Below are 138,220 nucleotides of genomic sequence, written 5' to 3' on the forward strand. Positions count from 1 at the left end.
AGAGACTTCAGAAGAAAATTATCCTTCCTAACCAGAGTGTTAAAATTAACACCAGTCAAATACCACACAAAACAGGAAACTGCTTTGTATACACTCATTGTTTCCCATCTTGGAGCCATTGTTAGAACTGTGCAATGTTTGAAATGAAAACATAGATGGCATTTGGATGAGTTACATGTGATTTTAGCATGATGATATTGCCGCTTTAGAAGTATCTGTATGGGACATCTGTGTATTAGAGCACACGTTAGCTGTGACCACTGTGTTGTAAAACAGCTTCTATTAAAAATCCCTGTTTTTTCATGCTTGTCACTTTCCAAAACATGAAGATTGTGCACTAGTTTGCCAAGATGAGTCTCTCTTTGAGGTAAATTATTTGCGGGGGCTGGGGAAAGGGAGAATTCGGCAAAGTTTGAGTTTTACTAGGCTAAAAAATATACACTTCCCCCACTGTAAAACAGTCTAAATATTCTTTCTTTCTTCCTTTCTTTCTTTTCTTCAAGGCTGGAGCCATAATGGGTGAGGTTTAAACTTGATGTGGACATCATCTTTAAGAGTCACCACCCTTGGTTTGAAAAAAACACTGATTTTAATAAAACCTGGTTTAGAGGGGAAGTGCAGGCAGAATATATACATATAAACAAATGGAAAAAAAGGGGAAGTTGAAAGTAATGAATGTATATCAGAAGTTAGGAATTTGCTTCCCTTATCAATTTATGACCAGCAGAGTTAAGGACAATAAAAAAGGTTTTTTAAAGTATATTAGGATCAAAAATAATCCTGATGACAGTATTGGTCCATTACAAGATGGAAATGGTAGAATCATGAATAATAATGCAAAAGGCAGAAGTGTTCAAGAAATGTTCTGTATTTGGGAAAAAAGATGTGTTTCATCATATAACATCACTCTTTCCTTTCCATTCCATCAGGAGGTTGTTAAACAGAAGCTACTAAAGTTAGACATTTTAAAATCAGCAGTTCCAGATAATTTGCATTCAAGAGTTTTAAAAGAGCTGGCTGAGGAGACTGCTGGACCATGAATGTTGATTTTCAATATGTCTTGAAACATGGGGAAATTCCAGAAGACTGGAAGAAAGCTGCTAATGTGCCAATATTTAAAGAGGGTAAGCAGGATGACCCTGGTAATTATAGGCCTGTCAGTCTGACATTGATCCTGGGCAAAATAAATGGAGCAACTGATACGACTGTTCATAAAGAACTGAAGGAGGGTAATTAATACAAATTGCCTTTGGTTTATGGAAAATATATCCTGTCAAACTAACTTGATATCTTTTTTTGATGAGGTTACAAGTCTGGTTGATAAAGGTAATAGTGCTAATATCCTATACTTAGACTTCTGCAAGATGTTTGACTTTTTCATTAAAAAACCTAGAAGAATATAAAGTTACCATGGCACAGATTAAATGGTTTAAAAGCCAGGGTGCTTACCTTGGCGAGCCACGTGCCAAAGGTTGCCAACCCCTGATATAGACCATACTTACAGGTCTTGTCTACATTGGCACATTTCTGTACAGTAAAGCAGCTTTCTGTGGTGTAATTCCTGAGCTGTACACACTGCCAAGCCATTTAGTGCACAGAAACTGCACAGTTGCAGTGCTGTAAAAAAACCACCCCGACGAGAGGCGTACTGCTTTCTGCGCCGGGGCTACAACAGTGCAGTGCCAATGTAGACACCCTTGTCAATTACAGCACTGTGATTGGCCTCCAAGAGGTGTCCCATAATGCCTGTTTTCACCTCTCTGGTCATTAGTTTGAACTCTACTACTCTGCTCTCAGGTGACCAACTGTGAGCCCCATCCCTTAAATTTCTTGGGAATTTTGAAAGTCCCCTTCCTATTTGCTCGGTGATGCATGCAGGGGTCTCAGTGCATTTTTCCAGGTCACCATGCCTGCTCCACACACCAAGTGATCTCCCGCTTGGAGCAATGCTGAACTGTTGGACCTCATCAGCATTTGGAGAGAGGAGGCTGTGCAGTCCCAACTGTGCTCCAGACATAGGAATTATGATACCTATGGACAGATTTCACAATGCATGACAGAAAGGGGCCATGACTTGGACACTACTGCAGTGCAGGGTCAAAGTGAAGCAGCTGTGGAACACCTACCACAAGGTGAGGGAGGCAAACCACTGCTCTGGTGCTGCGCCCATGAGCTGCCAGTTCTACAAAAAGCTGGACGCGATACTCGGTGGCAACCCCACCTCCACTACAAAGGCCCCTGTGGATACTTCGGTGGCTCGCGTGCCAGTCGAGAGTGGACCGAGCCAGGTGGAGGAAATCTTGGACGAGGATGTGGAGGGGGACCCAGAGGCAGAGGACGACTCGGAGGTCAGAGATGCATGCAGCCAGGAGCTCTTCTCTACCCCGGAGGAGGCTAGCCAGTCACAGCTGTCAGAGCTTGGTGAAGCACAAACAGGAGAGGAGGCCCCTGGTAAGTAGCTTTGATTTTGGGAATCGCTGAAGCGAGTTGTTGGGGGCAGGAGGGTTGCAGAAAGCAGGCTTGTGTCTGTCTGATGTGCGTACCACCACACGCCTAGTGTGAGCAGCAGAACAGGGTGTTGGTTTAACTTCCTCACTTCACAGGAATCTGCCTCAGAGATCTCCACGAAACTCTCATGGAGATACTGGGCAATCCACTGCCGCGGGTTCTTTGGCAGAGCTGCTTTGTTTCCTGCCCCATTAAGGGTAACTTGCTGCAGACAAGTTAAGCCACATAAGGGCCGGGGCAGAAGCCACAGTCTTGGAGAAGACCCTCCCTTGATTCCCTGCTCACCCTCAGCAGTGAGATATCTTCCATAATGAACGGAGCCTGTGGAATATGTGGGGACAGTAATGATTATAAGGTCCCTCCTACGGTACTGGCTCTCCCCAAGATCCATGTGCCCAGTGTACAGTATGATCCTGGAACACTGATTTCCCCTGCCCCTGCAGTGACTCACCATTTTGGGGGTCTTATGGCTCATGTGTGCTTGCCTGGGTCAACCAGTTAGTGACAGCACCTGTGAATAACGAGATTATTTTATGTCTGGATTTGGCACTGGTGTGATTGTTACTGGAATACTGTGTTGATAAATTGGAGAGGGTTTAGAGTAGAGCCACGAGAATGATCAAAGGATTAGAAAACATGCTTTCTAGTGATAAACTCAAGGAGCTCAATCTATTTATCTTATCAAAGAGAAGGTTAAGGAGTGACTTGATCAAAGTCTATAAGTCTCTACATGGGGAACAAATAATGGGTTCTTCAGTCCAGCAGAGACAGGAATAACAGAATCCAATGGCTGGAAGTTGGAGACAGACACATTTAGAGTGGAAGTAAGGCATACATTTTTAACAGTGAGTAATTAGTTATTGGAGCAACTTACCAGGGGTCATGGTGGATTCTCCAACACTGACCATTTTTAAATCAAGAGTGGATGTTTTTCTGAAAGATCTGTTCTAGGAATTTTTGGGGAAAGTTCTAGGGCCTGTGTTATATTGGAGATCAGATTAGATGATCACAATATTCCCTTCTGGCCTTGAAAATATGAATCGGAGTTCTGGCTTCTGATAAAGGGAGTGAGTAAGTCCAGCTTCACTCCCCTGCATGAAGGGAAGATGATTACCCAGGCCTCAAAGGAGGGCTGTGGGCTAGAAAGGGTGAAGAGTGGCTGGTTGGAACTATGTTTTGAAGAAGACTGTTGTTGGCGGAGGGGAAAGGACTGTTTTTTCCGTCCGAGTTTGGGTCTTTGCTACCCTGGAAGGAATGGAATCTTAATTTACTTTGATGGCCAAACCAAACCAACTAGTGAGAGGGAGACTGAAGTAGTGGTTATGTCTGATGTTGATGAGGTAAGCCACACATGTATATGGAGCAATCCTGAACTTAAAGGAGAAAGTTCTTAGTCATCAGCCCACTGTTCTTTTCCCCTCCCCTCTGCTCCCATCCCTAGCGCCCCCAGCCCTCTTCCACCACCTTTTTGACTGTGGGGACTTAAAAGTTTGTGAATACAATATTAAATCTGCACAGCTAAAACCAGGAAATGCAGATGTTCCCCACGGAACTGAACAACAATATACTGAACAAGCTTACTCTTCTGAACAACAATATACTTTCTGTCTGAAAAGTGATAGGAGTGAAACTCTAACTTCTATTATATTGCTCAGTCAGTTTTTAACTATAGATATTCCTGCTGCATCCACAAACAGAACTTGTTTTGTTTTTAAATGGTCCCTCAAACTCTATGTATAATTTTTACTCTATGGATGGGCCACCAACTGTTCAGAACAGAGATTTGTTTGATTATTGATTTGGAGCTTGTTTAAACTGTCATTGATCACCTAGAACAAGGTTTTATCTCTGCTTCCTGAATAGCGTTTTGGTCATTCCACTGAAAACCAATTTCTTTTAGTCAGAAGGTTAATTTTATTTCAAACGTCTCAAAATTGTGGGGGAAAGGATTATACACACCTGTAAGAACAAACCTTTAGGCATATATGAAGCAAGTAAATCTGCTTGACTGGGCAAAAGTGATGTAGAATTCACAAAAATATTTGAGTATTTCCAACTACTCACTCAGGTCTAGGTGCTCAGCTACTATAGTGAGGAGCATAGTGTAAAAATTTTGAGTCCTTATTCTCTTCAAATAAACAAATGTTCATTCTTACAATCAAAGGAAATCAACTATTTTTTCAGAATAATGCCACATTTTATTTTTTACTGCTAGGATGTGCTGCTTTCTAGACTAGTTGAGGGCATTTGATGCTTGACCTTATCTAAGGGTCTCCATTAATTCAGATTGTGGTCTAATACAAACTCCGTACCAATGGTTGCTCATTGAAAGCTGCAGGCACCCTTTACCTACATTTTTTTTTAAAGTCCAGAATAGGAGATACAGAGCAAAAAGCAGCAGCATTGTCATCCATCACCACATCTCACTGATCATCAGTCACATAGCTGCTACAGTTTCTCCCTGCAACTCTTCCAGTAGGCACAAATCCCACTATCAGCCACGTCTGCACTCCCCCCCCCCCCATAGTCCAATCAAACAGACAGGCTTTGCAGCATGCCAAAAATAAATTAATAAATCTGGGCTACTTCAGAGGTTTGGGAAGGTGGGAGCGGGGGCAGAGCATTTCAAGGGAAAAGCCTTTATGGAGAACATCTGCCACCAGCCTGTTCCCATCTATATTGTGGGAGATCAAGCTCAGGGGCCTCTGATTGCAATTGTGCCAGTATGGCAGCAGGGGAGAGGAGGTTCCCCCATTTTGGAAGGTTGTAAACTATTGGTGTTTTGGACCAACAAAGGACTAATCTCTACCAGAAACCAACAGTCCATGTAGGACTAGTAATACAAGCTACCACTGAGACCTGCTCTTGGACAAGCAGGCTGCCTTATTGTGCACCAGATAGAATGCATTGCAGTAATCCAGTCTTGAGGTGACCAAGGGTGACAAGGTGTAAAAGTTCTGTCCCCAGGCCAGCAGGAAACACTGTAGGAACTATGAATTCCTCACTGACTGCTTGTCAACATCTAGGCTGTTCCACCGCACCCCCTTGCAGGCAGGCATGGTGTTGCGGGTGATCCCTGCCTTGATTTCCCCTCACCCAGGGTATCAACAAGCCCAGACAGACATTTAGATACTAACAAATATCCCCTGTTGGAGTGTTTTATTTATTACTGGAAAGGTCAACGCAGAACATAAACAAAACTTTCACCTCAGCATCTTAGCTGGGTGACCAAGTTCTTCTTAGTCCATTTGTCCCCGCATCTGAGACCAGGGCTCGATTCCATCCAGGTTCTTCACCATGGGTTCTTTCAGCCCAGGTCTCTGTCCCTCGAGTTAGGCCTCTTGTCACTATCAGTGTAGGATCCTTCTCTGGAGTCAGGGGTCTTTGGAAGCCTGTCTACTGCCACTCTTCTCCAGGGACAGCATGTGGTTCCTTTTAGGCTGGGCTTCCTGCTGGTGTCTGGGAGATCCCCTGGCTGAGACTAGGCCCTTCTGGATGCCTGCCCACTGCAGCTCTCTTTCTAGGAGCACCTCCTCCAGGCTCCCCATTAGCTCTCTGTCTACAGCATCACTGCCTCTAGGCTTCCTGCTCAGCCATCCTGTGAGCTCTTCCTGTCTCCTTGGGAGTCTTTTTCTGACTGAGCTTGGGTAACATTTATTAAGTCTAGGTGCTCATTTGCTAATCACTATTAATCAGACACTTGGGGAAGTCCGTTACACTCAGGTGGGCTTTCAGAAGGCAATCCTGGGCAGACTGGGTCCTGACTGCCCATGAAGGGGCCAGTTGCCCTGGGACATTGCTGTAGAAGCCTGTACTTCTGGAGTGGGCTCAATACTAGGACACTTACAGATGTGTAAGTACCTACTTAATCCAGGTCCTTGTTAGATTTTACAGGTTTGCAGGACCTGCTTTGTCCTCCTACCAAAAGATTTTTTTCAATATGTATTCTCGTCAGGTCTTGAAAAAACAGTCTCCTGGATTGTATTCATCTATGGTAAACTAAGCAGAGTAACATATATTCCCAACAGGAGGAATTCATGCCCTTTGGGATTTTTCTTCATCTAGTGTCCACTGGGATAGCTGATGCTGCAAGAGCAGCTCTCAAATTACACCAAATAATTCAGCAAACAGAACTGCTCTGGGGAATATTAATACTTGAGCATCGGTGTTCTGGCAAGGGAGTCGTCTTTGACTAGCATGCTAAACTCTGCGGTTCTAGTTACCTACATGAAGATAGAATCCAATGCAGAAGCATAGCTTTTATTAGTGATAGTAGCGTTACTGTCTCCAGTCTTTCTTCCTCACCAGGGTTAGAAACTTCATTCCTGGAGGGGATTATTATTTCCTGGCTTTGACTTTGCCCACAAACCATACTGTGAGATCTGTTTAGTTCCAGCTGGAAAGCTTACTGAGATTCCCTGACAGTAAGCATACTCCATGGTCATAACTGAAGAGCGATTCCTCTGCTCCCCCGGAATAAGGGTCACCATGCCCAATTTGCCCAGGACTAGTGGAAAGTCTGTTAGGTTTTGTAGACCATAATCTGGATGGCCAAAGGGTAGATCAGAAGGTATGAAGTAAAAAGACCATCCATAACTGCAGGGTAAGGCCAAATAGACTGGAAGGGAAGTTAAACGATTCCTGCAAGAGACATTTAACCTTCACCTGATGTCTTTTTGATGACATAGATTACTACTCAAAAATATAGTCATAACTGATAGACAATTACCCAATAGTAGAAAGTGGGACAGCATTCCCCAAGATACAGGTGATGTTGAATGAAGATATATTTAATACAATTCTAAATTTTTATAGAAGATGTAAACTGACATTTATTTGACCCTTTTCATTTTATGCCCCCGTGTGAAAAACACTTCACTGCATAAAACTAGCACAATTGGGCTTTTTCAAGGGAAAGTTATAGATTGGGGGGTAGGGGGCGCTGGGCATGGATTGAGGACACTAAATGGCTCACCCAACATGAGGACAGGGCATCAGCATAGTCCATCTGAAGCTGTTATTACAGCCTGTGAATCAAGTAGCCATGACAGCATCTCTGCGCCACTTTCACTGGGTGTTAAGTAGAGATGGTTGGAATTTTTCATCAAAACACTTTTATGATGAAAAATACAGGTTTTGTTGAAATTAAAACATTTTACAAAAGGTGATTTCAACAAATTCCTGTGAGAGGTGGAATGTTTTGAAACAAAAAAACTTAACTTAGAAATTTGGAAACAAAATTCCCAAACAACTTTTCTGAATGCCCAATTTTTTTGCTAATTTCATTTCATGGTTTGAAAATTTTGCTTTTGTTCTGATTCAGAAAGAAAACAGTTTTCATCATGTTAAAATTTCCCCCACTGTAGAAATTCTGAGTTTCAACAGGCTCTCATATCAAGAACCAGAATTTCTGGGATCCTGCCTTTACTGGACATCATTGCTGCTCTCTGCACAGCCTATTGTAGCCAGTGAAGAGAACAGTCATCTGACAGGTCTGTAATCATGTTGCTTAATGCACTATTGGAAGGCTCTCAGATACTACAGCAGGGATCAGCAACCTTTGGCACGGGCATTCAGCACATCCCTCGGCCCGTGTCGCTTCCCGCAGCCTCCATTGGCCTGTGACAGCGAACTGCAGACAGTGGGAGCCGCGATCGGCCAAACCTGCAGACGTGGCAGGTAAACAAACCGGTGCTTACCCTGGCGTGCTGCGGGCCAAAGGTTGCCGATCCCTGTACTACAGTGATGAGCATGGTATAAGAACCTATATAGACTAGAATTCCACAGCACGCATGGTAAGTGGAGTTTCCCCCCATGTAGCTGTGTAGGTGGCTGAAAAGGCACACAGAGAGCCTTGCGTAGGTCCTTTGAAGTAGGATGAATTCCAACTCTGCTGTATATCGTTAGATAAGCCTTTCAAAAACCAGGCTTACTACATATCTGGTGCCGTAACATAAGGGCAGGGTACAGGGCTTCATTAAAGGACACGTGCAATAAGCAAAGGTGTGAAAAGAAATTAAAATCAAACCAAAGTCATGTCAATAATCTATCACTTAATAGCTTTTAAATTAAGTTGTATTTAGTCTAGTACTGTATAAAACACTTTTTTCTTAAATGTCAGTTGTCCTTTAATGACTGGTAATATTTTAATCCACTGAATTGTCAGAGGGTGGCAATGTAAGTACACAAAATAACCACATGGCCAATTAGTTAGTGCTTCCTATACTTCAGAGCAACCAGCCTTTCCTGAAAGAGTCACAGCATTCTCTTTATTTTCTACAGTAGCTTTCTGGTTCAGGTTTCTCTGAGTGCTATTCTAAACAGACAGGGTGGTCGTGAAAAAAAACATTCTGCTTAATGCCGGACTGTCTAGTATATTGATTCTTACCCAGAAAGGGACAAACACACTGTGCTTATTTACACTTCAACCATGCTCATCATGGGCTGAATTTAGTCCAGGTTTGGTAGAGAAAATACAGAAGGCTGTCTCATGTCTTGCTTGCATGTCTTGGTGTTGTTCCTGTGTCTCTACTATTAAACTTTTCTGCTCTTGTTGAGAGTCTGGCCTTCCCATCTTTGGTAGCCACTATGTGCCCCTAAACTAATAGTGTTGCAGGGAGTTGCAAAGTACCTGTTTATTTACAATAAAAACACTGTAATGCATGAACCAGAACATCCAAGAGTGACATGATCCCTTCTTACTCCCTTTTCTCTTCCTCCACTCATGTCTAAAAGTCTCTGTCCTTTAATTAAAAAGGACTGTAGCCATGATAAATAAGATTAAACCTCCCCATTTCCAAGTAATAATGGCTTTATCCTGTTCTTAACTCCTATAGTATTTATGTACATCTAGTGTTTATTTCCTACAAAATGTTTTTATGGCCAACTGTCTGCCGGTGATGACAAGAGAACCTGTGGGATTAAAGTAGATTTGAATCCTGAGTTTACTGTGTACTGAAAATATCTAAAGAGGCAAGTCCCTATATGGATTATACACACGTGTTCATCCTATTGAGAATGCACAGTTATGATAGCTGAAATGAGGACAGATTTCATGAAACATTTCTTTACGTTGCTATGTAGACTAAAAATTCTGTTTCAGAGTAGCAGCCGTGTTAGTCTGTATCCGCAAAAAGAACAGGAGTACTTGTGGCCCCTTAGAGACTAACAAATTTATTAGAGCATAAGCTTTCGTGGACTACAGCCCACTTCTTTGTGTAAAAATTCTGTATTCTTCAACTGTGGTTTTTATTGGTTACTTGTACCACTAGATGTTGCTAATGTACCTTGATACCCCTTTGAGCATACTGCAGAGGCACGGCATTAGCCTTGTATGTTTACTTTCAAATGTGTGCCCTTTCAAATGCTGCACAGGTCAATTGAGAGAAATTTGGAGCCACAATACATTGTGTTTGCTGGGATCCCACCCATCCCATTTCACTCACAGAACAGAGCTTTGCTGCCGATGGGTTCAATAACATGGTTATGCCACACTAATGTGAGTGAGGCTATCATTTCACAAATCCACACATGGCTGCTGGAGGAAGTTCACAGGCATACTTGGATGACCTGTATTTTTAGAAAACTTTGTCTTGGAGAACTGTCTGCTATTATCTTCCTTCTAGTGTATTAGGATTAGGGGTGGGATTGGGTACATGTGGAGATAATAAATAAATATTGCTTTTGGTGGCAATGTACAGGTATTGGCAAAATACAGCATCGTCTTTAAAATAAATGTCATATTGTCAATGGTACTGTTGGCGAGCTCCAATGCACACTTGTCAAGCAGCTGATTTTGCAGTATTGATGGCTCTGCTCCACGTTCTCAACCCAGTTCTCTTGGGGTTTTTTTTGTTTTTTAAATTTTACCCTTTTGGACTAAAGAAAAGTTTATTATATTTGTATCTTCAGATATTTCATTGCTGTAACACTCGCTTGTATTCACACATCCAGTATATAAATGCATGTATCTAGGAATAAAGAATGTAGGCCATGAATAATTAAAAGATCAGAAAACATGCCTTATAGTGATCGTTTCAAGGAGCTCAATCTATTTAGCTTAACTAAGAGAAGGCGTGACTTGATTACAGTCTGTAAGTATCTACATGGGGAGCAAGTATTCAATAATAGGCTCTTCAATCTAACAGAGAAACACAATCCAAATAATACTATCTAGTTGCTAGAAGTTGAAGCTGGACAAATTCAGACTCTTAAAAATAACCTTTTGACAGTAAGGGTAATTAACCATTGGGACTGCTTACCAATGGTCAAGTTGGCTTCTCCATCACTGACAATTTTTAAAATCAAGATTGGATGTTTTTCTAAAAGCTATGCTCTAGAAATTATTTTGTGGCAGTTCTATGGCCTGTGTTATACAGACGGTCAGACTAGATGATCACAATGGTCCCTTCTGGCCTTAGAATCTATGAATCTTGTTGTCATCCCATGTGCCATGTCTAATTCATATTGTAAGATCTCTTGGAGCAGTGACTCCTCTTATCAAGCACCATGCACATTCATGGGACAGTATTAACAAAGTAATGGAGTAGAAGGGTCTGTGTCTTGGGATCATTGGTAAGGCCAGGGACAACTGGTTCTGTTGTATACTATAGTAACACAACTTTGCATTGCTGTGTGACAGTGGGTGGGTCTCTCTTAGATCAGGTTGGGGGCTGATGGTGAGAGTTTTTAGCATGTTGATGAGCTATCATGAAAGTTGAAAGTACTTAGATCCTAAAATAGAAACCAGATGAAGGTGAATGGTATGAATCCTTTCTTTTCTCATGTCTACCTGAAAATCTCAAAGCATTTGGCAAACACTAATTAACCATTACACACCTTAGGAGGTAGTTCAGTAGGGGTATCCCACTGTAGATGGGGCACTGAGAGATGATATCACTTGTCTGAGAAGTCTGTTACACTGCTAGAAATGAAGGGATAACTCAGTGGTTTGAGCATTGACCTGCTAAACCTAGGGTTGTGAGTTCAATCCTTGAGGGGGCCACTTAGGGATCTGGGGCAAAATCAGTACTTGGTCCTGCTAGTGAAGGCAGGGGGCTGGACTCAATGACCTTTCAAGGTCCTTTCCAGTTTTAGGAGATAGGATATCTCCATTAATTTATTATTAAAAATAAACTATCATGCCTATGTCTTAGCCTCAAGTCCATCTCTCCTAATATTGGTACCCAACAGAGGAAAGATATTTAGCCCTGGAGACAAAGTTGGAGATTGGTCCCTGCAAAGAATAGGATCACCGCTGATGTGTCTAATGGAGATAAGGAATCATTATCTATATCTTCGTAGATAGTATGTCTACATTACCATTAAAAAACCACAGCTGGCCCAATCAACCACAGCTGATTAGGTCTAAGGCACTGTTTAATTGTGGTGTAGCTGGTCAGGCTCGGGCTGGAGCCCAAGCTCTGAGACCCTGCGGGGGGTGGGAGGAGGGAGAAGGCCTGAGTCAGCTGGCATGGACCAGCTGCGGGTGTCTAATTGCAGGGTAGACATACCTGTAAACTCCTTAAGCCAGGGAATCTGTCTTCTATGTATGATGCCAAACACACAACCGATATTTAACAATGCAAATAATAAAAGCAGGACACCTTTTAATAATTAAAACCGTGTTTTCAGACAAATTAGTTCACATCTCATCAGTCACGAACAGCGTATTTCTTAGCAGACACCCATCATTAAGTAAGGATGACTACATTTGCTTCGAAAGTACAATATTTAGGGGAAGAGAGGGCTTGCAGTAAAGCTTACTTCTGTTTCCCCACCCCCAGCGTGAATATAAATGTAATTGTAGACTTCAGATAAGGATGAGGTTAATAAACTTCATAGTTGCTTGTGGGTAATATCACATTTTTATAGCTTAGGTGAAACAGAAAATGTTTCTAAAAGTGTGAACGTTGTTTATATGAGCTAAAGAAATAATTATCAGATTATTCATGGCTTTGTAAAGAATGGGAACGAGAAGCAGCCCAGCCATTGTGATGTGATTAATATTAGCGAAGCATTGTGAAGCTATAAAGAGCTCTATAAATGTTAACCATTATTATTATAATTGTTTAGAGTGATGGAAGGAACAGTGAAACCCACTTACACGTGCAGTGCAACGCTTTCAGAAATAGCAGTTTAGAACTGAGAGATTTACTGATGGGATAAAGAGCATTATCAGCTGGTGAGTTCGCTTTATTGCTCCTCACTGAGGTTGGGGTGATTGGCCACCTGAAGAGACATGCTTCATAGTTAATGTCAGAACTAAAAAATACTGTACATTAGGAGCCACCAAAATGTGTCCAGCTGTGGGCCATGTGGCTTCCTCAGACTGCCAAGTGATGTAACATTGTAGATGTTCTAACCCAGGGATCAGCAACCTTTGGCCCGCGGCCTGCCAGGGTAAGCCCCCTGGTGGGCCGAGCCAGTTTGTTTACCTGCCGCATCCGCAGGTTGGCTGATCGCAGCTCCCACTGGCTGCGGTTCGCTGCTCCAGGCCAATGGGGGCGGCAGGAAGCGGCGGCCAGCACATCCCTCGGCCCGCGACACTTCCCGCCGCCCCCACTGGCCTGGGATGGCGAACCGTGGCCAGTGGGAGTCGCGATCAGCCGAACCTGTGGAAAGCCAAAGGTTGCCGATCCCTGTTCTAATCCTATGTAAGGAGATATAACCCATGAAAACTGCAGTCCCAACATGCAATACTCCTTTTTGATCTGATTGACCGTTGAGTTAGATCAATATGGAGAAAAGCATCCTGAAAACAGTAACTTTCACTGGTTGAACCGTGAATTTCTGGGCCACAGTGTGTACTCCATAGATGGTATTTGGCTCTGGGCCATGTTTCCCATATGTACCGAATAAAATAAAATCAATTCCCCTACGATACTTTGTTTTATCAACACAGTGTTAAGTAGAACTGGTTGGAAACTGGAATATCTGTTTTGTGAGAAATGTTGATATCTCAATTTTTTTTGTTCCTCAGGGGAAAGAAAAGATAAAAGTCTGAAAAATTTCAATTTGGGACCTTGGATTTGTTCCGTTTTGACAATGTTGTAATGTTTGTTTTTATTTTATCTCTTGATTCATTTCATATTTATCTATTGCGTAATAACTATAACGTCTATTAAAACTGATTTTATATAAGTCAGAACAAAATGAATCAAAAGAAAGTAAAAGCATTTAATTTTGACAATGTTGAAATATTTTGTTTAGATTTTTCCCATCAAATTTTATTGAAATAGACACATTCCTGTGACATGTCTTGATTTTTGGTGAGATTACGTCTTTAACAGAAAACTTTTGCAGCAGAACATTTTCAACCAGCTCTGGTGCTATGTTTATCACACTCTCACACGATGGCATGGACCCTCTAACAGGGAAGTGACCAGTGTACCTGTCACTGGTCAGCTGACACTTGGCTTAAGAGAAGGCCCCTAGCTCCTAGAGTATCTGAGGCCGGGTGAGTCAGACTTGGTGAGAGTCCGTTAGAAAAGGTGCCGAGAGAACAGAGGAGGGACTCTCAATGCCTGAGGGGGAGAGAGACTGAAGAGAACAGGAAGCTCTGTGGGTGCTCTCAGGAAAGAAGGAGACAGGCCAGAAGCCAGGAGGCTCCAGTAGTGAGAGGAGGAAACTCAGGAGCAAGAGGAAGGCCCAGGGGAATGGCCCTGTGGCCACTGTTCCATACAAGGGCAGGGAGAAAGCTTAGGAGGCACATGAGACTTTCATTAAGACCAAGGAAGGTAGACTTTGTGTTATTACTTCATTTGTGCTTTTGAACTCTAGTAGGAGACTTTGGGGGGACCCCTGAGAGCCCTCGAGTCTGAAGGAGAATTGAGATTGACAAAAAGCCTAGAGTCACAGGAGGTGGCAGAGTGTGAACCTTTTGAGTTCTGACCTCTATTTTGTGATGTGAGGTGCTCCTAGAAAGGAGCTCTCAGAGATGACAGCCACAGCAGCTGCACAACTGTCACCTGTTAACCTCTCCAACATGACAGGTAACAGGACTGAAGCTGTCTGAGGGCTTGAAGCATAACCCAGGGAGAAGCTGTCCGAGGGCAACAGCTAGCTTGAAGCATAACCCAGCTCCAGGAGGATAGACGTGGACTCCTTATCTGGGGAGCACGAGTTTTATTACACGATAACGCAGCTCCAGCAGACGAGCTGTGGGTCACCTGTGCCAAGGAGGGAGAAGCCTCACATGAAATCCCCTCTGCCCCAAAAAAGAGGTCTGGGAAGCCCCTAGAACCTAAAAGGGAGCTTTCTGGGGGTAAGCTGATTTGAACTACATAAATTGGACCCCAGGAGAAGGGAATATTGTTTAAAGGCTCTGGGTTCAAGTAGACTCTGAGGGAGCTGATGGCAGGATGTCCATAGAGCCAAGCAAGGCCCCAATGAGTTGTGATTCACGATGGCTCCCTTCTTACACATGCTAGATGTACTGTGCAAACGTTCATTTGACTTTCGGCAAAACTTTTGGTAAAACTTGGTGAATGAAGACATACTCAAGATTCAGGGCTGATTGTGACAACATGGTTTGTAGTATAACACAACCAGGGCCTTTGGGTTTTTTAATTAATGGACCAATCCCTTTTAAGGTTGTACTAATAGGAAGAGACTAATCCTAATTTTAGCTGTTATAGTTCCCAGTGCAAGCAGAAGTACCGTCAGGAGACCATAGAGAGTTGTTACAATTTGGATGGGATACTATTGTTGTTTCACCTTTCAGTTTTGTTACCAAAAACTATTACTGTAACACCTATTTTCATTTATTATACATTTAGCATCACAGGTATGGATAATGATTTACAGATAATGCTATATACAGATGAGGCCCCTGCCCTGAGGAATTTTCAATCTTAATTTATACAGGAAACATAAGTACAGATCAAATCATAGAGGATGGAGAAAACAAGGGAAGTAAAGGATATTGGAATATTGAATTAGCATAGAGTACATATGCAGTGGCATTTGGAACACATTTTAACAGATTATAGTTTAGAAATTTCAGTTTACTGGGAACTGACATGCAGAGTAACAGCACTGTAATGATTCTTAAAACAGTTCAGAGACAAACTCTGAAGTGATTCAGTGGATGATTCATTTGTCATATTGATATTAAATCATCAACAGTAGCTAATCATGACACATACAGCATGTACAGAGAAGACCAAGCCAAGACTAAATTGGGATTTAGCATGCATTTATGATTTAGTCATCTGGATAACACAAAAAATGTAGCTATTGGTTATAGTGATCCAAAGATAATTAGATATTTTTTCATACGTCCAAATGAGGGCCACTCATATTTGGAAGTACTGTACTTTATCTTCCCAGAGGTCAGAAAAAATTTTTGTGCCCACATAATCTATCTGCTAAGACTGGCTAATTGAGACTATCACTTCAATTGTGATCTTTATTTCCCAGCTAATTTGTTGTTATAGGCAATCAGTTTAGTTAGTCTCAGGCCTGATCTATACCTACAATTTAGATCACCATAGCTACAGCTCTCAGGGTTGTGAAAAATCCACACCCCTGAGTGCTGTAGCTATGCCAACCTAACCTCCAGTATAGCTGCAACTAGGTTGATGGAAGAATGCTTCTGTCAACCTAGCTATTGTCTCTAGCCATCTCACAATTGATTACCAAGGCTCTGCTGGTTAATAAAATGACTTGGTTTAGAGGGGAAGTGAAGGCAGCCGTAAAAAATAATATATAAGAAAGGAGAAGTTGACAGTAATGAATATAAATCAGAAGCTTAGAATTATAGAAAACTGATAAGGGAATCAAAGGGATACAAGGAGAAATCTATGGCCATCAGAGTTAAGGACAATAAGAAGGAGGTTTTTAAAATATATTAGGAACAAGACCAATACCTGACAATGGTATTGGGCCATTGCTAGATGGAACTAGTAGAATTATTAGTAATATTGCAGAAAAGACAGACGTGTTCAGTAAATATTTCTGTTCTGTTTGGGGGGAAAACAGAAATGATATAGTCTCATCATAAGAACATAAGAACGGCCATACTGGGTCAGACCAAAGCCCAGTATCCTGTCTACCGACAGTGGACAATGCCAGGTGCCCCAGAGGGAGTGAACCTAACAGGGTAACGATCAAGTGATCTCTCTCCTGCCATCCATCTTCACCCTCTAACAACAGAGGCTAGGGACACTATTCCTTACCCATCCTGGCTAATAGCCTTTAATGGACTTAACCTCCATGAATTTATCTAGTTCTCTTTTAAACCTTGTTATAGTCCTATAGTCGTATGGTTATACCACTATAACTTCAGTGCCCTCATGGCCAAGATGGAGTCTGCTCTGCAGGCAGCTCTGGCCAAGAAAAGGCATGTGCAGGAATGGAGCAGTGAAAGTCCCTTCCACCTCAGGGGCACCTGTTCCAACCCCCCAGAGTGAACGCATACACCTTGGAAGAGTACAATGAAGATGGGAAAGGGAAATGTTTGTTTACAGAGGGATGAAAGGAGAAAAACAACAGGGGGAAATACAGGGGGAGTGGTAAAACAGGGTTCCATTCAACTCAAGGCCCCACAGGCCCAGTGGTACCACAGTCTGAAAGGGCAGACATCGAGCAATGTGTCTTCACACAGAGATCAGGAATCCTGGGCAAAGTTCCAGTCCAGTGGTTAGTTTTGGGTGCTCCTGGTTGTCTTTGGTGCTAGTAAACTTTCCCCAGTAAACCCCTCGGGTGCCCTCTTCTGACACTCTCTGCAAAGCCACACAGAACAACAGCTTCCTCACTTAACTAGTTAACAGCCTCCCTCCTTATTCCCAATGCAAAGTCACAAGTCTCAGTACTCATGGCCCCAGACAGCTCTGGGCAGCAGTGATACAGGGTCCAGCTCTGGTTTGTCCTTTTCGGGTGATTCCTCCCTGGCGGTTCCTCCCTTCTGATACTTGCCTCCCTGGCAGAGTGCTCCTCCTGACTCCTGTCTTGGGGCCCCGGTCAGCCACTATGTCCCTCCCAGGCTTCTGGCAGGTTCTCAGCTGCTTCACTCTGTGAGGGCCTGTTTGCTGCAGGCCTTCTGTCTAGAACTCCGGACACACACATCCTGTCTCTTTTCCCTCTCTCTCTGCTCCCCCTCAGTTCCCCCAACAGCACTTCCTTCTTCAGGAACAATCAGCACTTCCCCTTCAGGACAAAGATTTAAAGGGGCCATGCTCTCAAAACCCTAAAGGGGTTACAATACTCATGCCATTCCACTAGTACAGGGATCGGCAACCTTTGGCACGCGGCTCGCCAGGGTAAGCCCCCTGGTGGGCCAGGCCTGTTTGTTTACCTGCTGCGTCTGCAGGTTTGGCCGATTGTGGCTCCCACTGGACGCGGTTCGCCGTCCCAGGCCAATGGGGGCTGTGGGAACAATGATAAATAATGAAGAGGAAAATTCACTGATTCAGCGTGATCTGGATCATTTGGTAAACTGGGAGCAAGCAAACAATAAACATTTTAATACAGCTACATGTAAATGTTTACATCTAGGAACAAAGAATGTAGGCTATACTTACAGGATGGGGGACTCTATCTTGGGAATCAGTCACCCTGAAAAAAATTTGAGGATCATAGTGGATGATTCAATGATCATGAGTTCCCAAAGTGATGCTGTGGCCAAAAGAGCTAATACAAGTCTGGGATGCATAAACAGGGGAATCTTAAGTAGGAGTAGAGAGGTTATTTTACCTCTGTATTTAGCACTGGTGTGACCGCTGCTTGAGTACTGTGTCTAGTTCTGGTGTCCACAATTCAAGAAGGAGAGGGTTCAGAGAAGAAATACAAGAATTATTAGAGAGTTAGAAAACATGCCTGTTTATAGTGATAGACTCAAGGAGCTCAATCTGTTCAGTTTAACAAAGAGAAGGTTAAGGGGTTACTTGATTAATTTATTGAATATTTGTTCCCCATGTAGATACTTATAATGGGCTCTCCATACTTATGATGGATTCTTTCTAAAAGTGCGGAGGCCATGAGGCTCCATCCCCTCCGTGGCCCCATCCCTGACCCTCCTCTTCCCAGTGAGGCCCCATCACCTGGCCAGGCTGGAAGCTGGAGCTGGGCTGGGGAGCCCGGGCCACTCCACCTGCTGAGGTTGGGGGGGACCCGAGAGCAACCCCCAGCCCATGTCCCTGCCCCCCTGGATCCCCACCCAGGGCAGATGGAGGGTCCGCGGCTCCCCACAGCTGCTTGAGTGGCTCTTACCCCGACCTGGCTTTGGCTTCCTCGGGGGGCAGTTGCCACTCTAGTCTTAAACAAATGTTCTGGAGTCCAGTAGTACCTGTTTAATATCTTGTTCTGGAAGAATCGCAAGGATAAAGAATTTGAAGTATATTTCACCTTAACCAGATAGCCTCCGAGGTTTCTGTTGATAGTTCTGTTTCCCATTTTTCTTTGAGACTTAGATTGAGAAGGTAATGCAAAGCATTAAGCCACCTATAAACAATCCCTACAAAGTCACCTTTGTTTCCATATTTCTTAACATGTTCTTCTAGAGATGAGAGAGTTGAAACAGACCAATTGTCCTCTATCCTTGCATGAATCCTTGAGAATAGCCACTGAAAGAAGGAACGGTGAGACAGTGGTAGCTAATATTTGTTAAACTGGCCCCCTTTGATTACATGTTTATCATCTAGTATTATATCTTTAATTGTTGTTAATCATTTTCCTTTCCAAATTGTCTTAAGGGTGGAGTTGGCCTTGATCCTAGGGCATGGGTTATCCCACAGTGATGGAAGAGAACTAGTAAGATCACATGCTGTAATCACTTTAATATGTTTCAGGATGCCACATGTAGATACAAAGACTTGGCTTTTCCTTAAGGGCGTGAGTAGCCTCTTAAGGTATATAAAAGAAAAGAGGGAACCAACTGGCATAGCTAAACTTTTTTCAATCTCAAACCAGGCTGGTGTGTATACAGTGCCATGGGAGGGGAATCACCTTACAATAGGACGCATTTGGAATGCTAGATAATATAGATACAAATCTGGCAACTCCAGTTGCCCAGGATTTTTTAATGGTCTTGTGTGACAAGTGAGGCTGTTTTTTATCCTATATAAATTGCATGATAATTTATTTATTCATGCAAAGAGCGAGGGAAACACCTTGGAAGGCAGTTGGCTAATGATATAAGTCAATCTTTGGTAGATAGTCATTTTGGCTATTTCTATTCTCCCCAGTAAGGATAGAGGGATGAGCCCATCTCTCTATAGTCTTGGAAATTTCTTTTAATATATAGTCCATATGTAGAAAAATAATTTTGGGAAGATTAGGACAAATTTTAACATCTAGATAAGTTATTTCCTTGCATATTTGAAATGAAAAATACTGAAACTGAGAATGATCTGGTCTTTTGGCTATATTCATTGCTTGTTATTTATTCCAGTTAATGTGAAAACCAGAGAGCTTTCCCAAAATATCAACTACATTCAATAATGACGGGACTTATGAGGATGAATTCTTCAATAGTACAAAAATGTCATCTGGATATAAACTGATTTGTATTCTTTCCGCATTATAGTCACACCTTCAATGGCAGAGTACTGACGGATTTACATTGCTAGTAGTTCTAGAGTGAGATTAGAACGGGCGGGGCAAGAGAGGACAGCCCTATTATGTCCCTCTTTCTAGTTGAAATGTTGGAGAAATAAATCCGTTAGTTGATACTGAAGTGAGGAGAGAGTTAAATAATACACTAATCCGATTCAGGAATATTGATCCAAATTCAATTTTTTTAGGACAGCCATTAGATAAAGCCATTCAACCCTATCAAAGACTTTCACTGCATCTAGAGATAATGCTATGGAGGGAACATCTGATATCTGAGCTTGCTGGATCAAGTGAGTGATTTTTTTTTATCATATTACCAGCAGCCAATTTTCCTTTAATGAAACCAAACTGATCTGCATGAATAATTGATGGGAGGATGGTGTTCAGTCATGTTGCTAAAAATGTTGCAATTATTTTGCAATCTGTGTTTAATAGAGATATGGGGCAGAAGTTGCCACAGTTGCAATCATCTTTGTTCTTCTTTAATATTAAAGTAATTACAGCAGTTCTTATGGCATGAGACATATTTCCTTTTCAGAATGTTTCAGTGAAGACCTTTGAAAGAGTAGGCGATAGCTGATTACAAAATGTTTTGTAGAAATCTGCCAGAAAACCATCCATCCCACGGGCCTTGCCAGAATTCTAATATTGTATAGCCTGTTTGATCTCTTGTGGTGGTTATGGAGAAAGCTTTCACGGCACTTGTTCTGAAGTTAGGGTATTAAAAGGTAGGCTTCAACAAAATGATCAAATTTATTAGAGTCAAATTGGTTGTCTGATTTATATGAAAGCATGATAGAATCACTTAAATTGATTATATCTATTGGTTCCAGGATGGCACCCGCATCTTCTTGTAATAAGGAAGAAATATTGTTGACTACTTCCATCTTAACTCTGCTGGCAAGTCATTTACTTATTTTTAATTCTGAGTTCTTTAGGCCTTATTTGAGCAGTTTAGTACACGCTAAAGGCAGTGTTCCTTGTCTATGCTAGATTTTTAAAATGTTAGTTAATGTTTGTTAATATAACCCTTTAATTCCTATCCTAGATAAAGCCTAGGCATAAATGGATTTTTCAAATCATGTTGGCTAACTTGAATTATCTAACTTGATTAAAACCCCCACCTTTTTTGTTTCTAGACAAACCCCCAGTGGGCATCTTGCTTTCCCCCAATGCCATTCTCACTGACTCAATAGTCCCTCATTTAGTTCTTGCAGGGGTCTCAGTAGGCCTTGAAAAATTCCGCTTTACTCTTCTGGAATATGTCTGAACTGTAGCGCTCCTAGGTGCTATGTTAATACAACTCATGGTTTCTGAACACTTGGGTTGGCAATACTATAAACATCAATTCATTACACTATTTACGAAATGGTATGCCACAGTGTCTAGTGCAGTGTAAAACACGTATGAGCGGATGAATAAATATCAAACAATAAAGGATTCTTATTGGAGAGAAACCAATTTCTTGCAAGAAATTAGTCTTTCCATCAGAAAGCAGAGAAACCTTTAGAGCTAAAGGAGACTTTCCCATTACTATCAGTAGCAGTGCTCTCTAAGACCATGGGGTGAAAGTATGGGTTTTGGCTTTTTAGCCTTTAAAAATTTAAGTACTACTTGAACCCCATTCTTGAGAACAAGGAACCTAAAGAGCATGCAGGACTTCAATAGCCACAAACAAAACAAGAAGTGGATAGTTAGATCAGAAAATGCAAGATCCTGTTGGGGAATGTTGAGCCAAGAACCATTTTTAGGCCCTGATCCTACAAGCTGGTCCATGAGAGTGGGCTCCTTTGCCCATGCTGAGCCCTATGGATTTGAGTGGCACTCAAGAATCTGTCCATGCAAAACAACTTGCAGGATCAGGGCCCTAGTTTCCTCTGGTTGACCAGAGCCAGCAGCTACTGCCAGTAGAGTTCTGTGAAGATACAGTAAGGAGCACTTTAAACATAGCTCTGTAGCCACTGTGCTTTTGCAGTCAGAGATCTAAGTCTTATCCTTGGTGCTCCTATGAAGTTCTTTGGAATAATTATGTGCAGTATGAAGAAGAACAGGAGTACTTGTGGCACCTTAGAGACTAACAAATTTATTAGAGCATAAGCTTTCGTGGACTACAGCCCACTTCTTCGGATGCATATATATATATGTGCCACAAGTACTCCTGTTCTTCTTTTTGCGGATACAGACTAACACGGCTGTTACTCTGAAACCTGGAATATGTGCAGTATAATGACAGTTGTCAAGTCATAGGTGCCCATGTAAGGTGTATATACAGGAAACAGAAGCCCAAGCACATGCGCGTAACATCTTGTATTGTTGCGTATATATTTTATGAATAATAAAATGCTGTAATGTATAGAAACAAAGAAGGAGAATTCAAATTGGTCTTGCATTAAAATAGGTTTTTTGTATATAGTAGACCATTGTAGTTTCTCCACTTTGAATCTAATTCTTGTAGCTTCTTGTTTTTCATTCAGCTTTTTATTAGTTTTTTTTTTAAGTGGGCAGCAAAGGTCACATGATATCTCAGCATCTCTTCGCCACTTCCGATTATGCCCTTTCCTTATGTAGGTCATGGAAAACCTGCAGGGTTGCTCCTTTTTTTTTTTTTTTTTTTGCGGCAGACTCTGGGTGACCTGCTTCCTCTGTGCTTTCACAGCAGGCTGAAATTCCCCCCTTACCTCTCCCACCCTCCCCCCGATACACACTTAAATGCACCATAGACTGTGTCCTTACTTAACAAAGATGTACAGTACTTTAATGTCCAATCTTCCTCCTCCTCTAGAGTTGCTAAGTGCCATCAATTTGTATAAAAAGAGCTCTTGAGAGGGCTTGGCACTTCACAGTATCAGTCCCAAAGCCCAATGGTTTTTCACTATTTATCTAAAGGCATAATAAGGAACAGAGAGACAGATGGGTAAACCGACATGCCTCCACTGACATCAATAGAACTATCCTGATTTATAACAGCTGAGAATCTGGCCCAGTGTTTTCAAATCAGTTGGAATCAAATGGAGTTTACAAGGCACAATATAGTGTGTACTAGAAATCATAAGCCTCAACTCTGGACTGTTGAGTGACAGGTAAAATAATTATGTGTTACACAAGGATTTTATAGGATTAAAGATTAAATCAGTACAAGGCAAGGCAATTGAGGATCTATACCAGTAGGGCAATACACAACAATACCAGAGTCCTCTGATTAATATCTACCAGTATATTTTTATTATTATGAAACTTTATATCTTGTGCATTTTTGAATTTATTTTATTTCCAAAATATCACCAAAAGGATCCATAGTTAAGCGCTGTTATGAAAAATAACCCTAAAAATGACGGGTAAAACAGAGGAAAAAATGCCTGAAGGTGATGGTTGTTAAGATGGTTCACACCATCTTCAGTGCATGACTCTCCAGCTTTGGAAAGAAATAAAACAGAAGCCAAAATTCAAGAACAGACAACAAATAATACTGCGATGTTCATTTGTACTTGCACATTTTTTCTGCAATAGAACATGTCTAGATTTAACTTCACATCATAAAACGGGAAAGAAGAAAAATTAACAGCAAGCAACTCTAAGGGCCAAATAATGGCAGTTAGCTATTGGCCTGCATTTGTTTACAATTTCCCCTGAGTAACCCAGGGCACAGCAAGACTATGCAGCCGGCTCCCCTGTTGTTACTAGCCTTTTTTGCATGCTGGTATGCAAATAGGGTGACCAGATGTTCCGATTTTATAGTGACAATCCCGATTTTGGGTTTTTTTTTATATAGGCTCCTATTACCCCCTACCCCCGTCCCAATTTTTCACATTTGCTGTCTGATCACCCTATATGCTAAGGGAATGAACCATGGCCCTGCTTCCTCATGGCTCCTTTGGAATGCTGTGCACCAGAAAGCAGTCCCTGCACTACCCATGGCTGTTCCTCAAGAGGAGCAATTTCTTGAGTGTTCCCTACTCTCTATGAAACCACAAGTACTAGTCACAACCTGGTCATAACAAGATATAAAGCAGCAATCCAACTCTCTGGGCAGCAGAGCGTGAGAGGTGTTTATAATTAAGGAGAAATAAACACCTTTTTTTTAGATTAACTATAATCCACCCTGATCTTCACACAGACCAGTACTTAAACAATTTGTTATAATGCCTTTAAGAGAAATAGGGGAAGCTTTCAAAGGGCTAGCAGGGGTCTGGCTGCATGAATCTCACTGACTTTAATGGAAGTCATGCAACTAAAACTCTTCAGTGCTTTGAAATTGTAGGGATTACGGATACATTCTCATCTGTATTACATGTGGATCTGTTACACACAACACCTATTAGTGTTAATGGCAGTTACACGGGAACATCCTAGAGTTCCAAGCAGGGTGTTTCTTTATCCTGCTCTATATTCATTCAGCTCCATAGATACAAGTTAACTTTGCTTTTAGGAGTCCAGACTGTAGACCTTCACTGGACAGTAGCACAGTTAGGAATAGTACTATCCTTTTTTTCCATATGTAACATCCTGATACTTAAGAAGCATTCTGCCTTGGAACTGCACTCAGTGTAGATGTATTGCAGATCAAAGTGGGGATTAGCTGAGATAATCTAGTTTCTATTCAAGACTGAGAAACAAGAGTAATAATGATCTTATCTAATTATGTATATACTTTTAATGAACTCCCTGAAAGCCTGCTTTGTTACTGGTTGTCTCTTAAACTATGGGGGAGTAGTTGTGTAACAGTCCAGTTCTGTCCAATCTGAGGGAAATTTTGAAGCCTTCCCCACCACCCTAATCCCCACTGAATGTTTCAGGAAGTAGGATTAGTTGTTGGCCCAAGATTGGAAGAGAAAGCTCACAATGGGCAACCACACTAGTTTGTAAATGAAGGATTAAGTCAGGAAACCTTGCTAATAACCTAGTTAGCGATCTCATCACCATTCATTGTTTGGTAGTGAGTTATTTGTATTCTTAGGCAATTAGAAGTCCAATTAAGTTCTACTAAGGGTGGGATCCATAAGGTACTTACGTATTGCAATGCTGAGCGTCATGGCACCTAGAATGTCACAAAAACAGCAAGGAATCTGATGGCACCTTAAAGACTAACAGATTTATTTGGGCATAAGCTTTCATGGGTAAAAAACCCACTTCTTCAGATGCATGGAAGTAGTGGGTTTTTTACGCACAAAAGCTTATGCCTGAATAAATCTGTTAGTCTTTAAGGTGCCACTGGACTCCTTATTGCTTTTGTGGATACAGACTAACACAGCTACCCCTCTGATACTTAGAATATCACAGGAACAATACTGCAACCCACAAAGCCTGAGTTAGGTCCCTAGGCTTTCTGTACAATTAATGGGGAAAGATATGCATCTTTAGAATGAGATCCAAAAACCCCCGCATGCTAGGCAGAGAGCCATCTAAACTAGCCAATGGGAGATGCCAATGAGAGGGGTGTGTGCTAAGCTTCACCCCTCTCTCAAAGACAGGCACCTAAGTCCTGGCTGCAAGGAAGTACATATCTCTGCTTGGTGATCTATAAACGAGAGCCGATCACCTGGAGTCAGGCCGCTTAGGTGCTTAGGAGGTTCCTGTGGGAATGAGGTAGGTGCTCCACACAAAATGGCTGGAAGAGGAGGAGCGGTGGTGGTGTCCACCTTATAACTTTTAGTTTAGTGGTCAGAGCACTCACCTGGGTTTTGGGATAGCCAGAGGTTGGGGGAGAAGATTTGAATGGGGTTTCCCCACCTCTCAGGAGAGTGCGGTAACCATTGAGCTATGAGATATTCTGATATTGAGGCTCCCTCATTCACTCCTGTTGAAGCTGTTCCACTGTGGATAAATAATGAAAGTGACTGGAGCAAGAGGATTGGACCTGGGTCTCCTACCTCTCAGGTGGGTGCCCTGACCACTGACCTATAGAGTCGTTCTCACTCTTTCTCAGGCCCAATGACTATTAAGTATTTATCCACAGTGGAACAGTGAGTGACTCAATTGCTCTCCTCTCTTCGAACTTTGACCTTCTGCCTCCAAATCCCCCTTGCTGATGCCATCAGACCACAGCACCTCCAGAAAACAACACGAGAATGAGCAATGAGTTACAAACAGCTTAATGAACTCTAAAAACCCTGTTGGTTTGCAAAAGCTCTGTTACCTGGAAATGATCAACTGCAGGAGCATGGGAGCAAAGTAGTGATGAACAAACTAGATTGTAAAGTACTTTTCCCACTGCATGTAAAGTGGGTCTTTGATTAAAGTACTCTGAACAAAGAAAAGGACTTAGATAAAAAAATGTACTAACCTGGTCTTATTAGATCTTACATGTGTCGTTTGGGATTTTTCAAAGCACTTTGCATTTGCCTAGCTCTGCTCACATTGAGTTAAATGTTAAAATTCCCATTGACTTCAGTGGGAACAGAATTAAGCCAATGCTGAGTGCTTTTGCAAATCCTGTGCTAGAATGATTTTATTTATATATTCACCAAAAGTGTGATACGTGCACCTTTCCAGACTATTGTACCCCTTTCAGGAGTCTTATTTGGCTTGTGTACCGTCAAGTTTCACTTAAAAACTACTTGCTTACAAAACCAGAATTAAAAATACAGAAGTGTCACAGCACACTATTACTGAAAAATTGCTGACTTTCTCACTTTTACCATATAATTATAAAATAAATCAATTGGAATATAAATATTTTACTTATATTTCAGTGTACAGTATATAGAGCAGGATAAACAAGTCATTAGATGAAATTTTAGTTTCTACTGACTTCGCTAGTGCTTTTTATGTAGCCTGTTGTAAAACTAGGCAAATATCTAGATGATTTGATGTACCCCCTGGAAGACCTCTGCATACCTCCAGGGGTATGTGTACTCCTGGTTGAGAACTACTGCTTTAGAGAACAAAGACCTGGTCCTTGCCCCAAAGAATCCATGATCTAACTTTAGATGTGATGCAACAAGTAAGAGTAACACTAACAAGGCAGCATGAAGTGAGGAAGCAGAAGGATTACAGTAATAAAATGATAATTATCCAGTTCTGGCATGTGCACACCTTGCTGATGCCATTAAAGCAGCTTTCCTTTTACATGGTAAGCAACAAGTGGATGCAATTTACATTGTTATCTTGAGGAAAAACTACTTTCACACCAAATAATTCTGTGTTCTGATATTGTTTCAGTTTGTAGCTTGCATATCAGGAAGTTCAGAGAGGAATTGAACCTCTAGGAGGCGCTGTCCCAGAGAGAACATAGGGAGCATGTACCTGTGCCATGATCTAGCCCAGAGACAAGACTGAGGGCTTGCAAACCAAATGTGCATAAAGTGATAGTCTCAAACAGGAGAAGGATCAAAGATACCTTTTTCCACAACAGGGTTCCAGAGGCATTTCAGGTGCAGGTCATATGTGCAAACCAAATAATTAGGTTTACTTCTACCAACGTATAGGAATACTATTATTTTTAATGGAGACAGTAAGTAATCTTTGGGAACAATTTATGTAGGGATGTGGTAAATCCTCACTCACTTCAAAGTCATTACGTGAAGATTAGAAGTCTTTCTAAAAGATATGCTCTAATTCAACCACAAACTGCTGGTTTATTGCAGGAATTACCAGGCAAAATCTCTGGTGTGTGTTTATACAGGAGGTCAGACTGGATGGATCATATTCTCAGTTGGTGCAAATTGCTTTAGCCCTATTGACTTACTAAAATCAGCTGAGAATTTGGCATGATCATAATGGGAGCTCCTGGTCACTGATTCTAGTTTCGCCATAGTTAAGGTTCAAGCTAGCTTTCCAGGATGAGCCCAATCTTGATACCTCTGGTAGCTCAGCCAAAATAAACCATTCTTGCTGGAAACTTACTTGCCTGATTTATGCCAAGGTAGAATGTCTCTGGAAACATGGAAGTAAACCAACAAGGCATTTGGGAGATAAGAGTGTTCAAGAATTGAGATCACCTCATTTTTGGACTCTCATAACTCTTTTTGGCTCATCACAATGTCAAAATGGCTTCACCTAGAAACTCTATATTAATTTCAATCTGCTTTCCTTGGCAAGGATTGGCGTTGGTGCCTCTAACTCATTTTTTGGCATAGGTGGAGTAAAGGAGTGTGTTTTGGCTGAACACATAAGTTGTTAGAAACAGTGTGTGACTATATTATTTCCCTGCATCTATTCAGTTTTTACAGAGCCCAGGAAGCCCTCACCAGCTGCATGCAAGTTTCCTGTCCTGTGAAATGTGCCAGTAGATGTGCTTCTCAAATTGCAACTAAATCCAGAGGAAGAAGTGCCCTTCAGAAGTTCCATTATTTTGAGGAAGGAGCACAGGGATGGGAAACCTAGTTTGAACTCCTGAGTCATTACCACTGATTGGTTTAAACAATATTCTGCCGTAAGAACATTCATCAAACTTCAGTTAGACTCCACAACACTTTAATAAGGCCAGTACATAAAATCATTCCCATCTTGCAGATGGAGGTGCTGAGTCTGAGCGGTAGCATGGCTTTCCCACAGTCATACAGTAAGTCAGTATAAATACCAATGAGTAGATTAGATCTCTTGGCTCTCAGGCCCATGTCTAATCTACTTGACCCCAGTGTCCTAAAGGAAAGTCAACCTGTGCCTCAGTTTCTCTGCTTGTAAAATGGGGCGATAATATTTACCTCTGGGATAGCCTTCTGCTCAATACAGGGCTGGCATTTAATTTACTAGTGTTCTCACTTGCTGCTTTAGTGAGGTTATAGGAAAGAACACATGTGATCAGAACATGTCTGAATTTTGTGGGCTCTGATGTCCAGATCAGGATTCAGACTTTGACTCTGAGCTATCTCTAATCCAAATGTCTAGAGGTCCCAGATAGGCCCTGCAGCTCTCCAGCATCACATTACCCCTTCCTCCCTATGGACTTTGTAATACATCATTTCCCTCCTCTTCCCCTCCACCCCTGTCAACTTAAGTACTTCTCCTCGTATCAGAGTTTTCTTCTTGGGAGGGGAAATGGAACTATGGCCTGTTACCCCATCTATTGACTGGTGGATGGCCAGCCCTCTCTCCCACTGGCCTCCTTCAGGAGTATATCTCCCTACCTGCTTCCACAAAGACCTGGGGGAAAAAAGTTAAAGTGGCTTTTTAGTTTTTCATGTGTATTACCATAGTGCCTAGTAGCCCCAGTCATGAAGCAGAACCCCAGTGTGCTAGGTGCAGTACAAACACAGAACAAGAAGATGGTCCCTTCCCCAAAGAGCTTACAATCTTAGTGTTAGATAAAAGAAAACAGATAAATACAGACAAGGGAGTACAAGAAAACAATGAGATGATAATGGTCAGCATGATAAGCAGGGGTCTCAGTACACCAGAGGCCTTATTCTTGTCAATATTTTTGTAGGCATCGCAGAAAAGGAGCATTTTAAGGAGGATAGTGAGGTAGCTTTGTGGATGTTTACAGGATCACTTCTGAACACTTGTTAGGCTCAACCAATCAGGGATCCAGAAGAAACGTCATAAGAATCAGCCATGTAGACAAATCCAACCAATCAATCTCAAAACATGAAAATGCATTATGGAAAAGATACACTGAACATTTTGCTTGCATTTAGACAGGACAAAAAACTTTGTGCCCAGCTTCAATGACGCTTTCATGGGAGTTCCTTAAACTCATTCTAGCCCTAATTTTGAAAATGCTACATTCTAGCCCTAATTTTTGATAGCTACCCATTCAGTGGGTTAATACATATCGCAGCACATATTTAACAATGGCTTTTTGACCAGATGCATCTGTCTTGTCAATAGACATTATGTTAACTGCACACTTTTTTTTAACTTTTCAGAATGCTCATGTGATAAGCTATAATATCTCCTTCAAAACTGTTTAGGGCTCAGGTGTTAATTTGGCTGCTATATTCACAATAAAAATACTTTTATACAACATTCACAAAACTGTTTTTACTGTGACATGTAGAAAAGAGAGACGTGGCTGCTATTCAGAAGTTTATCAACTGGATGGTTGCTGATAGCTATTATAATTAAACCAGATTTGAGCTAAGAAAAGTAGAAGGAGAAAACACTTCAGAAACATTTCTCTGCTTGCAATATTTTCTGTCTTATTCCTGCAATTGTAAACTAAAAATAACAAAACATTATTTTTTTCTTCATATTTTTTTGTCATCTGTGTGTGTGTGTGTGTGTTTAATCTTGTAACTTAAGTAAATCTGCATTTTTTATTTTATCTCTTGCTGAAATGAAAAGTGTAAATTGAAGCAAAAGTGATTATTTATCACAATGCCTTTGGACTGTAAAGGGTTACAAATCTGGAGATGGAATGTTTAATGGCCTGCCAACATCTCATCATTCCCAATTAGTCTGAAAAATTGGCATAACTGTGACTTAATTAAATTTATGAACCAGAGACATTTATTTAACTTCCTCATACTTTGCCTATGTTATAACAGGAAGCAGTGTGCCCTTTTTTAAGAGTGGCAAATTAAAAAAAAAAGTCTAAAAAATGTTTTTTTAATTGAACCATGTTTGAGACTATCCCTGGTCATAAAGGTTTACAAGCTCAGAAGAAAGCAGCAGGAAGAAGTAATATCCAATAATGCCAAACCTGCCCTGAAATCACAAGCTATGTGGGCACCTGATCTGAACGGATGGTCTCTGATTCAGTGCACTTGAGGAAGGCAAAAAAATGTGACTGTCTGCCAACATGTCCTGAGGGAAAATTCTTTCTTGACCACAGATTTGGCAATCAGTTAACTTTGTGCATGTGAGCAAAAACTATCATAGTTATAAGCATCTGAGCTTATTTATACCTCGAGATATTTTTTGTGTCCTAGTAATTTTCAATTTTCTTCCTCCTTTATTTATATGATAGTGGACTCTTCCAGTGCCTCTCTGGGCATAGAATTTTAATTGATTACTAACTAAGCATTTGATTCCACCACCCTTGTGAACAGGTAGAACTGCTCAACAAGACTTATTTCTCAAATGCCTTACAACTTGGATAAGAACGTAAGACTGGCGATACAGTGTCAGACCAATGGTTCATCTAGCCCAGTAACCTGTCTTCCAGCTGTGGCCAATGCCAGATGCTTCAGAGGGAATGAACAGAACAGAACAATCATCGAGTAATCCGTCCTTTGTTGTCCACCCCCAGCTTCTGCAGTCAGAAGCTAGGGACACCCAGAATATGGGGTTGCATCTCTCTTCCAAGCTGAAAAAGTCCAATCTTTTTAATCTTTCCTCATATAGAAGCTGTTCCATACTTACTCTTAATCATTTTTGTTGACCTTCTCTTTTGCAAATGTTGGAACGAGATAAATATGCTTATTTTGATTGAAATGAGGAAAATGTGTCATGGAAAAACTACAGGCAATAGGAGAATTTTTTCCTGACTAAGTGGGAGTTAATGAGATGCAGACCTAGTAGCATGATGTACTTGTGTTTGATCATTTGACACATACTTTCATTAAGAAAGTGGGAGGATTTACTTCTGCCTAGTGATTTGAAGTTAATTGCATATGCTGAACTACTACTTACAATAATGATGATGTTCTGATTCTTTAACACTATGTAACCTTCATTTGTTGTATGTAGTATTTTTTTTAATGAGGCTTATTGTGTTCTTGAGAAATTATATAGAGTCTTGTGCCTAGCTGAAATTAGATAATTTGAAAGTAACATCAACATATAAAAAATCTTCAGCCATCGTTTGACCAAAACTAAATTATGTTCCTGATGGTATTTACAAAATATTTGTGGCAAGTACAGTGTGTCTATGTTAAAGTAAATGAAGCATAGAATGAACAGGACATAATCACATGAGACTTGAATTCATTCCAACTTCTACTCTGGAGAAAAAAAAATTACTCAGACAATGGCAGTGAGCAACATGTGATGCAAAGTGAGGCCTGCTCAGGTCAGGCCTGCAGAAGCTAGTGGCAGAAGGCCTGAAAGCAGTTTAAACCAGGAATGTTTGAGTGTACAGTAGTTCAGTGAGTATCACATGCAGATACGCATAATTTTTGAAAGAACGCCAGCCTAGAAGAGAGCTGTCTCATGATGACAATCTAATAAGGTGCTTTGTTGAACTGTAAACTCTTTTAAGAAGATAATGACTGAAACCCTGGAAAACTAAATAACCCTTGTGTTACAGTTATGGGGCTAGCTGCATCTCTGCCCCCTACCTAGTCTCTTTGAGTGCACCCCATCAGGTGTTGGGCATCCTGCCCATAGTCCCTTAGGGTGGAATCCCGCAGTTCTTCCACTCTAAGGGCTTGTTTATAGGGGGTAACAGACTGGCATAACTATAGGAATATAATTACTCTTCTTAAGTAATTATATTCCTATAAAGTCCCTTGTCTTCTGGAATAGCGTCCACACAGTTAAGATATACCAACATAGTTATCATGAGATAATTATTTTGCTTTACCTATGCTAGTCAACTTCCCCATGTAGACAAGCCTCTAGACCTAGACCTAGACAGACTACTTCACAAATACCTATCACGTCTCACCCTATGGCTATGACAACTTTTGGGTACCTGTATTTCCTTCCTTTTGTAACCTGTGATGTAGTGACCATCAGCCTTCTTAGAACTAAATATTTTTAGTTAGCTGGAACAAAGCTTTAGAGGAAAATGATTTGAAAACAACCACCAGCCTACACTTCCCTATAAGCTAATTTGGATAGGTTTCCCTCTTAAATTACAGGAACAGAAGAGCTCCAACTCACATTCTCCTAACCAGATCCTCCTGTGTGACTCTCAGTTTGCTTCTGTTAGTCTGACCCACTCTGTTCAGACTGCTTTGGGTGCTCCCCAAGGAGAGCAGACAAGAGCCATTAAAGCTACTCTTTTGGCATTTTCTGAATGACCCTTAAATCTAAGCTGTCAGACAACTTTTAGAAAGGGTGTTTTCTCTCTTCAGCTAGTATGAAACATCCATCCACATTTATGGTACAGACACACCATTCTAGTGACAAATCCAGTATCAATAATTATCTAAGAGCAACCCTCACTTTTGTCCCACCTTGGAACATAGGAAGAACGTTAATGTTTAAATCGTGCCAGCCAATATTCTACTAACATTTTTTTCAACAAAAACAAAAGCTTTTTTAAAAGGTAGAACTCTATTAAAATTTCAACAACAGTTCAAAATCCCAGTGAACTTCTGAAAATAAAGTAAAAGCAAGTTGAGGCAGATCACATGCATTTTTCTTAGCAAATACTACATAGAAGAAATTGGAATACACCCCTCCACACACACCCCAAAGAAAACATTAGCATCTACAGTCAAAGGTATCACTAAGATGTCATAAGTGGGGATTGGGTTATGATAGGGCCCTACCAAATTCACAATCCATTTTGGTGAATTTCACAGTCATAGGATTTTAAAAATCATAAATTTCATGATTTCAGTTATTTAAGTCTGAAACTTCACGGTGTTGTAATTTTAGGGGTCCTGACCTGAAAAGGAGTTCTTCTTCGAGTGATTGTTCACGTCCATTACACATTAGGTGTGCACGCGCCGCGTGCACGGACGTCGGAAACTTTTTCCCTTAGCGGCTCCCGTCGGGCCGGCAGGGCCCCCTCCTTCCCGCCAGAGCGGCGCCCCGCTCCAGGGTATATATATCCCTGCCGACCCGACCCCTCCAGTTCCTTCTTACTGTCCGTGGCGCCGTTGGAACAACTCTGTCTCTCATCTGAGAGTGTCCCTTAGCAATAGTCATTAGTGTTACTTAGCAGTTATCAGTTAGTTATAGTAGTGTTGAGCCAGTAGTTAACAGCTCATTAGAGTACTTAAAGTTCCTGCCGTGGTTGTTTGTTCAGCCCCGGCACCGGCCCTGGGCGGCGGGGTATGCCACACGCCCAAGGCTTCAAGGCTTGTGCCACGTGCCGTAGGCCTATGCCATTGAGCGACCCCCACGCCTCGTGCCTCCGTTGCCTGGGGGAAGCTCATTAGAAAGAGCGCTGCAAGATCTGCAAGGCCTTTAAGCCCAGAACTAAAAAAGAGAGGGACTTTCGCCTTAAGCAGCTGCTCATGGAGACGGCGTTACAGCCCTCCACTTCGACGGCACCGTCTGCCTCCATGCGGAGCGCCCCGGCATCGGTGCGGGAACCGGCACCGGCGGGTCACCCGAAGCCCGCAGCACCGACCCAGCGGGGAAATACACGACGCCGATCGTCTTCGCCGGCGAAAGCGAAGGGCCAGTCTAAGGCCCGAGGACGCTCCCCGCACAAGAGGCCGGCACCGATAAAGACCTCGAGTGCCCCTAAGGCCGATACGGCCCCAACATGGACCCCGGTAGTGGCTCCGGCGCCGAAAGGCCCGTCGAGCCCCGGGATGGGCGCGTCGAGTGAGGATGAAGGGCTAGAGGAGCTCGTGGAACAGCCCTCCACTCCGGACACGTTTGAGGCAGCTAAGGACCTCATCGCGTTGTCCGTCGAGGCCCCGGCACGTGCTGAGGGCGCTCCGCCGATGCTGCCGCGTAGAGGCAAGCCGGCGATGTTGCGCCCATCACGGTCGCCGTCTCGGCACCGCTCCAGGAACCGGTCCCGGTCGAGCTCCGCCTCGGTGGACTCCCGGTTGCCCTCGGCGCAGGAAGCACCGCAGCAGTCGGGCTTCATCAAGCGGTCGGCACCGACTCAGCAACCAAGCACGAGTCGGCACCGCGAAGCGTCGGCGGTTCGTCACCCAAGGCCGACCAGTCGTAGCCGTTCCCGGTCCCGCGACCACCGGTACCGTTCCAGGTCCAGGTCGGCGAGGCGCTATTCCAGGTCCTGGTCGCGGAGGCGCTACTCCCCAAAACCAGACCGGCACCATCCTACGGCTCCACCGTGGCCTTCCAGGTCACCGTCCGTGGTCTCGGGGACTGACTCAGACCGATACGGCGGGTATGCCCATAGGTCACGGGGCAGCAGAGACTACGGTCAGTCCCAATGGGGCCAACCGAGCCAATGGACATTCTGGACACCGTGGGCCTACCACCAGCATGGACCCCCATCGAGGGCCTCGAGGTCCAGGCCATCCGGGCACCGATCCCGCTCCCCGCGGCACCGCCCGCCATCGTATAGGGAGGCAACGGTCTCTAGACCGCCGGAGCGGGAAGGAGTGGACTCGGCACCGAGTACGGTGCCGTCCCAATCCCACACTGCGGGTCAGGCCACAGAGGAACAACTGGCTGATGCCGGATTGCTGGACAATGAGGATGGGCAGAAGGCCCCGACCTCTTCCTCCTCGCCAGACGAGGCGGTAGCGGGCACACTGGTGTCCGGCCCTCCCCCGATCGACCATCGGGCACACCAAGACCTGCTTCGCCGGGTAGCCCTCAATCTGGGCTTGCAAGCAGAGGAGACTGTAGAGCAGGACGACCCCATGGTCGATATCCTGAGCCCAGAGGGCCCCTCCAGAGTCGCTCTCCCGATTATACGGACAGTACAGTCCAACTATAAGACGGTGTGGCAAACACCGGCCTCTAGTGCGCCAACGGCAAAAGGCGTAGAGAGGAAATACTTCACCCCATCTAGAGGGTTTGACTTCCTCTTTCTGCACCCGTCCCTCTGTTCGCTGGTGGTCTCGGCGGTCAACGAAAAAGAGCGGCATGGCCAGCAAGCTCCTGCCCCCAAGGGCAAGGAAGCTAAGAGATTGGACTTATTCGGGAGGAAAGTCTATTAATCTGGGGGCCTTCAACTGCGGATCGCCAATCAGCAGGCGATTCTAAACAGGCACAATTTTAACTTGTGGGCATCAGTTGCCAAGTTTAAGGCCTCCCTCCCCCCTGACACGCATCAGGAGTTCACGGCCCTGGTGGATGAGGGAATGGCAGTAGCCAAGACCTCATTGCAGGCCGCACTAGACTCAGCCGACGCGGCGGCTAGAACAATTGCGTCGGGAGTCGTGATGAGGCGTTCGGCGTGGTTACAAGCTTCAGGTCTCCCGCCAGAGGTACAGACCACGCTGCAGGACCTCCCGTTTTAAGGTTCGGGCTTGTTTTCCGACCAGACGGACGCCAGGCTACATAGCCTTAAAGACTCACGAGCGACCCTTAAGTCGTTGGGTATGCACACTCCAGTAACGCAGCGTAAGCCCTTAAACCCCAGCCGCCGCAAAGGCAATATCACCCTCGCCCCCGACACGAGCCGTATCGCCGTCGAGGCAGGGATAACAGGCGGAGACGTAACAATACGCCTAACCAGGGCCAGAGTCACGGCCAGGGCAAGCCGCAGCCAGGGAACTAACCAGGCTTTTGAAGCTACGCCCGAGGACAGTGTACCATATCCCATACCGGATCCTCCTCTGTTTTTCAAAGACCGCCTGTCCCATTTCTACCGGGCATGGTCGCGCATAACATCGGACCGATGGGTCCTGCGCACAGTGAAGGCGGGCTATACCCTTCATTTTTCCTCGCCCCCTCCCTGCCATCCCCCTTCCCCGTCCCTCTTCAGGGACCCTTCTCACGAGCAACTTCTCACGCAGGAGGTGCAGACCCTTCTCGCTGCTGGAGCAGTGGAAGAGGTCCCAACAGACCTGAGTGGAAAAGGATTCTACTCCAGATACTTCCTGATCCCCAAGGCAAAAGGAGGCCTCCATCCTATATTGGACCTGCGCGAGCTAAACAAGTTTCTGATCAAAGTTCTCTTCCGTATGGTCTCCCTGGGAACTATTATCCCATCCCTGGATCCGGGGGATTGGTATGCTGCCCTCGATATGAAAGATGCCTATTTTCACATTGCAATCAATCCAGCCCACAGGCGATTCCTGCGCTTCATGGTCGACCAGCGCCACTTCCAATTTACGGTCCTGCCCTTCGGCCTGGCGTCAGCACCACGAGTGTTCATGAAATGCATGTCCGTGGTGGCAGCCTTCCTTCGAAAGAGAAGGATGCGTGTGTTCCCGTACCTGGACGATTGGATACTCGTGGGCAGTTCGAAGGCCGAGGTCCAATCTCACGTGAAGCTGGCCTTGCAGACGTTCGACAGGCTCGGCCTCCGGGTCAATGTGCCCAAGTCCACGTTAGTCCCCACACAGAGGCTGGACTTCATAGGTGCAACCCTGGACTCGGTAACCGCGCAAGCAAGCCTACCAGAGGCACGGTTCATGTCAATTCACAAAGCCGTAAGTTCGGTCCAAAAGTTCCCCACGACAACGGCAAGGTGTTGCATGCAGCTTCTTGGACATATGGCAGCTTGCACACACGTGGTCAGGCATGCCCGCCTGAGGCTCCGACCTTTACAGTTGTGGTTCGCCCACACGCATCGCCCCAACAGAGACCCATTGGATCAAGTAGTCACGATCCCAAACCAGGTGCTCAGCTCGCTACGCTGGTGGCTCGATCGCCAACAGGTATGCGAAGGGATCCCCTTCGCTGCCCCACAGCCCACTCTGACGTTGGTAACAGATGCATCGGACCTGGGCTGGGGGGCGCACCTGGGGGAACTGCGGACCCAAGGGTTGTGGTCCAGAGAAGACAAGCTGCTTCACATCAATCTGAAGGAGCTAAGAGCGGTTCGCCTCGCCTGTCAGACCTTCCGTGCCACCATAAAGGGTCACAGCGTGGCAGTCCTGACGGACAACACTACCGCCATGTTCTATATAAACAAGCAGGGCGGGTCCCGGTCTTCTCCCCTCTGTCACGAAGCACTCCAATTATGGAACTTCTGTATAGCCCATGCGATACACCTCATCGCGACGTATCTTCCGGGAATTCAAAACAGCTTAGCAGACCGCCTCAGCCACTCCTACCGAATGCACGAATGGACGTTGAAGCGAGACGTCCTGCATTCGATCTTCCGGAGGTGGGGCTTTCCCCGGGTGGATCTATTCACCACCAGGGACAACAGCCAATGCCCTCAGTTCTGCTCGTTCCAGAACCTCAGCCAGGGATCATTAGCAGATGCCTTCATGATCCCATGGGGAGGGAGCCTGAGATACGCCTTCCCTCCGTTCCCACTCATACACAAGGTTCTCCTCAAGACCCGCAGGGACAGGGCGACGATCATACTCATCGCCCCGGCCTGGCCACGCCAGCATTGGTTCACGTCCCTGCTGGAGCTGTCCATAGCCGATCCAATCACCCTCCCCCTCCATCGCGACCTAGTCACACAAGACGAAGGTCGCCTACTCCACCTGAACCTGTCTTCGCTACATCTCACGGCATGGTATCTCTCTGGCTGAATGATGCAGAACACAGGTGCTCTCGCCAAGTTCAGCAAATCCTCCTTAATAGTAGGAAGCCCTCAACAAGAGCGACCTACCTGGCAAAATGGAAAAGGTTCTCCCACTGGTGTGAGCCTCAACGCATACAGCCTTTACAAGCCTCAGTTCCGTCTATCTTGGACTACCTACTGCACCTCAAGAATCAAGGGCTTGCGCCCGCCTCAATTAGAGTTCACTTAGCCGCTATTTCGGCTTTCCATCCGGGAGAGTTGGGAGTGTCAGTGTTCTCCAACCCCACAGTGGCCCGATTCCTCAAGGGGCTGGAAAGGGTGTTCCCCTACTCGCGCCCGCCTGTCCCGGCGTGGAGTCTGAACCTAGTCCTAACAAGACTCATGAGTCCTCCCTTTGAGCCCCTAGCCACTTGCTCCCTCACGCACCTCTTGTGGAAGGTGGCGTTTCTCGTGGCCATCACGTCGGCCAGAAGGGTATCAGAATTGAGGGCCCTCTCTTCGGAACCACCCTATACAGTGTTCCATAAAGATAAGGTGCAACTGAGGCCGCACCCCAAATTCCTCCCAAAGGTGGTATCACAGTTTCACATGGGGCAGGACATTTGCCTACCGGTGTTTTTCCCTAAACCCCATACGGACCCTCACCAACGCAGCCTACATACCCTGGATGTCCGAAGGGCGTTGGCATTTTACCTGGAACGGACCAGGTCGTTCCGCAGAACACCCCAGCTGTTCATTGCGATTGCGGAACGTATGAAAGGCTTGCCTATCTCGACACAGCGCTTGTCGGCATGGATTGTGCATTGTATACGCACCTGTTATGAGCTCGCCAATGTTCCGGCCCCGGAGATCCGGGCCCACTCGACTAGAGCCCAAGCGTCCTCTACGGCCTTCTTGGCACAGGTCCCTATCCAGGAGATCTGCAAGGCAGCCACCTGGTCGTCCATACATACGTTCACAGCCCACTACGCGATCCATCATCAGACCAGAGAGGACGCAATGGTCGGTCGGGCTGTGCTACAGTCAGTTGTACCTTGACTCCTACCCACCTCCAATGGTAAGCTTGGGAATCACCTAATGTGTAATGGACGTGAACAATCACTCAAAGAAGAAAGAACGGTTACTTACCTTCTGTAACTGTTGTTCTTCGACATGTGTTGTTCACGTCCATTACACTTCCCACCCTCCTTCCCCTCTGTCGGAGTCTCCGGCAAGAAGGAACCGGAGGGGTCGGGTCGGCAGGGATATATATACCCTGGAGCGGGGTGCCGCTCTGGCGGGAAGGAGGGGGCCCTGCCGGCCCGACGGGAGCCGCTAAGGGAAAAAGTTTCCGACGTCCGTGCACGCAGCGCGCGCACACCTAATGTGTAATGGACGTGAACAACACATCTCGAAGAACAACAGTTACAGAAGGTAAGTAACCGTTCTTTTTGGGGGGGGGATCGCAAGGTTATTATAGGGTGGGGATTGCGGTACTGCTACCCTTCTGTGCTGATGCTGCTGGCGGCAGCTTTGCCTTCAGAGCTGGGCAGCTGGAAAGCGGCGGCTGCTGGCCGGGATCCCAGCTCTGAAGGCAGCACTGCCGCCAGCAGCAGCACAGAAATAAGAATGGCATAATATGGTATTGCCACCCTTATTCTGCGCTGCTGCCTGAAGAGTTGGGCCCGCAGTCAGCAGCCACCACTCTCTGGCCACCCAGCTCTGAAGGCAGCATTGCAGAAGTAAAGGTGGCATGTATGGTATTGCCACCCTTACTTTTGCACTGCTGCTGGCGTGGTCCTGCCTTCAGAGCTGGGTGCCTGGCCAACAGCTGCCCCTTTCCTTCTGCCCAGCTCTGAAAGCAGCGCAGAAGAAAGGGTGGCATACTGCGACCCCCCCCAAAATAACCTTGTAACCCCCCTGAAATTCCCTTTTGGGTTAGAACCCCCAGTTTGAGAAATGCTGGTCTCCCCTGTGGAATCTGTATAGTATAGGATAAAAGCACACAAAAGACCAGATTTCATGGGGGGAGACTAGATTTCACAGTCCATGATGTGTTTTTCATGGCTGTGAATTTGTTAGGGCCCTAATCATGAAGATACCATATGTGAAAGAGCCTGTTACCTGCCCAGCAGCCAAACACGTTTCCATATCTTCCTTCCAGCAGGTGACACTAGGAAAAGCTCCTCTCTTTGAGCTGGGGCAGATGAAAGGGGACCTAAAAACAAAGATATCTCAAGCTGAATTGCTGAGAAAAGCTAGAATGCAGGTGTCCCAGTACCATTACACATATGAAGAATACAAAATGAAAAAATGAATCTTATGCAAAAAGAGTCACACTAGGAGGGTAAAGACCAGATTCCTGATGTCCACACAACAATTTTAAGTGCAGGTACGGTCCATGCAGATGGCAAGTAGGTAGATTGTAGTAACTGCCACTTACTTCAAAAACATTTGATAGGAGAGAAGTTAAGATGGCAATTTGAAATAGTGTTAGTAAAAGAGCACTGGCTGTTACTGCCCATACAGGACTGAACTTACTGATAGCATGGCAATTCTAAACATTGGCACTTTATCCTGGTGTGAAGTTGTTACATACCGTAGCTCTCCAAACACATTATGAAATCTATGTATATTCTGTTTAAAAATTACTCTTTAGTAATGCATCTGATGAAGTGGGCTGTAGCCCACGAAATCTTATGACCAAATAAATTTGTTAGTCTCTAAGGTGCCACAAACACTCCTCATTCTTTAGTATAGATTATTATAACTTACAGCCCTGTCAAAATGTAGGTGCCCTCTTTTAATTTCTTGAATTTAAACTTTCTTGAATTTAAGAACCAAATGCTATAACTGAGTGCTTTCTTTACAAGCTTGACTTTTGAATTTTTGGCTAAATTCTCTATACCGTTTTGTACCTCTTTCCGTCCTCCGCCTTGCACAGCAGTGAATTTTACACACATGCAGGGAGCCTGCTCAAGGGGCAATGCAACATTTAAATCCCACTTAATAATTTTATATCAATAACTTAACTGGTGAATAGGCCTTGTGTTGTCCTTCTGCATAATGGTAAATTTTACCCTATTGGAGGAATAAACTTGGTTCAATTAATCAAAGCATTTTTGCTGAAGAAACAAGTCCAACAAAGTCTTATTTTCATCAAATCCTGCCTGCATTAGGGCTTCGAACCAGTGGGCAAATTTGTGAAACACTAGATGTATTCAGCAGCACAGCACTTTACATTTGGCAGTAGTGAAGAAGTTAATTGACACTTTGCCAATGTCAGCATGTTTCTACTACATTCCAGGGGTCATATGTGTTCACTGTAGTGGCTAATTTTACACGAATGGCTGAGTCTTATGAAAGAGCTGGTGTAGACAGCTAAAGTTATTGGGCCAAACTTTTCCTTCACTTACTCCTATGCAGACCCACTCAGTTTAGTGGTAACCCGACACCAACAAAATTAGAGCTTCTGAATGTTGTATAAAAGTATCTGGGCTCAATTCTGCCCTTTGCTATGCCAGCAGAAGGCCATTTGGGAACAATATTCTTATTTTACTTTTTACAAGTGTAAATCTGAAGAAACTCCATCGGCTTCAGTTGACCATAATTTTGTCATTGTTTGGGATATTGAATTCCTCACTGAAATCAATGGGCACTTCTGATTACTAGTTAGGGTGACCAGATTGCAAGTGTGAAAAATCGGGACGGGAGTGGGGGGTAATTGGCACCTATATAAGAAAAAGCCCCAAATATCGGGACTGTCCCTATAAAATCGGGACATCTGGTCACCCTATTACTAGTAGATGGTTTGGTATGGTGAAACAGCATTACTTAGGAATTACACCAGTGTAACTGAAATTAATATCTGTACCTTTGAATTTAATGGGTTTGCAGGTACAGGATTTGCCACATGGACTTTTTATAGACAACATCAGGACAGCATTTTGAAAAACTGAACCTGAATATCCGTTCACATGATTTTTCTATATTTGCATGCACATTTAGCATAATTGTGTGTGGAAATAAGGTATATGCACATGGAATTTGGATGTATGCACTTGCCCAACTGGCATGAACAAGTGTAGTAATTTCACATGTATTTTAGCACCAGGATCTTGAGCCTCCTTTGAAAGAAGGGGGAAAGAAGTTGTTCCTGAATGCTTACATTTTTCAAATTCTGTGCCAGATTTTTATACCCCCTATTTACAATCAGTTCTATGGTACTCCACAAATAGTCCTGTTGACTTCAATGAAACTACTCGTGAGGTGAGGTAAGCTAGTATCATTATGTGTAGTAGTATCATAATCTGGCCCTTTGATGGTAGCATTTTAATTTTAAAAGTGGTTTTATTTCTCATTTTTAATGGATAAGGTATTTCAATTATTTGTCTAAACAAAGTAATAAAGAAAGCAGTATCAAGTCAAAACCTGTGATTAGTCAGGAAAATGGCCACATTAGAAATGAAAAGCTCTGCATGTACTGTATATGTTTATGATTAAATTGTTCAGTGTAAATATATTTATAATGAATATTTTTGACTCTAGTAGATCTTTAATTCTTTTTAATTCCCACTTTTGAACCGCACACTTCATTTGGTCACCCAAAGCTTTTGGGGCCAGATTGTGGCATTTGGCACAGCTCTGAACTAGGATGTGCAAAATCCACAACCTCAGAAGTAGCCGTGGGAGGTGCTGTGACTGACTCACACCTCTGATGGTCAATTCCTTTCTCTTTCCCCTCACTCCAGTGGTGGGATGGGGGAAGCAGTAACTTGCAAAACCAGCAGCAAATGATGACAGCCGCCATGCCGGTATGGGTGGGAAGGCCAGCGAGTGTGTTGTGGGGCAGAGGGAGATGAAGCCCATTCACTGCCTCTAAACCGAAGTGCAGAGCCCTCTTGATCCTGTGCACCCAGATCCAAGGGCAGGGTAGCTGGCATACGTGGGTTTCTACTTCTCCTTATTCCTTGTGTTGGTATGTAATGAAAGTCACCATCTACCTGGGGTTCCTGCAAATAAAAGGGCTACAATTCTATTGCATGCAAAATGGTCAAGTGTGCATGTGTTGAATGGTTTCTGTTGGCTTTGTAGTTTTTCGTCTAATGTGGTCATCATGGGGAAATATTTAGTCATTTAAATATCCAAATTAAACAACATGCAAATGGGGCTACCATGAAACTTTCATTCAAGGATTTTCAAAGCTCTTTCTAAAAATTAATTGACTAAGGGTACGTCTTCACTACCCGCCGTATCGGCGGGTAGCAATCGATTTATCCGGGATTGATATATCGTGTCTCGTTAAGACGCGATATATCGATTCCCGAACGTGCTCACTGTCGACTCTGGAACTCCACCAGAGCGAGCAGCGGTAGCACAGTCGACGGGAGAGCCGCGGCCGTCGATCCCGCGCCGTGTGGACCCCAGATAATTCGATCCAAGATACTTTGACTTCAGCTACGCTATTCGTGTAGCTGAAGTTGCGTATCTTGGATCGACCCCCTCCCCCCCAGTGTAGACCAGCCCTTAGCCACCCAACAGCTCTGCGATTCGGTAAGGCAAAGGATCACTTCACCCAAGACTGAAATGTAGCCACTGCTATGATGAAATGTGGCAACTGTGTAAATGCTGAATCCTGCTCCAGTGACAACAATGGGAGTGTTGCCACGGACCTCATACCAAAGCTGGCGCAGGTCTGAAGAGGGCTCAGAAATGCCACACCGCAGTTTCAGGAGCTTAGAAGATTTCTACAGGGGAAATCTAGGTCAACAGATGGAGCTGGCATTTCTCCAGGACATGGGGGTTAATATCTCCCCTCTTATTAAAAATGTGCCTTGGGACACATGTGGCCAAGACCTCCTTTTTATAGCTCAGCTGAAAAATACCTTTTCTGTCACTTTTTTTTTTAAATAAGAATGAGGTCATAGAGGGCTAGATCTTCAGCGATTGCAAATTGACATTGTTCCATTGAAGTCAATGAAGGTTTGTTGACTTATTCCAAGTAAGGATCTGTCCTATAATATCTGGTGCTTTGCCATACAAACTGATAGGCAGCACAAGATGGGTGAAAATGATGAAATGTCAGTCCTGCAATGTATTACTGCAAGTGAAAACTAGTGCTGGACAAAGTTTTCAAGAACATAGTTGTCTCATTTGGATGACTTCAATTAACAATTTCCTTGAAACACGCTTGACCTTTTTGGCTTAGTACACTTTAAAGTGAAATGCAGGGTGCCAGTCTAATCCACTCAGATCCAGAAAGTTCAACAAATATCCTTAAGGCACACATCCTGTGACTTGGTTTAATCTTATGATCAGAGGAGTGTCACTTGACGTGTTAGGTACTAATGACTTAGAACCAGGTTGACCTATTGCACAATTAGGAGACCATTTATGCTCAGAACATAGGGAGCAAGGGAAAAAAAATTAAAAATATTTTGCTGTAAAAGGATACCAGTTCATATCATCTAAGTAGTAGGAAAGAAGCTCCTAGAAATACTGCTATTTTACATGGGAACAGTTTGCATTAAAACTAAGTATCCTATGAAGTCTCCATTTTTAAAGTGAACCTGGTGATGTGCCGGAAATGCCATCTTACGGATCAGAACACTTACAACTCTGTTTGTTTTGTTGGCTATCGCTGCTGTATTTCATTCAATTAACTATAGTATTTCATGATGACTTCAACCCTGCTATGGCATCACTATGGCTATTTCAAATCAGCTTTGTTCTTATGTATTGAACTTTCTGCAAATCAAAATGGCTAATTGCCTGACTACCACCAAAATGTTTTTCTCTGGTCTCGGTGAAGTAATCATTTTGAAATGGCAGGCTTATATGGAAAGAATATGTGCTCTTTATTTTGTTCAGTCAATCGAATTGCTGGATTGCCTGAAAATTTCAGAACTTTTCATTTCAGATAGATGGAGACACACAATGTGCTAGAGATTGTCTGACAATTGAATGGACAGCTTTTATGGTTTTAAGAGATTTATAATAAATGTGGTGGGTGCATATTGCTCCATCATGTACCCCTATAATTAGGTGCTTCAACCGCTGCTCAGAAATCAACTCTCAACTGTTGTGATTAAATCAGGGGATTTCCCCATGGCATCATAGAAGAGGAAGAGGGACTAGTTCCCTCCACTATACATCCCTCTGCCCTGGCTTGGAGCTCCATGTATTTGGGGACTCATGCATTGAGAGAGAATGTGAGGGAGGGGATGGGAATGATAGTACATCACTGTTTCTAGACTCATCGCTGACACTAGAGGAAATATCCCTGCTCTTCAGAAACTCTTCTAGGACTTCATCATAATTAGCTTTCACTCTTTAATTTGGAGATTTCATTTTTCTCATATAGACATAACTGAAAGTGCACTTAGATGGAAAGCTACTGGAATTAAATCATTCATCTTGTACACTTGGTATCTTACATTACAGGGGTGGCCAAACTTACTGACCCTCTGAGCTGCATACGACAATCTTCAGAAGTTCGAGAGCCAAGGCACACCTGTCAGGGCTCAGGGCTTCAGCCCCATGGGAGGTGCCTGCCAGGGCTCAGGACTTCAGCCCTGTTCCTGCTGAAGCCCCAAGCCCCAGCAGGTGTGCCTCGCAGGTCAAATACCCTGAGACCTCTCCCTGCAGAGCTAAAGCCTCTACCCCACCACCCCGCTGCAAGGCAGAAGTCCAGAGCTCCTCCCTGCCCAGTCTGGTAGGTGGAGAATGGCGGCGTGAGTGTGTGGGGGGGCTCCATGACCCTCACTTTAATGATAAAAGAGTTTTATGTGGCTCACGAGCCACAGTTTGGCCACCCCTATTACATTAGAAGTGGGTATCAAACAGGCATTCTAGATCTGATCATTCTAGATCATTCTAGGTCTGAATTTAGTGGGTGTTAGGATCTCAAATCTTTTATCTTCCACTTCCGGGTTCCAGATCTGACTGGATACAAAAACTCAGAAATGGTTTCAGGAGCAGAAATTAGGCCTTGATTCTGCCAAATTCATTCCCTCAGTCCCTTGGCAAGATCAAGAACTAACTCTTTAAAATATGTATATATTTTAATCCAACCAAACCCTGCCTAAGCAGTTACAGATAGTGCTATTTTTTTTCAAAACCAGAAGCTATACTATTCATTCAAGTTGTCCTGTCATCACCATTGATTGGCTTTCCTCAATGAATTTTCCCTAGCATCTGTTTTGTTTCAAATGAAATAAATAGCAAGCTTTTCACGGAAGGGACCATATCTACCCATGTGTTTGGATAGTGCCTATTACAACAGGGCCTGATCCTGCTTGGAACCCTTGAGCGCTTCAGTAATAAACTTTTCAGAATTTGCAAATCAGGCATTGAGACAGAGGGCCAGATTCTCAGCTGAAGTAAATTGGCAAAGTTTTGCCCAGCAAGGTTAAATGACTTGCCCACAGTCAGAGAGAGAGTGTGAAGCAGAGCAACAAATAAGATCTAATATTCTGAATCCCTGTACAGTACTTTAACCACAAGGCTGTCCTCTTCCAATCCATCTCCACCAATTCATTCCATTTGATACAATGATTTTAATTACCTCTCTGTCGTTAAGATATTTTTTCTTATATTTGTTTGTAGTTCTTACTTCATTGCTGGGAGAGAGGAAAAAACAAACAAAAAAAACCCACCAACCGCATGACTTGGTTATTAATAACTAACATAAAATTTTATGTTCTTGGCAAAGCTCCTTTTGAAAGGTTGTTGCTGCACAGCTGCTGTTTCATCTCAGTGATAACTAGCTATCTGAGAAATTTCAGTCTCGTTTCAGGCTAGGTTATAGCACTTACTCTTACTAGGTCTTGTAATCATTTACTCATTCATTCACGTAGTCATTCATTCAGACCATAGCGCATGTGTGCTCCGGATCCTGTTTGATCTATTGGCAGGTTATAATCTCATTGATCAAAGGAAGTTACTCATCTGTTTTGGGCACCTTTTTGGCTCTTTCTATTTCTAAATTAACTTGAGGCCATAGTCTGCCCCAAACACCCTCTGACATTAGCAGTGCTAGGTATGTGAAATGAAGATAGGATACAGCCCTTGGTTTATTTAGTATATTCCTAAAGAGTCCAGTTTTGTTTTTCTTGGTAGTCTGATATCTTGTGCTACAGGGTTCAGCCATGGATCCAATAATCATAATACCATTAGAAAGTGTCTGCAGAATCTCTGTTCTGCAGATGATGCATAGATGTATTAACTATTAATATGGTTCTTGTACTGAAATCTTGATACTATCCTTATGCCTGTCATCTATTTGGCCTTCAGTGAATTCCCTCACCATAAATATATTACGTCCAGAAATCTCTGTTAAAAGTTGAGGTCACAAAGTGGACCACTCAGAAGTTAGTAAATGCCGGAATTAAGGTTGCCCATGCAACCTTCGTTTGTTCCACTTGTACATATGCATTATGATAGTCTTTAAATACATGATCACATAATAGTTTTTCCACAGGACCCTAGCCTCATTCAGTTCTCTGTGAGGAGAGAGTGTGCCCATTGTAGTTGGAATCTTTGGAGAATTTTGCTGCCAAACTCTAACAAGTCTACTAATCATATGGAAACTGAGTTTTGTATTTTATTTTATTTTATATGAAAGAGGTTTATAACTTGGCCAAGTTTGGGAGGATTTTCTGTTGCATGACAAAAGTTACATCCCTGACATCAGGGCTGCCCCCTGCCTTATTTCAAGTTTCTGATTCAAACCATGGAGCTGCTAGAGCTCTTCAAGAAAATAGGTACAACAATTATTTTTAACATGGGGAAAAAATGTATTTTTCCTTCATCTCATTTGCAAAAATGGCTAAACCATTTTAGCTGGGGAAAACCAACCAAACGAAACCAGTCAGAGAGACACCTGGCATGGAAATTTTTAACCTGAATGGTGAAAGTTTGAGATTTAATAAGCATAGGCACCAACTCCATGGGTGCTTTGGGGCTGGAGCATCCACGGGGAAAAAATGGTGGGTGCTAAGCACCCACTGGCAGTCCCCCTATTACCTCTCCACACCCTCCCCAGGGCCTCCTGCCTGCTGGCGAGCATTGCAGATCAGCCCCTCCACCTCCCTCCCCACGGGGTGGAGGTGGGAAGAGGTGGGGGTTGGGGCCTTGGGGCCTTGGGGGAAGGGATGAAATGGGGGCAGGGCCTATGGCAGAGCCAGGGGTCGATCCCTCCTGTCTGGCACTTTGGAAAGTCGTATAAGCAACTGAAAACATAGGGTTTTATAATGGGTAGTGTCAGGCATCTATAGGTGTTGCTACCTGGACCCCCTATAATGATGAAACTGCTACTGAATGAACCGGGTTCAGTGTTTCCTATTCTTCTTCTTCTTCTTCTTCTTTTTTCCTTAAAAGAAATAACAAATGTACCCTTCTGTCTGGAAGTACAGTATTTAAATGAATTATGTAGGGTTGTCAAATAGTTATTCAGCTGTTTGCAGTATACACTACTGTTAGATTGTCTTATTGTTTTATCTGTTTTGTTCCCGCAAGAACAAATAGAACCTGGAGGGTCACAACTACTACACGAGCAAATCACAGAGAAATCCCCACTCAAAGAAAATGTTCTTTCCCTGTTCAATCTGTTGAGAGTCTGACTGTTGCTGATCATAGGATTTTCAATCCACAAAAACAGAATGCAACCAGTGGAATTTGCCCTTTCACCTTCACTCCCCTTTTCTGTGAGGCACAAGTTTCTTTTCTTTTCTTTTCTTTTTTTTTTGCTGAGTGAAAGGCAGTTTTTGCTGGTGGAAACTGCTTTTGAGCTTACAGTACAAACTTGCAAAACTGTATTGGCAACAAGCCAGAACTCACTTGCTGTAGTGTAGAGTGCAACTGCCAGACTGCTTATGAAAGGGAAGTGACATGAATACACTGTCACCTGATTCAAAAGTGTTGTATTTGCTGCCTGGTCATGTTGGGTCACCTTGCCATTCCAGTGACAAGCCATGCTGGCCACAGCTCTTCCAGTGTTAGTCATGGGACAAGTGTTCTTATAGAAGGTCACCTGTGCTTTTTCGATCATGCGTGATGCTTTCTCTAACCTCACATGGAGCAGATCTGCCCAACATCATGCTTAAGATGCCAGTAGCTGCTGGTGCCTTCTCTGCACTGGCACTCCTACCTTTGTTACCACTGATGGAGTTGCACTGGTTGTATTGCAACAGTAGGAGATTTCCCCAACATTGTCAGTGTAAGGCCACTGGGGTTAGAGGGTCATTTAAAAATGCAGAAAAGAATAATTTCTCAGTATTTGCCTCCCCATCACATTTTTATTTAGATCACTAACTATGACTTTAGGTGCCTAACTTAGGAACCCATGTTTAAAAATTTTTGCCTTGGATCTCTCTTCTGCTTTAACGTAGTCAGTAAAAGTCTTACTGAGGGTGAAATTCTTTGCTCTGCAGGACCAGCACAAGTCCGATTCATTGACTCTCTTTTGTGCCCTGTGCAGCTCATCTGCACAGGGGTGAATTTCATCCTCTATGGACTGTGTGAGACTGGAAACACTGGGTTTCATCCTCTGGTACTGTGCTCCTGGTAAAAGTTCTAGTAATCTGAGATCAGCACCACTGACAGATGTTGGAAACATCCAACAAACTGTTCTCCAAAACTGTTTCAGGAGGGACCTTTCAAAAAAAAAAAGAAGTGTAAGGGCTGATATCACTGTTTCCTATAGTAATTTGGGGAGCAGCAAGTAATCTAAACATCATCTGCCATGTGATAAGACACTATATGATAATTGTTCTTAATGTGTCTCCTAATAGTGGGATTTAATACTCAAAAATGTTTTTATTAGAGTCATGTTTCTTAACCTATAAATAAGGCTACGTTTTAGTCACGGGTATTTTTAGTAAAAGTCACGGACAGGTCACGGGCAGTAAACAAAAATTCACAGCTTGTGACCCATCCATAACTTTTACTATATGCCCCTGACTAAAACTTGGTGGTGGGGGGGGGGGGCTGCCCAGGGGCACGGTGAGTGCTGGGATAGGGCAGCCTGGGTGCAGGGGGAGGCGGTGGCGAGTAGCTTGGGACCCCTGCTGGTGCTGCAGGGAGTTGGTGGGGCTGGCAGGCTCCCTACCTGGCTCTGCTCTCCATTCCCCATTCCCCCTCCATTCCTCCCCTCCATTCCCCCTGCAGCAGCAGAGTTTGGTTGTGGGAGGATGAGGCGAACTCTGAGCGGCTCTTACCTGGGGGGCTCCCCAGAAGCGGCAACATCCTCCTTGCTCAGTTCCTAGACAGAGTTGTGACCAGGCAGCTCTGTGTGCTGCCTCTGCCCAGAGCGCTGGCTTCGCAGCTCCCATTGGCTGGGAATATTGGCCAATGAGAGCTGTGGGGTCGGTGCCTGCAGATGGAGGCAGCACGTGGAGCTGCCTGGCCACGCCTCCACCTAGGAACTGAGCGAGGGGGATGTAGTCGCTTCTGGGGAGCCCCCACCCAGGTAAGCACCACTCAGAGCCCACCTCACCCAATCCCATGGCCTAACCCTCTGGCCCTTCTGACACCCAAACTCTGCTGCTGGATGTGGGGGCGTGGGGGCCCGAGACTGCCCCAGGAGCAGCCAGTGTGACCGGCACAGGGGCTGCCTAAGCGGCCCCTGAATCAGGCACACCAGCCACTGCAGAAATTATGGAGGTCACAGAAAGTCACGGAATCCGCAGCCTTACCTATGAACAGTTATTTATTGTTTTGTGGTAGCACTTAACAGCCAGGGCCCCATTGTGCTAGGCACTAGACAAACATAACAACGAGATGGTCCCTGCCTCAAAGAGCTTACAGTCTAAGTATCAGACTATAGAGAACAGGTCTATACAACAAATAGACAGAGGAACAATGAAAAAAATTCTACATAACTGGTGTATTGCATTGGGTGCAGCTCCTGCTCATGATTCCCCTCCTTTAGTTTGGTAAAAATAAAATGACAAACAACATATCGTGCAAATTGCCTGTAACTACCGTTGACTTCCATGATCTCTAGATCTGAGTCGAGAGCAGGTGCAAAGGGTACACATCATGTAGGATCAGGCTTATTATAGGTATTCCTTTAGAGAAAATAGATTGTGATTTTCTGCTATTGTAACTCCAGTTTTGAAGTCAGAGATATTAAATAGCTTTTGGCTTGGTCAGACAACTGAATACAAGCCTTAAACAAAGAGTATTTTTAATCATGTGGCAGTATTTTTGATACAATTGGAGATCTCCTTAGGGATTTAATGCTGTATATAAAACATTCTTCTGTCTAGACAAACCACTAAGGCTGATGCTTCCCTTTTGACCTTGGTAATTAAAACTTATTCATAGTCACTTCTAATAAAGCATTATTGGAATTGGTGTCTAAAATTAAATTTGTGTGCGCACATCCGAGGCAATAGAACAGATAATAAGAACTGCACTGTCAAAGCTTTCCCCAAGTAAAACTAACCTCTTCCCCTTCATACATAAGTCTCTCATTATACATATGTCATGTTACATATTAACTGGAGTAGAGGGTAATTATGGAAAGCTCCTGTCCTTTGAATTGAAAGAGTGGCTGTCTGTGGGAGATGAGGCCTGAAGCTACTAGTAGAGGGCATTATTACCCATAGGAGGTAATTTTTATTAACCCAAGGGGGAATAGTTCTATTAATAAATTACAAGCCTTAGACAAAGACTTTCAAAAGTGACTGAGACGTCTTTAAAGGGCCTTTTTTTTTAAAAAAAGAAGACGGCTGCACAATACTGTCTGAAAACAGGCCCCTTTTCAAGCTTGGCACTAAGACAACCTAAATTGATACTTTTAAAAATCTTGCCCTGTGTGTGTGTGTGTTTGTGTGTATGTATATTTACAAAGAAAGCCTTCAAAACATGAATTGAGTATAAGTGATGCAGTGATGTTTTCCTGAGTCTGCAGACAGATTGTGACAATGGCTCTGAAAGGTGTGAAATGATCTATTCCTCTCCAAGGAGTTATTTTAAGAAGCCTAATAAATAACAATGTTAACATTTAAATTGTCAACTGTTTCATTGCTGACCAGAATGGAGGTGGATCAGATTATGAGGAGCTGGAAAATCTACTGTGAGTGGCATCTCATTTTAGTGTCATGAGCGGGCACAGTCTGGAATAAATGTGAAAGCCTTTGTATTTGACAGCAGGTCAGCCCACCATAAATCCAGCTGCAGGTGCCTGAATGTGACCGTAGGATGATCTCTATGTTTATGGGCTGAAGAAAACACATAAGTGAAAGCTAAATGAAGGGATACATTAAAAATCCTCTGACCCGCCCACAAGTTCAAGGATAGTATATGTATTTTTGTATCAGTATAAAGGTTTGGGCAGAGGATTTGTTAAGAAAATTATTCATGGTTACTGAACATGTAATTTTTTTGTTATAATTTACAATAAGGGGCATCATATTTCTTCAGGTTATTTTGTGTCACATGGTGTTGTATGTCATAGCAGGTGTAACACAATGTTGTATAACGCTACCTGTTGAACCGTGATGTGAAAATTAGAAGAAATAAAAGCTTTGTCTCACTGTTCTGCCAAAGCACTAAAGTAGCAAATACCCTCTCAAAAGCTATCGGGTAATTCTCTTGTAAATGTAATCCAGGCATAGGTGTTTCATAAGCACTTTAAGACATACTCTTGAAAGATACTGCATGCCATTAAGCTTCCACCTAAGCCAGTGAGCATTGAGGGTGCTCACGACCTTATAGGAATCTCTGAACACCTCACAGGATTGGACCCTCTATTATACCGCATATTACATTACCTAGTTCCCATGAAATGTTTGAATCTTTGCAAATTTCTAATGAATATGTGCACTTAAACAATAGATACAGATACACAATGGTCTTGAATGAAATGTTTTTTCCCACAACCAAGAAAAGATCCCATAACACAGACTTGAACAGAATTCTATTTACTTACCAGATGTTTAAACTAGTTTGATATATACTATTGATATTTGAACACTATTTTACACATAGAGTTTATGAAGAGCTTTTGTTTAGTAGACTCCTGTGTAACGACAGAGAAAAGCAATGTGATCTGATAGCTCAAACCAAAATTAGGCAAGGATTCCAATTGCTATAACATTATCACTTAAACAATGCTAGCTGGGAATTTGTGGCTGTAGGACTGTATGTGTTTATTTAGAGCAAAGATACACAGACAATCTGATGGAAATTTGGATCCATCTAGGGGGGTGTGCCAGACTAGTAAATGGACTTACATGTTCTGTTTAACTAACATTTATAATGCTTGTGTTGGTTCTTGGGGTAGCCAGAACAGAGAGTCTTCTTGTTACCCCCCTGCCTCCAGTGTGAGAGAGTCTTGCTTGTGGCAGTTTCCTGAAATTGCCAGCCCTTCAGCTACTCAAGCACTCTCCTCTGGGCTATGCCAGCCTTTCCTTCGCCTCATAGACTAACAATTGTTGCATCCCAAACCTGAAACCATTTGAGTCAGCCTCAGACACAATCTAGTCACAAAATTTCCAGATCTTCTCACCCAATGGTGCAGCATGCCCCAGTTTATGTTTTATTTTAAACTACCGCTCCTGTAAACCACATAATATTTGTGAGCATTTATAATAAAACAACAACAACAAAAATCTTTACTTAAGAAAGAATAAAGATTTAACTAGAAACAAGAAATAGAGGTGGAAACAAGTGATTACAATACAATACAGAACCTGGGTCTAAGCTTATCAATAGTTACCGTTTCTATCTAATAAAATAGATTTTCCTCCAAAGTTCAGTCAATTGCAAAGCTGGCTGGTTCCTCAAGAACCAGGAGCCAAACTCTCACGAAGGCGTTTGGAAGGGATTTGCTCAGTGAATGGATACAGAGTACCTTTCCCTCCATTCTGTTATATTGAAAACAATCTTTGGTTTTTATTCACAGTCAGGGCAAACCCATGCCTTACTGTAGAGTTTCTTTTCTACTTTTAAGTGGTTTTGACCGTTTGTCATTGTCTCTGACGGTTTTCCATTGACTGTTATGGGATGTGCAAGGGTAGACAATAGAAAAAAATATATAAAAATATATATATATATATATATTTTTTTTTCTACTGTCTACCCTTGCACATCCCATAACAGTCAATGGAAAACCGTCAGAGACAATGACAAACGGTCAAAACCACTTAAAAGTAGAAAAGAAACTCTACAGTAAGGCATGGGTTTGCCCTGACTGTGAATAAAAACCAAAGATTGTTTTCAATATAACAGAATGGAGGGAAAGGTACTCTGTATCCATTCACTGAGCATCACTGAGATGCATTACCTCTACTCCAACTCCATAAAGCATACTTTCATTATAAATATAACATTCATTAAATATTATCCATACATATGTCTCACATTGACTAGGTCCTGACAAGTTCTGAGATTTCTGTAGATACATTACTTTACTCCAGCGGTTCTCAAACATCATTGCACTGTGACCCCCTTCTGATGACAAAAATTACTACACAACCCCAGGTTGGGGGCTGAAGCCCAAGCCCCACCACCCTGGACTGAAGCCCTCAGGCTTCAGCCCCAGGCCCGAGCAAGTTTAACACCAGCCCTGGCAACCCCATTAAAATGGGATAGCGACCCCCTGTGTGGTCCTGAGACACAGTTTGAGAACTTCTGCTTTTAGTCTATAGGGACAAACAGCCTGTAAGACATGTTTGGGGCAGTGAGTTTGTCTGGTCTGAGGTGAGAGCTTTTTGCAAAGAACACGGGGCCCTTTGCCAAGGGGTCTTTGTGTCACGGTGCTACATATTTATTTCTTCTATGTTTAAATCATTCTTTTCCCCCCTATGGATACATGGTGAGAAATATCACTCCATGACTTCCAGTAAAGTAGATATTTTGGAAGACAAGAGTAGATGGCCCTCAACAACTCTCAAGGCCAGGCCTTCAAAATTAAGACAGAAGTTTTAGGAGGCTTCTATGGAAATAGTTCTCACTGCATGTGTTTGTGTGTATTTGTATCAAAGGAGATATCTAGAGAATGGATGTTGTAAATTCTGTATATTGAGTCAACGGTCTGATGATGCACATAAGTCCATGGCCAAATTAGTGATCTCCAAACAGGACCGGCTCTAGGCACCAGCGAAGGAAGCAGGTGCTTGGGGCGGCCAATGGAGAGAGGCAGCACGTCCGGGTCTTTGGCAGCAATTTGGCGGCGGGTCCCTCAGTCCCGCTCAGAGGGAAGGACCCGCCGCCGAATTGCCACCGAAGAATGAAATGGCACGGTAGAGATCACGGCTTTATCTTTTTTTTATTTTTATTTTTTCGCTTCGCCACTTGGGGCAGCAAAAAAGCTGGAGCCGGCCCTGTGTCCAAAGGAGCTGCAGGTGCTCACAACCTCTGAAAATCAGGCCACTTTGTTAGCTGCTTAACACTTGAAAATCTTGGGCCATGTCTGTTTCAGTGGATCTCAGTTAAATAAGAACCAAATCAATTGAAGTAGACTGAACTCCTGTGTCAAGTCTGAACTTCTCAGTAAAGATTTACCAGAGTGATGCATCAATGCATGATACATTAGCTACAAACTGTGCTTACTAAAGGTCAGATCCTGCATCACTAAAGTTGATAAGAATTTGCCATTGACTTCAGTGACTTCAAGGGTTATTGAAAAGTCATCTACAGTACAGTCTGTTTCAGTAAGTACATTACTTCACTATATGCCTCAAAATTTAATAATTACATTGATAGAATGTGGAATATATGTAGGTTATTTTTTTAAACAAAAACTGTTATTTGATGTATGTGTAATCTTTGTACAATGCTGCAGTCAGTTTTGATGTTTCAAGTTAGTGCTGTTTAGCTACAGAGGGGGAACACTTTATTTCTGATACATAATTTATTTTATGATAGCAGAAAAATAGACTTATGAACATTTTCATGCATACAATATGTTAGTTGAAATAAAAATGTAAAGGGGAAACAAGTAAATGACTGGTTTAAAAAGTAATGACCATCTGATATTTTAATCCTGTTAAACATATTTCATAGGAAGTTTAGACAAAGTAAAGCTAAAGTTCAAGGCCTTGTATTGGAGAACCCATGAACATATGGACATACCCTAAGGTATTGATTTATTGTCATCAACTGCAAACTTGCAAATAGCTCTGCTTAAAAAAAAACATGTTTAAATCACTTGCTCTGGCTTTTCTCCCCTCAAGTTAAAAAGTAGCCACTCTAGTTAGTCAGATGGTTATCAACCACCAGCTAGTTCTCTTTGCGGATCCTCCAATAGTCAAGCAGAATTGACACCTGATCCATAGCAATTTCTGCTCACATGATTTGAAATCTACCAAATCAGCTAGGTTCAGCATTTACTCTTTCCTGACACTTTGTACAATTTACCTTTGACCCACATTTTTCAGCTCCTCACAAGTAAAGGAAAAGGCAGATGCATTGTATGAACACAAAAATGGGTTATGGACCCATAGTATGGCCTTCTACATACACAAACCTTTACAATAGGGAGAAGGAGGAAAAAAATCTCTATATCCAGGTCAGGTAATAAAGAAATTTAAACAAACCACTAAATATTTTATATATATACACAGATGTCATAGTAAACATACTGCCAAAAGCACTAGGTGAACTGATTTAATGAAATGTTCAATAAGAACACTTTGTACATTTTACTGAAAGAACATTCCATTGTGTGAAAGAACAATTTGAAGGAATGATTAATAGTATTACTGGCTTCTGTGATGAATAATTGCAAAAGTATAATTTTATTAACCTAAAATGGCACATACTGTATCTAGCCTCAATTGAAGACTAATACAAAAGAGAAATGCTGTATGTATGTAGAAAGGAAAATGTTTACAGCCAGAGAAAGTACTTCTTATTGTGTATAAGAAGAATTTGAAACAAGCGATAAAACATTGATAATGGGAATTGTCTGGACTTTACAGTACTCATGAAAAGCAGTTACCAGGCAACCTCTGGGTCACCTATTTCTTGCACACACTAAATCAGAGTTGTAATAATTATTGCAATGCACTTTACATGGTTTTTCAATCTGGAATAAATAAATCTTAGACTGCTATTACTTCCTCTCTTTTATGCAGGGATTTAGGCACATCCTTCCCAGGCCCCATTAGCACTGATGAGAGTTGTGTATAAATCCTCAGATATCCAGAGGAGACTACACCTGTAATTTTTCAAAATCGCTATTAATCTATAGATATAGAGTGAAACAGAAAAATGAGACTCTTGCATAAGAAATTGAATACCCTGGGCTGGATCTTCCAGCCCAGAGCATAGCAGCTGAACCCCCCCCCCCATAAATTGCGTGACATGGATGCAGAACAATGCACAAGAGAGTGCTTGTCTCTATGCTCCTGTCATGTGCAGGCAGCACTGTGCCAGACTGCAGTGCAGATGTAAATTGAAGGTGTGCTACCGTGGAACCAGTGGCGTAGCCAGGTTCTAAGAGCAGGGGGAGCAAACATTAAAAAGGGGCCCCCCTTGGCTCCTCCTCTGGCCACGCCCCACTTGGCTCCTCCTCTGGCCGCTCCGCACACCACCACCCCCCTTGGCTGGCTCCTCCGGCCGCACCGCGCCCTCCCCCCCATGGCTCCTCCGGCCATGCTGTGCCGTCCCACGCCCCCCCCCCATGGCTCCTCCGGCCATGCCGTGCCGCCCCATGGCCCCCCCCCATGGCTCCTCCGGCCGTGCCGCCCCCTCCCCATGGCTCCTCTGGCTGTGCTGTCCCCCCTTGCCTGCAGGAGCCCAGCGCTGGCCTGGCAGGCCAAGCTTCAGAACGGAGCGTGGGCCCCACCCGCTGGCACCATGGTAACCCCTAACTAAGGAGCCGCTTTTGGAAAATGTGCTGAGGGAAAGCAGCTGCTTCCCATGCACCTCCCCTAGCTACACTACTGCGTGGCATGGGGGTGTTGAACTAGGAAAAGTGGAAGCAATGGTACAGAGCCACTTTGCCAGTGGGATGGATTGACCCCAGCCATGCACATGTAACCCAGGGAAGAATAAACTAAAGCAGTCATGAGGAGCTTTAAATTACACACAATACTTGTGGGAGCCAGGGAACCATGCACAATAGCAAGAAAGCAGATGAGAGATGTATAACATCACTTGGCCTATGCTCCATCCCAAGTACCGCAGGAAATATTTTAGTGTAAAGAAACTACTGTGATCGCATATTATTAACACCTAGAGGGATAAAGATAAATATCTTCTGCATCATTGGTCAATGCAGACAGCGTACTCGAGAGCAGTCTGTGTGAGGATATATTCGTTGTAGCATTCTGCTAACATGTGCTTCTAATGTTTCTCCACTCGTTCATTCTATGTTACTGCTTTCCCCATTTCATGAGCAACCTGTTAACACAACCGCTATCTCCAGTTGGTCTTAGCCTCTTAGTGCTGTTCTGCCTCCAATTTCTCCATGATGTGGCTTGACCACAATTGGTGAGCTTCTTAACCTGTTTCTCGTTTCCCCAATCTTTTCAGTTGGCTTTTCCATTTGCAGTAGTACCTCCCCTATGACCTAATTTAGCCATATAGCACTTTTTGTTTATTGTGTGCACACTGTTCTGAGGGATGATATGGCACGATTAGTTTGTCTGCAATTGTACATGACTGTGTGGGCCTTTTTTATTTTACTAGTGTGTTTTTTCATGGAGAAATCAAAGCTTTAATAATTCCCTGTCAGTCTCTCTTTTTTGTTAATTACAACAATATTCTTGCATGGATGTCTGGAGAATACACCATGACAGGGATGTCTCTCTTATCAGCTGAAGATGTTGAAAATGTGGTGGGGGGGGTGTTCTGATCAACCAGATTTCAAGATTTTTTTCAATGATGCAAACTTACTCTAACAACCTGAGATGGGGCTTGGGCTAAAGGTTGCAAGGGTCTAGCTTCATGAAACTCACAGTTTTGCTGAGAAAACTTTCTAGAAAGAAGAGAAGCAGTATTTCCACTTAGCTTAAACTTATTATATTGGTAGCAGTAGCTGTATTACAGTAAGGCATGAGGCCCAAGTTTAGTCCCAGGGCTCCTTTGTACTGCATATTGTACAAACAAGTAACAAGACAGTTCCTGGTCCAGAAAGCTCACTGTCTAGGTTTATATGACCCAACAGGTAGATAAAATAGGTGAGGGCATGGGAGGATTGTATTAGATTGTGATTGTGTTATATTGTGTTTCAGAAATTCTCAAACTGATATATTTGTAACTTAACACTGCTATGTAAACTAATTGGGCTAGGGATGACATCTTTCTTTATGTTGATACAACATCTAACATAATGTGGCTCCAATCCTGATTAAGGCTTCTGTGCAGTAGCCCAATGTAAATACACACATAATGCATCATTTGTTTGGTGGTATATTACCAGCAGCTCAGGCTTCTCCCCTTCCCTTTAATATATAATATTAATTAGCGTTCATTTTAAGACTAATAATTTTATTCAGTAAGTGGCAATGGACTTTCCATTTTCACTTTATACAGTAATTTCCTAGTTCAGATAGTATCTGATTCCCTACTGCTTTTGCTAATGGATAATACTTCTTCTGTCATGTTTGAGCTATGAAATTTAATTGCCCAGAGTGGCTGAAACCTATTTGCAACAGCTGCTGAACAAAACTCTTTAAAATGTTATAATTGCATATACAAGAGTCCTTTAATTTAATGGACATTGCTTAGTATTAAAATTTAATTATGCTCAAGGGAGATAGAGCAGGGGATCCAAAGGTGCTTCATTTTGGGAGGACCACATCTTAAAACGGAGATCTAAGGCCAAATTCTCCTTTCTTACACATTCTCGCTTGGAGTCATGCCATTGACTTCTGCTGAGTTATTCCTGATTTAAACCAATATAAAGCGGTTCCACTTCCTCTACCAACCTGCCCATCCTAATTACATAGTGTCCTTGTGGCAACTACAGTGTCATGCTTGGTTATATGAATGAAATAAGCTCTGTTCCTCTCTCTGGGAACTGTTTAGAGAAGAACCTCCCGCTGTGGTTTGGAGTATAGTATACACAAGTTGGCTTTCTTTTTGGTAAGGAAGCAGGCTTCAGGGTGTGTACCTAGCAGTCTACTATGCTTTAACTTCAACGATTCATCCAACTTCCCGTTAAGTGTCTGGGTAGCGTAATCTAACAGGCATTGACTATACTACATACTGTGATAAGAACTAAAACAACAAGGGCCAAATTCTGTTCAGTTGTACTGGTGCAGCCATTGATTTCAGTGGGTTGCAGTGATATAACTAAAAGCAGAATATGTTCCTGTTTGCACATTATTGTTCCATACCTTCCTGCAGCACCCACCGCTTTTTTTCCTCCCTGGACATACTGAGGTTTGGTTCTGGGCCCCTATGTTTTTGCTTCCTTACTAGATTTGGTAGTGTCCACAAGTTAGTTTGCATTTGACTTTGAACTAAAGAAATTCCCAGCAGAGGCAAGCATTAAGCAACCAGTGTTTCTGGTTGTTGGTACACCACCTCACACAGTCAGGTCCTGGTCCATGATGGTTCTATGTTCTATGGTAATACAAATAATAATAATAATTACAGAGAAATGTGTTTGTTTTGTTTTGTTTTGTTTTTCATGCTGCATTTAGTTGATCAAAATGTCTCTAGAAAGGTTAAAAGTCCTGGACTAGGCTGCAGTTTGTACTAAACATCACTACTTGAAAGATGATGGATGCTTCACCAGTGTGATGGGAATAGCTCCGTTGACCACCTTGAAGAGCTTCTTGGACCACAAATTGGGAACAGCTCAGTTAAAGGAATAGATGTATAAAAACCAAACAGGAATCTAATATATAGGGCACTATCCAGATTAAACAGCGTTTATGCAGCTGGAGATCAGCCAAAGCTCAGACTATGCAAAACCAGAGATTGATCTTACTCTGTAGTGTACATCTTCCATATAAAGCTGCAGTGTGTCAGTTTAGGCACCTAAGCATGTCATCTTTCCAAGGAATAGAGTCACTACCTAGCCTAGGTCACAGGAATGTTGTCAGGGATTCAGTGCATAGCACAACCCCCAACATACTAAGAGGAGAGATTAGGTTCTTTTCTAGCTGACTATTGCTTAGCTAGGGAAACACTTCAGGGAGGAGTGTAGCCCAGACATGAATGCTTCATGGATGACAGTTCAAAACCAGAGCCCCTTCAGGAAGAAGAGGGAATGGACTAAAGCAGGGGTCGGCAACCTTTCAGAAGTGGTGTGCCGAGTCTTCATTTATTCACTCTAATTTAAGGTTTTGCGTGCCAGTCATACATTTTAATGTTTTTAGAAGGTCTCTTTCTATAAGTCTATAATATATAACTAAACTATTGTTGTATGTAAAGTAAATAAGGTTTTTAAAATGTTTAAGAAGCTTCATTTCAAATTAAATTAAAATGCAGAGCCCCCCGGACCGGTGGCCAGGACCCAGGCAATGTGAGTGCCACTGAAAATCAGCTCGCATTCCGTCTTTGGCATGCGTGCCATAGGTTGCCTACCCCTGGACTAAAGACTTCCACTCAACTGAAGATCAGGAGGAGGCCTTCACACCAACAATAGGCAGTTGCCTCAATTTCAGTGGTCAGGGATATGAGCTTTCCTAGCTTTCTTTCTAGCTGAATTGATGAAAATAAAACAAGGACGGGGCTTGGTAGTAATTTTTCTCTTGTGCCCTGAATGAAAGTCCATAGGTAGGTGTTACCTTCACCCTCTAGTAACTCTTAGGATGCATATAACACCTATTTTTGGGTGTGGTGGTGGGAAGAAGGGGAGATGTGGGGCATGAGAAGCATGTGGTCTTCGCTTCCAAGCTGCTCTCAGGTGCAGAGGGCTTGGGTTTTGGGGATAGAGAGACTGACACTGCACAGCAAGCAAATCTTTCCTCTGAATAGTATGGAAACATTACAAAATTAATATGGAAATGTAGGTTTAAAATCTTATCTGTCATTGGGAATCTACCGGAATTACTTTGTCTTCACCCTTGGTAGCTGCTATGAGTTTCAGGGCAATTGAAAGCTAAATTTCCCAGTGTATCACAATTACAGAAACAAATGTACTGTGAGAGAGGGAGAGCTTTTGAAATGTTACTAATTACTTCATCAAAGGCTTTAATATTCTTTCTTGTGAGAATCCTGGCTCACCTCCCCTTATTCAATAACTGTCAGCGGGTCTGCTCCTTAACATTTCCTTTATCCTTTTGGTAACTTGTATGCTTGTATGCTAAGTACAGTATCTTGCAAGCTCTTGGTTATAAAATACTTAAATGCACACCTGAGGGAGTGGGAGTCAGTGCAGGGTGAGAAAGAGCTTCTGCCACATAACATCCTGTAGCTGGGACACATTGCACTGAACTGCACCTCAGGAGAGTATGAATTCTAGTCCCAGCTCTTCCCTGACTGTTGTTAATATTTCTGTGTCCTTCCTAACCATTATTCATACCTCATACTCCCCACCTTACCGGAAGTAATATTTTGCACTCACTTTGTACATAAAGTAACTGAGAGAAAGCACAAGGTCACTTCATGCAGAACTGAGAATAAACCCCAGTCTGTAATATAACACGGCTAAGTTTCACCAACTTCCCCATTCTTTTTGAAGGAGCTTGCTAAATATGTGCTTGAGTAACTCACACTAGCACAATATGACTCTTACCCCACATGGTTAGACCGTACTCAGAGGCTTTGACTCTGCTACTGCCTATGTAACCCAGGCCTGCTTGGTATGGTGCTCTGTCCCCCTTTAGTGGCACCTAGACCCCCTAGAGATTGATGAGTCTGCTACAGCTTTGGCTAATAGACCTGTGGCTTTTAGCTCATGCAATAGAAGCGCATACATTAAGCTTTAGAGGTCCCAGGTTCCATCCCACCCACTGCAACTGGGGTCAAGTATCAGAGGGGTAGCCGTGTTAGTCTGAATCTGTAAAAAGCACCTTTAAGACTAACAGAAGTATTGGGAGCATAAGTGGACTTGCATCTGAAGAAGTGGGGTTCTTACCCACAAAAGCTTATGCTCCCAATACTTCTGTGAGTCTTAAAGGTGCCACAGGACCCTCTGTTGCTTTTTACTGCAACTGGGGTCTGTCAGCGTTACAAGTGGGGGCTCGTCCAGTATACCAACTGGGAAGTCTCTGAAACTCAGGATGCAGTTCCTCAGCTAGGGGAAGTATGTAACCCATGCCTGCTTGATGTGGTGCTGTGGTACCTAGGTCATCTAGCTATTGATGAGTCTGCTTCAGCTTTGGCTCAGAGGCACGTGGCTTTTAGTTCATCCAGTTGATGCTCATACACTAAGCTTCAGAGGTCCCAGATTTGATCCTGTCCACCAACGACCGGGGTCTCTCCCAGTGTTACACGTACATGCAAACAGAGTTGATTCTTTAGTTCATGTGAAAGAGGCTCATGCTCTTATATCTAGAGGTCCTTGGTCAGTCTATGCCAATTATTGAAACAGGGATGTTACACTTAGTTATATTATCTCTAACCACTAGACCCCATGCTGCTCCCAGGGCCAAGAACAGAAACCAGGAATCCTAGGCCCAGGTCCACAAAAGTACTTAAGCACCCAAGTTTCATTTTTAGCCATCACTGTGATCCACAAAACTCCTGCTCAGCTCCTGCCTAACCCTATAGGCACCTAAATGTACTTGGTATCTACGTTTTTGCAGTAAAAGTTCCCTAGGTGCGTATGTTTCTGTCTCTGGGCATGTACACTGCTGCCCCAGAGCAGTTCATGAACTAGGGAGAGATAGGTGCTTCTCTGCCTAACTCACTTGCAAGGTCTGATCCAGTCGGCAGGCTCAGAGGCTACCTAATGCCACACAAAGCTGCCAGTGAGGGGCAGGGAGGAGGGAAGGAGAACAGCCTCTGTTGTAGCCTTTAGCACAATGGCTCGAGTACTCATCTGGGCTATAACAGACCAGTGGTGCAAGTCCCCCTTTTGCCTGATGAGGAGAAAGTATTTGAACAGGGATCTGCCACCTCAGAGGTGAGTGCCCTAAGTTCTGGACTAGTGCATGACTCTCACTCTTTCTCTGGCACAAATAATATTTAATGACACAATTATTTAATTGTAGTGGAACAACTTCCTAGATATTGAGAGCCCTCACATCAGAATATCCCATAGCTCAGTGGCTAGAACATCCACTCAAAAGGTTGAATTTCCTGTTCAACTCCCTTCTTCTCAGCAGGCAGAGGGGGGATTTCAACCAGGGATCTCCCTCATACCAGGTGAGTGCCCTAGCCAATGGGCTAAAATTTATAAGGGATGTTGGCTGCCTCTTTTCCCTCCCCTCCCCCAAAATTCAACAGGAGAGAGAGCTGCCTCAGAATACCCTGTGGTCCAGTGGTTAGGAGACCCAAATTCCTGCTCCACGTCAAGCAGAGGGGGAAGTAGAGCACTCACCTAGGATGTGGGAGACTTAGTTTCCGATATCCTAGGTGACTGCTGTAATCACTGGGCTAAAAGTTATAAGGTTGGCAGCATCATCACCACTTCCATGAGTTTTGTGAAGCTAGCTGTTTAAAAATGTCTGAAAACAAAATGTTTTGGGTTGAATGAAATGTTGGTTTGAGCAGATATGGACCTTTATAATTTGCTGAACTTTTTCTAAATTTCAGGCTTGAGGGAAACTGAAGTTTTCCCCCCAATTTTTCGGAACTGCCAGCAAACCAAAAAAATCAATTATTTACCCAGCTCTATTTTGGAGCCCTCCGCTCCCCAACATAAATCCAGTTTTGCAACCAAAACAAGCATATAACATAAAAGAGAACTCGATTTTATGAAAGTTACAAGATTGTAATCCCAACATCTCCCTTAAAGGCACATTTCAGGGCCTGTATTCTAAGCAGGTTATTTTGTTGTATAACTATGTCATCATCAGCTGGTATTTTGTTTTTCAGAATTGCTAGTGCAATAATAATGAGCCCAGTAGTAATCTCTGCAAAATCCCTCCCCATAGCCAGCTATATTGAAGCAGAATGAAAACAAATCGGCAGCAGGCATCTAGAAAATTAGATATTAACTTTCAAAAGTTCATGCTAGTTTGCCCTGTAATAGCTGCGAAACAAGAACATTATGTTTCTGTGCCGAACCTTTTAGTGGAATCAAAACATTCTCCTACTACAACCTGGCTCACAACTGCTATGGGCTTGAATGTTAACAATACTTGTGACTGCAGTAATAGAAATGTAGTCAGGGAGGAAAAAGGGAAAAGCCCTGTGATTAGTATTCAGAACTCTCACTGCACAATGCAGTGAATTCTACTGCAACTACTGAAAAAAAAGAAGAAGGAATAAAACTGAGGAAAGAAAATTCAAATACAAAACCGTGCATTTAATTAATGGTGAGGGTGTGAAATAAACCCACATAAGCAAATAAATTCATGATTGTGGTTGAAAATCTGGATCAAAACTGAGATCTTAGTAAAGACTCATTATATAAAGAACATAGTGGGCCTGAATGAAAGCCCGTTGAAATCAAGGGACTCCCTTTGAGTACAGTAGGCTTTAGGACAGGTCATGCAAGCAGGTGTTAAAGTGATCTGGGAGACCACAACTCACCTTCCTGCTAAAAGTGGGAGAGCTGAACTCCTCTCTCCGGCTTGGGTAAATAGCACCTCCTCACGTCTCTCCCTCCTCTATAGCAGCTGTGCTACGAGCACCACATCTCACTTTGATCTATTTTAACCACTACCTATGAGTTAAAGCTCTGATTGTCCCTCATCATCCCTCTGTGTCACCATATCAAGTCTGTAATTCTTGTCTTCAGGTCAAGTATTTTTGAACTCTGCCCTTCCCTACTTTACATATACTTGGGTCCTATGTCCACCCACTTCTCTGCCAACAATGCCAGCATCAACTACCACCTTTTCCTGTTGTTTTTGTGTTTCCTTCAGGAGCAAGAGGGAGGGGTTGAGGGTAGGATTATACCCTATCAGCTTTCTTAAGCACATCTTTGTCAATTTCTGAATCAATGGAAAATAATAATTAATCAACCCAAATAAACTCTATCTGGCTGGACTTTAACACAGATGTAAATGTATTATTTTAAGACTGTGATTAAACTATTGGTCAAGAATAGTGTGGAGACATCTAATTTGCTTATGTATGGGAAGTGTTTCCTGCAGATCCATATAATCTTCAATTTTATTGTGTCTTGGATCACTCCAAAAGAACATTAGGATCCTTGATGAACATTGTTGCATAGCCTTAGCCATGGATCATTTCTACGGATATAGAAACTTACTCTATATGTAGTGGTATTTAATGCCCTCTGGTTATGTGTAACTGACTAGTTAGTTTAAAAAAATTGTAATTGCTCTTGGGGGTGATCATTTTGGCATTGAGTACTTTGGAAGAAACCCCTATAAAAGCCATAATTAAACCACAGTATTTTTCTTTTATAAACACACACTTTTGAGGGAATGGGAAGATTTTAATTTTTTAAGCTGTTCTGCCACTTCAGATGTGTCATGTTGGGTTATCATTGTTCACTGTACATTCAGACATGTTCTGATGGCCTTAGCATAACATGATATGATGTGTTACAACGTGTCAGGTCAGCCTGAATGTTTTAAAATACGTTTTTCCTTCAAAGTTACAAGGGACATTAGTGTTTTAGTTACTAACTTTTTATGAAAGAGAAATGTTATTGAGAATCAGAGGTGCTGGAACCATTTGTATAGTGGGGGTGCTGAGTGAGAGCCACTGAACCAAACTGCAAACCCTGTATATGACGGGGGTGATTCAAGCCAGGGGGTGCTGCAGCACCCCAGCACCCTAGTTCCAGCACCTATGTTGAGAATACCAGTTATTTCCTTTCATATGTATTAAAGAGAGATACAGGGTAAAGGCATTAAGCTGAGTTGGGCATTTATTTGTTTTGTTAAATAAATAGAAAAAGGAAAATAACCCTAACTACCTTTAGACGGCGTTATTAGTGTATCATGTCAGCCATAATGAACAAATATAGGGCTAACAGTTGGCATTTCAGCCATACTCCATAGCAGGGAGCATGTGCCCCACCATTCATCATCACTATTAGGAACATAAGAACATAAGAATGGCCCTATTGGGTCAGACCAAAGGTCCATCTAGCCCAGTATCCTGCCTTCCGACAATGGCCAGTGCCAGGTGCCCCAGAGGGAATGAACAGAACACGTAATCATCAAGTGATCCATCCCTTGTCACTCATTCCCAGTTTCTGGCAAACAGAGGCTAGGGACACTATCCCTGCCCATCCTGGCTAATTGCCATTGATGGACCTATCCTCCATGAATTTATCTAGTTCTTTTTTGAACTCTGTTATAGTCTTGGCCTTCACAACATCCTGTGGCAAGGAGTTCCACAGGTTGACTGTGCGTTGTGTGAAGAAATACTTCCTTTTATTTGTTTTAAACCTGCTGCCTATTAGTTTCATTTAGTGACCCCTAGTTCTTGTGTTATGAGAAGTAGTAAACAACACTTTCTCTACACCAGGCACGATTTTATAGACCATCTCTCCCCTTAGCCTTCTCTTTTCCAAGCTGAAAAGTCTCAGTCTTATTAATCTTTCCTCATACGGATGCCGTTCCATACCCCTAATAATTTTTGTTACCCTTTTCTGAACCTTTTCCAATTCCAATATATCTTTTTTGAGATGGGATGACCACACCTGCACACAGTATTCAAGATGTGGGCATACCATGGATTTATATAGAGGCAACATTATATTTTCTGTCCTATTATCTATCCCTGTCTTAATTATTCCCAGCATTCCATTCACTTTTTTGACTGTCGCTGAACATTGAGTGGATGTTTCCAGAGAACTATCCACAGTGAGTCCAAGATCTCTTTCATGAGTGGTAACAGCTAATTTAGACACCATCATTTGATATGTATAGTTGGGATTATGCTTTCCAATGTGCATAACTTTGCATTTATCAACATCAAATTTCGTCTGCCATTTTGTTGCCCAGCACCCAGTTTTGAGAGATCCTTTTGTAGTTCTTCGCAGTCTGCCTGGGTCTTAACTATCTTTAGTAATTTTGTATCATCTGCAAATTTTGCCACCTCACTGTTTACCCCTTTTTCCAGATCATTTATGATTATTTTGAATAGGACTGGTCCCAGTACAGACCCCGGGGGACACTACTATTTACCTCTCTCCATTCTGAAAACTGACCATTTATACTTACCCTTTGTTTCCTATCTTTTAACCAGTTACCAATCCATGCAAGCACCTTCCCTCTTATCCCATGGCAGCTTACTTTGCATAAGAGCCTTTGGTGAGGGACCTTGTCAAAGGCTTTCCAAAAATCTAAGTACACTATATCCACTGGATCCCCTTGGTCCACATGCTTGTTGACACCCTCGGTGAATTTTAGTAAATTGGTGAGGCATGATTTCCCTTTAATAAAACCATGTTGACTCTTCCTCAACAAATTATGTTCATCTATATGTCTGACAATATTGTTCTTTATTATTGTTTCAGCCAGTTTGCCCAGTACTGAAGTCAGGCTTACAGGCCTGCAATTGCCAGGATCACCTCTGGAGCCCTTTTTAAAAATTGGCATCACATTAGCTATCCTCCAGTCCTCTGGTACAGAAGCTGATTTAAATGATAGGTTACAGCAAGGATCGGCAGCCTTTGGCATGCGGCTCACCAGGGTAAGCACCCTGGTGGGCTGGGCCAGTTTGTTTACTTGCTGTGTCCACAGGTTCGGCCGATCGTGGCTGCCACTGGCTGCAGTTCGCCATCCCAGGCCAATGGGGGCTGCGGGAAGTGGCACAGGCCGAGGGATGTGCTGGCCGCCACTTCCCGCAGCCCCCATTGGCCTGGAGTGGTGAACCGTGGCCAGTGGGAGCCGCGATCAGCCAAATCTGCGGACGCGGCAGGTAAACAAACCAGCCTGGCCTGCCAGGATGCTTACCCTGGCAAGCTGCATGCCAAAGAGTTTGTTTGGCCGATCCTTGGGTTACAGACTACAGTTAGTAGTCCTGAAATTTCACATTTGAGTTCCTTCAGAACTCTTGGGTGAATACCATCTGGTCCCGGTGACTTATTGCTGTTTAATTTATCAATTGGTTGCAAAACCTCCTCTAATGATACCTCAATCTGGGACAGTTCCTCAGATCTGTCATCTAAAAAGAATGGCTCAGGTTTGTGAATCTCCCTCACATCCTCAGCCATGAAGACCGATGCAAAGAATTCATTTAGTTTCTCCGCAATGGCCTTATCGTCCTTGAGTGCTCCTTTAGCACCTTGATCGTTCAGTGGCCCCACACACCACCATCCTCCCTATTCCTCAAGCCTGTAAGCAGTGGGTTATTGCCAACTTCTCTCTCCCTCTCTCTTCTTTACCCTTATATCAAGGCTGTGTCCAAATCATGCAGTTTCTTCTGCCACAATATCTCCAAGTTATCTCCAACCCATACAAAGCACTGCTGTTATACTCCTTCTAGCCCATCAGTTGGACTATGCCATTCCTTCTTTGAATCCCTCAGCTGGTTCACCCTTCACTTTTGCATCAAGTCAAAGCTTCATGGCTTTGCCTTGAAGACCCTGCATAATTCTACACATTCATACTTATCCAGCCTTTTCTTCTATTGTGTCACCCTACCCTCCCACAAAGCGCCTCCCGATTCATTTGCTGCTTTATTCACTCCATCTCCTGATGTCTTCACTTTCTCCCATGCCACCCACTACACATGGAATGTCTTTCCTGAGTTTGTCTGCAAAGCTACTGCCATCTCCCCATTCAAATCTTTTCTCAATATAAATCTCTGCTATGATGTCTATAAGAATTCAGCCATTTAATAGTGGCTCAGGAAGAGTGGTAGTGGAGGATACGTCATAGATTTATAATATAAAACAAAACAAAACTAAATAAACAGGTCTGGAACACTTGGTTTGTGTGTTTTATCTTTTTTTTCCTTTTAGGGCAAGTACTCTCATGTGTGTACAATGGTCTCCAAACTTTTAAGTCATGTGTCCCCTTACTCCTATGTAATCTGTAAGCGTCATGTTCCTCCCCCAACCCCTGGAGCTGAGTCTGGGTCCAGGGTCAGAGCCCTGGTTGGGAGCTGGGCCGCAGCCAGAGCTGCAGCTGGGACTGGGGGTGGAGCAGGGTGGATGGTGCTCCCTCCCTGCCCCCCATGGGGGCTGGCCCAGGCCCTGCCGTGCCCCCCCTGAATGTTCCTCTGTGGGGTGTGCCCCTCAGTTTGGGGACCACTGACCTAACACAGTATGCATGCTACCGAAATATTATTAATGATGGTGTGCAGAGAGTCATGTCCCATAAGCAATAAGCCCTATTCAGCCACAATGCCTACACAGTGCTGAGAAGCACAGGGCTGATGGTTTTGAAATGTTTCAGCTTCTATTTTAGATATTTATCTGGCCCACTATTGTAGTCTCTTATAATTAGTAGTGCCTCACAGTTTCAGTGGGTTTATCCTCACAACACCCATGTGACATATGGAAGTGCTATCATGCCCATTTTATAGATGGGGTACTAAGGCACAGATATATTGACTCCCCCTCCCCCCAGGTGAAACAGGACAGCTGTGGTGGAGCAGGAACTTGAATCTGGCTCTCCTAAATTCTAGGTTAGGGCCTACAGCAGTGGTGGGGAACCTTTGGCCCACGGGCCGCACGCGGCCTGTCAGGGTAATCCGCTGGTGGGCCACGAGACACTTTGTTTACATTGACTGTCCACAGGCACGGCTGCCTGCAGCTCCCAGTGGCTGCGGTTTGCCATTCCTGGACAATGGGAGCTGCGGAAAGCATTGCGGGCTGTTCCATACGTTCTTTTGCTTAATGTTAATTTTTCTAAATCCTGGCAATAGCTGAATCTTTCACATCTTTTTGACTGTCATCATCAGTCCTTTGTTCATAGAATCAGATTACTAGTAGCACTACAGAGTTTTGTTTTATCTAAAAGCATCTTTATAAAATAAACTTTGTCTGCCTCTTGATCTTGCGTATGGATAGGTCATCTCCACAATGCATTTCTGAGAACACCTCCAGGTGCAAGCCAGGTGAGACTTGTTTAGGGAAGGATGCTGCCTCACTTGGTTCCAATCCAAACTAAGACTACTTCGAACTGGTGTCAACCTGAGGATAACATTCCCTGCAAATAACATCTGCACACAAGGATATTGTTTCATTCCCACATGAGCATTTGGGTAGCTCTAAAAACAGGAAGAAAACAAATATTTGTTCCCACACTATCGTTACAGTAAAACAAAAGCTTCCACTGTTTGAAGAAATTTTGGAAAGTTATTAAGTTTCAGTATTGTACGTGCTTAGTACAGGTAAAAATGGGATCTTCGGGGATTCCTTAGCTTGATTACTTAAGAAGAAGCATTTATCAGGAGTTAATATATATTGTTCTAATTTAAGCCACTACTCAAGGGACCAACACAAGTTGTTAGCTAAACAGATTTGATCTTATAATGTTGGTGGAGCAGAACTGTGTTTGGCATGTGTGGAAATAATTTGTGGTGGTCTCAGGCAATAAAGTTATATAATAATGGTCAGCACTTTACAGGTTTCATATATTTAAACCAGTTATTGTCCCAATAGGAAGCATTTATTTTCTCACAATTCAGAAGCCCACTTTTCTCATCATTTAATTCATTTTACATTATCCATTATCTACAGTTGCGTTGGCTGTTAATCTTTTTTTTCTTTTTAAGCGTATGTGTGCAGGTAAAAAAATTAGGCCCTTTTATGCCTACTTCAAGTGCTGATCACCCACATTTCTAAGGCCTTGGCTACACTTACCCGGTAGTTCGGCGGCGAGCGATCGAACTTCTGGGTTCGACTTATCGCATCTAGTCTGGACGCGATAAGTCGAACCCGGAAGTGCTCGCCGTCGACTGCGGTACTCCAGCTCGGCGAGAGGAGTACCGCGGAGTCGACGGGGGAGCCTGCCTGCCGAGTGTGGACCAAGGTAAGTTCGAACTAAGGTACTTCGAACTTCAGCTACGTTATTCACGTAGCTGAAGTTCCGTACCTTAGTTCGAATTAGGGGGTTAGTGTAGACCTGGCCTTAGTGAAATCAATGGAAGGTATTCAGCAGCTCTGAAAATCAGGCCCAAAATGAAAAATATAAACCCCTTAAACGAGCTGTTGGCTCATCATCATCAGCATAATCGTTTTCTGGAAAATAATAGATATGGAAACATGTAAGTGATATTCTTTAATCCATGTTTAAGTGCTCCCAGACAACAATGGCATAAGATGCAGCAATAATAAAGATAAGAGATCAAACAAATATAAAAATGGTAAAACAATTGGGAATATTTAGATGGTCATGTGTGATGTACTGGATGACTTAATTCTGGAAACAATCATTTGAGCACATACTGTACTGTACAGGGACATTCACTTTAGGAAAGTATTAAGAGGCTTTTAACTATAGCATAAATAACATTGTGGCACAAAATGTTTTGATATGCCTTTAACAGAGAGTAGATAAGCAGAGATAAGGAAGGAATTGGAAGAATTCTATCTAAGGACAAGATGTTTTATGCTCAGCCCTTAATATTATACATGGGATTAGAACGGCATTGTTAGGATACCATGAGACTTTTTATTGTTTCCTTTATAGTTGTAGTGTTACTATTGTATAAATTAATGTTACTATTGTATAAATTAATGTTGTTGCTTACGGTAAGGCTAGGAACTTGACCTATCCAAAGCATTAAATGTAACAATTCTGGTCTGTGGATTCCAATGAATGTTTCCAGAGTAGCACATGCATTTAGAGGCAAATATAGCTCCTACTTCTGTGGTGGTAGTGGTCTGTCCTGTCAGCCACAAAACCAGTGCAATTTTGCCATACAAGGAGCAGGCTTCATTCAGTGGGGATTTTTCACATAGTTTACAGCACCTGTGTGGTATGGAGTTCATCTTAGTGTGACTCCTGTTCCTGGTTGGGAACAGGATGGAAGGGAGGGGTTCCCTATGTATTCATTTGTCAATTTGTTTGACAAATATCTTTTTGAATATTCTTGCTATGTAGGTTTATTGGGAATAGTCTACATTTGAGCTACGTTTAACTGAGGTGAGTCAGATAAGCCACATGATGATATTTCTGATTTCTGATTGGATACGCTCTTTCCAAAGAAAATAGTGATATTCACTTCAAAGATTGCTTTCCGTGAACATTTGTATTATGAAATGGAATGATTTAAATGCTCATAAAAATTGAACACAAAACGGGGACGAACATGGCTGAAGCAAATTCATTTTAAGATATCAAATGATTTTTCACTGTAAGTATTTACACTATTTATTTAGCTCTGAACAACAATGTCAAATGGACATTCTCTCAACAGCAAATGGACACTCACTCACTCTCCCTAAATGTCACAAACTTGACTTGGCAGCTTTTGTCAGGTATAATCTGGCTCCCGTACATTCTATCTCACTGAAATCTAGAGAAACAGCTATCCATGACATGTCTCTTACTTAGGGTTAGTACCTTAAGATGTCAAAGGAGTCAGTTCAGAAATTCAAAAACTATACTCTGAAATTCAGAATAAATACACACTGTATCACCCACTGAAAATGCCCTTGTTCTAAGAAGTCAGATGAGGAGACTGGTCTGTTAACCCTCTCAGACACCCAGAGGAGGAACACACACAAAGGGGCACTTTCCTATCCAAAGCATTACACATTCTTTCCACAGTCTGGTGCATGTGACTGCCTGGTTCAATGTGTGACAGCCAGAACTGTAAGTAGGTGTAAATGACTGCAACAATAGTCTGTCCTCAGACTCTTGTTTTAGCTTCTTCTCTTACAGTTGAACTTTAACAATCATAAACCCATGTGTGGAGTGTTGATGACAGATGCTGTGCTTGTGGACTGCAATCTGTCTGATTAGAGTGGTCAACCTTCAAAAGGTTCCAATTCTGCCTTTGATAACTAGCTAGCATTGCCATGGTATTCCTGGTATTCTCTATACTTAGTACAGGGAATTCCTGGGGAATATTGCTAATATAGTGGTAACTCTTTTCAGCAATTTTAAGGGTGACCAATGTACTTGAGGGTGGGGGGCATGAGCCAGGGGCTGCTCTTGGGCACCCTGGCTCCCCGCTCAGGGCAGGTATAGGATCCTGGGCTCCTCACAGTGGCCTGGGCTCCCTAGGTGGCTCTTACCATGGCCTGGCTCCGGCTTCCATTCTGACCAGGGGGTGGAGGCTCAGAGAAGAGGAGGAGCAGGGCACAGAGAGGGAGGGGCTTTGTGTCCCCCGCCCCGTTATTTTGAGGTTCCGGCACTTCTGACTGGCTGCAGTATCTCCACAACTCACCCACACTGCAGTACAAGCCTGGCCCAATGTACCTTCATGGACCATTCCAAGAGGAAGTGTTTCTGTGATTAACTTATTATGGTTGATGTTCTAGACAGGTCCAACAAGCAGACCCAGGACCAAAGACAGAGGGACTTGTGGCTAGAGGAAAGACATGGCAAGAGGGAAGAGGAAAGACTCAGGCTGGCTGTGCAGCCTGAGGACAGAGTTTCAGTGTGGGAGCAGGCACTTGCTTCTTAGTTCCCGGAACAAGAATGGTGGCTAAATGAGGAAGACAGAGCTGAGCAGAAAAAGCTGTTTGAGCAGCTGATATCAGTAAGGACTGCAAGAGTACTGGCTCACCCACTGGTCTGAGCCCCTTGTGACAAATGCTGGGATGTAGTCCAGTAACATCTTAGAAAACTCCATGGTTAGGTAGCTCATGCTGTCTGGCCCCATGAGCAGCTGGGTAGGGCAACTTAGTCCCATGAAGTTCTCCATCTTGACTCCTTTCCCTGTGGATGTCTACCCAGCACAAAGTGGGGAAAGAAGGGAAAGGACAATAGGGAGGGGGTGCAGGGGACATGCAACAATAAGGGGTTTCTGTCTTGTACATGGTTTCACTGTTTGCACTTGTTCATGCTCTTTTTTTTGTTTGATTTGGAAATGTTGTGTTGTTGTTGCTGTTTTGGTGTGGTAATGGCAGCTGGTCTGCCTGGCAACCAGTGAATGTTGTACTTTTATAATACATGTTTATAAATAAAGCTTTTTATGTCATCAGTAATGTTTATTGCCATCACTGAATCTCATCATACAATGTGTATTTGAAATAATAAAGGTAAACACGTCATCATGGACAATTAGGAATTAGTAAGCATATATAGTTAGGTACATCAATATGCACTTCAGTCATTTCCTTGTATGCATCCATCCTGTGAATCATCCTTCACCCACTCGTTTCATAAGTGGTCATGACATTCATAAGTACATTGCATGGCAATCAAGGCCTATCCCTACTCCCACAAGCACAGTCATCAAGGTACTATTCCCCCTCTTCCATTGGGCCAAGCAAGTCCATAATGTGGGAGCACAGATCATCCCTGACCTCTGTTGCTCAGGTACACCCAGCTTCAGCTGGGGTAGCTGCACTTTCTGGCTAAGGGTATCGATTCAGTCCTAGGTCCATTCAGGGGGAAATGGCTCACCTCTGGCTTCACAAAGATTGTGAAGAGCACAGCAAGCCACAGTAATGTGCACAGCACTGATGACACTGGAATTAAAATGTGTCTGTAGACATCTCCAATGGGATTTCAAGCTACCAAAAGCACAGTCAACAACCATTCTGCACCTGCTGAGAGTGTAATTAATCCTTCTTTTGCCAGGGCCTCTGAAATCAGAATATGGTTTCCTAAACCAAGGAAAAAGGGGGTACACTGAGTCCCCCAGAATAACGATGGGGACAGTAACTCTGTTTATGACAGTGTCTTTTTGTGGGAATAGTATCACAAAATTTTGCTGCCCACAAAATTCCAGAAATGGAGCTTTCTTCATGATAAAGTTCTGGACCCACTGCTGGACCCATATTACTGAATGATGATGTGATCTCACCAGTCTGTGCTTATGGCCCTGTGCCAGAAACACTAGTCTATGTACAGGTCATCAGTGTCTATAACAAGTGTCATGAGCAGCATCAGCCAGTTCAAATCTGCCATGCCTGGGTACTCCTCCTCCTCCTCCTCCTTTGGTGGGTCAGAAAATGCTTCTTAAATGTCCACCAGCACTTCACATAAGCTCTGCCTGATTCTTGAAGTTTTTGAAAAGGTACCTCTTCCATGTTGCTCAGCAGGAAGTGCTGGCAGGCTGTTCATACTCTGTAATGTGCAGGGTCAACCGTAAAGTTTTCCCACAGTGCACCACAGTCAAAGGGCTCAAGTGGCCACATTTCAGGAGGATGCTAGGAAGTCTGGGATGTGGCTGGTTTGACTTGGGTCTGTGTGCTATAGTGTGGACGCCAGAGCCCCAGGTTTGAGCCAGGATTAGAAAATTTTTAACATAAGGTTAGCAATCAGTGTAGACACTCAAGCCCTGGGTTCTCTAACCCAGGGTCAGCTTACTCAAATACCACTAAGTCTGGACTTACATTGTAGACATACCCATAGTTATGCTGTTTGCCCCGTTTTAAAAAATCTCTGGACTTGATTCTTTTCCTTATACTAGTCTAAATCAGGAATAACGTCACTGAAATCCACAGTTATAAAAGAGTAAAAGTGGAGCAAGTCACAGGAGAATCATGCCTAACACTTATAGCTCATAGCTGCCATTAGTGTAACAGTGCTGATTGTTTTGCCTCCTGTATCATCCTTGATGGTTTCAGTAACTCACACAGGTATATATTTATTGTATACCATTCAATGGGCTGAAGACACTTTTGTATTGCAATGTGATGTGTACTGATAAAATATTAAATTAACTGTTTGTGAACATATGATGTTCCTTGTGAAGCATGCAAGGCTTGTTTCATTGTTTGAAAAAAAAACCTTTCTGCTAAACCATTAGAAGCTGGATGGTATGGTGTGATTTGATTTGACATGCATCTTCATAAAAATTTGGAACGCATGCAATACAAACTAAGGTCCATTGTCGTTTTGTAACTGTTCCGGCAGACTATGATGGTTAAATACTTCATGCATCTTCTCAATCGTATGTTCAACAGATGCAGAGGTAATCATGCAGTTCTCTTATCACTTTTAGGTAAGCATCAATGTACTAAGAAGAATTCCTTCCAGAAAACAAGCAAAATCCACACCTCTTGCTTAATAAAGGGCTGTGGTACACAGCTGCCCCCGAAATGCCATTCAAATGGCTAGGAATCTTTTCCTTATCTGCCAGATGAAAAAAGAGTCAGGTATTGACTGACCGCCTGCAGAGTATGTCTCTATCTAAGGTATTTATATGGCCTTCATTATTGTAGTATATGAGTACCTCACAATCTTGTATGTATTTATCCCCTCATCACCCCCTGTGAGGTAGGGAAGTGCTGTCATCCCTATTTTAAAGACTGAATATCTGGGCCTTAGTCTCTGCACCTCGCTTCTCTAAGATTCTAGGTGACTAACTTCTTTGAGGATCTGGGCCCAAAAGACATGCTCAGTATCACACAGAAGTCTGTACCAGTGCAGGGAATTAAACCCAGGTCTCCCAAAGCTAGTGCCCCAACCACTGCACCATCTTCCCTCTTTGTAGAATTCACCTACTACAAGACAGGCCCAACAAAGAAAGTAACAGAACGCCACTAGCTGTCACCTACAGCCTCCAAATAAAACCTCAGTGCATCATCAAGGATCAACAACCTATCCTGAAGGATGATCCCTCACTCTCACAGAACTTGGGAGACAGGCCAGTCCTCGCCTACAGACAGCCCCCCAACCTGAAGCAAATACTCACCAGCAACTACACACCACACAACAAAAGCACCAACCCAGGAACCAAACCCTGCTACAAACCTCGGTGCCAGCTCTGTCCACATATCTATTCAAGGGACACCATCATAGGACCTAACCACATCAGCCACACCATCCAGGGCTCATTCACCTGCACATCTACCAATGGGATATATGCCATCATGTGCCAGCAATGCCCCTCTGCCATGTACCTTGGCCAAACCGGACAGTTTCTACGCAAAAGAATAAATAGACACAAATCTGACATCAGGAATCATAACATTCAAAAACCAGTAGGAGAACACTTCAATCTGTCTGGTCATTCAATAACAGACATAAAAGTGGCAGTTCTTCAAAAAAAAAAAAAAACTTCAAAAACAGACTCCAACGTGAAGCTGCAGAACTGGAATTAATTTGCAAACTGGAAACCATCAGATTAGGCCTGAATAAAGACTGGGAGTGGTTGGGTCATTACAAAACCTAAACTTAATTTCCCCAATACTAATTTCTCCCTACTGTTACTCACAGCTTCTTGTCAAATGTCTTTAATGGGCCACTCTCTTACCACTTCAAAAGTTATTTTTCCTCCCTTGGTATCCCGCTGTTAATTGGTTTATCTCATTAGACTGACCTAACACTTCGTAAAGCAACCTCCATCCTTTCATGTATTTATACCCGCTCCTGTATTTTTCACTTCATGCAACTGATGAAGTGGGTTCTAGGCCACGAAAGCTTATGCCCAAATAAATTTGTTAGTCTCTAAGGTGCCACAAGGACTCCTCGTTGTTTTTGCTGATACAGACTAACATGGCTACCACTCTGAAATCTCTTTGTACTGTGCATCAGAACCAGACTGGCAGAATACTATCTCCGAAAGAAAAAGTGAAAGCATCCAGATTAGAGGGGCAGTCAGGGAAAGCTCTAGATGAGATTGCCGGGTGTCCTAGTACACATGAATCAGTGGGAGAACCCTGAGATCTTGCCACAGTTCTCACCCAGGTGAAGGTCCCATCCTGTGAGTTTATAGTTTGTTTTAAAGCTGCTGCATTGTGGATTATTTAAGGAAAATATTGTTCCCACCAAAGACAACTCCTGCAGCCAATCCTATAAGAATCCATCTAAAGGTTTATTAACTAGGAACAAGGAATAATAGTTATTTACAGGTTAAAGCAAGCAAACATATACACACCAATGAGTCACTCTCTAAGTCCTAAGAGTGACAGAGTTGTAGTGATCTGTCAGTTGAAAGTGTCTTTCAGGGCAGACACAGGAGGCAGCCCCTACAGATCTATGCCCTGGAGTCTCTAGCCTCTCAGGGTACGTCTACACTATCCTGAAAACCCCATGGCTCGCCAATGCCAGCTGACTCAGGCTTGTGGGGCTGGAGGGATGTTTCATTGCTGTGTAGATTTCTGGGCTTGGGCTCAGCCCAGACTCTAGGACCCTGCGAGGTGGGAGAGTCCCAGATTTAAGGGTCCAGCTGACATGTCTTGTAGTAAACTAGGTTTTCACACTTGATAATGCTTCTCTCCTGACTGTGTGGGTTTACAGTTTCAGAGCATACACTTAAATATTACCTTATAACTTGTTATATGGATATTATAAGTGAGATTAATACATTCAGCAACTTACAAGCATTTCATAGAGTCTAAACACTAATTACATTCCTATGAGACTGATACCTATTTTGAGCAAAACTAACATTTAGGTGACCTGGTCTGGCCTCCAGCTACAAGGCTGTCAGTTCTTAGCTAATACCTGTAGTCTGGGCAAGAGCTTGCCTCTGGCCTGCCAGCATCACACTGTAAACTAGGGGTTGTGAGTTGTTCAGTTCTCAATGGGGCCTTACACCAGTAATAGTAAATTAAATAATTCTCTTTAACCAGTGGAACAATTACTCAAGGGTCATGGTGGATTCTCTATCACTGACCATTTTTAAATCCAGATTGGATTTTTTTTTTCTAAAAGCTATGCTCTAGGAATTATTCTGGGGAAGTTCTACAACCTGTATTATACAGCAAGTCAGCAGACTAGATTATCACAATGGTCCATTTTGGCCTTGGAATTGATTAATCTATTTTTGTTTTCAAAGACAGCTTGCTTAATAATAAATGTCAAATCAGGTTTCCATGGCATACCATGTCCTACTTATTTGTGTAATTATCTGGGAGAGCATTTTAGCAGATCCTGATGCATAAACGCACACACACTCTCTGCAATATATTACAAGAAGGAATATGAAAAATGCAAAAATGGCATATTTGCTAGAAAGCAAACAGAGGGACTCCCAAATGCAAACCTACCCCAAAATGCACTTATGTCTTTTCTGTGTTATTTGAGCATTACAGTAAAAGCACATTATCTGATACAACACTACTAACTCGCAAAAAGCAACAGAGGGTCCTGTGGCACCTTTAACACTAACAGAAGTATTGGGAGCATAAGCTTTCGTGGGTAAGAACCTCACTTCTTCAGATATAGCATCTTTCATCTAAGAATCTCAAAGCTTCTTGCAAAGATAAGTAAAATGAGGATCATAATATAGATTGTGAAAGAGGTAATGGGTTACATTCTTTAGTTGCAGCCCTGAGCAAGAGGTGGTGAATAAATTGTATAAACCTAGGAGCAGCTTTGAGAGAGAGAGAGAGAGAGAGAGAGAGCGAGCACTCCTGCTTTCTCCTGGCTCCTGGGGGATAGTAATTTACTGCTGGTCTATTCCAGTCACAGTAAATCATTGCCACCTGGCTCCCCTGTGCTGCATCAGCTCTCCTGGTCAGTACATTGGGGGATGGAGCCAAGGCTCTGCCCATTCTCTGCCCTCTGCATTGAGCAAGTACCCTCACTTACTCCTATGACTTGGACCCAAGGCCCAACTAGCCTACTTAGAGATGTAAGTGGTGTTCTAATTGCCTGCCACTCCTTGGCATGGGCATATAATCTGACAAAAACTTGCTCTGACTTGCCCAAATTGGCAGAGCAATTGAATGGAATTCAAGGCCATTCCCATCCCTTATTGACCATGTTACCTCCAAGTATTATGTATGTGGTTTCTGGCTGCTATTTTCTGCACCAATAGCACTCAGCTGACCTATCTTATTTTAATGACAATGAGATGGATTGGCAATAATCTCTTGTCAGTATCAGCTAGAGGGCAGAGTGAGTGAGTTAATGGGCTGCAGTGATTTGTAAAGGAAGTTTGTATGTTTTGTCTTGTCTTTTCTTGAATAATGTAGTGATCAGGATGAAATGCCTACTTGTAGGAGAATGTTTTCCTTGAGCATTTCACAATGCAGCCACAGTTTCTTTTATTAATGTTTTATATTTTTACAGCATAACTTCTATTTTATACCTTATCACACAATGGGTAACATCTTGCTCTCCACACAAAAAATGTGTGAAAGAAAAAGATGACTTTTTAATCCCTCTGCCCCACCATAGGAATCACATGTCATGCTTACCTCCCCTCTATTTCAGTGCTTTAGCTTGATTATAAGATACACATAATTCTGCTTATAGACAAACAGAATTTGGTTTCTGACTAGCAGACAGTGGACACATATCCTCCTTTCAGTACCTCTATTGACAAGTATGTTAAATGAACTCAGAGACACTATTGCTCTGTCTCATGTGCAGACAATACAGTGGTCAGAGTAAACAGCACTTTAATAGAATGTCAGCAAGTTTTAGCCTGTGTGACTAGGTTTTGGTTTTGTCTTTGGTCACTCTCTGATTTAAAAAAAAACAAAACCTAGGGCTGGATCTTCAGCTGGTGTACATGATCTCACTCCGTTGAAGTCAATTGATATCAGCCGAGGATCCAGCCCCTTGATCGCTGACTGGAAGGTAACTTATCTTTTCCTTGCACTATAATCTAGAGTAGTTATAATGAACGCATCTATTCTGAACCTAACAGCTGAGGGTGTCAGTTTCAACTACAGAGGGCCACTTCCAAATAGAATATGAGGTCATCTGTCCCAGAAGACACTACTCACACTTGTGAGAGTTGCTGCATGGTTGAACCTTGCTAATCACTGTTACAACAACTGGTTGTAACCCGTGATGTTTTTACATGATTTAGATGGCTTCCCTTATATTGTTAGAAAGTGAGTAGGACAGACTTGCTATAACTTTCTTTGATTTGATTACTCGGTCACTAAGTTTGAATCCATCCTAATCAGACCAAGTGTTTGTTTCATAACTAAGAAGCATATAAAAAAATCATAATAATGGTTACCTATCAAGGGTCCTAAAACTGCAGAAAATATATAAACCCTCCTCGAAACAGTAAAGACAGGGTTTGTGATCTGAAGAAATTGCCAGGCAGAGCTGGTCAGAAAGATTTTTAAAATGGGAAAACAATTTATTATGCCTTTTTTTTTTCTATTTCTTCCTCCAAGCCCCATTTTCTTTATCAGCTCTGCCCAAGGAATAGTATCATTAGACTCAGTTACACAGGGTAACTATAACTAGCTTGGAAGAGAACATGAATGTAACAGTAACCAGTGGAGTGAGGGCTACTGACTGCTGCCCTGACATGCACCAGGATTAACTTCTATAAATCTAATCGACGTCAGGTGGCTGATGACTAGGGCCAGGAAAAAAAGACCAGTCTCTTGCCAACATTCCTGTGCATCACACCTTCATTACAGGTGAGTGAAAAGGAATATATATATAGGCTAGAATTTTCGAAACATGTCTAGACCAAAGGGTAGTTTTTGCCCCTTTTGGCCATGCATCACATTTTTACAAAGGGGGTATAATTGATCACAAAGGATTCTGAGTGTCCAGGTGGGGAGAGGATAGGATAGTGTACCTGAGGGGATAGCCACTCAATTGGCATTTCCAAAAGGCTTACATTGGTAGTGCTTAGAAGCCCTCATCAGCATAGGGGCTCCATTAGGCACTCCAGTAGAAACACTATAACAGACATGGTCCCTGCCCAAAAGAGTGTGTATATTATATATAAATAATTTGAATATTCTGAATGAATGGCCAGGCTACAACCCCTCCTGGACAAAGAGGAGCTCAAGGTCCCGCCATGTGCCACACAGATCCTGCTACATCATAACTGAACAGATAATTCCCCCCGATTTAAAATGATTTACACCAGCTGATGATCTGACCCAAAGTCTTGCTGTCAGGAGATATTAATGATCTCATATGTAACATACAGGCAAACTCTTGTAGAATTGGCAGAATTGTATTAATTCACAAGGATACTTTAAATTAGAAGAAATAATTTGATTCTAAAATGTTACTTATTTACACCGAGTATCTTTGGCTTTGAGGAGTGCCACTAATTTTAGGGCCTGATTCTCTTTTACACAACGCCACTTTGGTAGCATAGCGGAGGACCTTAAAGTAGGTAAAGTCTCACTACTCTGGGCAGGTCTACACTTAAAACTCTGCAGCAGTACAGCTGTGCCACTGTAGTGGTTCAGTGAAGATGGTACTACGCTGACGGGAGAGCTTCTTCCATTGGCATAGTTAATCTATCCGCACGAGAGGTGGTAGCTCTGTTGACAGGAGAAGCCCTCCCAGAGACATAGAGCTATCTAGGCTAGTGGTTAAGTCGGTATAACTTAAGAAGTGTGGATTTTCCACACCCTCGGAGCAATATAGTTATACGGATGTACGTTTATAGTGTAGACTTAGTCTCTGTGAAAATGATGTAAAGATGCCTTGGTATACATGAGAACCAGGCCTTTAATGGTCTCATGATTACACTGAAAGCTCCAAGGGGTTTGGGATGGGGCTTGCTCCTTTGTTAAACGGTACATAGCTGCATTTGGATTCTTCTGCTGTTTGTTATTTTACTGAGAAAACATACATTTTTGGCTGTAAAGAAGTGGGAAGAGTTTGATGAAATATTGCATTTTGATACATTAGTGATGTCACTGATCCATAGTTTACATGTCATTTGGCATATCAACAGTAAGGTTCCAAAATTAAACCATTTTTAATTTTAAAAAAGTAGGAAAAGGAGAAATGTGGCCTGCTTGGTTCACGAAGATACTGCAAGGAGCCCAATGTAGCACTTTTGGTTTTGGAGGAACGTAGCATTTTTAGTGCAAGGTAATAAATTTCATTTTATCAATTTACAGACCTACTTTTCTTCACATTACCTCTTTCCAAGCATCTCTACTCTACTGGGGATCTGTACTTTGGATTGTTTTTCTACACTGGCTGAATATCCTGTTGCTAAAAGATTCCTGTCATTTCACTAATTTCCTTCGGACCATTTGTGTTTTCTTACCATAGCCTTCTTGTTGCCTGTAACTTCCCCCAGCGCTGTATTATTTGAAAATTTAATATGAGTTGACTTCCACTTCTCATCATTGGCAATCCTCAAAGTCGAGGATGATTGTCTGTCATGGATTGTCCATTTCAAGTTATCTGTGGGTCCACCGATGGCTGATGAGCCACAGACTCTTCTGCATTGCAGACATGTATTTCCGAGCAGATGGGTAACCCTGGGATGTTGGTCCGAGCCATGGCACGCTCTGTCGTTCCTGTTTTTCTGTTACGTGTAGTCGCATCTGGTTTTCAAAGTGCTGAGTTCCCTGCCTCTTCTAAAGCAGTGACAAAAAAGCTAAATGAACAAGGTCACATTTTACATTTATGGGACTTCACTAGACAGGTGACCATAACCACATGTTAGATTGCTGTACATGTATGGTAATTATACATATAAGCCCAGGTTGTGATGCCATTACTCATGCTAAATAGCACCTTATTACACATTTAGCCCCAATTTAGTTCATTGGGACTGTTGTGGAGCAAAATGCCATTCAGCATAAATAATGGTATCCAAATCTGGCCAATGTTCATAATATACAAAAAGAGTTCAAACCTGTCAAAGTCACTATGGCAAATGTGCATTGCACTGATTTGTCAAAACTGCAAGCACCCAATTTTATTCTTATTTAACATTTATATTGCGGTGACATCTATTAGTCATCCCGCTGGGGCTTCACTGAGTTCGATGCTGTACGAACGTAGTAAATTACAATCTTTGCCCCTGAGAATTTACAATCTAGAACTGTAGTAAAATGGGTGAGTGTAAAACTGATATCTCATATCTTATTAGTTGCTATAATGTTTCTTAAGAGCATCATGAGAGTGTCGGAACCCTGGAATGCTATTCCATCCAAATGTCTCCTTTCTCTCTCCTCTTCCTTCCCTTTTCTTTTGAATGCACACTTTCCCCTTCTGTCCCAATCCCACCTCTGTCCAGTGTCATTCATCTCCTTTCCATGTTATTCCATCTGTTTCTCCTCTCTCCCTTTGTCACATTCCCCTTGTTATCTCTTTCCCCAATTGCTTCATTTATTACAGGCCCCTTTAATACCAGAAATCTCTTTCATTCCTTGCTTTTCTCCTTGTGGCTGACATCCGATCCCTCCTTAAATATGGTTGACCTAATTTCTCCTACTTGATCGGCATTTAATGAAACGACTCATGTCCTTAACACCCAAAGGACTATGCTATAGCTTAAGGATAGAACCATTAGTATTTTGTATAAATGAACCACTCCTGATGTGATGAAACAAATCTGTGAAGCTGTCACACTAACTGAGCATTCCAAGACGCATTTGTTCTACTGTAAAACAGCAAAGTCACAAACAAAAGTACTGTAGCTACACTGTAGCTAACAAAAGTGATACTGAACTTCAGGCTAGAACAGATTTCCTATAGCATTGTAGCCAGGCTTTGTTTAACCTTTCCATTGATTCTTACTTATAAGAATGAAAGAATGAAATGTGTTGTTTAATATAACTACTTGGGATGGGAGACGCTAAAGGAAAGCCCCAGGAAAAACAGTGATTCAGTGGTGGTGTTGAGTCAGTTGCTAGTATTTCTCCCCTGACGTCAATGCAGAACCAGTGCTAGCCTGGGGTGGGGGCATTGTGCTGCATGGATAAGGCCCTTTGTTTTCACTTTTTATTTTATCTAAAATTTCCCAGGAATGTATCAGTGTTTATTCCAAAAAAATTTAAAAGGGTGAAAATCAGTAAAAACCAAAAATGAAGGGCAGCAGGAGGGGGGCTGGGTGCCCAGTACTCTCAGGGTGCAGCAGACGCGAGGGGGAGGAGAAGGGTTACCCAGTACTCACAGGGAGAGCAGGAGGTGTGGGGGAGAGGTCCCCAATACTCACAAGGTGCAGTGGGTGTGAGGGAGGAGGGGTGCCTGGTATTCACAGGGTGAAGTGGTCAGGGGTGGGGTATTCTTGATGTAGCAGCTGAGGAGGAAGCCTTCTGCTCCTTGCAGGCCTATTACTGCAGTGGTCAAGCAGTCTCGGAACCGGGCTCCTTGCCTGTCTAGCTTCCCCACTGTGCAGATGGAAGCAGATGGGACTGCTGAAAAGCTGGGATCAAGAGGGGAGCAGAAGGCTGCACCCCAGAGCACTGCCCCTCCCCGCCAGACAGAGCTGTCTCCTGGCCTGGCCCTGCAGTGCTGCCCCTGTCTGCTGGAGGCCGTATTGGTGAACCGGGAAGTGGGCGGGCTCAGGAAAACCCACTCAGGACAGGCTACCAATGAAACAGAGGCCTAGAGGGGTCAGAAGGAGACACTGACCAATAGGCAGCTAGCAGGCCAGGTAAGAAGGCTTGCTGGGTTCCTGTGAAAGGTAGAGCCAAGGGAGGTGGATCAGGAGAGTGGATTGTCAGTGCTAACCCAGAACTCCAGGTCAGGTGAGGTCTGGTCCTTTGCTTAAATACTGCAACTAGGCAGCCACCTTTTGTGTGTGTTGGTTAGTTTAAAGGCACAGACAGCCAATCTGGAGTTTGCTTACTGTTAACTGTTTAAGTCTGACACTGAGCTCATGGCACAGGCCATTCTGCTCCAGCCTGGCTGCTCCATGATTGCCCATGACCATTTTTTTAAGAGCAAAGATTTCTCTAAATTCCAGTCTGGGTAGTTACTTTTTGCCTATTTAAATTCCCTCTGGTATTTCAATTCAAGATGGTTGTGGCCTTAATTCATATTTCTTGGCTAAAGACAAAGCTGCTTAGAGGGTTTTAGCAAAAGTCTGACTGAAACTGAGTATAACTAGCCACTTTGGTCTTTGAAGTGATATCTAAGGCTATGGCTACACTACGCAACTTTTAGTGACATGTAGGGTTACCATATTTTGTGCCTCCAAATGGAGGACACTCCACGGGGCCCCGGCCCTGCCCCCAGCCCCGCCCACGCCCCAACTCCGCCCGCTCCCCAAAGTCTCCGCCCCCTCCCCTGCTTCCCGCGAACATTTAATTCGCGGGAAGCCTGAAGCAGGTAAGGGGGAGGTAGGGGGAGGAGGCGCGGCCCAGGCTGGCCCCCCGGCAGCTCCAGCCTGGGTCGGCTCGGGCCCTGGGGTGCCGGCCCCGGCCCCCGGCCGACCACCCCCGGCCCGCCCAGCACTGCTGGCCCCTGGCAGCCCAGCGCACCCCCCAGCGGCCCGGCCCCGCGGCCCAGCGCACCCCCCCCCCCCACCCCGGACCGGCTCCCGGCCTCGCGGCCCCGCGGCCCAGCGCACCCCCCGGCGGCCCGGACCGGCTCCCGGCCCCGCGGCCCAGCGCACCCCCCGCTACCCCGGACCGGCTCGCGGCCCAGCGCACCCCCCGGCGGCCCGGCGGGCCCGGCCTGGACCCCGGCCCGGCACCGTGCCCCCGGCTCCCCGCCCGGCCCCCCGCCCGGCCCCGCGCCCGGCCCGGCACCATGCCCCCGGCCCGGCCCCGCACCGGCCCCGGCCAAAGAGGCCCCGGCCGAGCCCTCCCTCCCGATTTTCCCGGACATGCCCGGCTTTTGGGGATTTTCCCCCGGACGGGGATTTGAGCCCCCAAAAGCCGGACATGTCCGGGAAAATCCGGACGTATGGTAACCCTAGTGACATGGCTGTGCTGCTACAGCCATGCCACTAAAAAGCGTGCAGTGTAGCTGCTGTTTGTCCGCAGGAGAGAGCTCTCCTGCTCACAAAAAATGTCCACCCCCCAGAAGCGGCAGCAGCTTTGTCAGCAGGAAAGCGCTCCTGCTGACAAAGTGCTGTTCACACCCGCACTTGTCGTCAGCAAAACTTTTGTGGTTTGGGGTGTGTATTTTTTTTAACACCCCTGAACGACAAAAGTTTTGTCGACAAAGTGTAGACAAAGCCTGAGTTTCATATCTGGGATTCTGGTTTGCTCCTTTCTCCAATGACTGACAATTCTATATGTAGAGCAAAGATAGTGCAGTATATTAAATGGTTTCTGAATGTATGTAATACAGCAAAAAAGCAATCATTGCATCTATGAATAGTATACATGCATTTGCACTAATGGCCATTTGTATGTGGAAAATGGGTAATTGCAGCATAATATGGATTAGAGGCAAAATTCTCCTGTATGATATTCTGTTTTCCCTGAATGCACAGCTCTCCCACTTGAGCATAATAGGTAGGCCATGTATGTAGCAAGAACAGGACTTTGGAGTGGAAATTCTCCATGTAGAGCTTAGATGATAGGGACATTGTTGAGCAAAACTATTGGTTTAAACAACTGTTAGATTGTCTAGTCTTTTAATATATTGTACCATTCATTGCTCCATACAGACAAGTACAACTCCCACTGAATTCAACAGAGATGTTGGGGTGAGCGGGAAAGAAGACCAGAATCCCATATAAACCTGATCCCACAATTTGAAAAAAACTCCTATTTGGATTCATGCCTTACCTCCAGCTCTAGCAAAAATCCAATTACTCTGAGATTAAATAGGTGACTTATATTTGAATTACTTATTTCATTCTAAGGGCCATGGAAAGTAAGAGTAGAATTTGGCATGATTTCTGGCTGAATTCAGCTATTATTACTACAGCAGATAATATTTTATTGCATTTCTAATGTAAATGTGCCATATCTCTCCCTTGTGTGCTAATTCATCACAGATAATATTAGCATCATTTCAGTCATGCCAGAGCTATTCACTAAAGTTGTCCAATAGCTTGTGCTAAAAAGGTGAATTAATTTTTTAGTATCTGGTGCTTTGTGCTAACTAAGAAGTATTAACATGCAGACCAGCAGACACATAATTAGACAAGTTCTATAATTTAATGCCCTGCTCTCTTTCTACTTGCTTAAGTTCAGTGGAGCCTTTCTGTTTCTGATTACCTGAAGAGTTAGATGTTTTGCATGTAATATAGCCAAAGAGGAATTTAAAACTCAACCAAAGGCTTAAAACTAAATGTCAGAGGTATGATACCAGCTACTGTATAATTCTATGATAGTGAAAGGTATGCATGCTATCTTGGCCAGATCCTGTAAAACCTTTCCCATGCTAGTAGTCCACTGGTCTTTCATACACTACACTACATTTTCCTCAGTTGCTACCAGCTCAACTGATAGTAGCAACAGTGAAAGAGCTGGTGTGATGAGATGCCAGGAAATGTCAGCATCTTATGCTGGCCTCAGTTCTGTCCTGAACTGGGAGGGGGGGGGTGGAACACAGCTGGTCTACACTAGGGCTCCCACTATTGCTACTACAAATGGAGATGCAGCAATGGTAGGAAAGTTGCTGAGTTTTAGTGGGGAAAGGTTAGTGTAGACACCCCTTTGCACATATGGTTGTGGGTATGTATATGCGGGGGAGTAAGTGTCTGCATCTGCAGAGCCCATTGCAGAATCAGGGCCTTGTGTTTCCATTTGACAACCTCATGGTAAATAGTCACTCAGAGGACTGAAAAGGCAAAGAACTGAATTTCTAACATTCTTGGTGGGCTACATTGTCTTATCCCATAATGCCGATACTGCCTCTCTTGAGGAAATAATGGGCCGGATCATGGTGTCCAGCAGATCTTTACTGAATGTTGATCAGGTGGTTAGCAGAGGCACATCTTTCACTCCCTTGATTCTTGTGTGCTCTATGCAGGGCTGGGCTCCATGCATTGTAGCTTACGTACTGCTCTAACTTACCATAGAGGGCTGAAAATGGAGACCGGGATAAGCATGGCATATGGTTATCCAGGTCACACCCCACTTTCCCTGCTATGCTGGATAAGAGTCCCTGGATTGGCTATATAGGACTCTTGCACTGGGGTGATTCCCCCCTGGCCTGTTGAAATAGCTTTGAGGCCACAATATGCTGATCTAAAATGTGTTGTATCATCTGATTTAGCCAGATGGGGTTCTATGACTACTGCTCACCATGCAAAAGTAGCTCATTTCACTGTTACCCTGTCCTTGCTCTGCTCTCCTGTTTGTTTTATCTCCCTTTTGAGTCATGTTATAAACCAAGATTTTAAAATCTTTGGGGGCAAGGACTGTCTTTTTATTACATGTTTGTTCATTTTCGTAATGTGCTGGGGGCCCTGATCCCTAATTGGATGTAAATAAGATTACATATCCTCCAAAATGCTTTAAATTATTTGAATCCTGTTTCCAAAACCAGAAGGCAGCTCCACTGATAGGATATTTTGTGAAACTTTCTTTTACTCCTTCAGTCTGGGACTATGGTTTATAAAAACATAAAAGATTTATTGAAATGGTTAAAGATAATGTAGACAGTTGGAGAAAAGGAGAACAAATGGATTGACAGCTTTGCTACCTTTCTGTTCTAATGTTTGAGGGTTTTTTTGTCTCTATAGGCATTTTCCATATGATATGAAAATTATGAACAGTTAATTATATGTGATAGCTACCAGTTCTGAGCCAAAATATACAAGATGATTAATTTTATTCTAACAGCAGAGGGAGGTGTATAGAAAGGGAACCATAATCTAAGTCTGACAAATCTCCTAATCTGAAACCTAACACCTAAAGCATCCTCCCCATGCAGATTACTATTTATTACTAACATTACCGTATCTTTGGAACTGGGTTCCCACTGCTCTACACAAACACAGACTGATATGGTTCCTTCCCCCAAGAATGTATAGTCTAAATGGACAAAGGCTGGGAAGTAAAACAGAGACAAAGAGAGGTGAAATGACTTGTTTAAGGTGATACAGGAAGTCAGTGACAGAGCCAAGCACTAAAGGTCTCCTGGGTCCTAGCCCAGTGCCCTATCCATCAGAACATACACAGGTAATTAGCTACAGCACATTCAGGAACAGGGTTTAATGATATCCGGGTAATCATGAGTGACATTCAGGCGCTTTGCAGTGTCATCAAGGCTTTGGGATAAGTACCTAAAGGTACAGCTCTATTTCTTGTGTGGCAGGAAGAAAAGAAGCTTGGTGTAGTGGTGGAAATTCATGACTGAAGATCAGGAGGTCTGAATTATATTGCTAACCTGCTATACATTTGTTGAATATCCTGGGGCAATTACTTGGCCTCACTTTCCTTGCCTACCCTGCAGATTTATAGCATTGCAACGCACACTGATATGACTGAATTGGTGTAAGGTGCAACAGTGAAGTGCTGTTTCAGATACAGATAGTGCACTACCTCTAGCACACATAGCACTCCCGGACATTGCAGTGTCAATGGAATGTTCCTCCTATCCCATGAATCTCAGCATAGTTCCCCTGGTGCAGATGTATATCTGCACCTGTTTCCTTTTCTGGTTGGTTCTAATTACTGCTTTGAATGATTCTACCCTACACACAGAGCCACCTACATGTTGTGGGTAGTGAGGTTGGTGCCTTCACTCAGCTGTAAACGGAGGCCAGGACAGAAGGCCAGCAGAAGGCCACACACACTGCCAGATGGACTCTAAGTGTGAAGGCCCAGGGTGTCCTGTACAAAGCACCAACACTATGGATAGCTGCACTCATGAAGATAAGCTTGACTGTTGTCGGTCATCGCTTCAGTCACTTTCATCAGCTGGTTTTATTATATTTTTATTTTCTTTTTTTGTTCAGCTGGGTGCCTCTTTCACAGCTGAACTGTTTCTTCTCTGCTTTTTCCCTCCAGGTTCCAGGAGTTGTCTTGGTCTGGAGTGAAGATATCCCTCCATGAAGCCTAAAGGAATTCCCCCACTCTCACATCAAATGCAGGGCGGATCCCTAGGGATGCATCACTCCTCCAGTAGGATTGCCAACCTTCTGGGATTGGCCTGGAGTCTCCTGGAATTGGAATTGATCTCCCGTTGACTATTGAAAGCAATCCAGGAGATTTTAATAGGATATTTTAAGAAAATGACATTATGTAATATTGGGGGGGAAATCTGGAATAGCTTCAATCAGAATTGCCAGCCCTATCCTCTAGTATGGGAAGGCAGTGAGTGGGAGCTGGTGTCCAGGGAGAAGATCAATAGATTTTTGGGGGGGCCTGAAGGGCAGCTTAGTAGCCTGGCTTGTCCTAACAGTTTTCTGTCAGAAAATTCTGTTTGGATCAAACCAAATTCTTTTCACAAAATCATATAGATTATGGAAAAAAATTATTTGAAAAAAAAAAAAGATTTTTTTTTGAAAATATTGAAATGTCCCATGTTGACATTTTCAGAATGAAACATTCCGATTTTTCATTTTAAAACAATTTTTCATTTTGAAATTCCACTTTCTTTTATATAAAAAAAAAAAATCCAGAAAGGTCAAAATCTAACCAAAACAGTTCAGATTTATTCCAATTTTTTTGAAAGGGTTCCCAAGAGCCATGAGAATGATTAAAGATTAGAAAACATGTCTTATAGTGATAGTTTCAGGAAACTCAGTCTATTTAGTTTAACAAAGAAAAGGTTAAGGTGTGTCTTGGTCACAGTTTATAAGGGCCAACCTGGGGAACAAGTATGTGATAATGGGCTCTTCAGTCTAGCAGCAAAAGGTGTTAGACAGTGGTGGGCAACCTGCGGCCCGCAGGGATGTACTGGCTGCCACTTCCCACAGCTCCCATTGGCTGGGAACAGTGAACCACGGCCAATGGGAGCTGCATGGAGTGCCGTGCCTGCGGCTGGGCAATGTCAGCAAAATGTCTCGCAGCCCTCAATAAGATTACCCTGATGGGCTGCATGTGGCCCGTGGGCCGCTGGTTGCCCACCACTGGTGTACCACAATCCAATGGCTGGAAGTGGAAGCTAGACAAATTCAGATGGGAAATAAAATATACATTTTTAACAGTGAGGGTAATTAACCATTGGAATAACTTTCCAGGGGTTGTGGCAGATTCTCCATCATTAACAATTTTTATATCAAGATTGGATATTTTTCTAAAATAAATGCTGTCATTCAAACAGATATTATTTTGGGTCAGTGTGACGTTGTGCAGTCTATATGGTTTTATAAAATATAAGTGAATATAATGTAACTGGGATATGCTTCATGCAAAAGGTCTCTTGTATCATTACAAAGCTCATAATCTACTGAGTGTGATCATCCTATTTGTAGAAATGTACCACTCTTGTATCTAAAACTAGAAATATAAAACATAACTCTGAGGGAATATTGTAATTATGTAAAGTGTGGGCCATTAAGGATGGTTTGGAATCTTGATGACTCCCATTGTCTGCAGATGGCTGTATTTACCTGTGAGTCTTCCTGTATATGTGTATGCTGGCAAGTGAGTAATGTGAAGTCTTGCAGTGACATGTGATCATGTCACCTGAACTGGAATCCATCTTTAACCTGGTGCTTTTCCAGTGAGGGGGGTGGAAACCCAGAGGGACAAAGGGTTCCCGCCTTATGCAAAAGATATATAAAGGGGTGGAAGAGAACAAGGAGGGGGAGGCGCCATCATGAAGAATCCCCTAGCTATCACCTGAGCTGCAACAAGAGCTGTACCAGGGGAAAGAATTGTGCCCAGGCCTGGAAGGTGTCCAGTCTGAGAAAAAACTTACTGAAGCATCTCTGAGGGTGAGATTATCTGTATTCAGTTTGATTAGACATAGATTTGCGCATTTTATTTTATTTTGCTTGGTGACTCACGCTTGGTCTACACTACCCCCCTAATTCGAACTAAGGTACGCAACTTCAGCTACGTGAATAACGTAGCTGAAGTCGAAGTACCTTAGTTCGAACTTACCTTGGTCCACACTCGGCAGGCTCCCCCGTCGACTCCGCGGTACTCCTCTCGCCGAGCTGGAGTACCGCAGTCGACGGCGAGCACTTCCGGGTTCGACTTATCGCGTCCAGACTAGACGCTATAAGTCGAACCCAGAAGTTCGATTGCCAGCCGCCGAACTAGCGGGTAAGTGTAGCCAAGGCCTTACTTTGTTCTGTCTGTTACTACTTGGAACCACTTAAATCCTATTTTCTGTATTTAATAAAATCACTTTTTATTTAGTAATTTACTCAGAGTATATATTAATACCTGGGGGAGCAAACAACTGTGCATATCTCTCTATCAGTGTTATAGAGGGCGAACAATTTATGCGTTTACTCTGCATAAGATTTATACAGGGTAAAACGGATTTATTTGGGTTTAGGCCCCATTGGGAGTTGGGCATCTGAGTGCTAAAAACAAGCAAACTTCTGTGAACTGTTTTCAGCTAAACTTGCAGCTTTGGGGCAAGTGATTCAGACCGTGGGTCTGTGTTGGGGCAGACGGGAGTGTCTGGCTCAGCAAGACAGGGTGCTGGAGTCCTGAGCTGGCAGGGAAAACAGGAGCAGGGGTAGTCTTTGCACATCGGGTGGCAGCTCCCAAGGGGGTTTCTGTGATCCAACCCGTCACAGTCAGTTCTATGGTCTGTGTTGTACCAGTGGTCCCTTCTGGCTTACTAATCTATGAAACCAGTTCTATATAGAATGTATATAATGACTAATGTATGGAAAGTGGGAACAAAAGCATTAGTGTGTCAAATTCTCTAGGGAATGGTTATGTATACACAGTGTACACATACACATATTTTGAGTGTGTGTATATATAATCACAAGCTATTTTTCAGTTGTGCCTACCAAAAATGCTATCTGCAGTGGAAGCAAACCATCTGCTACACAGCATTTCTATTTTTAAGGTTCTCTGTATGCCAGTTTAACACACACACACAGTGTAGTTTTCACCCTCCTCCTTCAGATGAACTCAAATATGTCATTGGGTTGCCCTATCGGTTTTACATTTCCTCTGTAAACAGAAACTCTATCAGAGTAAGGCCTGAGTCAGCAGCTGTACTGGAGCAAGGCCTGTATTTGAGACTTACAGAATGTGTAACCCGAAGTCTAAAAAAACCCCAGGGGGGTATTTGCCACCTGGCTTTGGAATGGACAGCGGCTCTTTAATAGAGGTTTTTACAAGTCTGTCCTCAGATATACAGCTGAAATGCTTCAATGATGTTTGCTTGCACTTGCCCCTGGCTATTTTACAGACAAAAGGTCTGGATCCTGAAGTCCTTACCTATGTGAAACTCCACTCCAGAGTCAAACCCCCTAGGACTAAAATTGCCATAAATATATTTAATTTAAATTTTACAGTTTGTATTTAAATCTGATTCAAATACAAAGAAATTAAGTATAGCCATTCAAGTCTTTGGATGAAACTTTCCCATAGTCTAACACAACTTGACACATAGATTCTCGGAAGAAGAGTATTGTACAAAATTGTGTGCACATATACAACTACCTGCACTCTGCAGGTGCAAATAGTCAATTCTTAAATTACAACTTTTGCACACACGTTAGTGAGATCTCAGCAGTATAGTTGTATGAAACTCTATATAAACTCTTAGTGTTAAATATATTCAGGAAATAGCCCACAGATAATAGTTACTGTTGACACTGAGGAAGATTTCTAAATGTTTGGACATTATAAGTCTGTAAGAGATTATTTTCCTCCTGAGAGGTGAGTATTAATATACCATAGAAAACAGTGTTTTTCTGGTGTGCTTTGAATGAAGGGAGGTATTGGAGGCATTGAATCACCATGATCTATGTTGCAATGAGATGCAGTAAATGAGGTGACATGAACTCCCCATGGTTAAGGAGGTAACACTATTGACACTGTTCTCTCCTTTATTTATAAGAGAAGATAGCAATATGCTTTTATCAATGACTTTTTCAGAATCCTCCACTGCTTGAAGGGTAAAACCCACTTGCCCAAATAAATTTGTTAGTCTCTAAGGTGCCACCAGGACTCCTCATTGTTTTTCCTTATACAGACCTGTGACTTTCTCAGAAACACACACACTACCTTGATGCAAGATATGTTGTGTGGAAGACGAGAAGAAATGGAATTAGCAGTGTTCTCCACATAAACAGCGCACAGCATGATCTTGTTAAAGAATTATGTTGCCTCATAATCCTCAAACAAATAACATTATGCTATAATGGATCAGGTTTTTTTACTTCCTAAGCAGAAGATAGTAGGTTTGTTTTTCCTTTTAAACCTAATTTTCATTTCAAGCACAAGATAAATTATACATTGATGTGTATTATTTACTTATCCTTTTCTTGGCGATTACAGCTGGGAATGGGAAACTTGTTTTGCAAATTGGTTGGTGTAAACAAAGCTCATTCTACCAATTAATAATTTCTAATTTTTTCTGCATTGCTGCTTTGAATTCAGGTATTGATGGAAGAAACCGCTGGCTAATTAAATCCCACAGTGTTGTCATTTTTGATAGCAAACAAGGATTATTTGTTAACTTGAGCTCTGATTTCATTTTCCTTTCACAGATAGGAAAAAAATCATTCTTAAATTCACATAACTGGCCAGCACCAACCACTCTCTTGTCTGGTTTCCTCCTGCCTTGGAGCATATTTGCCTGCTGCAGCCTGATGGCAATGGGAAAGGACGCCCAGACCAAGGCGTAGTGGGGGGATGTAGAAACTTTATCACCCTTCAGAGACTCTCCAACTACAGGATTTTCTTCTCTTTGAAGGCAGACTGCATGAAATCACTCCAAGAACAGTAATCTTAACAAAAACATTTATTGAAAGCAAAGAAAATGGAAAACAGTTTGCTTAACCTCTCTAGATTTACTCTTCTCATCACTAGATTTTCATTATAGTGACAGTGTGTGGGGTGGAGAGAACTTAATAGCTTCCATCTCATGAAAGCATTGCCCTTGAATGCTGTCATCTTCATGCTGCTGTCTAGAGAGAGAGGAACTCCCTCCCTCTTTCCCGCAACCTCAACCATTTGATCTGGGATAGTCTACCTCCATTTTCCAAACCAGATTTCTCCAGTTTCACACTTATTCTCTCTAGAGGAGCAGACACAGGCTTCCCGCTGCAGCAGACAGCCCTTTGAGGCGAGGAGGACATTAACAATTGTCTGGTGTATCTGGTTTTGGTGAGGCCTCAAGTCAAAGTTCCCTAAGCAACTTTGTCTCTTGCTAAGAACTATGAATTTCAGGGAGGTTCTCAGCCCCTCCATCGCAATACTATAAACAGAAAATCAAAACAATTGTTGCTGCTGCTGTTCTGGTTTGGACTTGATATGCCTTAAAGAGGCCTGACTTGCACTCTAGTCACTTTTGAAAATCTGGGCCACTAGTATCTGCTTTCCTGCAGAGTAGTGACGGCAAAGTCACCTCCTCATAAGGTTACTCAAACTCAAAGTATATAAAAAAAGAAAAGGGATCATTATTGTTTCTGTTTTTCAAAGGTTTATACCAGCTGGTTGTCTTGGGCCCCAGTTTTACTTCACCTCCTGACAAATTGAAACCACTGCACTATACTATAATAATAATAAAAAAAGCTAATACTACCTCAAGCACATTTTCATTTGTCAAACATTTCCTTTTTGAGTATATGCATGTTTTCTATCTCACTAAAATCTAATCTCCTCACTCCACTGTCATAGGCTGGAACAAAGCACAGTCTCAAAAAATGTGAAACATAATGAAAAAAGGTAAATCCTCAAAAGTGAAAGATAGTTACAGCAGTTCTGCTGGATCTCACTTGGACGGGCTTAGCAGATTTAAACCTGAGTTACAAGGGCATGCTGTCATCTCTCTTGCTGCTCCTATGGTTCTGTTCAGTGTTAAGGGAGTATGGCTCATCAGAGCAACACTTCCTGCAGAACGGCACAGGAGAACTTGATGCCACTCCAAGAAATCCCATCAGACTTCAAACAACTGTCATATCTGTCCCTCCTTTCCTCCTCCAATTCCATGATGATGAGCAAAGTGGAAAAAACTTAGATAGATGATAAGTAGATTCTGGCTTGGGCTGTGAGTCCACACAGAGGTGTAAGAATTTTCCTTAAGCCACTGCACATGCATACCATCATAGGTAGCTGAACTAAGCTGGTGCTGTGCACCTGCTACTTTCCCTGAGCAGGAAGTGGATGGAGTCTTAGCTTTGTCCTCCCACACCTCCAATGTACTGGCCAGCACAGCTGAGCAGTTGTGGGTGGATGGCTGTGAGGGAGAGGGCTACCGTTTGTGAGACAGCCACAGTCTAGTACAGAAATATGAAAAAGAGATGGACTGACGTACTTAGAGGATGTACTCAGTAGCAGAACTGCTGAAGGAAGACTATTGTTCCACTAAAAATAGACCTAAAGCAAGAGCATTGAAAAAACAAATAGTAAAATGAGGAGGGATTGTACTGCTGGTCTTTATGAATTAGCCCTTACTTCAAGAAACAGAAAAATCTTGCCATCTGCCAGTTCAAAGGGACTGGAAAGTTGCCCTCATGGGGCACCTGATGATTCCCCCCTGTGTAAGGGAATCTCCAGCTGCCAAAAGTCTAGCCTTCCTGTCCCTACTGGCATGGTGAGCATGTTGGGAATATGCAGGTTGGGGAGGGGTCCTGGTTTTACTACACTCTTATCAATCTCCAGCTAGTATAATAAACCCAAGGAACTGTTACAAGTCAGGAAAGCTTAGAACTGCCCTAAGGCTTGTAGTGGGGTTCTAGGTTAGCATACATCAGTCCCTGGATCTGGGGGCCACAAAGGAAGCCCAAAGACCTTTGCTCAGCAGTTTTGTTTCAAATGCAGGTCACCCAGTTTGGAAACCTGACCTTTCAATCCTCTGCTCCAGTCAATAGATATTCTGCCCCACTGGAGAATCGCTGAGATTATGATTGCTACAGGTGCTATTGACCTTTTGCTGTGGCTCCCCTCCCCATCCCCCGCTCCCTTATGTAAATATTTGTTTTAGAATCTTGGGAATTTTCTGTGTATTTGCGTTTGGGAACCCATCCAGATTTCAGGTTTTGACAGTTAGATGAAAGTAGTTTGTCTTGCGCATGTAAAAGCTTTTTTCAGGTCAGTTAGGAGAGAACTAGGTCAAATTTTACATCCAGACTTTTGATCCTCCAGGGAAAAAAGCCCAATCCCATGATTTAACACTTACGCCTTAAGATGCTGCCTTTTTCCATTAGAGTCACAAGCACACAAATCCATATACCCAGAGACAAGTGCAGTGATTAATATACTAGTTCAATCACATGCAAACACACACAACTATGATTCAGCCACTCACTTATTTTCACTTCCCTTTCTCTGTTCTGGGACTGTGGTACAAAGAAGGACAGAAGATGGCAGCAGATCTATCACATATTCAGCTGATGGTATGTGGAGTTGCCATCTTCACAAGGGATAGAGTATTCCATCCATCTCATTAGTAGCCCAACCCCATAAATCTCCTGTCCAGCATTATCAGTTTTGCTGTCATTTTAAAAATGGACAATTATGGTTTTAATTAAATTAGCTTAAACCTTTGTCCCTTTCTGACTTAGTGCTGCTGAAATAGGATTTTGCTGTGGCACCATTTTTTTTAGCCTTGGTTTTTAACAGCAGTGGCAGCAAGCAGTAACTTCCTCAAACTTTACATGCCAGGTATCCATAAAACAGCTCTTCTCTGGGGAATTGGAAGTAATGCAAGAGAAGCATTAACTGTCTTGTCTGGAAGCCTAACCTGCAGTGGATTGAGCTCTGCTGTGGGAAAACTTACTGCAGAGTCACAGCCCTGCTACTATCAATTAATCTCAATATGCACAAAGAATAGCAGATATAAAGTGAGTGTTGTGGGATTATAACAAGGAAAGTGATGTTTTGCTTCTAAACTGAAAGTCCAATCTGTACAAGAAACAGGACCTGAAAATCAGTAAAACAAACAGCAGATTAGTCAAAAGTCTAAATTTAGGGGTTCTTTTATTCTTCCTTTTCCTTCTGTATATGCTACAGTTTCAGATGGGTGATGGAAATCAATGCAGTAATTATGACTGCATTATAACCTCATGTGAGCCCATGGTAGCCTGATAGGAGGATTTGGCAGGGAATGGTTAGGACCTTTTAAATGATCAGATGGCCCCTTTTGATCAGCAACTGGTACTGTACTGTCAGCTCAGCGAATAAAACCACCCCACCTTTTAGGCCTACCAACTAGTTTCTTCTACTACCAGATAGTTGACTTGATTTTTTGACTTGCTCTACTTCAAGGCCATGCTGGATGTACAATTCTCTATGAGGGAAAAAACCATAGCCTGGTTTAGCGATGCCAGACAAGCAGCATACCTATCCATTCAGCAGGCTTGCCAACACGGTGGGGAAAAGGGGCAATTGCCCAGGGGCCCGGGCAATTTAAAAGGGCCCAGGGGCCCATGACTACCACCGCTGCTGCAGTAGCAGTGGCCAGGAGCCCCGGGCCCTTTTAAATTGCCCAGGCACGCTGCAGGGCTCCTAGGAGCACCAGCAGTGAAGGCAGCTGGGCGGGCATGTGTAAGCCCTGGCCATCATAGGCACCGAGTTTCTAATCTGCTGGGGGCAGGGGGAGTGCTTCCCCTGGCTCCACCCAGGCCGGACCCCAATGCCACTCCTTCCCTGAAGGCCCCACTCCCACCCTGCTTCTTCCGACCCCTGCTCTGCGCCCTGCCACTTCCCCACCTCTTCCCACCCCCACCCCTCCCCTTTCCTGCCCAGTTCAGCCCCCTCCCCCGAGCACGTTGTGCCCTTGCTCCTTCCTCTTCCCCCCCAGCGCCTCCAGATGCTGCAAAACATCTGATTCATGGCAGGTGGTAGGTTCTGGGAGGGAGGGGGAGGCGCTGATCGGCAGGGCCCACCGGCGGGCAGAAGGAGCTAAGGGGAGGGTGAGGTTTTGATAAGGGAGCTGCTGGTGAGTGCTCAGCATCCACCATTTTTTTCCTATGGCTGCTCCAGCCTCACAGCACCCAGGAGTCGGTGCCTATGCTGGCCGTGCCGGAAGAGTGCGTCCAGCAGTGCAGCTGGCAGCAGCTCACTGGGCACCAGCCAGCACAGGTGCAGCACCGCCCAAATGTCAGGCGGACCACGTCCGCACGGGCGTGGCTTGTGCGTGTGTGCAGCAGCCGCCACACATGATCCAGCTTTGCGCCCACGTGGCAACGCCACACCGGGTCAGTAGCAGCGTGGGGCCTGGCTCCAGTCCACCCTGCACAAATCAAATCTCAGCCATCCCTTAAGAACATCAGAACATAAGAATGGCCGTACTGGGTCAGACCAAAGGTCCATCCAGCCCAGTATCCTGTCTACTGACAGTGGCCAATGCCAGGTGCCCCAGAGGGAGTGAACCTAACAGGTAATGATCAAGTGATCTCTCTCCTGCCATCCATCTCCACCCTCTGACAAACAGAGGCTAGGAACACCTTTCCTTACCAATCCTGGCTAATAGCCATTAATGAACTTAACCTCCATGCATTTATCTAGTTCTCTTTTAAACCTTGTTATAGTCCTAGCCTTCACAACCTCCTCAGGCAAGGAGTTCCACAAGTTGACTGTGCACTGTGTGAAGAAGAACTTCCTTTTATTTGTTTTAAACCTGCTGCCCGTTAATTTCATTTGGTTCTTATATTATGGGAACAAGTAAATAACTTTTCCTTATTCACTTTCTCCACATCACTCATGATTTTATATACCTCTATCATATCCCCCCTTATTCTCCTCTTTTCCAAGCTGAAAAGTCCTAGCCTCTTTAATCTCCCCTCATATGGTGACCTGTTCCAAACCCCTAATCATTTTAGTTGCCCTTCTCTGAACCTTTCTAGGGGGCCCATTGACTGTTGTGCCCCGGGGCCCGGAATTGCTGTCAGCGGGCCTGCCATTCAGAGATGGGAGAGATGCTTCATGACCCAGACAGGTCATCTGCTTCTAGTGCAGGTTCTCTTCCTGCTGTTTGCCATTCACTGTGGATGGAGCTAGTAAGTGATGTCTATTGATACCTGGTTACTCATTTATCTTTTCAATCTGTCTTCAGAGCTACTCTGTACTTGCTTGCTTCCTGTGCTAGTACACAAAGGAGCGGTGGACTTGTTATGGATATATAGGGCTCCACATCATGACTCGCACCTATCTGAATTTACACCTCAATACCAATGAATGCTTCTCACAGGTTGCAGGTCTAATTTAGACATGGTATGTTTTGGGGTTTCAGGTTATTTGCTGAGAACCAAGACTAGTTGGTAGAGCTGAAATGCAGACTGCAGTGACTATGTACAATGTTATTAGCCAATTAACTATCTAGGGTTAAATTCAGCCCCAGGGATGAATATAACCCCTGGAGCTTGGCTTCATAACTTACTCTGAACTCCTGATATTTGCAGGCACCTTGACCTGATGTCCTGATGTAGTTGTTTCTTTAGTTCATATATCTATGTGGGAATTATTTTATTATATGATTTTTTAATTGTTTCTGGAGACAATTTGTGCCCATATGTAGATGTATTGGGCCACATGTTCAGCTGGTGTAAAGCAACGTAGCTCTGTTGACTGCATCAATATTTAATGCTTGGCTGCTTTGGAAACTCTAAAGGTACAACATAAGTTTGGCTGCAATCTCAAACTATACCACAATTTTACAGTATATTTTCTTGAATTATGATGTAAGGGGCTAGAGGGGGTATTTTGAGCTCTCCCTCGCTTTTGAAAGACCAATGGGGATGATTTCCGGGCTACGAGGAATTCACCCCTTCTTTGAATAGTGGCCTGAGGCCAATCAGTTGCTTCTAATGAGCTAACATTTCCCTGTTCTGTTCTCCTGTCCCTCCCAAACAAGCAAGCAAGCAAACAAACAATTAAAAAAAAAACTTGTTATGCAAAATGTTTCTAATACCACTAGAATTATTTTTGCAATATGATGGGCTACCACGGTAGTTTCTGATGCATAGACTCAAATCCTGTGCTTGGAGGTAAGGACACGGCATGTGTCTGGGTCAGTATATTGCTTCTCTGTTAGGTCCTGTATTTTTGATGCCCAGCATGCTCTGAATAGGAGATGGCACCATGTTGGATATCCAACTGAACATGGCTCCCACTGCGGAGCTGTGGCTAAGAGAGCTAATGTAATCCTTGGATGTATAAGCAGGAGAATATCAGGTAGGAATGGTATTACCTCTATTACCTCTATATCATTGGTGAGACTATTACAGGAACATTGTGTCCAGTTTTCAGAGTGGTAGCCGTGTTAGTCTGTATCAGCAAAAACAACGAGGAGGCTTTGTGGCACCTTAGTGGAAAATACAGTAGGCAGGTATTTTCCACTTCATGCATCTGATGAAGTGGGGTTTAGCCCATGAAAGCTTATGCCCAAATAAATTTGTTAGTTTCTAAGGGGCCACAAGGACTCCTCGTTGTGTCCAGTTTGGGTATCTGAACTTCAAAATGGGTGTTGACCAGTTGGAAAAGGTTCAGAAAGAGCTGCAAGAATGATTTGAGGACTGGAAATCTGGCCTTACAGTGAGTGACTAACAAAGCTCAATCTATTTAGTTTATCAAAGAGAAGCTTAAGGGGCCAGATATTTAAAAGTATTTAGGTCCCTGAAGATGCAGTTGGTGGCGTTTGGTGGGATTTTCAGAAGCACGTAGGGGCCTACATCTCATTGAAGTCAGTTTTTTAACTCTGGCTCAAGGTGACTTGATCACAGGTTATAAGTACCTATCTGGGGAGAAAATATTTGATAGTAGAGAGCTCTTTAATCTAGGAGACAAGGGCATGACAAGATTCAGCTCCTGGAAACTGAAGCTAGACAAAATCAGACTAGAAATTGTTTCACTAGCAAAGACTGAGGCTGAATGCAGGGTAAGTTGAACATGTGGAACATTATTAAATCCCTGTACACTGTTTTATCCATGTGGCTGCATTGCTTTCAGCCTAACTCCACCCTTTTCCAGTTCCCCTGCTGTCCCCTCAGTAACAGTCCCTCCAGGGAACATGGGCCATCAGGCTCCAGTTCCACCGATCATGATGCATCTTCCGTATTTTACAAACATTTAATATAACCATTAGAAGGAAATAATTGACACCCAAAAATCTACCCCATGTCTCTTCAGGCAGAAATTGCTAGCACATAGCTGAGTTGCAGTCTCATCTGTACCACAGACTGAGCTGGTTACATAGTCTTTGAGATAGTTTGGTCTCCTCAACAGGTGACCACACTAGGAGTATGTCTCCCTGTCTTTGAATCTCATACTATCTTTTTGTGGAGTTTCCTTCCTCCCTGTGGAGTTGGCCTCTGGATGGTCCCTTGTTTCTCCATTCTGTGCTGATCTCTGTAGGCTGTCTCTGGGAGTTGTGTCTCCTGGCTCATAAGTGCTGAATGTCCCTACAGATCACTTGTCACTCTTGTGTATGAACTTGTATGACCTGGGTGCCACTGTACCCCTCATGACTTCTTTATTGCACTCCTTTTGGTGTCTCTCTAATGGCTGTATCCTCAAGGGAGTGCCTGTCTCCAGGGCCAGCAGGTCATTGGCTGATCTATCATATTCTAGTGCCTGCTTTCTCTGAATGATGCCCATTTGCTCTCAGCAGTATCTCTGCCTTTTGGTTACAACAGGTCTCCCCTCATTGGTAGCAAGGTTTTGGTCTTTCAGCTCACCAGCCTGTGCTGAACTGTTTAGGCACCGTGTGCTGGGATATTCCTTTGTGACCAAAATGCCAACAAGGTCTCTGAACCAGAAGACATAGCCTGATGTAACAGGCTGCTAGTGGCTTTCACAGCTGATTTCACCTTATCATTACTATATGGATATGCTTGGGAGGAGATGTGGTGGTCAAACTCCCATATGCAAGCCAATTCCTTGAATTCTTTCAAGGTAAATTGGGATTCGTTGTCACTGAATACAGTGTCCGGAATGCCATATCTCACAAAGTGGCCTTTCAGTTAACCACTCAGTGACTTACTTCTTGTATCAGGAAGGGCATTGAGCTCCCAGAAATGTGAATAGTAGTACACTGTCATCAAGTACTGCTTTTCCTTGAAGGTACATAAGTCTGGCCCCATCTTCTGCCATGGGTAGGCAGTTTGTGTAGTAACAGAGTGTCTTTCTGCTGGTGGTTATCACATGACCAGCAGGTGTCACATCCTTCTAATCAAGGAGTGGAGTTATGTATTCATTCCTGGCAATCTCTTTGGAGTGGCTTTGCCATGGTTTCTCTAGGGGACTGTGGTCTGATTGCACTATTATTTGGTGGTCAGGTGTAGTGATGGAATTGCTCTACTCCAAATACTACAGCGAGAAGGTCTTTTTCTACTTGGGAATACTTGTTATGACAGGACTCTGCTGGCATAAGTGACTGGATGCTCCTGTAAAAGACCTAAACCCAGTACTTTCTCTCATGCATCACACTGGAGTGTAAGTGGCTGTCCTGGATGGCAGTACTTCAAGACAGGGACATCCATTATCATTTGTTTCAGCATGTCAAAGGCAGGCTGTTGGGGACCTTCCTCGTCCTACTCAACAGCCTGTCTTGTGAGCTGATATATGGGTTCTATCACTGCAGCTAGGTGTGGACAGAATTTGGGCAGAAAATGCACCATTTCTAGGAAAAGCTGTATACCCCTTTCACATCCACTGGAACTGGCATGTCTCTGCTTGCCTTCATCTTGTTGAAATCTGCTTTTAATCCTTCTGTTGTGAGCAGATGGCCAAGGTATGTCATCTCATGGTGTTTGATTTGCCTATTTCCTGGGCTGAATTTTATGTTCTTGTCCGGTCCTTCCAGGAATATTGTCCCCTTGACTTCAGTTCCATTGATCATGACAGAAATTGGTTTTGAGCAGGGATTTGAAGGACAGTGAAGGTGCTTAGAACATGTGAAGAGGGAAGTTTTCCCAGGAACAGGGAGAAATGAAAAAAGAAACAGATGAGTGTGAGGAAAAGACAATAAGGAAAGTAACAAGATGAGAAGAGAGGACAGGAAGCAAGCTAGGGAATGACACGAGATGAGGTGTTGAGGGGGTGAGAGGTAGAGGGGGAAGGGTTATGCAGAGCCTCAGAAAAAGGATAAGCACTCAGGGACCCAGTGGCTGGATTTGAGGAGAAGTTGCTTTGGGCAGAGCAAGAGGAGAGGGGGGCTGTTGTAGCTGTAGAATATTGGAGAGAGTGAAGGGTCAATGAATCTAGAAGGTGGCTATAATTCTTGGCCTGAGAGAATCATGGCACCAGCCAGAGTATTGGCAGGGAGGACAGAGGAAGGGATGGATGTTTACGGTGTTGTATCAGGAGAAGTGAAAAGATGTGTCAAAAGGACAATAGGAAAAGTTGGAGGCAAAGATACTGCCATGACTGTAAGCTTGAGAGGCGATGAGGATGGTGTGGTTGTCTTTGGTGATGCAAAAAGGAGGGGAGAGAGCTTAGAAGAAAAGAAGGGTTCATGGTTCAGTTTTGGCAAAGTGCAGTTTAAGAAGGAGGATGGTTAAAATATGGATAGGAAATGACACAAACCTGGACAGAGGAGGAAGAGTGACAGGTGAGGAGGGTTTTGAGAGTTGTCAGCACAGAGTTTGTAAAAGGAGCCATGGAGCACATGAGGATATTCAGGGAGTGAACCTAGTGTGTAAAAATTAATCAGATTGAAATGATTTACCTGAAAATAAAATATCTGTAAAGACCACTTGTTAAATTCCTTTGGAGCCTGATCCAAAGTCCATTGAAATCAATGGGAAAAGTTTGATTTCAGTGCGATTTGGTTCAGTCCCTTGCTACTATTGCGACATTAAGGTTATGTCTACACTACCCGCTGGATTGGCGGGCAGCAATCGATCCAGCGGGGGTCGATTTATCGCGTCTAGTCTAGACATGATAAATAGATCCCTGAGCGCTCTCCCGTCGACTCCTGTATTCCACTGCCATGAGAGGCGCAGGCAGAGTCGGGGGAGCAGCAGCACTCGACTCACCGCAGTGAAGACACCGCGGTGAGTAGGTCTAAGTATGTTGACTTCAGCTGCGTTATGCACATAGCTGAAGTTGCGTAACTTAGCCCTGGTCTACACTATGAGTTTAGGTCAAATTTAGCAGTGTTACATCGATTTAACCCTGCACCCGTCCACATGACGAAGCCAGTTTTTTTTACTTAAAGGGCTCTTAAAATCGATTTCTGTACTCCTCCCCTGATGAGGGGATTAGCGCTGAAATCGACCTTGCCGGGTTGAATTTGGGGTAGTGTGGTCGCAATTCGATGGTATTGGCCTCTGGGAGCTATCCCAGAGTGTTCCATTGGGACCGCTCTGGACAGCACTCTCAACTCAGATGCACTGGCCAGGTAGTCAGGAAAAGGCCCATGAACTTTTGAATCTCATTTCCTGTTTGGCCAGTGTGGCAATCTGCAGGTGAGTGCAGATCTCATCAGCAGAGGTGACCATTATGGAGTCCCAGAATTGCAAAAGAGCTCCAGCATGGACCGAACAGGAGATACGGGATCTGATTGCTGTATGGGGAGATGAATCCATGCTATCAGAACTCCGTTCCAAAAGAGGAAATGCCCAAACATTTGAAAAAATCTCCAAGGGCACGAAGGACAGAGCTATAACAGGGACCCTCAGCAGTGCCGAGGGAGGGTTGACTGACGACATAGCTTACAGGGTTGGCTTACAGGGAATTAAAATCAACAAAGGGGGTGGGTTTGCATCAAGGAGAAATACACACAACTGTCACACAGAATGGCCCCCTCAAGGATTGAACTCAAAACCATGGGTTTAGCAGGCCAATGCTCAAACCACTGAGTTATCCCTCCCCCCACTAGTCCAGGTAGGACCGAATCTCCATTAAACTTTTCAAGGTGCCCCTGGCAGACTTCACTGAAACGATTGTTGGCCGTTGATTTCACGGAGGGAGGGAGGGGGGAGCAAATGAATACAAAACAAATCTGGTCTCTTGTTTTGATCCACTCCGTCCTCTCTTATACATCTTAGGCTGGTAGCAGATGGTGCAGTACGACTGCTAGCCATCGTTGTCTCCTGGCTGCTTGCCAGAAGACGGTGCAGTACGACTGCAGGCAGGACTGAATCTCCAGGAGACAAAACTTAAAAGGAGAATGACCAGGAGTCACTCACATTTATATCCAGGTGACCCTGACAGACCTCACCGAGGTTGGCTAAAAGAGCACCCAGGAGATGACGATGATGGCTACCAGTCATAATGCACCATCTGCTGCCAAAAGGCAATGAGCTGCTGCTGTATAGTAATGCAGTACCACATCTGCCAGCACCCAGGAGACGTGTGGTGATGGTGAGCTGAGCAGGCTCCATGCTTGCCATGGTATGGCGTCTGCACGGGTAACCCAGGAAAAAAAGGCGAGAAATGATTGTTTGCCATTGCTTTCACGGAGGGGGGGGCCTGATGACATGTACCCAGAACCACCCGTGACAATGTTTTTGACCGATCAGGCATTGGGATCTCAACCCAGAATTCCAATGGGTGGCAGAGACTGTGGGAACTGTGAGATAGCTACTACAATGCAACGCTCCGGAAGTCGATGCTAGCCTCGGTACTGTAGATGCACTCCACCGAGTTAATGGTCGTAATGGTCTTAAGTGGGGACACACACAATCAACTGTATAAAATCGATTTCTAAAAAATTGACTTCTATAAATTCGACCTAATTTCATGGTGTAGACACACCCTTAGATTGATCCCCCCCCACACACACACACCCAGTGTAGACCAGGCCTAAGAGACAAATTCCTTCCTGATTTAACTCTAGTGAAGTCAATAGAGTTACTGCAGGGACCAATGTATCCTAAGAGTTCGTTATGTCAAGTATACAGTCATTCATTCAATTGGACTTCACAATATGCTGTAAGTAGTGTGCTGGCTGGAGAAGCTACAGGAAATGTGCACAGTGCAGGAGAGGGACATTAGCTAACAACAGTTAGAGCTTTAGAAACCAGGTGCCCCAGCACATTCTGTTAAATAACTTTCATAACTATTATTCTGATAAAAAAGAACACAACTATCAGTAGGACACCCTTTGTCTTCCAATAGATTTGTGGTTCCTATCTGATGAAATCAGCACTGAGCTGGAACAAACAATGCGTCAAAAATGATTATGTAACGTGAGATGAGGAAATATTTCTCAATCCAGTGCCAGGAAAGCTGCAGGCGATTGTGGAAGTCACATGCTTTCTGGTGGGATTTTTTTGTATTTTTGTTTTTGTATTCTTGTACAAAGAGGAGCCCTTTTTCGGAATTCCAGTTGCACAAGGAGGAAACAGCCAATAGAGAAGATCTTTCTGTATTTGTGAATTCCGGTTTAACCACAACGAGTACATTCTTCCTCCGTTTTTTGTTCAAGTTGTAGTGAAAGTTAAATCAGTAGGAAGAAATCAATGGCTATCCTTTTGAGCTGACCTCTGCAGACTTTCTGAAAACAAAACAGGGTCATCAGATGGTCACTATATTAGCATGTTATATATGCAAAAGGTTTCTGTTTTCAATTGAGGACAACTCCATATTTGGACTATAGTTCCTAATGTTTTGCCCAGCACTGCTGTTGGCTTTTATTGAGGAAAGATTAAGGATACCTCTTGAGCGAACAACAGAAAGATGGCTTAAAGTGAAAGGATTTTGAGTAATACAGCACAAGTTCTAAAAACAAGATGCAGTTTAATAAAACAATAATTTAAAAAGCTGTAAATAGTTCAAGAAGTTTGTCAGTTTCATATGAACATTGTATGGGCTTCAATCCAGATAAGCTGGCAACACCAAGTTTTGGGGTTTGAATGAATTCTAAACCTCAAAGCAAAATTCAGTCAAACTAATGAAGGTTTGGCTACATGGGGAAATTGATCAGCAGAATTATAAAAGTGTAGTAATTCTGCTTTAGCTATGCCAGCATAACTCCCTGTATTCTAGGATAAAAGTGACCTTAGGATATTATTTGTAATGATACTGCTATAGTTCTACCAATTTCCCTGTGTAGGCAAGTCCAGTGAGTTTCCTCAGTTCTCGGATGGGAAACCATCATGCTACAATAGTCATGGTCAAAACTGATCAAGTTATCACTGAATTTCATAATAAAATATTCACAATTTCACATTGGCTTTCAAATAAAACATTTTTATTTGAAAAGTTTTCATAAATGTCACTACATTCACTTTGAAGGGGGCTGTATTTTGCCGTTTATACTCATGTTGGGTAGTATCTTAGGTCCCAACCCTGCAAATGCTTGCACAAGTGGTTACGTATGAGAACAGTCTTACTCACATACCTGTAGTTAAACACATGCATGTTTTTCAGGACTGGAGCCTGTCTCCTCAAAGAGTTTCAGAGGGACTGTGCTTGGAGTAAACTTATCAGTATCAGGCTCTCTATCTGTAACTACTATAAAGGCTACTAAGTGCTTAGCTTCAGAAAGAACATCCCACATGTGCACTTTAACCCAGTTCAGTAGCCAAGTGGGTCATTGACATTACTCATTTTCAGTATTTATTTTGGTTTGGGTTGTGAAAAAAATGTTTAATCATCTGAATCTAGGGCAGTAACTCTCACAGGCCTTTTATACATGCATATGAGTCAGCCATGTGACCAGGATACAAAAGGAGCCTACACTCACTTTGCGCTGGTCTATTTGCCTTCATTCTTGTCCAATAATTATACTCAAATATGTAACTTGGGGCTGCACCAATTGAGCCTTATCTAAGGCTACTTTGAACCCCGTTTCCTGAATTAGTGCCAAAACTTTTTCCATTAGTGTTTGATTTCGTGCCTCAGTTTCCCCTTTTTATACAGTAGACCAAGTTTGTAATGTTTTTTCATTTTGCATTTCTTTTACCCCTTCTACAATATACATTGCACATGTTTTGGGGAAAATGCACATTTCTTTCATAGTTTAACTTTTATAACATTAGCCATATCAATTTTTACATAAGGTGTAACTGTTTCTTTTGTGCTCACAGAGTTTTTCTGTACCCTTATCAAAGTGACAGTTTAATTACACAGAGCCACCTTAAGGCTCAGTGTGGGGCACTGTTTTTTTTTTTTTACTACAAATCTTATCTGCTATTTTGTTACCAAAAAACAAATTCAAATTCAAAAAACTAATCCAGAATCTTTTTCCATTCTTCTGGTTTTGACTGCCCTGCTGCAGCCATGACTTTGGTCTTTTAAAAAGATATTGAACTTATAATTAAGGTACCTTAAGGGTTAAATGCTAAATATCAAAGCCAAACAACACTAGTTACCTGTGTCTGGCAAAAAGTGTTTTTCGGTTTTGCAACTTTGAATGGTATTATTTAAAAACAAAACCAATTGGTTCGTAGAACCTTGCATATTTACACACACAGATAGATACGTACACATTTTTTTTCTTAACATCCCTTCTACACTGCTCCATTTTGACATAGCTGTACATAGATTACATTTCCTTTATACATTTGGGAGCAGTGAAATTCCAATAGAAACCCCTTATTTTTTTTTAGCAAATTTGACTAAATTGTTCATAATCAAATGATTTAAATCAGATTGTCTCTTTGCCTGGCTTATTTACAGACATTCCTTTGGAAAAGGTCCCATTTTTCCTTCAGAATGGGTGCAAAGAAACCAAGAATTTTCTTTTTATAACACTTTTCCTTTTAACATTTTTACAACATTTAACTGCTTAATTTTCTCCAGCCTCTGCAGTGTTAATTTCTCACTTTCTTTTCTTAAATAACTTGCTTATCTCCCAATATGACACCTTCATTAACTCAGATTTCACCATTCCAAGTATTGTTCCAGGGATCTGAAATTCCCTTGCCTGTACTTACTTTTCTTTTTACTCCTGCCACTGTGCCCTCAGGGCTTCCAACCTGTTTTTCAATTGTTTTTACCTGTTGCCTGCCTGCTTGTCTGGGCCCAATCCTGTTTTCCTTGCTAAACCGTCCCTTTTCATTGGCACAAGCTTTGTTCCACTACCAATTTAGCAAGGAGGGTGGGCTCCTCAACTAGCCTCCACCCTTCCTGGTCCCTTTCCTTAAACATTTCTTTTAAAATTGTGAAATCACCACAATATCACTCAGAAAATAAAAAATACTACACTGCCCAAACTCCTATATCCTTCAGAGTTTGGTTTAACAAAGCAAGATCTGTTTAAAAGGAGTAATTTCTTGAACAAAGTATCATCTTTGGATTGCTTCCTTTCAAACATTTCCTACACAGTTGTTACTACTATTTTCCCTCACTCCTATATCCTTCAGAATTGAGTCTCACATAGAAAATACCACCTGAACATATCAGAGGGGTAGCCGTGTTAGTCTGGATCTGTAAAAAGCGACAAAGAGTCCTGTGGCACCTTATAGACTAACAGATGTATTGGAGCATAAGCTTTCGTAGGTGAATACCCACTTCGTCTGAACATATTTTTTTATGAATCTCTTTTACCTTTATAACTCTTCCGTGCCCACGCTCATGCTGGGACTTACAAAACAGAAATGTCTATACTCACTAAAAAGAACTCTGCCTGACAGAGCAGCAGGGGGAAATGCTAAGCCCCCTACCTTTTGGGCTCGATCCTGCTACAACCGAGGGTATATTCACCTATGCAATTTTTCCCAGACACACGGGTTGAAGCAAGGACTCTAAACCTCCCCCTTATGGCCTGGCACCTCTACGACCAGGGGTGTATATACATAGACACTTTGTATATATTTTATCTGTATAGTTTTCCCTGACAGATGGGTCGGAGCGAGGACTCTAATCCTCCCCCTATTGCCCGGCACTTCTACGACCGGGGGTTCATACACCAAATATAAAAACCCCTCCCAGGGATCAGAGCGAGAAACACTAAGTTCTCCTCTTGTGCTCAATCTTGCTACAGCTGAGGGTGTATGCACCTAGGATTTTTCGGTTTGGAGCGAGGATCTCTAAGTCCTCCTCCTACTGCCCGACCAAACTACGATCGGAGGTATACCCACCTCCAGTTATTTCCTCCCAGCAGTTCGGGGTGGAGAGAGGGATGCTAAACCTCTCTCCTGTTTTTCAGCCCTGCTACGACCAAGGGCGTGTATACCTTTTAATCATAAAAATTCTTAATTCATAAAATACCAACAGTGAATACAATATTAACCACACCTGGTTCCCTCTTTACTGCCCAGTATCTCTATGACCGGGGGTGTGCACACCTGAATGATCCATCACCTTTAAGTGTATGGTATAACTTCTTAGCAGTATTGTCAATAATTATAGTGCATATTCTTCCCCCTTTCACAATTCTCCACCAAAAATGTTATGCTTAAACAAAGCACACAAGATCTTTTATAGGAGAGAAGGCAACATGCCACATTTATTGAGAATACAGCAGTTAGCGTATGCTTTTCAGTTACACACACACACCATGCATACAGTCCCACCAGTCGATGTTTATAGTTATGAGTCCAGAATCTGGATCAATCTAGTGGCCAGCCAGATTGGTCGCAGAGGGGAGCCGGGCTCTGTCAGTCGCGATCCGATGCTACTGGAGTAGTGGCAAGACGAACCCAAAGTTTCATAGCAAAGCACTCTGTTTTTATAGTCTTTTTTTTCTGTTGAAGTCTATGGATTTTGCTGTGTCAGTTTATGTCTGGTTACTTCTTAATTGCTGTTATCTTTTGATGTAAACATTCCAAAACACTTCCGAGAGGGTCATCCTGTCCCAGATTTGATTTAATCAATTGTCTTTAGGGGTGCCAGTCTCCACCTCAGGGTCGTCAATCTGCCCTTCCTCAATCATGGATTCACATTGATGGTTCTCTGGCATCAATAAGTCTTGATAAGTGTCTTCGCTCCTCCTTTCTTGACCATCTGGTTAACAATGGCCTTCACACCTTATCTTTTCCTGATGCATGCATTCCTCATTCACACAAACAGTCTTTTACAGAGACCTTTGAGAATACAAATAGCAGTATTTTATATTGAGCAAAAAGACATTGTAAATTAAACCTTGCTAAGTTTTATAACCAAAATAATTCACATTGAGGCCCAGGCCTTCAATGTTCCTCTAATCTACTTAACATAGACACAATACAGGACCCTGTCTCTTACTAACTAAACCTTAAAACAAAGAACTAAAAAGGGCCCAATTTGTAATGCATATGGGAAACAGAATCCCATAATCCCAATGACTCTTATTCCTTTTTGCTACTCAAAAAGGGTGGCTGGCAGGATGAAATCAAATCATACCTTAATTTTCATAGTACAATTATAAAATCCTGCTCCTACACTAAGAGATAGGTGCATCTCTGCTTGATTAAGACTCTATAGGGATAATTCCTATAGCTATTACAGGCTCTGTCCTCTAACCTTCCATAGGCAACTTTCCCACCACAGTGAGAACAGGGTGTACCAGAGAAAAAACAGGAAGAAAAGAACCTAATCGATTTTTAAAGTAAATTTTCTCTTCCATGTTTTTTGTTCTTTTGAGAGGGAAGATCCTAGATGAGGAAACAGAAACCTGACATGAAAATAACCTTTTTATTTCCATCTGTTATATAAACTGAAGGCTGTGTCTGATTCAGGCTCTATTCTGCATAAGAAAGAATGTTTAGATTTTCATAGGAAAACCCAGGTAGTTTCCTCACAGAATGTTTTTTTGTTAGCCTTTCTTTCTTATTTATGAAAAAGCTAACTCTAGCCTCGAGAGACTTTTCAGGCCCTTTTATGGCACTTTATTGCAAAAATACTCCACAATTGTCCATTTCCCACTCTCCCCTCAATTTTTTTTTGACTCAGGCATGTAATTATTGAATGAAATTCTACAAATAAATACAAATTCTACAAATAAATACAACACACACACACACAGTCAAAATAGTGTACGTTACTCGTGTTCCTCTATCCTTCTATGCCATCACACCCTTCAAACAGTTTTGCATTTCTTTCCCGCAGTAGAGCATTCAGGGACAAAGGGAAAGAACCCAGCTGCATAACTTCACAAAGCATCAGACAAATATCAGATCAACAACAACAACAAATCTAAAAAGTCTATCCCAAACTCAAGAAGAGTATATTAAACATCCTGAATTAAGGAGAAGAAGAGAGAATGGCCTAAGCAAATTCAATTCTACTTGTTCTTAGGATTAATCTCTAGTTTTCTGACAAAATCTGAACATATTCATGTTCTGAAGGCTCCAAGGCTACATACATAGTCAGAAAGAAAGAAAGAAAGAAAGAAAGAAAGAAAGAAAGAAAGAAAGAAAGAAAGAAAGAAAGGCAGCGCTAACATAACACAATGGAGCATATTCTGCTTGCTTTCAGGTTTCAGAGTAGTAGCCGTGTTAGTCTGTATCAGCAAAAAGAACGAGGAGTATTTGTGGCACCTTAGAGACTAACACATTTATTTGAGCATAAGCTTTCATGGGCTAAAACCCACTTCATTGGATGCATGCAGTGGAAAATACAGTAGGAAGCTATATATACACAGAGAACATGAAAAAATGGGTGTTGCCATACCAACTATAACAAGACTAATCAATTAAGGTGGGCTATTAGCAGGAGAAAAACACCTACAGGATCTCTATCAAGCATTCTTGCAACTACTATATCCATCTGCTGAAGTGAAGAAACCAGTGACAAAGCCAGAAGAGTAGCCCACGAAAGCTTATGCTCAAATAAATTTGTTAGTCTCTAAGGTGCCACAGGTACTCCTGTTCTTTTTGCTGATACAGACTAACACGGCTGCTACTCTGAAAGCAGAATATGCTCCATTGTGTTGTGTTAGCGCTGCTTCTTTCTTTCTTTCTTTCTTTCTTTCTTTCTTTCTTTCTTTCTTTCTTTCTTTCTTTCTTTCTTTCTTTCTTTCTTTCTTTCTGTGTCTGACTATGTATGTAGTTTTGGAGCTCCTCATTCTATTCTGCTTTCAGTTACACTGGTGTAAATGCAGTGTAATTCTCTTGACTGCAGTGGATTTAATGATGTAATTGATAGCAGAACCTAGCTCTTAGATTATTTAATATCTAGTCTTAATATTATAAAGCATATTACTTTGTGTCCATGCATGTTAGTAAAAAAGTCTTTACTGAATATTTAAAAATACATATTTTTAACTGTACCATTTTATATTCAGTATCATTAACAGGAGAGTCCATCAGATGAAAAGTGCACTCACCTGATTAGCAGGAACAACCTCTTCTGTGCACAAGGAGAGTCATTTTTGTCAGACCTGAAAGGAGGGGGTCATGCTGGCAGTGAATGGCTTTGGCAGAAAACCCCCAGAATGAATGGGGAAGCATAGGCTAACTCTTTGACATGTACTTGTTTTCATCAGAGCTATTTGTGGAATGGAATGGTGACTTTGATCACTAACGTGTTGGGGGGCATTACAGAGGTACCCTGAAAGGCTGACCATAGTGCAATGCTCAGTGCAGGATACATTCTGATGGTTTGTGCGTGTGTCAGAGATAAAAGTGCTGTTATGATGGGAGGTAATAAATTGGTGAATGATTCAAAGAATTAGCCAGACATTTAGAAATATATTTTAAAGGAGGAGAGAAAAATGATCAGCGCATCCTATTGTTACTGCCAGTACTCTGACCACCTGCAGTATGTTAGGTAACCATGAAGGTTTATTAGGTCTGTATCTTGAGGTATAAGTGCTCAAGTGAACTATCAGTCCAGAGCATTATTATTTAGTTATTGCTTTACAATATCAAGCTAAGCTTGAGGCCTCATTGTTCTAGGTATTCTGCATCCGAAGAAGTGGGCTGTAGTCCACGAATGCTTATGCTCTAATAAATTTGTTAGTCTCTAAGGTGCCACAAGTACTTCTGTTCTTCTTTTTGCGGATACAGACTAACACGGCTGCTACTCTGAAACCTGCATACGCACAGAAACATATGGTGCCTTGAAAAGCTTATATTCTAAATAGATGAGACAGATAAAGAATGGGAGAAAGGAAGTATTAATATCTCCATTTTACAGGTGGGAAATCATGACATAGAGAGATTAAATAATTTGCCCAAGGTCAGCAGGAACTTTGTGGCAGAGCCAGGAATTAAACCAGGTGGCCTGCGTCCCAGTGCAGTGTTCTAAACACAATAACCTCTTGATATGTTCCTGTATTCCAGGAAGCTCTTAACTAGTATCTGATCACTGACCAGAACTGACATGATTACTGCATGGTAACATTAAGTATTAACTAAAGGTTTCTTTGTATTGCACAAAGTGTGTAAACTTGCTACTTCTTTTCATAGTGATAACAGTAATAATAATAGGCCCTTTTCATCTATAGATTTCAAAGTGTTTTATAAAGGAGAGTAAATACCATTCACTTGTCACATACTTTTGTCCGTTAGATCTCAAAGTGTGTTATCAAGGAGAGTAAATATCATTCACTTGTCAGGCCCCTTACCTGCTGTCTGCTCATTAATTCATCAACCTGAGACTTATTCTAACATTCCAGACACTGCTGCAGCTTCACACAGCTCTCCTGTGTTGCTTTTTTAAAATTAACCTGCTAGACAAATGTTTCCTCTTCGGGCCCCAAATATGGAATTTCCCCCAGATATACACTAGTCAGAGGCCCCAGATGAGCAAGATTCAGCTCAAAACCAATAAACATCATTTTTAGCCATACAAATACCAAGTCTAATATCTTCATAGATTCCAAAGCCAGAAGGGACTGTGGTGACTATCTAGTCCAGAGGTAGGCAACCTATGGCATGCGTGCCGAAGGCGGCACGCGAGCTGATTTTCAGTGGCACTCTCAATGCCCAGGTCAGGGTCACTGGTCCGGGGGGCTCTGCATTTTAATTTAATTGTAAATGAAGCTTCTTAAACATTTTAAAAACCTTATTTACTTTACATACAACAATAGTTTTGTTATATATTATAGACTTATAGAAAGAGACCTTCTAAAACGTTAAAATGTATTACCGGCACACGAAACCTTAAATTAGAGTGAATAAATGAAGACTCAGCACACCACTTCTGAAAGGTTGCCGACTCCGATCTAGTCTTACCTCCTGTCTAGCACAGGCCATAGAACTTCCCCCAAATAATTCCTAGAACTGATCTTTTAGAAAAACACACAATCTTGATTTTAAAATGGTCAGTGATGGAGAATCCACTGGATTTGTAAATTGTTCCAATAATTAATAGAATGTCAGGGTTGGAAGGGACCTCAGGAGGTCATCTAGTCTAAACCCCTGCTCAAAGCAGGACTAATCCCCAGACAGATTTTTGCCCTAGATTCCCTAAATGGCCCCCTCAAGGATTAAACTGACAACCCTGGGTTTAGCAGGCCAATGCTCAAACCACTGAGCTATCCCTCACCCTCACTGTCAAAAATTTACACCTTATTTCCAATCTGCGTTTGTCTAGCTTCAGCTTCCAGCCTTGAATAATGTTATACCTTTCTCTGCTAGATCAAAGAGCCCATGTGCAGCACTGCCATTCCCAGCTTGTCAGTCTGACCCAGGCCTGGCCTAGAGTTCTTGAAGGGTCAGAGATATCGATCTTTAAACACCTGTTTTAGATGATTATTGGATATGTTTATGGCTGAGCCATATACAATTGGACTCTTAGGGTTAGTCTGCACTGCAGCAGGGTGGTGTGATTCCCAGTGCAGGTAGACAGACTTGTGCTAGCTACAGAGGCATGGCAAGGCCCTAGAGGGCCTGATGCAAGAATAGGTGAAGGCCCCCTTCAGACCGTACAATTTTGCTTCCCTTTACCATCTTGGAAAATCAGAGCATATCTGTCTTATCCATAATGACACAAACACAATATGCAGGGTACCTCAATACACTTTTGCAGGCTAGCAACACACAGTAAAAGGCCTATTTACACATTTATGCAAAATGCTCACTGGCAGTGATGTAGTTCTAAATTTTATAACACAGGAGCCCTGTAGCAATGTCAAATTGGTCATTCTGTTATGTGTGAGATAGATTTTGGAGACTATCTTGTTGTGCGATGTCATGATAGGTTTTGACTGTAGGTGCTCTATCTTAACAAACATTTTACCAGGAAATCTTATCTAACTGAAAGTTGATGCACCAGCAGTTATGAGGCGTCACACATTAGTAATACATACAACTGAGCTTTAAATGTCAAACTTAAAACTAAGTAGCATGGCACTTCCAAAGGATGCATATCATTTGTCAAAAAGCCTTAGGATTGAGTCACCATTGTGTTACTCTAGTTTCAAGTGCAACTCCACCACTGTAAAAGGGGAGTAATGTGATGGGGAATCAAGCCACAAATCTTGATACCTGGACCCAGAGTTTTGCCCAGGACAAAACTTGCAATTTGAGCACAAACAACATTTGCTTTTCATTCACTAATCACGTGGTTTGGGCACCAAATGCAAACAAGTGTTGTCACAAATATACAGACCACTCTTGAAAACACTGTCTCTGTGTCACAGAAACCAAACACAATGATCCGTTCTGCCATCCAATTAAAAAACAAAACTACTAAAACAACTACAACTTCAGCACTTTTCAAAGATCATGGTACCTAGTCCATTTTACATTACTGTCTAAGTCAGACACTTCTAGAATCATAGAATCATAGGGCAGGTCTACACTAGAAGCTGTGCCGCTATAGTGCATCTGATGAAGACGCTGTATGCCAATGGCAGAGCGCTTTCCCATCGGCATAATTACTCCACCCCTGTGAAAGGTGGAAGCTATGTCAGCGGGAGAGCGTGTCTCACCAACGTAGCGCCAGTGCGGACAGCACTTAGGTTGCTGTAACTTATGATGCGCCGGGAGAGTGGCTTTTTCACACCCCTGAGTGATGCAAGTTAGATTGACTTAAGAGGTAATGTAGACCTGCCCATAGGGTTAGAAGGGACCGCAAGGGTCATCTAGTCTAACTCCTTGCCAAGATGCTGGACATGTTGTGTCTAATCTAAACCATCCAAGACAGAGGGCTATCCAGCCTTCTTTTAAAAACCATCAGTGAAGAATCTTCCACAACCTCCCAAGGCTGTCTGTTCCATTGTCCAATTGTTCTTACAGTTAGGAAGTTTTTCCTGATATTTAATCTAAATTTGCTGTGCTGTAGTTTGAACCCATTGCCTCTTGTCCTGCCCTTTGTGGCAAAAGAGATCAACTCTTCTCCATCTTTTTATGGCACTTCCAAGTATCGGAAGACTGCTATTATATTCCCCCTTAATCTCCTCTTTTTCAAACTAAACATACTCAGTCCCTTCAGCCTTTGCTCATATGGCTTGCATTCCATCCCTTTGATCATCTGTGTCACTCGCCTCTGGATCCTTTCCAGTTTCTCTCCATCCTTTCTATACATTGGTGACCAAAGTTGGACACATTGCTCCACCTGAGGCCTAACCCAGTGCCAAGTAGAGCGGTACTATCACCTCCCGTGACTTGCATGCTGTGCCTCTGTTAATGCAACCCAAAATTGCATTTGCTTTTTTTGCAACAGCATCGCATTGCTGACTCATTCTGAGGTTGTGATCCACCACAACTCCCAAATCCTTCTCAGCAGTGATGCTGCCAAGCCAGTTTTCCCCCACTCTGTATTTGTGCATTTGGTTTTTCTTGCCTAAGTGTAGCACCTTACGTTTGTCTTTGTTGAATTTCATTTTGTTGTTTATAGCCCAGTTCTCCAATTTATCATGATCCCTCTGAATTTTAGCTCTATCCTCTAAAGTATTGGCAACCCTCCCTAGCTTCGTGTCATCTTATGATGGTATGTCTACTTCTATATGGAGTAGAAGATGGCAGCCTTTATGCGGTCCACTTTGTTAAGTGAGAAATCACATATGCCATCAACCCAGCAACTGAACATTGATCAACGATCTCCTGGTCTTCAACAACTCAAGCCACCATAACAGCAGTCTTCAGGACCAAGCAACCAGCTGGCATTATTTTCATATACATATCCATCTGCTTCTATATCATAGAAATGTTACGTGACCTAGATAAAAAACCAGGCCTCACCCATTTTGGACCATAAGTGATTTTGGACCACTTTAATGGGCTGAGCAGATGAGGATTTCCATTGTCAAAATGTTGCATAGGAGCTAGAGGGCACCAGTGAATCTAGCAGCAGGGATGTGCTCGCCATCACTTCCCACAGTTCCCATTGGCTGGGAACGGTGAACCACGACCAATGGGAGCTGCGTGAGGGGCCGTGCCTGCGGACGGTCACCATCAACAAAATGTCTCGCAGCCCGCAATCAGATTACCCTGATGGGCCGCATGCGACCTGTGGGCCGCAGGTTGCCCACCACTGCCCTAGGGCGAGGCATCTGCTCTCTATATTCTCCCCTGCAGCTCTTCCCTGCCCTTAGCCTCCACCCACCCACGGCCGCAGGCCCAGGACTCTCTCCCCATCTGCCACCCCACAACCCGTCCTGTGAAGCTGCTCTGCTCAGCTACAATGGGACCTGGAGACCCCCGACCTGGCAACCTATACTTCACCAGCCCACACACCCTATGCAGCCTCCAAAACCCCTGCACCATCTGCTCCCCAACTCTTTCCAGTTGAGCTCCTCACTGTTGAAGTGGCAGCTGCAGTGCAAGTCCGGGATGGTGGCCAGGCCCTGAAGGGGCCAGATGTGGAGTGGCAGGTGCAGAGAGGGCACTGTTGGGAGCAGTCCCAAGCAGCTCCGCACCCAAGGAGCCACAGCTATGAGCTGAGCCATGTCAGGGGTAGGGAATAGTTGGGGAGGGGGTGGGAGAACTGCTCCGGCAGCCCGGCTTGCTGGGAGCCTTGTTCTACTCCAAGCCCCATCTGCCTATATGTAGACTGTGACGTAACTACAATGAGGTTCCTAAGATAGAGAGGTTGGTTGGGCCCCCATATCTCATGGGCCCTGCTGAAACTGCACCACCTGCATCAGTGTAGCTATGACCCAGGCTAGCTCTGCTCGAGCTAGTGGGCTGAAAATAGCAGCATGGATGTTGTGGCAGAGCCAGTGGCTTGGGCCACATGAGTCCAAGCCTACCCAACCCCTTGGGTACGTGCTCAGGTGGCTAGCCAGAGCCACTGGCAGTGCCACAGTGACCACACAGCTATTTTTAACACGCTAGCTTGAGTCAGTCTAACCGCTCTGGGAATCACACCTCCTAGCTGCAGTGTAGATATACCCTAAGGGCCTGATCCAAAGCCCATTGAAATCAATGGGAATCTTTCCAGCGACTCATAGATTCTAAGGCCAGAAGGACTGGCCTGCCTCCCAAGATCTGTGAGAGTGATTTTCCAGGATAGGTTGTAGATCGTGGATAATGCACTGGAAAGGTTTTAGCTGGGGGCTGTATGTGATGGCCAATGGTGTTCTGTTATTGTCCTTGTTGGGCCTGTCCTGTAGTAGGTGATTTCTGGGTACCCGTCTTGCTCTGTCAATCTGTTTCCTCACAATCCAGGTGGGTATTGTAGTTTTATGAATGCTTGATAAAGATCTTGTAGGTGTTTGTCTCTGTCTGAGGGGTTGGAGCAAATTCGGTTGTATCTTAGGGCTTGGCTGTAGACAATGGATCGTGTGATGTGTCTTGAATGGAAGCTGGAGGCATGTAGGTACGTATAGCGGTCAGTAGGTTTCTGGTATAGGGTGGTGTTTATGTGACCATCGCTTATTTTCACTGTAGTGTCCAGGAAGTGGATCTCTTGTGTGGACTGGTCCAGGCTGAGGTTGATGGTGGGGTGGAAATTGTTGAAGTCCAGGTGGAATTCTTCAAGGGCCTCCTTTCCGTGGGTCCATATGATGAAGATGTCATCAATGTAGCTCAAGTAGAGGAGAGGCACTAGGGGACAAGAGCTGAGGAAACGTTGTTCTAAGTCAGCCATAAAAATGTTGGCATACTGTGGGGCCATGCGGGTACCCATAGCAGTGCCACTGACTTGAAGGTATAAGTTGTCCCCAAATCTGAAGTGGTTGTGGATGAGGACAAAGTCACAAAGCTCAGCCCCCAGGCGTGCTGTGGCCTCATCAGGGATACTGTTCCTGACAGCTTGTAGTCCATCCTCATATGGAATATTGGTGTAAAGTGCTTCTACATCCATGGTGGCCAGGGTGGTGTTTTCAGGAAGAACACCGATGGATTGTAGTTTCCTCAGGAAGTCGGTGGTGTCTCGAAGATAGCTGGGAGTGCTGGTAGCATAGGGTCTGAGGAGAGAGTCCAAATAGCCAGATAATCCTGCTGTAAGAGTGCCAATGCCTGAGATGATGGGGTGTCCACGGTTTCCGGGTTTATGGATCTTGGGTAGCAGATAAAATACCCCTGGTCGGGGTTCTGGGGGTGTGTCCATGTAGATTTGTTTCCGTACTGTAGCTGGGAATTTCTTGAGCAGATGGTGTAGTTTCTTTTGGTATTCCTCAGTGGTATCAGAGGATAGTGGCCTGTAGAATTTGGTCTTGGAGAGTTGCCTGGCAGCCTCCTGTTCATAATCCGACCTGTTCATTATGACTACAGCACGTCCTTTGTCAGCCCCTTTGATGATAATGTCAGAGTTGTTTCTGAGGCTGTGGATGGCATTGCGTTCTGTACGGCTGAGTGATGTTGTTTGTCCACAATTATGGGACAAGTGATGTTGTTTGTCCACAATTTCAGCCTGTGCACGTCTGCGGAAGCACTCTATGTAGAGGTCCAGTCTGTCATTTCGACTGTCAGGAGGAGTCCACGCAGAGTTCTTCTTCTTGTAGTGTTGTTAGGAGGGTTCCTGTGGGTCAGTGCACTGTTCAGTGGTGTGTTGAAAATATTCCTTGAGTTGGAGACGACGAAAGTAGGCTTCCAGATCACCACAGAACTGTATCTTGTTCGTGGGGATGGTGGGACAGAAAGAGAGTCTAGTTTGACCATCTAGTTTGATCATCTAGTTTGACCTCCTGCATAACACCAGCCAGAAAACTTCTCCAAAATATTTTCTGTTTGAATTAGAGCACATCATTTAGAAAAACATCCAATCTTGATTTAAAAATTGCCAGTGATGGAGAATCCATCACAACCCTGGGTATATTGTTTGAATGGTTAATTACCCTCACTGTTAAAAAAAAAGCTTTATTTCTAGTCTAAATGTGTCTAGCTTCAACTTCCAGCCACTGGATTTTGTTATACCTTTGTCTTTAGAGTGAAGAGTCCATTATCAAATATTTGTTTCCCATGTAGATACTGATAGACCACAATCAAGTTATCCCTTAACTTTCTCTTTGCTCATTGACTTAAACGGGCTTTGGAGCAAGTCCATAATAACCATGCACCTGGGTTTAAAACAGGAGGGATACACATAAATAGCCCAAATAAATTTTTTGAAAGTGCATTCAAACATTCCTAAGATAGTGTTTTTGTCACTAATATGCTCGTCCCAAAACTTTTACCACAGCATTCCCTTATCTATTCCATCTTTATACAGATTAGATATTTAACAATGACAAATACTCAGTGACAGATACTATACCTAAAGCTATGCATGGAGGTTTATTGTAACACCTTTTTCGGTTTGCTCATAGCTGTGAAAAGCCCATGGTAAAGATTATTCTCCATATTGCAATGATGGTGACTTCACATAGATGTTTTGAACTCATCTTAAGTTGTAAGAGTGTTGGTCTTAAGTGATTCATATTATAAATTTAAAATTCCTATATTTCCTACACTTATTTTGCTTCTTAAATATGGATGAATAAAAAGAGACTTCTGTACAAACAGCTTTATTGATCACCAGGAAGCAAATTAACTGGAAAGCAGATTCCCCTCCGAGGAAAAATTAATGGATTTGGAGTCATATATATATTTTTACTTGAAATAGCAGTTTGCAATTCCAGGAATAAATCAGAAGACTAACTGACTGAATTTGGCTCCCCTTTTAGGAACATTTTGCTGAGCACAACTTGATCTCTGACCTGTAAAGAAATCAAGCACACATAACTTACTTTCTATTTCAAACAGTGCATTGCCTACAATTAGACAATTGTATTGCATGTCCTATTAGCCTTTATCTGTTAGTCAAGACTTATATTGCACCTTTCTCTCTTTTCCTTTTAGTTAGAATTATTACTACTCAATAATACTTCCTGTATTATCACATTTCCATATGTAAAATACTGTTGTTACCAGCTGGGATTATTTTCTCCTAAATTTTTTTTTCTTACTTAGTTAATTTCATTGTATTATTACACTTTTAAGATGCAGTGGTTAGGCTGAACAATGAAGAGGCAAAGATCTGGAGGTACGCTGGAGTGAGGCTATGGGCCCACCACTGCTATATATTGAATAGTGAAAGTAAAATACATATCCATCAGCTTCCTTACTTACCGTGCACCAGCCAAACTGCACACTGAAAGAAACAGGTGCTATACGGAAAAAAAGAGCATGTGGCAATGTAATTAAACACTGTTGTAATGCAAGCACGCGAGAGGAGATAAGTTTGTATGGGTACATTTAACGGACAATCCTAGATTTTTTGAGTGCTTTTCTTCAACATTCTTTTAATGTATCTTTCATTTTGAATGGAATTGAACAATAATAAATAGCACTTCACATCTTCAAAGCTCTGTGCAAATACTATTTTGCCATTTCTGACGGCAACCACCAATTGCTTCTAAAAACAAATATTTAAAAAAAAATGGGGAAATGAAAATGAGGCTGTTGTAAATGGTGAATATCAGCATACATGAAATAGATGAAGAACATTCACAGCAAGGATTGCTGCCATGTTTACAGACCATTAGAGTCTGAACCAAAACTATATATGGAGTTATATGTGTGTGCTAGCTGTGAATGTTCATGGCCAGCAAAACTCCTAGAGGCTGGATTTTGAATTTAATCTATATGACTAAAAGAGAATTTATTTCTGCTCTGAGCACACATCAAAATTTTCTCAGGCTATTTTCTTGTTCTCTGGTGCACAGTGTCATCACTTATGAATATCTGTCTCATTATCCAACTATGGAAGCTGAATCCCAAAATGCACAGGACCGGTGGTTAGAAAGTAATTTCTGCACATAGGAGAAGTGTGATCTCTGGGCAGATCGAGTCACTTATCTAAAAGATTTTTTGCAAAGAGGGGAAAAGAGAGTAGAGTCAGATGAGGTGAGATGTGAACAGCACATATAGATAAGATAACAAACAAAGAAGGGTGGATTTGACAAGGCTGAAACTCTCACTTTCATGCTGCTCATTGTCTACAAGAAAACATACATGATATGATCCCTTTTGCGGCTTTCTACCACCTCAGATTACATAAAGTAAAATTCACCTCAGTGCAGCTGACCTGCCGAAGGCTCTCTGGCCATTTAATCCCTACTTAAGGAGAGTAGTAAGATTTAACAGTGAAAAACAAACATGAGGAGGGGTGATGTGTGAGCATATGGTGTAGTGGAGAATTTTGGTTGTTAGCCAGGAAGGTGTGCCTGGGCGGGTTTTGGCAGCTTAGAGAGATGGGGGAAAGGTCGCTTGTTCTTCTCTTTATTCCTCCTGCAGTAGCACAGCAGGGCTAGGAGAAGCTGTCTAGTGAGTTTGTAAAATGAGTGAGTGTGTGAGGAATAGTTTCCCCATCAGATTAGAGTAGAAGACCAGAATGTCTCTCAAAGCCTGAGAGAGTCCGAGTTTTCTGAATTACCTGGCATCTGGTCATCCTATTTCTAACAGGTGAAGGGCAATCAGATCTGCTAGGTATCATGACACTCTAACATTTGACAGCTCTGTCAGACCTCCCCACAGCTCAGGTAAAAGGTCACTCACTCTACAGCTCTTGTGCATCATTTGGCCAGGGGAATGTGCACTGGGTTAGGATCTAAGAGACCATAGCTTCTGGTCTCTTCTCTTCCACTGACTGTTTTGATATTTCTGTTTAGTTCACACCCTTTGTTACCAACCTAAGGACTCATATCCCTATGCCAGCAGGCCTGTAGCTATCAGGGGGTTACAAAAACAGACTTACCACCATCTTTTTGTAAAACAAACAGGGAAAAGACCAGGACATACGTACTTCTCCAGTTTTCTAGGACACATGCTCACGTCCTTTACTTCAGAGTAGAAGTGTTTTTTAGAGCCTTGGATGGGTTCTTTGCACTGGAGTGAACGTAATCTATAAAGAGTGTAGCATCACCACAGAATGCCTCTACTCTACTCCAGAACTCAGCATCTTCCAGTGAAGAGCTTAAGTAGCAGCCTACCGGTCAGACAAAATAATTTTCATCAAAGCTGGCCTTTCAGAATATCAGAAATCATCCAAAAGAAACAGCCCTGATAACATTAATTATACACACAACAGAAATCCTAGAAAAATAAGCACTTGCCTCCTACTCTGATCCATACTCTGACTGGCTGGTGAAAGAGAATCAAAGTGTCTAGGAGTCAACCTAAGGAATGTGCTGATGATATTTTATTTTTACAAAAGTGACATCAGTTGTAGGGGAAAAAGAGGTTCACTCCTGAGGTCATCTTCAATTTCTGGACACTGCACATGTTTTATCCTGCAATGTAGCATACGTAGTAGCTTTAGTCACTGCACATTATAAAAGAAAGGATGGGTTAACTGCTAAACAGTATTTGGATTCTAAGTAAATACTCTGTTCAGAGTTCCTTTCAGTGGGTTATTTATTATACTTCCTGTGCTGTTTTGAAATATGTACTGTACTTTTAGTCCTGGCATAAGCCTCTCCTTTTTTTGTTTGGTGTCACATCATATCTGAGCATAGTGCCACAGGCTGCTTGAACTCAGGTACAGGGAAGATGTCCTCTTTGGCCCAAAGTAGCATGGACAGTACTGTATTTACAATACTACTTTGTTTTCAGTAAACAGAGGAAAGTACAGATTAAGAAGTGAATTCAGGTTACCTGGAGTGAGAGGGACTGCACAATGTAAATTTCACTCATAACCAAGAATTCCAGTGACATGCTTTATACTATTTCCTTTGCACAAAAAGCTGAATTAAGAGAGTGCAAGAGGAAGAGTGTGTGTGTGTGTGTGTGTGTGTGTGTGTGTGTGTGTGTGTGTGTGTGTGTGTGTGTGCTAGCTGGGGCAACATATCAATGACTTGCCGTTTTGCATTTAGAAGCCTTTGCTGAATTCTGACATGCTGGCAACTTTTCAGATGACTTGCAAGAATTTCCTGGGAGATGCCAGCACATCAGGTAGTGAGCAATAGGAATGTGACAAGAATGAGTGGTGTAGTGTTTGACTGTGCCCACTGCATGGGCTTTAAACTGATTATGTCTGTAGATCATACATGATTCTGATGGGGGGCTGCTGACATATTACTATGGCTCTTTGGCAATGTAACTTCTCAGGCTCAGGTTGGCCACCTCTGCTCAAAATGTATTACCAAAATTAGAGGTGAGAAGACCTGGTAGATCAGCTAGTGTAGCTTACTTTCACCTCTGCCTGATATCCAACGAAAGCACACTACTTGTATAGACTAGCTCAGGAGTAAATTACTCAAAACAATCATCATTATTATTTGTATTCCTTGCCGATCTTCCCCAATTGTTTCATAAATGCATTTATTGTGTACCTAAAACCATAGAAGCAGAAATTGTTTAGCCATCCACAGAATAGATATTGCATGTAACGCGTAAACTTCCCCACAGTTACCTCTGTACCTCAACCCTGATATATGGGTACCATTTCTATCATAGGTGATGACTCCGTGGGTGCTCCGGGGCTGGAGCACCCACAGGGAAAAAATGGTGGGTACTGAGCACCCCTGGCAGCTCCCCTATCAGCTTCCCCATCCCCCTAGTGCCTCCCATCCGCCAGTGGGCCCCGCCAATCAGCGCCTCCTCCTTCCTCCCCTCGCCTCCCAACCACCGCAATCAGCTGTTTCACAGGATGCAGGAGGCTGGGGGGAGGAGGAGGAGTGAGGATGCGGGGTGCTCAGGGGAGGGGGCAGAACTGGGTGCGGTGGGGGTGTAGCGGGGGGCGGCAAGAGGTAGGGCATGGGTGGGGCCTTGGGGAAGGAGTGGATTGCAGGCGGGCCCTGGGGCAGAGCCACCCTCTGACACTTTGAAAAGTCGGCACCTGTGATTTCTGTGGAGGAAAGCGTGGTTCAGTCTCCCTGCTCATTCAATCCTTGACTTTTTGGCTGTCACTGAACAAGGGTCTAAGATAGTGGCAATTTTGGGAGTAGTTTATAGTAATAGTGAGAGCTGTTGATTAGAAGCAGGGCTGAGACTATAATGCAGTTTCACATAAGCCACCAAGAAACCATCCAATGCTAACTAGAGACTTTTTGCAGTAGATGTTTTTGTGAAAAATTTCCTACCATTGCCAAGGTGAGGTCCTTGGAATAGCTGTTTTAGAAATAGAGTCATATTGTTTGTTTTTAGTAATAACTTAGAATATTTATTATTGAACCTTTTTTTGTTAATGGTGATAAAAGTTATATAATCTGAGAAATGGGACCTGCTCCTTTAAGAATGGGGGGCAGGGGCGGGGGGAGGTGCTGGAGCACACTGAGTGAGTTACTGCAGAAGCCAGTGTTCAATGTGTGCGTGTTGCTACCAGAGGAGGCTGGCCTGTCACTGGGCACTGAGGAGATCTCTGATCGCAAGAAGCTCCTAAAGCAAAAGGTTTCAATTCCCAGAATAAACAATGTTCTCTTTGAAAAGCTGTGTCTTGTGATCAAGGGTGGGCCAGTTCTATTGGTGCTAGTGTAGACTGGGCTCCAGCTGGCTGCCTGCATTTTTTACCAAAGTCTCGTATACATATGCTTGGAGAAGGGTTAGACAATGGTTAAATGCTAACAGCCACCTGGAGTCCTGTCAACTAGAGCACTCCCACTGCTGCCACTGCCGTGACACAACAGTCTTAAATATACAGTTTAGAATGTAAATAGCATTATGCAGTTTTACCAAATACCCTATGATAGAATCATAGAAATGTAGGGCTGGAAGGGACCCGGAGAGATCAGCTAGTCTATCTCCCCAGGCTGAGGTAGGACCAACTAAACCCAGACCATCCCTGACTGGTGTTTGTCCATCCTGTTCTTAAACACCTCCAATGACGGGGTCTCCACAACCTCCCTTGGTAACCTATTCCAGTGCTTAACTATCCTTATAGTTAGACATTTTTTCTACTATCTAACTTAAATCTTCCTTGCTGAAGATTAAACTGATTATTTCTTGTCTTGCCTTCAGTGTAGGTGGGGAACAATTGATCACCATCTTCTTTATAACATATTGAAGACTGTTATCATCTTCTTCCCACAGTCTTCTTTTCTCAAGACTAAACATACACAGATTTTTTAATCTTTCCTCATAGGTCAGCTTGTCTAAAGCTTTTATCGCTTTTGCTTACCTCCTCTGGACTTAAAGTGTGGCACCCAAAACTAGACACAATACTCCATCTGCTGAGTACCTCCCATGTTTTACATACAGCATGTCTGTTAATACAACCCAGAATATTTTCCTTTTTTGCAACTGCATCACATTGTTGGCTCATATTTAATTTGTGGTCCACTGTAACCCCAGATCCCTTTTGACAGTACTACTGCTTAGCCAGTTATTCCCCATTTTATATTTGTGCATTTGATTTTTCCTTACTAGTGTAATATTTTGCACTTGTCTTTACTGAATTTCATCTTGTTGATTTCAGACCAGTTCTCCAATTGATCAAGATCATCTTTAAATTACATTCCTATCCTCCAAAGTGCTTGCATCCCCTCCCAGCTTGGTGTCATCTGCAAATTTCCAAATCTTTAATGAAAATATTGAATAGTATCAAATAGGACTGAGACCTGTAGGACCCCACTATGTACACCCTGCCACTCTGACTGTGAACCATTGATAACTATTCTTTGTGTATGGTTTTTCCACTAGTTGTGCCCCCACTTTACAATAATTTCATCTAGACCACATTTCCCAAGTTTGCTTATAAAAGTATAAGTGGGACAACATCAAAAGCTTCATTAAAATCAAGATAAATTGCATCTACTGCTTTCCCCCATCCACTAGGTCAGTAACCCATCAAAAAAGGAAATTAGTTCTTGACAAATCCATGTTGGCTATTACTTATCACCCTATCATCCTCTAGGTGCTTAACATGGATTTAATAATTTGTTCCAATGTCTTTCTAAGTATCAAAGTTAGGCTGACTGGTCTATAGTGCCCAGATCCATTTTGTTCTCCTTTTTAAAAACAGGAACTATGTTTGCTTTTCTCCAGTCCTCTGGGGCATCACTTCCCTCCATGAGTCCCTTATTATAATCACTAATGGTACAGAGATTTCTTCAGCTAAGTCCCTAAGTACACTAGGGTGAACTTCATCAGGCCCTGATGACTTGAATATATCTAACTTATCTAAAGATTCTTTCTTGTGCCTTAGCCTTTCTGCTTTTGTCCCTACATGCTTGTGCTATTCTTTTGTATTCATCATTAGCAATTTGTCCATGTTTCCACTTTTTGTAGGTTTCCTTTTTTTGATTTTCAGGTGTGCCTTTAATATTTTTTCTGAGAAACTACCAGCTCTTTGGAACTCCTTTTCTCCCTTAGATTTTCTTTCTATAGGACCTAATCTACTAGTTATCTGAGTTAGTTAAAGTCTGCCTTTTAAAAGTCCATTGTCCATATTCTGCAGCTCTCATTCCTTCCTTTCCTTGGAATCATGAAATCTATCATTTCATGATCTCTTTCAACCAAGCTACTTTCCACCTTCAAATTCACAACCAATTCCTCCCTATTAGTCAGAAGCAAGTCTAAAATGGTTGCACCCCTGGTTACTTCCTCCACAATCTGAAACAAGAAATTGTCCCAAACAGATTCCAAGAACTTAATGGACATTTTGTGTTTTGTCAACTTTTCCAACAGATACCTGGGTAGTTAAAGTCCCCCATTACTACCAAGTCTTATATTTTGGATATTTCTGTTATGTGTTCTATAAATACCTCACCCATGAGTTCATCCCAATGGTTTTCTTTAGCATATTATTAGTGTAAAATCACTTTTACAGACTGGAATTGGCAAATCATATTCTACCATAAATTCATGCATCACATTTGGCTCTGGGTAGTATTAATGACAAATGATTTTGTGACCCATAGTTTGTCTGAGCTCTTTGTTCATCATACAAGAAGACTGGCTAATATAGCTAGTTTTCTTTGGAAAAAGGAAGTAGAGAGGAAGACACAAGGAAAAAGAAAATGGTAAGGAATGGAAAATAAAAAGTAGAACATAGCAACAAACGTACTCATAAATAATCAGGAACAACAGAAATCTGTATGGTATTTCTGTATTATCCACAGGGAATTTCTCCTGGGATTTTTCTTGTTGTTTTCTGCTCTACTTGGTCCACTCCTAATAGCAAATATCAGTGCAAACCCTGAGCAAGGTCACTCTAAGTTTATTTATGAATTTATTAAACTGAAAAGTTAGTAAAAGCCAGGATCAATAGAAATCTGCACAAAAACTCCTGGAAACCGTACGAGTCACAGAAACTTCACAGGGATTGCAGAATTCTGTGGAACATTCAAATAATACTTCATGCTAGTGCTGGCCAAAGGACAACAATTCTGTTTCATGACAATGTTTGAGCTTTTGAAATTTATTTTTGTTCCATATTGGAACAAAGACAAAAGCTTTTGAATGTTTTTGCAAAACAGAATTGTGTCAAAATGTCCATTTGCAGATCAAAAAGGTCAAGTTTTCGATTTGTGTCTCTCTCTGGTGAAAGGTGACTGGAGATTCCAACCTGGGCCTCAGAAAACTTCCTGTCAAAGCCTTTGTCGAAATCTATACATATTCATAAAATGTTTTGGCTTTAATGAAACAGCATATTTCAACATAAAATACATTTAGTCAAAATGTTCTCATCTAAAAAATTAGTTTATAGTAGGGCTGTCAAGCGATTAAAAAAGTTAATCACAATTAATCATAAAGTTAAACAATAATAGAATACCATTATTTAAATATTTTTGGATATTTTCCACATTTTCAAATATATTGATTTAATTACAACAGGGAATATAAAGTATACAGTGCTCACTTTAAATTTATTTTTATTACATATATTTGCATTGTTGTGACGGGTTAGATCACAGAAACCCCCTTGGGAGCTGCCACCTGATGCACAAAGACTACCTCTGCTCCTATTTTCCCTGCCAGCTCAGGACTCCAGCACCCTGTCTTGCTGAGCCAGACACTCCCGTCTGCTCCAACACAGACCCAGGGTCTGAATCACTTGTCCCAGAGCTGCAAGTTTTTACCTGAAAACAGCTCAAAGAAGTTTGCTTGTCTTTAGCACTCAGATGCCAATTTCCCAATGGGTTCTAAACCCAAATAAATCTGTTTTACCCTGCATAAAGCTTATGCAGGGCAAACTCATAAATTGTTCGCCTTCTATAACACTGATAGAGAGATATGCACAGCTGTTTGCTCCCCCAATTATTAATACATACTCTGAGTTAATTACTAAGTAAAAAGTGATTTTATTAAATACAGAAAGTAGGATTTAAGTGGTTCCAAGTAGTAACAGACAGAACAAAGTAAGTCACCAAGCAAAATAAAATAAAATGCACAAATCTATGTCTAATCAAACTGAATACAGATAATCTCACTCTCAGAGATGCTTCAGTAAGTTTTTTCTCATGCTGGACACCTTCCAGGCCTGGGCACAATTCTTTCCCCTGGTACAGCTCTTGTTCCAGCTCAGGTGATAGCTAGGGGATTCTTCATGATGGCTCCTCACCCCTTTGTTCTCTTCCACTCCTTTATATATCTTTTGGATAAGGCGGGAACCCTTTGTCCCTCTGGGTTTCCACCCCCCCTCACTGGAAAAGCACCAGGTTAAAGATGGATTCCAGTTCAGGTGACATGATCACATGTCACTGCAAGACTTCATTGTCCACTTGCCAGCACACACATATACAGGAAGACTAACAGGTAAACACAGCCATCTGCAGACAATGGTCCTTATTAATGGGAGTCATCAAGATTCCAAACCATCATTAATGGCCCACACTTTACATAATTACAATAGGCCCTCAGAGTTATGTTTTATATTTCTAGTTTTAGATACAAGAGTGGTACATTTCTACAAATAGGATGATCACACTCAGTAGATTGTGACCTTTGTAATGATACCTTACAAGAGACCTTTTGCACGAAGCATATCCCAGTTGCATTATATTCACTTATCATCAGATCTTTATAAAACTATCCCAGTTACATTATATTGACTTATTATCATGTTTTTATAAAACCATATAGACTGCACAACGTCACAACTGTAATAAAAGAAATAGTGTTTTTCAGTTCACCTAATACAAGTACTGTAATGTATTCTCTTTGTCATGAAAGTTGAACTTACAAATATAGAATTATGTACAAAAAAATAACTGCATTCAAAAATAAAACAATGGAAAACTTTAGAGCCTACGTGTCCACTCAGTCTTACTTCTTATTCAGCTAATCACTCAGATGAACAGGTTTGTTTACATTTGCATGAGATAATGCTGCCTGCTTCTTGTTTACAATGTCACTTGAAAGTGAGAACAGGCATTTGCGTGGCACTGTTGTAGCCGGCATCACAAGTTATTTACGTGCCAGATGTGCTAAAGATTCATATGTCCCTTCATGCTTTGACCACCATTCCAGAGGACATGCGTCCATGCTGATGGCAGGTTCTGCTCAATAACAATTCAAAGCAGAGTAAAAAGACACATGTTCATTTTCATAATCTGAGTTAGATACCACCAGCAGAAAGTTGATTTTCTTTTTTGGTGGTTCGGGTTCTGTAGTTTCCACATCAGAGTGTTGCTCTTTTAAGACTTCTGAAAGCATGCTCCACACCTCGCCCCTCTCAGATTTTTAGAAGGCACTTCAGAGTTTTAAACCTTGGGTTGAGTGATGTAGCTATCTTTAGAAATCTCACATTGCTACCTTCTTTGCATTTTGTTAAATCTGCAGTGAAAGTGTTTTTAAAATGAACAATATTTGCTGGGTCATCATCCAAGGTTGCTATAACATGAAATATATGGCAGAATGTGGGTCAAACAGAGCAGGAGACATACAATTCTCCCCCAAAGAGTTCAGTCACAAATTTAATTAACACATTTTTTTTAACAAGCTTCATCAGCATGGAAACATGTCCTCTGGAATAGTGGCTGAAACATGAAGGGGCATATGAATGTCTAGCATATCTATCACGTAAATATCTTGTAATGCCGCTACAAAATTCCCACATGAACGCCTGTTCTCACTTTCAGGTGACATTGTAAATAAGAAGTGGGCAGCGTTCTCTCCTGTAAATGTAAACAAACTTGTTTGTCTTAGTGATTGGCTGAATAAGAAGTAGGACTGAGTGGACTTGTAGGCTCTAAAGTTTTACATTGTTTTGTTTTGGAGTGTAGTTATGTAACAAAAAAAATCTATATTTGTAAATTGCACTTTCACAATAGAGATTGCACTACAGTTCTTGTATGAGGTGAATTGAAAAATACTATTTCTTTTGTTTATCATTTTTACAGTGCAAGTATTTGTAATAAAAATAATATAGAGTGAGCACTGTACGCTTTGTATTCTGTGTTGTAATTGAAATCAATATATTTGAACATGTAGAAAAACATCCAAAAATATGTAAAACATTTTAATTGGTATTCTATTGTTTAAGCACGATCAATTTTTTTTAGTTAATCATGTGAGTTAACTGCAATTAATTGACAGCCCTAGTTTATAGGCACCTTTAGGGGAAATCTATCTATTTTTAACTGTAGATCCATAAAAAAGGATACACCCCTATCTTTATCTAATAACAACCTCTGTTTATGACAAGTTACAATAGTTTTTCAAGGACAAAAGCTGCATGTGACTCTGTAGGACAAACTCTCCAGTCCTTGCTCAGAACTTGGCAATACTCAGTAACCTTTTGCGGTTGACCTCTGCTGCAGTGCTTATCTACTTTTTTTCAGGCACCTGACCTTTTACAGAAAAAAATTATAACAAACCAGAAATGTACTAAAAGCAAAATAGCTCATAGATCTGCCTGTAAAACAGCTCTCTGCTATCAGCTGAATTATCTTCCTATTGTTTACTGTCATCTGTCTACCTCTTCTCTTCTACCCACCACAGTCTGGGATAATTAGTTTGTTGAGTTATATTCTTGATTTGTCAGATAAACTGCTCAGGGCAATAGCCTTGTATTCTTACAGGTCTGTAAAATGCCACAAACACGTATAGATTAGTTAGTAGTAATAATAAGAGAAAGAACTAGAAAGTGTAAATAAGTAAGTGATCATAAATAGACTTTGAAGTTAAAACTCCATCAAAATGAATGGGGGGAAATGTCTTCCATTTCAGTCTCAGGGCCAAATTCACTAGAGGTAAAAATATTCTGAAGTACCAAAGGCCTTAGGCTGCAATGGGTTTAGGCACTAACATCACTTTGGTACTTTTGAAAATTTTATCCTAGAGTTGATGCAGAGAGAGACATATGTCTACCACCACATTCCCTTGGGGTTTCAGCCAGCTAATTGGAGGCAGCTGTAGTATACAGATGAAGCTCACCAGAAGGTCTGCTGTTAGAAGATTTGAATCAGAGAAACCTTCCCATCCATAGAAAACTTTTCACACTAGGGAGCTCTCTGCCAGAGTTTATGCTAGTATAAATCAAAGTGAACCCTGGGTGATTTTGGCTCTCTGACTATAGAGCAATCAAGTCTAACCCTTCTGCCAGTCAGAGTTGGCAGCAACAAAGGCCGGGTTCAGTACCTAGGGGTTCTTTTTCAACAATATAACACAAAACTGGCTCAAGCCCCCACCCAGTGACCTGGGACAATTACACTCCACCCTCTGGGCGCCTCTAAGAGGCAATACTTCCTCTCTCGGAAGCACAGAGTCTGAGTGTAGCAAAAAAAGCCTTTAATAAAAAGAAGGAAATAATGTGGTATTAATTTGGGGAAACACCACAAACAGAGTTTATAAACATAAACCATGAGCAAAAACCCCACCACCTAGTAAGTTGGTCAGTGTTTGTTTCCCCTCAGCGAGTTATATTAAGTGCCTATACACAAATGCAAGAAGCCTAGGAAACAAGCAGGGAGAACTGGCACAGTCAAGGAATTATGATGTGGTTGGAATAACAGAGACTTGGGGTATGTCTACACTACGGGATTAATCCGAATTTAGATAATTCGGATTTGAGAAACAGGTTGTATAAAGTCGAAATGAATGCGGCCACACTAGCACATTAATTCGGTGGTGTGCGTCCAAGTACTGGGGCTAGCGTCGATTTCTGCACCGTTGCACTGTGGGTAGCAATTCCATAGCTATCCCATAGTTCCCGCAGTCTCCCGCGCCCATTGGGATTGTGGGTTAAGATCCCAGTGCCTGATGGGACAAAAAACATCGTCGCAGGTGGTTCTGGGTACAGCCTCACTTCCTCCCTCCCTCCCTCCCTCCCTGCATGAAAGCAACGGACGGCAGACAACCATTTTCGCGCCTTTTTTCCTGGGTGGGTGAACACTGCAGACTCCATACCACGGCAAGCATGGAGCCCGCTGAGGTCAAGACAGCACTCATGAATATTGTAAACACCTCGCGCGTTCTCGTGGAGCTTATGCTGAGCCAGGACCAGAAAAACGAGGAGAGGAGGCAGCGGCAGCGGCAGCGCAGCGACAAGCATGATGAGGACATGGACACGGACACGGATACAGAATTCAGTGAAACCACAGGCCCCGGTGCTTTGGAGATCATGTTGTTAATGGGGCAGATTCTAAACATGGAACGCCGATTCTGGGCAAGGGAAACAAGCACAGACTGGTGGGACCGCATAGTGTTGCAGGTCTGGGACGATTCCCAGTGGCTGCGGAACTTTCGCATGCGTAAGGGCACTTTCATGGAACTTTGTGACTTGCTGTCCCCTGCCTTGAAACGCCAGAATACCAAGATGAGAGCAGCCCTCACAGTTGAGAAGCGCGTGGCGATAGCCCTGTGGAAGCTTGCAACGCCAGACAGCTACCGGTCAGTCGGGAATCAATTTGGAGTGGGAAAATCTACTGTGGGGGCTGCTGTGATGCAAGTAGCCAAAGCAATCACTCAGGTGCTGCTACGAAAGTTTGTGACTCTGGGAAATGTGCAGGCCATAGTGGATGGCTTTGCTGCAATGGGATTCCCTAACTGTGGTGGGGCGATAGACGGAACCCATATCCCTATCTTGGCACCGGAGCACCAAGCCACCGAGTACATAAACCGCAAGGGGTACTTTTCAATGGTGCTGCAAGCACTTGTGGATCACAAGGGACGTTTCACCAACATCAATGCGGGCTGGGCGGGAAGGGTTCATGACGCTCGCGTCTTCAGGAACACAACTCTGTTTAAAGGGCTGCAGCAAGGGACTTACTTTCCGGACCAGAAAATAACCGTTGGGGATGTTGAAATGCCCATAGTTATTCTTGGGGACCCAGCCTACCCCTTAATGCCATGGCTCATGAAGCCATA

At 42.9% G+C, this 138,220-nt stretch overlaps 2 long non-coding RNA genes across 4 annotated transcripts; one reads left to right on the forward strand and one right to left on the reverse strand.

Annotated features, from left to right (window-relative positions):
- Positions 1 to 11,455: 11,455 nt before the first annotated feature.
- Positions 11,456 to 66,012, reverse strand: LOC135973177 (uncharacterized). 2 transcript variants are annotated; one of them, XR_010589882.1, is made up of 6 exons: positions 65,741 to 66,012; positions 40,310 to 40,403; positions 18,721 to 18,813; positions 18,205 to 18,253; positions 18,033 to 18,066; positions 11,456 to 17,877 (listed from the first exon to the last, which is right to left on the reverse strand). It is a non-coding gene; the product is annotated as an uncharacterized LOC135973177 (long non-coding RNA). The 2 variants fall into 2 exon arrangements; XR_010589884.1 differs by lacking the exon at positions 40,310 to 40,403.
- Positions 55,598 to 94,073, forward strand: LOC112060308 (uncharacterized). 2 transcript variants are annotated; one of them, XR_006175844.2, is made up of 5 exons: positions 55,598 to 55,848; positions 77,213 to 77,405; positions 82,299 to 82,550; positions 83,876 to 83,976; positions 91,767 to 94,073. It is a non-coding gene; the product is annotated as an uncharacterized LOC112060308 (long non-coding RNA). The 2 variants fall into 2 exon arrangements; XR_002889636.3 differs by having other exon boundaries at positions 83,879 to 83,976.
- Positions 94,074 to 138,220: the final 44,147 nt, after the last annotated feature.

This window comes from Chrysemys picta, chromosome 1 (genome assembly GCF_011386835.1).
Source record: "Chrysemys picta bellii isolate R12L10 chromosome 1, ASM1138683v2, whole genome shotgun sequence".
NCBI lineage: Eukaryota > Metazoa > Chordata > Testudines > Emydidae > Chrysemys > Chrysemys picta.